Source organism: Schistocerca piceifrons, chromosome 2 (assembly GCF_021461385.2).
Source record: "Schistocerca piceifrons isolate TAMUIC-IGC-003096 chromosome 2, iqSchPice1.1, whole genome shotgun sequence".
Lineage (NCBI taxonomy): Eukaryota > Metazoa > Arthropoda > Insecta > Orthoptera > Acrididae > Schistocerca > Schistocerca piceifrons.
The window spans coordinates 647322982-647467160 of record NC_060139.1 but is presented as its reverse complement, the minus strand read 5'-3'; the positions used below and the strand labels follow the sequence as shown (position 1 = coordinate 647467160).

At 44.5% G+C, this 144179-nt stretch overlaps 1 protein-coding gene across 2 annotated transcripts; it reads right to left on the bottom strand.

The window, feature by feature from the left end:
• Nucleotides 1-46715: 46715 nt before the first annotated feature.
• LOC124775213 lies at nucleotides 46716-131404 on the bottom strand. Of its 2 annotated transcripts, none has more exons than XM_047250052.1 (3): nucleotides 131254-131404; nucleotides 117856-118014; nucleotides 46716-46904 (listed from the first exon to the last, which is right to left on the bottom strand). In XM_047250052.1, the coding sequence occupies exons 1-3, from the start codon at nucleotides 131383-131385 to the stop codon at nucleotides 46803-46805; spliced, it is 393 nt and encodes a 130-aa protein (XP_047106008.1). In that variant the 5' UTR covers nucleotides 131386-131404; the 3' UTR covers nucleotides 46716-46802. The 2 variants fall into 2 exon arrangements, with proteins under 2 accessions (XP_047106008.1, XP_047106007.1); XM_047250051.1 differs by lacking the exon at nucleotides 46716-46904 and adding an exon at nucleotides 93497-93668.
• Between the last annotated feature and the right edge of the window lie 12775 nt (nucleotides 131405-144179).

The following is a 144179-nucleotide window of genomic DNA, read 5'->3' as shown; positions in this document are numbered from 1 at the left end:
CAAAGGCGGTACAGATGGCTGACTCCAGGCTCACCAGATTGTCGGCGGCAGAGCGGCCTTGATGGAACCCACCCTGAGACGGAGCCACAAGGCCCTGAGACTCGAGAACCGACCTCAACCGCTGGCTCACCATGCGTTCGACCAACTTGCAAAGAACGTTGGTGAGGCTAATGGGGCCGTGTTCTTGCCAGGTTTCAAAACGGGGATGACAATACTTTCCCGCCATTGTGATGGAAACTCACCCTCGACCCAGATGCGGTTGCAAAGATCGAGGAGGCGTCGCTGGCAGTCCACTGAGAGGTGTTTCAGCATCTGACAGTGGATGCGACCTGGCCTGGGAGCAAGTGGCTAGGGTACTGCGAAATTCCCACATACTTAATGGAACATTATAGGATTCAGGATGGCGGGTGTGAAATGAAAGGCTCCGACATTCAAACCACTCTTTAATAGAACAGAAAGCCAGTGGGTAATTCACAGATGCGGAACTAAGAGCTAAATGGTCTGCTAGGCGGTTGGCAATTATTTCAGAGTCAGTACGAACTTCCCCATTCAGCGACAGCACAGGGACGCTGACAGGGGTCCGATAACCACAGAGGCGTCTAATCTTTGCCCAGACCTGCGATGAAGAGACGTGGGGGCCAATGGTGGAAACATATTGTTCCTAGCACTGCTGCTTGCGTTGGCAGGTAAGGCGGCGGGCCTGTGCATGCAGCTGTTTGAAGGGGATGATGTGGTCTAAAGATGGATGCCGCTTGTGACACTGGAGCAACCGCCGACGATCTTTAATCGCCACAGCGATCTCAGGCGACCACCAAGGCACAGTCCTCCGATTGGGGGACCCAGAACAACGAGGAATGGCAGATTCTGCGGCAGTAACGATGCTGGTGGTGACCGTGTGAACCACCGTATCAATGGCGTCATTAGAAAAAGGCTCAATAGCGGCAGTGGAGGAGAACAAGTCCCAGTCAACCTTATTCATAGCCCATCTGCCAGGGTGCCCAGAAGAGTGACGCTGTGGCAGTGACAGAAAGATCGGAAAGTGGTCACTACCACACACACCCTCATGCGCACTCTTATTGGACAGAAGGTAGGAGGCTAGGGCTGCAGATCGAAAGGTCGATGGCGGAGTACGTGCCATGTCCCACACTGAAATCTGTGAAGGCACCATCATTTAAAATATAAAGGTCGAGCTGTGCCAATACATACTCAATGGTGGCGCCTTGGCCTGTTGCCCTGACCCAGCCCACAGAGGGTTATTGGTGTTGAAGTCGCCCAGTAACAGGAAAAGTGGCGGCAGTTGGGCTATCAGTGGAGCCAGGACATGCTGTGGGACATCACCATCCAGTGGAAGATAAAGACTGCAAATAGAAACAGCCTGTGGCGTCCACACCCGAACAGCGACAGCCTCTAAAGGTGTGTGTTGGTTGGTTAGTTTGGGGGATTAAAGGGGCCAGACTGCAACGGTCATCGGTCCCTTGTTCCAAGACTTGAAAACACCAACACAGAGTAAAAACGAAAAATGGAAAAGATGACAGACGATACAGGACAAGAGAAACTTAGACAAAGACCAGACAAAACGAATTAAAATCACACAGAGTGTGACGGTGGTTCGCCGACCATAGAGAAAAAAACGAAAAGCCAACCACCGAGAAACATGAAAAACTCTGGCTAAAACTGTAGGTCAAGGGCCAGACCCAACACTAAATAAAAATAGACACTTAGAGCAAATGCCTGAATAAAACGCAAAACTAAGCCTGTCATGGCAGTGCCATCTTGTAAAAGGGCAGGGAGCGTATCAGGCAGCGAAAATGCCTGCCTGACCACAGCTAAAAGGGGACAGGCGAACTAAATGTGGGCCACTGTCAAAGCCGCCCCGCAGTGACATAGAGGAGGGTTCTCCCGACGCAGTAAATAACTGTGCGTCAGCCGGGTGTGGCCAATGCGGAGCCGACAAAGGACAAGTGAGTCTCTGCAAGTGGCTAGCATGGATGACCGCCATATAGTCGTCATCTCCTTGATAGCATGGAGTTTATTGGGTGTGGTCAGATTGCGCCATTCAGCGTCCCATAGCGCCAAAACTTTGAGGTGTAAGAAAGCTTGCAAATCAGTCTCCAGGAAGCCAACGTCCAAAGATGGTTTACTGGTGGCCTCTTTCGCCAGGTGGTCAACATTTTCCTTGCCGGATATCCCAACATGGCCTGGGGTCCACACAAAGACCACAGAGTGGCCGCAATGGGCAAGAGCATGGAGGGACTCCTGGACAGCCATCACCAGACGAGAACGAAGGAAACACTGGTTGATAGCTCGTAAACCGCTCAGGGAATCGCTACAGATAACGAAGGACTCACTTGAGCAGGAACGGATTTACTCTAGGGCACGTAAGATGGCTGTGGTGTCACCGCCAGACACCACATTTGCTAGGTGGTAGCCTTTCAAACGGCCGCGGTCCGTTAGTATACGTTGGACCCTTGTGTCGCCACTATCAGTGATTTCAGACCGAGCGCCGCCACACGGCAGGTCTAGAGATACTTCCTAGCACTCGCCCCAGTTGTACAGCCGACTTTGCTAGCGATGGTTCACTGACAAATTACGCTCTTATTTGCCGACATGATAGTTAGCATAGCCTTCAGCTACGTCATTTGCTACGACCTAGCAAGGCGCCATTATCAATTGCTATTTATCTTGTGATGTATGTACCGTCAGAGCGATGTTCACCAATTATGGGTTAAAGTTAAGTATTCCAGAAGCTACGTACTATTTTTGCTACTATAAGACCTTGACCTGTTCCAGACCTCAAGCCAGCCTGCGTGAGCTAAACGCGTGCCCTTTCAGCTCCCGTCCTAGTGGATTGGCTGTCTTGCCAGTCCACAACAATGGCGACCTGCTCAGCAGTGAAAACGCTGCAGCCAGCCGGCAAGGATCGTTGTTCGTAATGTTCCTGTAGAGTTAGAGCATAACCGACACGACCAGCAACCATCGAACTATCAGTGTAAAACACGCCAGAACCCTGATACGTCATTAGAAAGAGGCTGAATAGCGGCAATGGAGGAGAACAAGTCCCAGTGAGCCTTATTCATAGCCCATCTGCAAGGGCGCCCAGAGAGTGTGACGTTGTGGCAGTGACAGAAAGATCGGAAAGTGATCACTTCCACACGGGTCGACATGCAGACTCTATTGGACAGAAGGTAAGAGGCTTGTGCTGCAGATCAAAAGGTCGATGGCAGAGTACGTGCCATGTGGCACACTGAAATGTGTGAAGGCACCATCGTTTAAAAGGGAGAGGTCGAGCTGTGCCAATATATTCTCAACAGTGGCGCCTCGATCTGATGCCACTGACCCACCCCACATAGGGTTAAGGGCGTTTTAGTCGCCCAGTAACAAGAAAGGTGGCGGCAATTGAGCTATCAGTGCAGCCATGACATGCTGTAAGACATAACCATACAGCGGAAGATACAGACTGCAGACAGTAACAGCCTGTGGCGTCCACACCATAACAGCGACAACCTGTAAAGGTGTTTTTAGAAGGACAGACTCGCTGTGAAGAGAGTGAAGGACATGGATGCAGACGCCACCAGACACCCTTTCATAAGCTGCCTGGTTCTTATAATAACCCCGATAGCCACAAAGGGCGGGAGTTCACATCGCTGGAAACCAAGTTTCCTAAAGAGCAATGCAGAAGAAAGGGTGAAGGCTGATAAGTTGTCGCAACTCTGCTAGGTGATGGAAGAAACTGCTGTAGTTCCACTGGAGTATGATATTGTCCATGGCTCAGAAAGGCGTGAAGGGACTGGGAAGGCAATTTACGCCTCTTGTTAACTCTTTGCCACCAATTCAGTACCTGCATGAGTGACATCCGTGGTGTCTGAAGGACCGGCGAGTTCCAGGGCTTCAACAGTCGCCAGAATCTCGACCTCGTCCTCAGACGCTGAGTTTGTAGGAAGCGGTGTGACAGGTGCCACCACAATGTCGGGATTCTTGGGAATCTTTGTCTTTTTCAGCTTCTCTCGCTGTGCCTTCGGTGGTTCAGGCTGGGTGGGCTTCACTGGGTCAGTCTCAGGGACAGACGACGAACGTGAGTCCCTACGACCAGCGACCGGTGGTTGTTTGTGCCACTTGCAGTTGTCCGCTTTTAAACCAGTCGGAACTTGCGAAGGTAGGTCCCTGAGGGACCCCTTCCTGGCGAGAAGAGCTGAAGAAGTCTTATGCTTCTCCAGCTGGGAAGGGGGAACTGATGTCCCCGATGGTTAGGGAGGTGTTGCTCCTGAAGTAGATGGAGCAGGAGCAACAGGGAGTGGAGTGCCCCCCACTATCAAGGGGCCAGGTGTGGTCCTTCGACTCAGAGAGCTGACTGGAAGTATTGGAGCTGATGGAACTGTACCAGGAGTGACAGTGGCGGTATAAGAAGACCTCATGCACACCAGATGAAGCCTATCAAATTTCCGCTTAGCCTCAGTGTACGTCAGGTGGTCCAGGGTCTTGTATTCCATTATTTTCCTTTCCTTTTGCAGAATTGGACAGTCCGGCGAGCAAGGGGGATGGTGCCCTCTGCACTTGACACAGATGGGTGGCAGGGCACATGAGTATCAGGATGGGATGGACGACCACAATCGCGACACATGAGGGTGGAAGCACAGTGGGAAGCCATATGGCCGAACTTCCAACACTTGAAGCACCTCATCGGGAGAGGGATATATTGCTTTACATCACACCGGTAGACCGTCACCTTGACCTTTTCAGGTAATGTGTCACCCTCGATGGCCAAGATGAAGGCACCGGTTTGCAACTTGGTGATCCCTCGAACCCCGGTGGACGAGCTGGACGAAATGGACTCCTCGGCGCTCTAAGTTGGTACGCGGCTCGTCATCGGACTGTAAAAGAAGATCTCTGTGGAAAATAATGCCCGGGTCCATATTTAAGCTTTTATGTGGGGTGATAGTAACAGAAACATCCCCCAGGCTTCGTACAAGCGAGCAAGGCTCGTGACTGGGCAGAGGATGCTGTTTTTATTAAGACTGACCCTGACCGCATTGTGGACAATCCCTCCACCTCCCAGAATTTGTCCTCTAAATGTTCTACAAAGAACTGCGGCTTCACGGACACAAATGATTCCCCGTCAGCTCTGGTAGAGACGAGATACTGGGGTGAATACCTTTCGCTCTCATTCATAGCTTTTCGTTCCTCCCATGGTGGGGCCAGGGAGGGGCACGATTTAGGATCATACACATTAGCCTGAAAGTGAGCTTTTGAATGCTTAGAGACTACTGGTGGCTGGCCACCAGCTAGAGATGATGTGCCATACTTCATTGCGCGTCATACACCCTGATGCCACCTACTCCGACCAAGGGCTCTCCCCATGGTCGCCACCCAGCCACAGCAAGGGCCACCTGGCAGGATGGCCATTGCCAGGAGTCCTGATGCCCAGGGAGATGGGAGTAGGTGCAGGCATCAGTAGAGCGATCCCTGTGTTGTCAGGGGGCTACAACCAACAGGGTACATGGCGGCCCCACCACAACGGACTGGTACCGTGCTGGATTTTAGGTGACATGTAGTCCATGGTCACCATCAGTGCAGAAAGTGGCACTGCACATTGCATGGTGGAAAGTTCGCGCAGGAACGTATCCATGCCCAAGAGATGGAGAGCCGGCAGGACTGTAATGCAACGCCGAATGAGCTGGCGAAAGTTCTCAACGCAAGATGGACACAATGTACCAAGTAAGGTGCCCTTCCCCAGTCGGCTCGCTCTTCGGAAAAATTTTGAGACTTGGAGGTCAAACCCGACATGTTTGAGACTCCTTTTAGTCACCTCTTACGACAGGCAGGAATACCGCAGGCCTGTTCTAACCCCCAAACCCACAAGGAGGGAGGGGGCATGTCTGCTGTGGTGGTCACCAGACACAGCCGCTGTCTGTCCGGGGGGGGGGGGGGGGGGGGGAAGGGCGTGTGGTCTCTGTCACTATATTTTACACGAATAAGTTGCACCAGGCGGTCGTCCTTTTATCTCCTATTGTTTAGTAGACTATACACACTATGGTATTGGGGTAGGAGCGTCGCCTTAAGGCGGCAGCAAGATGGTGGAAGGCCTAGTTTTCAGGCCAACTGGACCGTTCTACAGATGGGTACGGGTTATGCTACTTAATTTCCCTTTTGTGTTGTCTAGGACCATTGTCTGAGGAAATGCCACATATCGTGAGTGGTGCAAAGGGTGCAACAGCAGGGGTGCATCTGCGATGTGTGGGGGCTCTGTTGCTATATTTTAGCAGGTGTAGGAGTATCATACTAACAGGGTGATAGCAGGGGCGTGAAATGCTCGGTGAAGCATCGTAGAGGGGGATAGTGGGAGATGTGAAGGGAAGTAAGAGGGCCTTGGTTTTTGGGAGTTTTTGATTGTACATCGAGAGGAATGCCCATTCAACTACTACCCCTCTGCACTCTGCAGTCTTATAGGACGACGATTTTCCCCCAGTACATGTACTGGATTATGAATCATTCATTATGACTGCTGGTTTCTTCACAACTATTTCGAAGTGTAATTAGAACTGTGACTCATTTTTTTCCCATCAGTTTTGGTAGCGTGTAGTGTCTTCGATTACCCTGCCTGTAGGAGGGTTTTTCAGCAGGCATCTCTGGCGAACTCTAACACACACATGCAGCTGAGAAAACATGTGATGTCATCCGGGGGCAGGGGTGGGCGTGGCCGTGGGTGATTAATTGAACAATGTAATTAATTTGCATATCAATTTGATATTAAAAGTGTGCTTATGCCATCAACTCCCTACTACTAATACTTTCTTATAAAGAAGTAAGTAAAATATGCATTGCCCTCCACATTCTATAGTCTGTTGAATGCAGACATTGTGGTTAAGCTGCGTTAACACAATGAAAGATGCATGGCATCAAGCTCGTACAAGTCTCTCCCCATTAGTACGATTTACATTGGTCTTTTTCTTGCCTCAGTGCTATAAATTAATTACTTTTATGCTTTGTCTGTAACTTCTTTAAAGTTTTCATTAATTCCCTTTTCTTTCACTGTTTTGAAACCATATTGCTATGGATCTGCAGGCTCTGCTATGCGTTATTAGGATAGTTTACGAGTACTGAGCGTATCTACACATCTGTGTGATGTATTATTTAGTAGCAATTTGCTATAGTGTGTACTGAAATTATGATTGGGTGCGTGTCTGTGAGCTGTGCAACATGGCCCAGGGCACATCTGGGATTGGTGTTTTGTGATAGCGTGATAGATACACTGTATGGTTAAATAAGTCGTTAAAAAAAATAGAGTGCTCTCAATGATTACACGCGCCTGCAACGCAGATCAGAGTGATTGGTCACTATCTCGGTTGCAAGCGAGTAGTAAATGTTTTCCCGGCCGCGTTAATCGAGTGTGTCAACGAGCTATGAGCTATTCTGAGAATAGACCTGAAGGCAGGTCCAGACCTGAGACGCCGGCGGTATACATGAGAAGAAGAATGCAGCTTTCACATGTGTCGGCTGTGACGACCGCTCGGAAGCTGAACTTGGCTGGGGACTCTGGAATCCCGTTCCCGCCGACCGCACGCGCTCGAGGCCTGCCTGTGGCGTTGAATGATTGGGAAACACAGCAATGGACGCTTTGCGCAGAGTTCAGTCTGCTGCACACGTCGTCGAATGGTACGTGCGTACACTACTTTTTGTTCAATAGACTGAATTTGTTGTGATACGGTTCGTAATGCGGCAGAGCGATCCATGAATGCCATGCACACAATACGCTTAATTACGTGTAGTGGTCGGAGCAACGAGAGGGGTGCGATCAGTCCCGTCGGTCAGTTGCCCTCCAGAATCCACCGATTAGAGATCTGCATCACAGTTGCTCGATTCTGTACGACAAGATAACCGATTTCTCTGAAGGATAGTCTGCAATCCCTGTAGGCAACTACACTCCTGGAAATGGAAAAAAGAACACATTGACACCGGTGTGTCAGACCCACCATACTTGCTCCGGACACTGCGAGAGGACTGTACAAGCAATGATCACACGCACGGCACAGCGGACACACCAGGAACTGCGGTGTTGGCCGTCGAATGGCGCTAGCTGCGCAGCATTTGTGCTCCGCCGCCGTCAGTGTCAGCCAGTTTGCCGTGGCATACGGAGCTCCATCGCAGTCTTTAACACTGGTAGCATGCCGCGACAGCGTGGACGTGAACCGTTTGTGCAGTTGACGGACTTTGAGCGAGGGCGTATAGTGGGCATGCGGGAGGCCGGGTGGACGTACCGCCGAATTGCTCAACACGTGGGGCGTGAGGTCTCCACAGTACATCGATGGTGTCCCGCACACCGTTAGGCCGTCTTCCGCTCACGCCCCAACATCGTGCAGCCCGCCTCCAGTGGTGTCGCGACAGGCGTGAATGGAGGGACGAATGGAGACGTGTCGTCTTCAGCGTTGAGAGTCGCTTCTGCCTTGGTGCCAATGATGGTCGTATGCGTGTTTGGCGCCGTGCAGGTGAGCGCCACAATCAGGACTGCATACGACCGAGGCATACAGTGCCAACACCCGGCATCATGGTGTGGGGAGCGATCTCCTACACTGGCCGTACACCTCTGGTGATCGTCGAGGGGACACTGAATAGTGCACGGTACATCCAAACCGTCATCGAACCCATCGTTCTACCATTCCTAGACCGGCAAGGGAACTTGCTGTTCCAACAGGACAATGCACGTCCGCATGTATCCCGTGCCACCCAACGTGCTCTAGAAGGTGTAAGTCAACTACCCTGGCCAGCAAGATCTCCGGATCTGTCCCCCATTGAGCATGTTTGGGACTGGATGAAGCGTCGTCTCACGCGGTCTGCACGTCCAGCACGAACGCTGGTCCAACTGAGGCGCCAGGTGGAAATGGCATGGCAAGCCGTTCCACCTGACTACATCCAGCATCTCTACGATCGTCTCCATGGGAGAATAGCAGCCTGCATTGCTGCTAAAGGTGGATATACACTGTACTAGTGCCGACATTGTGCATGCTCTGTTGCCTGTGTCTATGTGCCTGTGGGTCTGTCAGTGTGATCATGTGATGTATCTGACCCCAGGAATGTGTCAATAAAGTTTCCCCTTCCTGGGACAATGAATTCACGGTGTTCTTATTTCAATTTCCAGGAGTGTATTTTTCATCGGTAGAATTGCGAAACGTGTTCGAAAGACGCTCGCTGTCTTCTACGAGGCATACCGAAGCTGTTTACACAAAACAACAGCACGAAACAACGATTCCAGTACATCCACAGGGCCGTCTGTTCCCCCTTTATATAGCACTTGGTGGTAGCGCTACTGGTGCCCGGGATGTGCGCCTGCTCTGAAATGCTAATCATGTGCATGTCTCGTCGTCGCAAAGCATGCTGTAAATTTTACCTGATTTGGATGTTCCCTTCAGACTGTTGCAATTTTGGTGGACAGCAGGATATAGTATATAAACATACTAGTTTAGCGCTAGCTGCTACGCTCGCGTAGACTGAGTAGCCTACACATATCTTCTGCTTTTCCTTTAATCGAATTTTTATTTTGTTTACAAAGTGCAACATCTACACTTATCACGCAAATTAAGATAATAGAAGTAGGGCCTTTTCCGAAAGTACTTCTGAACAAAGAGCGATTGTGGTAGCTCTAGTGGGAGATCTTTGTTAATCCTGCCTTTTGAGTTCTTGTGGTGAATTTTCCATAGAAACTTTCGTCCCCTAACACGTATATCCTTAGAAGTCAAATAACATTTCTCATACATATAAGTATAAAAATGTTTTAATATAATAAAATACATCGACGCAAGGAAATGGTAAGACCAACAAAGAGTTGTGCTACATAAATGAATGTTGGTAGGCGTGTTTCTCCGTCAGAAAGACACTATCTATGAAGATTTCGGACCAGTCGCGTGAGAGTGGAGGCAGTAGCGTCATTATCAGGATGCAGATCCGGTTTGCTTTAAATACACGCTCTAACGATCTAGAGCACTAGCTAATTGGTTACCTTCGAGATTGGACTTGGTGAGTTGACGTTAGTCAAGAATGCCTTTAAGTCGATAAAGACGCCATTAGCAACACATCACTAAGTTTGAACGAGGGTGTGTAATGGGCCACAAGAAGTTGGATGTTTGTTCTGGGTGACTACGGAGAGACTTGGCAGGAATGTGGACACTGTACGTAACTGCTGGCAGCAGTGGTCACGAGAATGCACGGTCACAAAAAGATCAGGCTCCGGACAGCCACGTGGCGCTACCGAAAGGAAAGACCGTCGTGTTCGGCGTATGGCTCTGGTGAATCGTTCTGCATCCGCAGCCGCAGTTTCAGCAGCAGTTGGCACCACAGTGACACAATGAACTGTTACAAATCGGTTATTTCAAGGACAGCTCCGAGTCAGATCCTCTCTAGCGCGCACTTTACTGACCGAAACCACGGCCATTTGAGACTTCAGTGGTCTCAAACTATAGCTCATTGGAGGGCAGGGTGGAGGTCTGTTGTGTTTTCTAATAAAAGTCGGTTCTGGCCAGTGATGACCGTGTTAGTTTGAAGGAGACCAGTTGAAGGCCTGCTAGAAACCCATCTGCGTCCGAGATGTACAGGACCTACACTGGGACTAATGGTCTGGGGTGCGATTTCATATGACGGCAGGAACACTCTCACGGTTATCTCACATACCCTGACTGCAAATCTGTACGGTAATCTGCTGATTTGATCTGTGGTGATGCCATTCAGGAACAGAATTTGAGTAATGTTTTTCAACACGATAAGGCACGCTCATATACCCCTGTTGTAAACCAACATGCTCGACACAGTGTCGACATGTTGTCTCGGCCAGCTTGATTATCAGATCTCTCATCAATTTAGCACATATAGGACATCATCAGACGATATCTCCAGGCTTATCCAGAAACAGCATTAACCGTCATTGTACTGACCGACCAAGTTCAATGGCCATGGAACTTCATCTCACAAATAGACATCCAGTGCTTGTACAACACAATGCATGCACATCTGCGTGATTGCATTCAACATTCTGACGACTATACTAGTTAATGAAGTCTCATCATTTCGTATTTGCAATGGCTTACCAAGCGCGTACGTTAACTTTCGAGCTTGCAATGTCAATCACTTACGCATGTTACCTAGACCAATGTATTTCCGAAATTTCATTACTCTACATTAATAACTTTTTGGTGCTGCACTTTTTCCGTCAGTGTACTTTCATATAGCCTCGAGCTGAATGGGTTTCTGTGTTGTCCTCATCATTTCATCATCATTCATGAAAGTGGCGAGACTGGGCTGAGCAAAGGTTGGGAATTTGCACGGTCGCTGATAACCGCGCAGTTGAGCGCCCCACAAACCAATCATCATCATCATCATCATCACTTTCATGTAAATTTTCATCCCGTTTTTCACACCCTTAGTAGCCGTGTTTCCAAAAACCACCGAAACCCGTATTTTTTATTTCTAACCACTATGCCAAATACTAATTTTCAGACACTTAGTTTCAAAAATGCTTTCTTTATGAAATATCTGCGTAAAAATCTTCGTCCCCTATTTTATCCTCCCAGTGATTAAATTTCCGAAAACAGCAAAACATGCATTTTTTTTATTTATAACCAGAAGCCAATCCGAATTAACTTAGATTTACCTTTGAAAATGCTTTAGTAATGAAATATTCCCTTAAAAACTTTCTTCTCTTATAACTTCTCCTTAGGGGTAGAATTAGTTCGCAGCTCGTGGTCGTGCGGTAGCGTTCCCGCTTCCCGCGCCCGGGTGCCCGGGTTCGATTCCCGGCGGGGTCAAGGATTTTCTCTGCCTCGTGATGACTGGCTGTTGTGTGATGTCCTTAGGTTAGTTAGGTTTAAGTAGTTCTAAGTTCTAGGGGACTGATGACCATAGATGTTAAGTCTCATAGTGCTCAGAGCCATTTGAACCGTTTTTGGTAGAATTTCCAAAAACACTGAAACACGTAAGATTATAATTCTCCCTCAGAAGTCTAATACTAATTTTGACAGATATAGCTGTAAAAATCTCTTAGTAGTCCTTTAATGAATATTTATTTTCAAGAAAAATTTACCTCACTGTTTTATCCCCTTAGCGGTTTAAGGATTTTATTTTCTTTAGACCGAGAAACCAACTGCCAGTTTTTGTAGTTCTAGCTTCAAAATTGCCTTAATAGCTACATATTTAAAAAAAAATCTTTCATCCCATTTTTCATCCCCTTCGATGTGAAATTTTGAACAAGTCCCTGCTAAACGGTACCTACAGTATAGGATTAACACCTCCTAATTTCAAGTTCCCCCTCACCAACCATGAACCTTTCCGTTGGTGGGGAGGCTTGCGTGCCTCAACTATACAGATAGCCGTACCGTAGGTGCAACCACAACGGAGGGGTATCTGTTGAGAGACCAGACAAACGTGTGGTTCCTGAAGAGGGGCAGCAGCCTTTTCAGTAGTGGCAGGGGCAACAGTCTGGATGATTGACTGATCTGGCCTTGTAACATTTACCAAAACGGCCTTGCTGTTGTGGTACTGCGAACGGCTGAAAGCAAGGGAAAACTACACCCGTAATTTTTCCGGAGGGCATGCAGCTTTACTGTACGGTTAAATGATGATGGCGTCGTCTTGGGTAAAATATTCCGGAGGTAAAATAGTCCCCCATTCGGATCTCCGGGCGGGGACTACTCAAGAGGACGTCGTTATCAGAAGAAAGAAAACTGGCATTCTACGGATCGGAGCGTGGAATGTCAGATCCCTTAATCGGGCAGGTAGGTTAGAAAATTTAAAAAAGGAAACGGATAGGTTAAAGTTAGTTATAGTGGGAATTAGTGAAGTTTGGTGGCAGGAGGAACAAGACTTTTTGTCAGGTGAATACAGGGTTATAAATACAAAATCAAATAGGGGTAATGCAGGAGTAGGTTTAATAATGAATAGAAAAATAGGAGTTCGGGTAAGCTACTACAAACAGCATAGTGAACGCATTATTGTGGCCAAGATAGACACGAAGCCCACGGCTACTACAGTAGTACAAGTTTATATGCCAACTAGCTCTGCAGATGACGAATAAATTTATGAAATGTATGATGGGATAAAAGAAATTATTGAGGTAGTGAAGGGAGACGAAAATTTAATAGTCATGGGTGACTGGAATTGAAGAGTAGGAAAAGGGAGAGAAGGAAACATAGAAGGTGAATATGGTTTGGGGCTAAGAAAAGAAAGTGGAAGCCGCCTGATAGAATTTTGCGCAGAGCATAACTTAATCATAGCTAACACTTGGTTTACGAATCATGAAAGAAGGTTGTATACAGGGAAGAACCCCGGAGATACTAAAAGGTATCAGATAGATTATATAATGGTAAGACAGAGATTTAGGAACCAGGTTTTAAATTGTAAGACATTTCCAGGGGCAGATGTGGACTCTGGCCACAATCTATTGGTTATGAACTGTAGATTAAAACTGAAAAAACCGCAAAAAGATGGGAATTTAAGGAGATGGGAACTGGATAAACTGAAAGAACCAGAGGTTGTACAGAGTTTCAGGGAGAGCATAAGGGAACAATTGACAGGAATGGGGGAAAGAAATACAGTAGAAGAAGAATGGGTAGCTTTGAGGGATGAAATAGTGAAGGCAGCAGAGGATCAAATAGGTAAAAAGATAAGGGCTAGTAGAAATCCTTGGGTAACAGAGGAAATATTGAATTTAATTGATGAAAGGAGAAAATATAAAAATGCAGTAAATGAAGCAGGCAAAAAGGAATACAAACGTCTCAAAAATGAGATCGACAGGAAGTGCAAAATGGCTAAGCAGGGATGGCTAGAGGACAAATGTAAGGATGTAGAGGCTTATCCCACTAGGGTAAGATAGATACTGGCTACAGGAAAATTAAAGAGACCTTTGGAGAAAGGAGAAACACTTGCATGAATATCAAGAGCTTTGATGGAAACCCAGTTCTAAGCAAAGAAGGGAAGGCAGAAAGGTGGAAGGAGTATACAGAGGGTCCATACAAGGACGATGTACTTGAGGACAGTGTTATGGAAATGGAAAAGGATGTAGATGAAGATGAAATGGGAGATATGATAGTGCGTGAAGTGTTTGACAGAGCACTGAAAGACCTGAATCGAAACGAGGCCCCCAGAGTAGACAACATTCCATTAGAACTACTGACAGCCTTGGGAGAGCCAGTCCTGACAAAACTCTACCATCTGGTGAGCAAGATGTATGAGACAGGCGAAATACCCTCAGACTTCAAGAAGAATATAATAATTCCAATCCCAAAGAAAGCAGGTGTTGACAGATGTGAAAATTACCGAACTATCAGTTTAATAAGTCACAGCTGCAAAATACTAACGCGAATTCTTTACAGACGAATGGAAAAACTGATAGAAGCCGACCTCGGGGAAGATCAGTTTGGATTCCGTAGAAATGTTGGAACGCATGAGGCAATACTGACCTTATGACTTATCTTAGAAGAAAGATTAAGGAAAGGCAAACGTACGTTTCTAGCATTTGTAGACTTAGAGAAAGCTTTTGGCAATGTTGATTGGAATACTCTCTTTGAAATTCTGAAGGTGGCAGGGTTAAAATACAGGGAGCGAAAGGCTATTTACAATTTGTACAGAAACCAGATGGCAGTTATAAGAGTCGAGGGACATGAAAGGGAAGCAGTGGTTGGGAAGGGAGTGAGACAGGGTTGTAGTCTCTCCCCGATGTTATTCAATCTGTAAATTGAGCAAGCATTGAAGGAAACAAAATAAAAATTCGGAGTAGGTATTAAAATCCATGGAGAACTTTGAGGTTCGCCGATGACATTGTAATTCTGTCAGAGACAACAAAGGACTTGGAAGAGCAGTTGAACGGAATGGATAGTGTCTTGAAAGGAGGGTATAAGATGAACATCAACAAAAGCAAAACGAGGATAATGGAATGTAGTCAAATTAAATCGGGTGAGGCTGAGGGAATTAGAATAGGAAATGAGACCCTTAAAGTAGTAAATGAGTTTTGCAATTTGGGGAGCAAAATAACTGATGATGGTCAAAGTAGAGAGCATATAAAATGTAGACTGGCAATGGCAAGGAAAGCGTTTCTCAAGAAGAGAAATTTGTTAACATCGAGTACAGATTTAAATGTCAGGAAGTCGTTTCTGAAAGTATTTGTATGGAGTGTAGCCATGTATGGAAGTGAAACGTGGACGATAAATAGTTTAGACAAGAAGAGAATAGGAGCTTTCGAAATGTGGTGCTACAGAAGAATGCTGAAAATTAGATGGGTAGATCACATAACTAATGAGGAGGTATTGAATAGAATTGGGGAGAAGAGTACCTTGTGGCACAACTTGACTAGAAGAAGGGATCGGTTGGTAGGACATGTTCTGAGACATCGAGGGATCACCAATTTAGTACTGGAGGGCAGCGTGGAGGGTAAAAATCGTAGAGGGAGACCAAGACATGAATACACTAAGCAGATTCAGAACGATGTATGCTGCAGTAGGTACTGGGAGATGAAGAAGCTTGCACAGGATAGAGTAGCATGGAGAGCTGCATCAAACCAGTCTCAGGACTGAAGATCACAACAACAACAATTTCAAGTTTCTGCCCTTGGTGGCTTGGCCTGGGCAATGATCAGTCAGTGATCAGTCAGGCCCTATTTCGTTCCCTTGGGGGTTCAGTTTCCGAAAGCACTTAAACACGTATTTTTTTTATTTCCTACCGAAAGGCTAAAATCAAATTTAAATCGATTTAGCTTTAAAAATGTTTTCATTATGTAATGTTTAAGTAAAACATTTCGTTCCCTGTTTCGTCGCTTTAGAGATTAAATTTATAAAAAACTGAAACACATATTTTTTTATTTCTAACCGAGAATATAATTACCAATTTTCATAGATCCTGCCACAAAATGCTTTAATAATTCTTTAAAAATTATTCATTTTCAAGAAAACTTTCACCCTGTATTTAATTTTCGAAAAATGTTGAAAAATGTTTCTTTATTTCTGACAGAAAAATCAAATGCTAGTTTCGTAGTTCTAGCTTCAAACTTTCCTTAAAAGCATCATACTTTCAAAAAACCTCCATCTCTTAATTCACCCTCTTTGGAATGGAATTGTGAAAAATCCCTTCCTGATTGATGGTTATAGTGTAAGATCAACACCATCTCCAAATTTCAAATTTATACCTTACGTGGCTTGGGTTGTGCAATGATGAGTCAGTCAATCAGGACGTTTGTTTCTATATATAGACATAAATAATAATTCTTGGGGAAATGTATATAAAGATGTAAACGTTCGTTTGTTCAAAAAATTAAACCTTCAAATGTTCTGTACCAGCTACTTAGAAATATTGTCAAACGTTGCATTCGAATACGTGTTTGCTTTTATACATCCTTGATATACAAATAAATATGTAATACGTAAAATGGAATCATTATTACCAATAATCTCAAATAGTTCTTGAAGGATTTACTTCAGATTTTACACTTTTGGTAATAAATGTTTGGGCACATACAGCCTATGGTAGCAAGCAGGATAGTTGTATTTATGGCCTACGGTTTTTTTTATTAGAACGCTGTTACAGAAAACGATTTTGCAATGACAGTAAGAAAGGCTCAAATTCAAAGAGAGCAGTGAGGGGAAATAGATATAGAAAGCGGAAAGGAGGAGATGATCTCAGAAAGAGTCACAGGAAGAGCCAAAGAGAGGGGGAAGGAGAATATCGACATAGAAAGGGGAAGGAGAAGATCGACATAGAAAGGGGAAGAGGTGATGCACAGAGGCAGCGGGGGGGAGGGAGAGGAGGGCAGGTGGAGAGATAAAGGGGAGAAGAAAATTAACAGAGAAAGGGAGGGTGATGAGATGATGATGGGTCGACTGATGGGGCAGAAAGATATGGGGACAGGGAGGAAGAGAAGATCGTCATATAAAGAAGAAATATGTGATGAACAGAGAGAAAGAGCAGGAGGCGATGGAGAAGGGGCAGGAAAAGTTTGCCAGAGAAATGGAGCATGAGGGGCCAGTAGGAGTTGGAGACAGAGGGGAAAGGAGAGGATGGGCAGAGAGAGGGGAAAAGAGGAGTAGATGGACTAACAGGGGGCAGCAGAAGATGGACAGTGACCAGGGAGGTGGGAGAGGGAGGGGCTAGGACATTAGGATGTATATACAATTCCCCTTTATATTGAAACGTGTGCTTTCTCTCTTCTTTCTTTTACATTTAACCAGAACGAGTCACAACAATGCATGGCTGGGAACGGCTGGTAAAGTAATAATACACTTTGTTATTCAAGGCAGCTTTGTTTCTTTGACAATAGTTAGACAACAATAAAAATCCTGTATTGTTCACTCATCAAAACGCACTGCCCAAAACACAGTGTAACGGGACAGCTCCCAGGTAGATGCAAAAGTGCTGTGATGTGATATTTTAAATTGCATCTTCGAAGTTAGCTGATAATAGCTTTATTATATTTCGTACAATAGACCCCTTTCGGCAATACTACTGTTGTTATGTACACCTGGAAATATTATAGGTGTTATATGTCATTTACTTTTGAAGTATGTGTACATGGAGTTATCTTACACTATACTTACGTGTAGCTGGGCGACAAGTACAGATTCCACCACTGACGGATCCTTTTGTTAATTGTCGCTGTTTTGATGATGATAAAATAAGGTCACGTAGTAGTTTGACAGTTACGAAGTTGTTATAAATAGTCAGCAGTACTGTTTGAATTACATACAGTTTAATAGTTTGTGTAATCTTTGGTCGTTTATTTTTGATCGATTGTCAAGTTTCAGAATGTCAACAAAATTTTCTAGATAATATTTACGTTTTAAATAGGTCTGTTCGTTTAATACGCTGTGGGGTTAATTTTTCATATGTATATGAATTTTCAATGCTTGCAATATGTTCACTGCAAGTGCTTTCGGCATTACATGTAAAATTTTGTTACGCAGCGACTTTGTCGAGCACATATTGCACGTGGCGAGGCCACATCGTCTGTCCAGACCAATCCCCACCGCAAAGGAAGAAAAAGTAATAAAATAAATCCTTTAATTCTGATCACAAATTCGAACTCCCTATGAAATTACGAGTTAACTGGTACCAAACACAGACTAGTCGGTTAATTAATTAACAAGCCGTCAATCTTAATTTAACAGTTATGGTACTAAAGTAACTTTCCCAGATCCGCAGACACAGTCGAGGAATTGCCTATAAAGAGGATCATCGGTTGGAGGTGGCAGGATAATTTTGGCATTACCCGATTATTTTACATAGAAAACGCTCGTGATGGCAAATATAGCTTCAGTTCCTGGCCGTTATTTCGAATCGTCGTCGAAGCAATGTGGTGACGGAGACAAACAAAATCCCCTGTTTTCTGGGAGTGCGCGCCAGTTTGGACCACACAACTTGAAGGCAAGACCTCGACTCTCCAGTTGGCCAGAACAGCTCGGAGGTGCACGGTAGTTCGTCGACTGAGTCTTTCAACAGTGCAGCTCCCCACCCCATTTTTTTTATAGTTACTGAAGGTGTCGGCATCGCGAAGCTGCAACAGTTACCACCATTTTGAGGAAGTGTTTCTGTTACCTTTGCAGCAACCTTGTATTAAACATCCACGAGCTGCTGCTGCTGCGGTGGTTGGGTCTGTGCTGTCGCTACGTTTGCACCGCGAGACACCGGCGCTGAAAATCGACATGTGGCATGGTTAAGTTCTATTGTCCGACCCATGTTACTATGCCCGCATTTTTGACTCATGGCCAGAGTCTTTGTTACAATCATTCACAGTAATTCATTCTGCGCTCTCACTAGGGACTGGTCTTTATGCTGAATGCATTACTATATTTTGAAATTTTGTTCTTTTAACTTGTCCTACATTAAGTCCATTGCTCGTCTAGTAGCTGCTTTATTTTTACTAATGCTTTAGGAAACTTGTGACTGGGCTACCTGTCATTTAAATGTTCATTTCTGAACAGATACGCTGCCAGACTATTCTGCCTTTCATTGGTCTAGTCCGACGCCTCAGACCGAAGACCTGCAGGTGAGCCACGTGTTAGGGAACGGTGATAGCTGGTACATCTTCGAAGGCCGTTTCTTCCATCTTTCGACAGCTATATTAACTTAACAGGAGAGATTGCAGAGACCGCAGCAAAAGCTACAGCTATTGATCCAACCAACGAACGCTGCAAATTGAAGTGCAATTACGATTTTGTCGGGTTCATGGTTTTGGTTTTTTAAATTCATGATGAGACTTGGCTGATTGCTGTCACTACCTCCAGTATGATCTCTCAATCTCATGTTACACTGTCACCCAGTTATTCCAATGTAAAATTTGTTACAAATGTCACATGTCACTTCCAGATTGGAGTTTCTTGTTTTGGTGTTACTTCTGAATGCTAGTTTTATGTATCTTTTAGTATTCAGTTCATCTCGTTTGATAGTTTTCCCATGCAGATCGCTATTATGTATGTGGTTTTTTGTTTGCCTGGGCATTCTCTTTTAATGTTATATTACTGTGTATCTGTATCTACATCTACATCATATTCCGCATGCAATCTAATGGTGTGAGACGGAGGGTGCTACTGGTGCTTCTTACTGATCTCTCCTAATTTGCTTGTCCCCTCGCGATTGTCGCATGGGAAGAATGATTGTCGCTAGGCCTCTGTGTTGCTCCTAATTTCACTAATTTTATCGTAGTGGTCAGTACGCGAGATATATGTCGGAGAAAGTAATACGTTGTCCGACTGTTCCCAGAAAGTGCTGCATAGAAGGTTCAGTAGTAAACCTCTCCGTGAAACACAATCCCTCTCATGTGACGTCTGTCAGTGGAGTTTGCTGAGCATTTCGGTAAAACTCTCACATCGACTTAATGATCCCATGGTGAAACGTGCAGCTCTGCCTTGTACCTTCCCTATCTCTTTTATCAATCCTACCTGCTAAGTATCCCATATTGATGAAATATACCCAAGAATCGCTCGAATAAGCGCCTTACAAGCCAACTCCTTCGTGAATGAGTTACATTTCCTTTCAAGAACATTAACAGTTCTCTCATTTCTCTCAAAAATGTTCAAATGTGTGTGAAATCTTATGGGACTTAACTGCTAAGGTCATCACCTAAGCTTACACACTACTTAACCTAAATTACCCTAAGGACAAACACACACACACATGCCCGAGGGAGGACTCGAACCTCCGCCGTGACCAGCAGCACAGTCCATGACTGCAGCGCCAAAGACCGCTCGGCTAATCCCGTGCGGCCCATTTCTCTCATTAAGCTTATTTCACAACTTTTGTTTGTCGGCTAGATTTAGACTTCTCGTAATCTGAGATGAAGCTCTCTTTCTCTCCGGTGCAATTTTCTAACGTCTATTAAACTAAGGTGGGTCTTTCCCAGCGCTTAACACCTTGCTCGTCTAAGGCATACTGAATCTGAGCAGTTTCCTTAGGTTGTTCGCAGATGATGGTGTAATTTACCGTCTAGTAAGGTCATCCGAAGACCAATATAAGTTGCAAAGCGATTTAGAAAAGATTGCTGTATGGTGTGGTAGGTGGCAGTTAACGCTAATTAACGAAAAGTGTGAATTGATCCACATGAGTTCCAAAAGAAATCCGTTGGAATTCGATTACTCGATAATTAGTACAATTCTCAAGGCTGTCAATTCAACTAAGTACCTGGGTGTTAAAATTACGAGCAACTTCAATTGGAAAGACCACATAATAATATTGTGGGGAAGGCGAGCCAAAGGTTGCGTTTCATTGGCAGGACACTTAGAAGATGCAACAAGTCCACCAAAGAGACAGCTTACACTACACTCGTTCGTCCTCTGTTAGAATATTGCTGCGCGGTGTGGGATCCGCAGATATGATACGCGAGTTGGGATGGAAGTCATTAAAGCAAAGACGTTTTTCGTCGCGGCGAGATCTATTTACGAAATTTCAGTCACCAACTTTCTCTTCCGAAAGCGAAACTATTTTGTTGAGCCCAACCTACATAGGTAGGAATGATCATCAAAATAAAATAAGAGAAATCAGAGCTCGAACAGAAAGGTTTAGGTGTTCGTTTTTCCCGCGCTCTGGTCAGGAGCGGAATGGTAGGGAGATAGTATGATTGTGGTTCGATGAACCCTCTGCCAAGCACTTAAATGTGAATTGCAGAGTAATCATGTAGATGTAGATGAACGATGTTTTTGGATTTTCTCGTTTGTGTTCCACATCTTCGTCCTTATAACTGAATGTTTGATGCTGATTACTCATATACTCTGCGGTTACTATCTCGACGCTCTTCATAAGCAAAAATATCTTCCTACCCTTCTTAAAATTTCTTGTAAGACCCGTAGTCATAGTTGCTATAACAGTCTTATTAGCGCTGATACCTTCCTCGACAATAATTGATTTGGTAAATTTAAGTCTGTTCTTCGACGTTACCTTCACGAGTTAGCTCTCTAACTATCTGCTCAAAACAATTTTGGCCAAGACGTTCAGAATAATGTCACACGATTTCCAATATCTCTCATTCTACACCCGTCAAACTGAAGTTACCTCGTTGTACAACAGCATAATCGAGAAACATAGTCGTGAAATTCCGCAACTTCTCTATAAGGCACCCTACCACTAAGGTCCTAACCTAGGCTATCTATAAAAACCATCGATTACCATATTTAACCGAACTTTGCTGCGTAGCCTCCCCCAGATTAATTCGCATTCGGGATCCATGATGACCTCGCTAGACATTAGCGAGTTCTGTAATGCAAAAAATACGCCGCTAACATTGGCGGCTGACCTAACCTTACGATAAATATTTTAATCTGAACTTGAACTTTCATTACAATTCACTTTCGGTTTCAACCAACTTCCTGTTCCTAAAACTATCTGGGCATCATAACCTTCTGCAAGCGATACTAATTCTGAGACCTATCCTCGGATGTTCCCGAAGTTTACTAATGTCATATTAACCTTTTCTATATCTGATCTGCGAGGAAAAGCGTTCTCTCAGAACGTTGTGTTTGAAGCATCTTCCATTTTGGCAGTCAATTAACCTCAGATCCTAAGGGGAGGGGATTTCTCTAACCTAAAAATTCCTCACGTACACGCCACATGTACTCTGCTACTCCAGCAGCTGCTTCCTGCGTGAAGTGGACGTCTGACCTGATAAGATGAAAACTCCAATTCTTCACCCGATATCGGATATCGAGAAATTCGCATCCGATACCGTAGCAGAGTCGTCTGAGCCACTGGCTTAAACCAGGGGTCTCCAAACTACGGCCCGCGGGCCGAAACCAGCCCACGAGGGCCAACAAACTGGCCCGCGTTAGCTGAACGGACATCCCCGGTATCCGGCCAGCCAAATATTTGAGGTGGTACCTATACTGCCAACAAATGAGTTTCGAGGCCTATCGCGACCAATACACCGCGACATCGTCGGAGCTCTATCTTTACAAAGCGGAAGGTCATGGTTAAACTTGTGGCTATCCTCAATAAACAGACAGACAGACCATTCTCCGTGTGATAGTGAAAAAAAAGAACGGTTAAGAGACTAGTTTGGCGAAAACATTTTCAGTAAAAAAATTCTTTGCATTTTATTCTACTCACGAGTCTGGTGCAAGTCTTTCAAATGGACGCCACTTCGACGACTAACCTTAGTAATCAATCATTATGGAAGATGCTTCTTAAGCGTGGTTTCACTTTCTTTTGATTACCTTGTAAAATACATATAGCAAGTAAATCGTATAAAATATTTTTATTTAAAGGCAATTTAAAGAAAATACAATACCTGGTGTACATAATGATATTGGATATTTTAGTTGTAACTGATGTATAAAAATAACTGTAATTAATTTATATCTTGAAAAGTCACAGTGTTAGAGTATTCACGCAAAGAAATTTAACTTCTTAGTGTTAATTAGTGACTTTTATGTAGCTGTAACTTTCCTTTCATAATTACCTCCAGTTGTGGGTCAAGTTTACTGGTAGAGATAATCATCAGCGACTTCAAATGCAAATCACTTAATTTTGATCTGTAAATACTTTTTGCATGTTTCATTTTGGAGAAAGTTTTTTCACACAAATAAGTAGTACCAAAAGCGGAAAAAAAGCCACAGGCAAATTTATGTAAATTTGGAAACTGTGTGGATGGAAGACACTTATAAAATTCCAGTAATGTTGACTTTGAATGTTTTTCTTTAAAAAAGACGCTACATTGCAGATCAATAATTTCAAACTGAAGTTCTGCTGGTAACGCTTCTATATCGATGTCAAAGGTATTTTGAAAATCTTGATATCGTTTGAATTTGCGTCGATATCTGAAAAACGTGATTCAAAATTAAATTTCAAAGCGCCTAAAGCTTCAATTGCGAAAGTTACAGGAAACGGAATCTCAGTTTGCTGACTGAATGTTTGGCATCTATTAAAATGCGTGAAGCATACTTTGTTCAACTGAGATTGAAACAAAGCAATCTTTTGTCGAAAGGACTTTCAGCTTGAAATTTTAAATTAAGGTCATTCATATGTTTAGTTAAATCTGTATAAAATGCTGTTTTCCATAACCACTCACCGTTCCGTAACTCAGCTTGAGGACGATTCCTTTCATTCAAAAAAATTTCAATTGCTGTTCGGAGTTTAAAAAAACGGACCAGGACTTTACTGCAGCTTAGCCAGCGCACTGCAGTATAATATGACAAGTCGCTTTCCTCAATACCTTCAAGAAACTCGCGGAACTGGCGATGACTGAGTGCATGGGATCTGATATAATTAACAACTGAAACAACTGGCTTTAAAACTTCTGAGACGTCAACATGTTTTCCACACAAAGACTTTTGGTGAATAATACAATGCACTAGTAATGGTTTTGAGCCACCGTCATTTTCTATGGCCTTAGAAAGGAGAGCAACAACACCTTTATTTTTCCCACACGTGTTTTTGCCACCTCCGTTGTAATACATTTTAATTTCTTCCACTGAAGATTGTTTTTCTGAACTGCCCTTTCAACTCCTTTAAAAATATCTTCGCCAGTGGTCGTTCTGTGAATACTGTGAACATCAAGGAGCTCTTCACACTCTTCATAATTTTTGTCAATCCCTCGAATAAAAAGTAGCACTTGAGCAGTATCTGACACATCTGTTGACTCATCCACGGCCAAAGAGAACCATTCTAAGTCTTGATTTTTGTCACGCAGTTGTGCTGATATTTTTTATGCAATGTCATCTTTTCTTCGAGTCACAGTGTTTGCCGACAAACTTATGTTTTTAGATAAATTAACTTTTTCTGGACACATATCTTCTGCTGTTGCAATAATACAGTTCTTAATTAATTCACCTTCGGTAAATGGCTTACACTGTTTCGCTACTAAATGAGCCACACGAAAACTATCACGAGTTGCTGCATGTTCAGCATTTACTTTCTTAAACAGCGACTGATGGGTTTTTAGCTGGCGTTTCAGAGACTCATACATTTCTAATCGTTCGCATCCTGTAAACTTGGAATAATTCTGAGAGTGCTTAGTCTCATAATGACGTTTTATATTGTATTCTCTGAAGACTGATATTGCTTCATTGCAAATAATACACATTGGTTTGTTGCTTGACTCCACCACGAAATATTGACAGTCCCATTGCTCTTTAAAAATTCTACATTCACTGTCAACCTTTCGTTTCTTTTCCATATTTGTACAGAACTTCACAAAAGATTGTAACTTAAAAATATAATTTTGCTATTTAATACTAATAAAACTAGGGAGTAGTCTGCATAAACAAAACGCAATGAATTTATTTTTAAGGTACTTTAAAATCACTAAATTAAATACTCACAATTACATTGTAGTTCCACTATAAAATACAGTGAAAAAATACTCAAGTCGTGCTATACGTATTTCTATTTTCAAATTTTCCTTGTCTCTTCGAATTCAAACTTTGAATTGTCCCACACTTCGTCATCTCACCTACTAGTACAGCGCATAAAACACTAAAAAGCTCGTGAGACACTCGCAACATAAAGACAATCACGCAACAGAACTATCAAATATATGCTCTGGCTCTGCTACTCGCTAGAAGTCTATATAACTAAACTTATTGTTGCGCCGCTTGAAATAACAATGCGTTGACATACTCTATTTCTGTTACGTCTTGCAGTAATAGTGTTGCTAACAATTATTTTGAGATTTCGTTAACTTTGCAGGACACTTTCGTGAAGAATCTGCAGTGACATACTTTTTTGTCGGTGAAATTCGCCAGAATAAAATACGCCAGAATTTCGGTCAGGTACGTCCACCAATCAAAATCATGTAATCAAATAAAAATCGTAGTTCGTTTCAGCGCTAGCTATCCCTACAACTTTAGATTTTTGCGATTTCATCTTTCCTTTAACCTTACATTACGGTGATCATGGAGTGCTAGGGTGCTTTAATCCCACTGGGTAGAACTTGACCCTTATGACTTTGTGGAGGAGTCAATGTGGCCCGTGGACTAAAACGTTTGCAGACCCCTGGCTTAAACCTTCCACTCTTCACCAAACCAGACGACCACGATCGGCCCTGGATACGATGCCTTAAATAGGCAGCTTAACCTGCACTCAGCCTGCAATGCTAGTTACTTTCACCAAATCAGCCATCCACTGAAAGGAACCGAGGGTGACTTTAGAACCCTAAGCGTTAGGGATCATCCTTGCCGACATGTGCCAGTTGTGTCCAGTGCAGTCGATAGTCGCTAGCAGGGCGTCCTCGTGTCATGGTCAGGACAGCCTTGCGAATGTACTGAGTGCATACTGACATTATTTCAAACCCTGTGTGCTTTTACCCTGAAGAGCTCCATCATCCACCTAACGTTGGAGCTCCCAATGACTGGCATATCGCCCTCTGCACTTGTCTGGACTGGGGAGGAGATTCGGTCACTGGTCCAACAGGAGAGCCATCCTGTGATGGCTCAGAAGTGTTATCAACACTTTTTAGCATCTCGTACCTGATGCTAACGCAGAAGGAGTCAACCACGTCACCAATTCCCCTTTTTCCCTACGGAAAAGTGACACAGGAATCTACCACCCACCGCCACTCTCTCTCGACTTAGGATGGATCCATATGAGGTTGCGTTATCAGAAGACACAGTAACAACCAAGTCACCTGCAGATTCCAACGACAGCAAACGTGTCACAGGGGTCGTCACCAGAGCCCCAATGTCTCCGCAGCTTTGAACATTAGTCAGGAGCCTGTCATCTGGAGCCAACACAGATTTCAGCTGTTTATTGACAGCATAAAATTATCCTTGTGTCCGATCACAGCCAGTACATTCCCTAGTCATACCATACCGTATAAAAACTGATATAAGATCTCTAAACAATACAAACGAAGCAGTCAATCTTAACTTAGAAAGTAATAGTAGACCCTATAAAAGAGAAAATTACAGGACTGTGATGCTAAAGGGTTGGAATGCACGCAGTATATTGTGTAGGCGATGTATCGGAGTATGGTTATTTCTTTCTATTTTGCTGGTTGTCGTATCGGTAGATTTGCAATCCAATTGATCACTGAATGGAAGTAGGGGTATTGTTTTGATTTTGGATGAGAAACGTTGCAGTTTATTACGGTGCCTGTTGCAGTTGAACTTCTGTAAATTTCAAAACTATGTTTGTTGTTATTGTTGCTAATTTTTATGTCTAGCAGGTTCACAGATTTATTTGTTCTCATTTTCATGATAAATTTCATTTTAGTAGAGAAGTTGTTCAGTGCTTGTTGGATCTTTTGGACTTCGAAATGGTTTCCATCTGAAAGTATTAAAGGGCTGTCAACGTATCTAAAATAGCACACTGTTTTATTAAGGCTTTGCAATAGAGAACTGAAAATTGTTCTTCCAGCATGTTAAGGACGGTGCCTGCTATGGTGCTAGGTGTGCTTGTTGCCACTGCCACTATATCAGTTTTAGGACAGGGTTATTTGAGGAGATCCGTTCCTGTGATAGGAACTTTTGCAAATTGTAGTAGGTTGTTTTCAATAATTTGTGTTGTTTCTAGCATGGGAACGTTACTGTGTGGTTTTTTGATGCCAAAGTAAACAAATTTGGCACTGTGTGGAATTTTTATGTCCTTTATGGTATTTGCCAGTGCCCTAGAACTTTTTATGGTGAATCTTTTATTGTTTGTATGTATTTTCGTTAGTAATGTGTGAAGTCTTTTGTTTATTGTGGAAGTAGACTGTATGTATAGTTCACAATCGGGTGTATTGGAATTAATGATTCATGTATCTTTGGTTGACCTTGTGGGTAGGTGTTCTTCAGTTCATGATGATATCCGATTTCTTTTCTAAGTCTGTTAGTATAGTACGACCATTTTCACAACTTTTTTTGTCTGTGGTGAATATCTGTTATTGGGATTACTTGTGAATTGTGTAATGTTATTGGCTTCGAAAAAATTTTTGATCTTATTTACGTATCCATAGAATTTCAGTATAACTATATTGTTGCCCATATCAGATTTTACCTCTGTTATTCATTAGTTTATGATTTATTTTAGTGTGAATAAGGGATTGTAATTTCTTTTGTTAGGTATATGCTTTTCTAAAACGCATCCTACTTAAATTGTTAATTCACTTTTATGTTTTGTTGGGAACTTTTATTGCAGCTGTAAGGTTTTCCTGGATGTGTTACACAATTTTGGTTCATTGTTGTGTTTGAGTTCCTTTTGTAATAGATCTATTTCATCCTTTGTGAAATCTATATTAGTAATATTTTTGTGCGTGTGTATGGGTTAGTATTGAAAAGATGATCAGTAAATAGGGTACTCTAAAAATCCGTTTGCGAACTTCTAGCACTTGTAGAGTGCACTGAGTAGATAATATTTTCTGTTGGAACCCATGTCCGGCAAGGTACCATTTCCGTGCTACAACCAACTGAAAACATGTTGGAAGTGCGACCATTTTTACAAATAATTTATTAGGCGTTATCCAGTACATCACTTGTTTTACTATTCCACTCATTAATCACCAAAGAAGATTAAACGAAAGTGCAAAGTCGGGCTGGTATTAGTGACTGTATCCTTTCGAGATGGTATGGATGTAATTGTTGGTCATGCAGAACGTACAAAAATGTGCTGGGAACAACATTCATTGCACGCTCAATTTCTCGTGTACTCGTTGATGGGTTCTCTTCACCGCGGTGCAGTACAGCGTCTTCCATTTCGGATGTGTGGCGCCTCCTTGGAGCACCACAATCCCTCCCGCTGACAGTGAAGGTACCCATTCCTCGAAGTCATTGCGTAGTTGGGACGAAAAGGGTATGAATGGAGTCAGATATTGGGGTGACGATCTCGATAAAGGCGGCAAGCAGCTCTTCCATTATCGTGGGCTTCGCCATACACAATGATCATGTGGGTATATTTTGCTAACGTTTGCTCAACCACGTCGCTCTAACATTCACAGACACGTGAAAGAGCCTCGAACCAGTTCAGAGAGGTGGGGTTGATGTCAGATGACATCAGTGGATCCGACATAAGCACCCACACCATGACTACTCTGTTACATACTTACCTAGCAGACAGGTTTTCAAACGGCTGTAGCACGGAAACGGTAAGTTTGGAGACGTTGGTTCCAATTACAATTTTTAATGACATTAGCTGCGTTAGGATGTTGAAAGGAATAAATGATAACAGGTGAAAATTTGAGCCAGAGTGTGTTTGAGTCCCGGTCCAGCAAAGATTTTTATCTATTACCGTTTGTTCATTTCAATACCCTAACACAGCTATTGTAATTAAAAACCCTGATTAGGGTATTAATGTGTTGGAGTTTTTGTTTGGTTTTATGTGTACATTAGGTTGTTAATTTTCATTGTATATATAGCTCATATGTTTCAACTAGTGAGCCATACATATTTGTCTACAAATATACTTATATAATCATATGTTAAGGGATTAACACTTTTACTATGTCATAGAGGTGCTACAAATGTCTTTATCCAGCTTTTCTTCATAACGAAATTTGGCCTTAATTTCCTTTTAATTTGTAATTTTGTCAATAGTTCATAACTTGTGTCACCGAGCTGGGTTTTGTAATTACCTTGGTAGGAACATATGTAGGGATTAATTTGTTCTTGAAGTATTGTGTATTATGTAGAATGTTTTCGATTAATTTCAACAGCTTGATTTTTAAGGATAAAAAGTGCAATATGTTCCCCGTTACTTCATATGATGGTTATTACCAATATTTTTTTGTATTGTTTGGTCTGCAGCATGAAACACATCATAACATTGCATTTTAAATTGAATCTTCCAAGTTAGCTTCTAATGGTCTTATTGTATGTCATTTTCCAGTATGTCAGTTATATTTGCTAGGAAATATTTATGTTTGAAGTCAGTCTGTTCATTTAATATGTTATGTGGATAATTTTTAATGTGTATATAAATTTCCAGTTCATCCAGTTTGCTCAAGGGAAGTCCTTTTTGTATAATCTGTAACACTTCAAGTGGAGTTTCGATTTTGTCTAGGGAATTGTTTTGGCTCTATTAGTGGATAAAGAGACTCCCTTGACTGCTGTCACTATCACTTAGTATGTTCTCTAACACTGATGCTAAAATTCCGTCCAGTCAGGCCAATGCAAAATTTCTTACAAGTATTTCAGGTAATTTTGTGTATGCCAGGATTAACAAAATCTGCCATTTTGGTTTCTTTGCGGGTGGAGTCCCAGGTTTAGGTTGTTGGTAGTTCAGAATACTAGTCTTACTGGTGTATCTTTTAGTATTCTGTTGATCTTGTTTGACAGTCTTTCCATTCAGACCGCCAGTACATTGTGATTTTCTGTTTGGTTGTGGTTTCTCTAGTTAGTGATACATTACATTACCTTGTATTGTTTTGTTTGTGAGTTCTGTTCTTTGTATAATTTGTATACTTTTTCGGCGTCGAAACTTTTTCTGAGCTGTGTACTGGAATGTAGTTATTTGCTTCTCTGTTGTTGGTTGTTATAGCGATAGATCTGCAATCCAAATAATCATTGAGAGAAAATGGGTGTGTTTCTGGGATATCGGATCAAAAGCTACAGTTGATAATGGTGTCTGTTGTAGACGATTTTCTAAAAACTTCAAAAGTGTGTTTTTGGTTACGGTTGGTAATTTTTAAGTCTGGGAAGTTTAATTTCTTTCCATTTCCATGGTAAATTTCATTCTAGGGTGAAAGTTATTCAGTCCTTGCTGGATCATTTTGGAGCTGTAGATCTTCTTGGACTATAAGTGATAAAGTGTCATTGACGTATCTATAGCAGGATATAATTCTGTTTATGTGCGGCGATTGAGAATGGAAAATTATTCTTTCGGTATGTTAAGGAAGGTGTCTGCTATTGCACTGGCAATGCTGTTGCCCATTGCTACTCCATTAGTTTGTGTATAGATTTTTTGATTAAATTCGAAAGAGTTTCGGAGCAGACTGAGAAGATCTATTATTTCATAAAATTTTTCTGTATTGTAGGCTGTTGTTTTCAGTTATTTGTATTATTTGTTGCATGGAAATGTTAGTGTATAAGTTTGTGATGCCAAAATAAACGAATTTGTTATTGTGGGGATTTTGCATGTCTTTTTTCATGTTTTCCAATATTCTACAGTTTTCATTGTGAATTTATTATTGTATGTATATATTTTCGTTAGTAATAGTTTTAGTTTATTATGAAAGTTGGGCTGTTTGTACAGTTTACAGTTGTGCGTATTGGAATGAATGGTTCATGTATCTTTAGTTGACCTTATAGTTCTGGTGTTCTTGAGTTCATTATGGTATTTGATTACTTTTCATAGTCTCTTATTGTAGTGTGCCAATTTTTACATTTTTTCTTGTCTGTACTGTGTATTTGTTGGAGCGATTATTTGGAAATTGTGTAATGTTATTGGCTCTGGAAATGCCATATAAACTGCCACGCTGACATTTTATACGTGAAACGTTAGGATAGTTCTGATACTGATTAGCGCCCATCTCACAGAATTATTCACGGCTATTAAATTTTCTCAGGCACTCGTGACTGAAGGAGCATCTGTGATTATCTACCGCAGCACTGAGTATATACACAGACACAAAACAAACGTAGCCCTGCTTTCCAGCGCCAGTGTGAGACGTCACTCGACATAAGCTTTGTTGATCTAGTTAACCACTTGTTACAAATTGCAGGTATTGTCACAGTTCAAGATGTAGCTTTAGAGCCAGTGGTCATTTCCTTTACCACTGTTGTCCACTATGTTTCAAAGATGATATAGTAATAAAGCTTATTGCACTGCTGAGGTCGAACGACCACTAGCTACATGGTCCAACCTCGGCGAACACCCATTATGATCAGTCTATAACATGGGGACACTACCTTATTTTCAACATTCTCTCCGCCTGTGACATCACTTTTCCTAATACCAACAATTGGCTGCTTTTATGAGTCACAACAGAAAGCCACACTTCTACTCACTCGTAGCCCTTTCTGTGATACTTTTACTATCGATCTGTCACATACACAACGTATTTTTACTGACAGAGAATTCCTTTGCTCCCATCCTGAATGGCCACGTGTGAATCCTACCTGGCGTTTCCATGAAGTTGGTTGGTTGGTTTGTGGGATTAAAGGCACCAGACTACAACGGTCATCGGTCCCTTGTTCCAAATCTTAAAAACACCCACACAGAGTAGAAAAACGGATAACGGAGACAACAGACGACACAGGACAAGAAAGACTCAGACAAAGAACAGACAAAACGAATTAAAACCACACAGAGTGTGACAGTGGTTGGACGACCATAGAGACAAAAAAGGAAAAGCCAACCACCGAGAACACATTAAAAATTCAGACTAAAACCGTAAGCCAAAGGCCAGACTCGACAAAAAATGTAGACAAACACTTACATCATGTGAGAAAATCCCACTGCCCGAAAAAAACGCAAAATTAAGTCCGCCATGGCAGAGTCATCTGTTAAAAGGGCAGGGAGCGTATCAGGCAGAGCTAACGTCTGCCTGAGCACAGCTATAAGGCGACACTCCAACAAAATGTGGACCACAGACAAAACAGAACCGCAGCAACATACAGGGGACCCTCACGGCGCAATAAGTGACCGTGCATCAGCCGAGTGTGTCCAATGCACAGCAGGCAGAGGACAACAGACTCCTTGCGAGAGACCCACATGGATGTCCGCCACACAGTCGTCGTCTCCTTGATACGACGGAGTTTGTTTGGCATGGGCAGGTTGCGCCATTCAGTGTACCATAGTTCGAAAATTTTGCGGCGTAAGATTGCCCGCAAATCAGTCGCCGGGAGGCCAATCTCCAGAGACGGTTTACTGGTGTGCTCTTTCGCCAGGCGGTCAACATATTGAATGCCCGGGATACCGACATGACCGGGGGTCGACACAAAGACCACAGAGTGGCCGCAACGGGCAAGAGTATGCAGGGACTCATGGATAGCCATCACCAGACGAGAACGAGGGAAACACTGGTCGCGAGCTCGTAAACCGCTCAGGGAATCGCTACAGATAACGAAGGACTCACCTTAGCAGGAGCGGATATACTCTAGGGCACGAAAGATGGCGACCAGCTCAGCAGTGTAAACGCTGCAGCCATCCGGGAAGGAACGTTGTTCAGAATGGTCCCCTAGAGTTAGCACATAACCGACACGACCAGCAACCATCGAACCGTCAGTTTAAACAATGCCAGAGCCCTGATACGTGGCCAGGATGGAATAAACGCGGGGTGGAAGGCCTCTGAAGGGACTGAGTACTTCGGGCCCTGTGCCAAGTCGAGCCGAAGGCAAGGGCGAGGAACACACATTGGGGGTGTACGCAAAGTGGCCTGGAAAGGAGGTGGAACAGTGAAAACCCTAAGCCCGGAGAGAAGCTCTTTTACGCGGACTGCGATCGTACAACCTGACCGGGGCCGACGTTCTGGCAGATGGACGACAGATTCCGGGAACAGGAGACGATAGTTTGGATGCCTGGGCAAGCTAAAAACATGGGCCGCATAAGCGGCCAGCAAACGTTGGCGCCGTAGCCGCAGGGGAGAGACACCTGCCTCCACTAGTATGCTGTCCACAGGGCTGGTCCGGAAGGCACCAGTGGCAACTCGTATCCCGCTGTGTAGTATTGGGTCCAGCACCCGCAACGCAGATGGGGAAGCGGAGCCATAAGCCAGGCTCCCATAATCCAGATGGGACTGGATTAACGCCTGGTAGAGCCGTAACAGGGTAGATCGATCGGCGCCAAAGCTGGTGTGGCTCAAGCATCGCAGAGCATTTAGATGCTGCCAACACGCCTGTCTAAGGTGCCGAATATGAGGCAGCCAAGTCAACCGGGCATCAAAAAGTACACCCAAAAACCTGTGGGTCTCCACCACAGCAAGAAGTTCGCCGTCAAGATAAAGCCGCCACGGCTGAGGATGGACCGTTCGGCGCCGGCAGAAATGCATAACGCGGGTTTTGGCAGCCGAAAACTGAAAACCACGCGCTACAGCCCAAGACTGCGCCTTGCGGATTGCGCCCTGTAGCTGAAATTCAGCAGCTGCAATGCCAAAAGAGCTATAGTAAAGGCAGAAGCCGTCAGCATACAGGGAAGCGGAGACAGAATTTCCCACCACTGCAGCGAGCCCGTTTATTGCAATTAAAAACAGGCAGACACTGAGGACAGAGCCCTGTGGTACCCCGTTCTCCTGGACTCGGAAGGAACTATGGGAAGCTGCGACTTGCACGCAGAAGGTACGATACGACAGAAAATTGCGGATAAAGATCGGCAGAGGGACCCGAAGGCCCCATCCATGAAGTGTAGAAAGGATGTGATGACGCCATGTCGTATCGTACGCCTTCCGCATGTCGAAAAATATAGCAACCAGGTGCTGATGGCGGGCAAAGGCAGTGCGGATGGCTGACTCCAGGCTCATCAGATTGTCGGCGGCCGAGCGACCTTTACGGAACCCACCCTGAGACGGAGCCAGAAGGCTCCGAGACTCCAGTACCCAATTCAAGCGCCGGCTCACCATCTGTTCAAGCACTTGCAAAGAACGTTGGTGAGGCTAATGGGACGGTAAATGTCCACCTCCAAAGGCTTCTTGTCCGGTTTCAGAATGGGGATAACAAAACTTTCCTGCCATTGCGACGGAAACTCACCCTCGACCCAAATACAGTTGTAAAGGTCGAGGAGTCGTTGCTGGCAGTCCACTGAAAGGTATTTCAGCATCTGACAGTGGATGCTATCTGGCCCAGGAGTCGTATCAGGGCAAGGGGCTAGGGTACTGCGAAATTCCCACTCACTGAATGGAACATTGTACGATTCTGGATGGTGGGTGCGAAACGAAAGGCTCCGACGTTCCATCCACTCTTTAATGGAGCGGAAGGCCAGGGGGTAATTCGCAGAAACGGAACTCATAACAAAATGCTCTGCCAAGCGGTTTGCAATGACATCGGAGTCAGTACAATCTACTCCATTCAGTGAGAGCGCAGGGACGCTGACAGGGGTCCGATAGCCGTATACGCGTCGAATCTTGGCCCAGACCTGCGATAGAGCGACATGGAGGCCAATGGTGGACACATACCGCTCCCAGCACTCCTGCTTGCCTTGGCGGGTAAGGAGGCGGCCTCGCGCACACAGCCCTTTGAAGGTGATAAAGTGGTCTATGGACGGATGTCGCTTGTGACGCTGGAGCGCCCGCCGGCGATCTTTAATCGCTTCAGCGATCTCAGGCGACCACCAAGGCACAGTCCGCCGCCGAGGGGACCCAGAAGAACGGGGAATGGAAAATTCTGCGGCAGTAACGATGACGGTGGTGATGGAGTGAACCACCGCATCAATGCCGGCGTTAGAGAGAGGCTCAATAGCGGCAGTGGAGGAAAACAAGTCCCAGTCAGCCTTATTCATAGCCCATCTGCTGGGGCGCCCAGAAGAGTGACGCCGTGGCAGTGACAGAAAGATCGGAAAGTGGTCACTACCACACAGGTCGTCATGAACACTCCATTGGACAGACGGTAAGAGGCTAGGGCTACAGATCGAAAGATCAATGGCGGAGTATGTGCCATGCGCCACGCTGAAGTGTGTGAAGGCACCATCATTTAAAATCGAGAGATCGAGCTACGACTAAATGCTCAATGATGGCCCCTCAACATGTTTCCACTGACCGACCCCACAGAGAGTTATGGGTGTTAAAGTCGCCCAGTAACAAGAAAGGTGGTGGCAATTGGGCTAGCAGTGCAGCCAAGTCATGCTGCGTGACATCACCATCTGGTGGTAACGAAAGGCTGCAGATGGTAACAGCCTGTGGCGTCCACACCCGAACAGCGACAGCCTCTAAAGCTGTTTGTACAGGGTCAGACTCGCTGTGAAGAGAGTTAAGGACATAGATGCAGACGCCACCAGACACCCTTTCATAAGCTGCTCTGGTTCTTATAATAACCCCGATAGCCACAGAGGGCAGGGGTTCGCATTGCTGGAAACCAAGTTTCCTGAAGAGCATTACAGAAGAAAGGGTGAAGGCTGATAAGTTGTCGGAGCTGAGCTAGATGTTGGAAGAAACCGCAGCAGTGCCACTAGAGGATGGGATTCTCCATGACTGAGAAAGGTGTGGAGGGACTGGGATCGCAGATTACGGCGCTGGGTCACCTGCTGCCTCCAAGTGAGCACCTGAGCTAGTGCTATCAATGGTGTCTGAGGGACTGGCGAGATCGAGGTCCTCAGCGGACGCCAGAATCTCCACCTCATCCTCAGACGCAGAGCCTGTAGGAAGCGGTGGGACAGGTGCCACCGCAATGTCGTCATTCTTTGGGACTTTCTTCTTCTTCTGCTTCTCGCGCTGTGCCTTCGGTGGTTCAGACTTGGAGGGCTTCACTGGGTCAGTCTCAGGGACGGACGACGACCGTGAGACCCTACAACCAGGGACCGCTGATTGTTTCAGCCACTTGCGGGCGTCCGTTTTTCCGCTGGTCAGAACTTGCGAAGGAAGATCCCCAAGGGACCCCTTCCCGGCGAGAGTAGCCGAAGTCTTACTCTTCTCTGGCTGGGAAGGGGGAACTGATGTCCCCGATGGTTGGGGGGTGTTGCTCCTGAAGGAGATGGAGCAGGAGCAATAGGGAGTGAAGTGCCCCCCACAACCAAGGGGGCCGGTGGATTCTGACACATCTTAGAGCCAACGATACGTGACGATGGGAGAACCGTTGTTGCAGCAGCGGCGTAGGTCGACGTCAGTGACACGGGATGGAGCCGCTCATACTTCTGTTTAGCCTAGGTGTAGGTCAGGCGGTCCAGGGTCGTATATTCCATTATCTTTCGTTCCTTCTGGAATATCCTACAGTCCGGCGAGCAGGGGGAATGGTGTTCTCCGCAGCTAACACAGATGGGAGGTGGAGCACATGGAGTATTGGGATGTGAAGGACGTCCACAATCATGACATGTGATCCCGGAAGTACAGAGAGATGACGTGCCCGAACTTCCAGCAGTTAAAACAACGCATCGGAGGAGGGATATATGGTTTCACAGCCAACACATCTGTTTGAGCTGCAAAATATGAGGCAGCCAAGTCAACCGGGCATCAAAAACCACACCAAAAAACCTATGTGACTCCACCACAGCAAGAAGTTCACTGTCAAGATAAAGCCGCGGCTCCAGGTGAACAGTGCATCGCCGGCAGAAATGCATAACGCAGGTCTTGGCAGCCGAAAACTGGAAGACATGCGCTACAGCCCAACACTGCGCCTTTTGGATGGCGCCCTGCAGCTGACGTTCAGCACCTGCAATGCCAATGGAGCTATAGTAGAGGCAGAAGTCATCAGCATACATCGAAACGGAGACAAACGCACACACCGCCGCAGCAAGCCCTTAATTGCAATTAAAAACAGGCAGACACTTAAGACTGATCCCTGTGGTACCCCCTTCTCCTGAACTTGGGACGCACTATGGGAGGCCGCGACTTGCACACGGAAGGTAAGACGTGACAGAAAATTGCGTATGAAAATCGGCAGAGGACCCCGAAGACCCCAGTCATGAAGTGTAGAGAGGATGTGATGGCGCCACGTCGTATCGTACACCTTCTGCAAGTCAAAAAAGACAGCGATGAGGAGCTGACGGCGGGCAAGGGCCGTACGGGTGGCGGACTTGAGGCTCACTAGATTGTCAGCAGAAGAGCGGCATTTACGGAACCCACCCTGAGACGGAGCAAGGAGGTCCTGAGACTCGAGTACCCAACTCAATCGCTGGCTCACCATCCGTTCAAGCAACTTGCAAATAACGTTCGTGAGGCTAATGAGTCGGTAGCTGTCCACCTCCAAATGGTTCTTGCCAGGTTTTAAAATGGGAATGACAATGCCTTCCTGCCATTGCGATGGAAACTCACCCTCGACCCAGAGACGGTTGTAAAGGTCGAAGAGGAGTCGCTTGCAGTCCACTGAAAGGTGTGTCAGCATCTGACAGTGGATGTGATCTGGCCCAGGAGCGGTATCAGGGTAAGCGGTTAGGGCACTGTTAAATTCCCACTCACTGAATGGAACATTGTAGGATTCGAGATGGTGGGTGCAAAATGACAGGCTTCGACGTTCCATCCGCTCTTTAATGGAACGGAAGGCCAGTGGGTGATTCGCAGAAGCGAAACAGAGCAAAATGCTCTGCCAAGCGGTTGGCAATTACGTTGGAGTCAGTACAAACTGGTCCATTCAGTGAGAGCGCAGGGACGCTGACAGGGGTCCGATAGCGATAGAGGCGTCTGATCTTGGCCCAGATCTGCAATGGAGAGACATGAAGGCCAATGGTGTACACATACCTCTCCCAGTACTTCTGATTGTGTTCGCGAATGATGCGGCGGGCCAGCGCATGGAGCTGTTTAAATGCGATGAGGTTTGCTAAAGTTGGAGGCCGCTTGTGACGCTGGAGCGCCCGCCAGCGATCTTTAATCGCTTCGGCGATCGCAAACGACCACCAAGGCACAGTCCTCCGATGGGGGGACCCAGAAGATCGAGGAATGGCAGATTCTGCGGCAGTAACGTGCCGGTGGTGACCGAGTGAACGACCGCATCAATGGCGTCGTTAGAAAGAGGCTCAATAGCGGCAATGGAGGAGACCAAGTCCCAGTCAACCTTATTCATAGCCCATCTGCTAGGGTGCCCAGAAGAGTGACGCTGTGGCAGAGACAGAAAGATTGGAAAATGGTCACTACCACACACATCCTCATGCACACTCTATTGGACAGAAGGTAGGAGGCTAGGGCTGCAGATACAAAGGTTGATGGCGGAGTACGTGCCATGTCCCACACTGAAATGTGTGAAGGCACCATCATTTAAAATGGAAAGATCGAGCTGTGCCAATACATGCACAACGGTGGCGCCTCGACCTGTTGCCACTGACCCACACCACAGAGGGTGATGGGCGTTGAGGTCGCCCAGTAACAAGAACGTTGGCAGCAATTGGGCTATCAGTGCAGCCAGGACATGCTGCATGACATCAACATCCGGTGGAAGGTAAAGGCTGCAGATGGTAACAGCCTGTGGCGTCCACACCTGAACAGCGACAGCCTCTAAAGGTGTTTGCAGAGGGTCAGACTCGCTGTGAAGAGAGTGAAGGACATAGATGCAGACGCCACAGACACCCTTTCATAAGGTGCCCAGTTCTTATAATAACCCCAACAGCCGTGGAGGGCAGGGGTTTGCAGTGCTGGAAACGAAGTTTCCTGAAGAGCAATGCAGAAGAAAGGGTGAAGGCTGATAAGTTGTCGGAGCTCAGCTAGATGGTGGAAGAAACCGCTGCAGTTCCACTGGAGGATGATATTGTCAGTGGCTGGGAAAGGCGTGAAGGGACTGGGGATGCAGTTTATGCCTCCTGGGCCCCTACTTCTACCCAGTCACTACCTGTGCAACAGCTATCCATCGTGTCTGAGGAACTGGCGAGATCCAAGTCCTCAGCGGACGCCAGAATCTCCACCTCATCCTTTGAAGCGGAGCTGGAAGGTTGCGGTGGGACAGGTTCCACCACAATGTCAGGATGTTTCGGAGCCTTTTTCTTCGTCTGGTTTGTGCGCTGTGCTGTTTTGTGGGTCTGGCTGGGAGGGCCTCACTGAGTCAGTCCTAGGGACGGACGACGACCGTGAGGCCCTACAACCAGAGACCGGCGGTTGCTTCAGAAATTTAGGTGTGTCCGCTTTAGCACTGGGCAAAGCCTGGGGTGGGAGGGCCCCAATGGACCCCTTCCTGGAGAGAGTAGCCGAAGAAGTCTCACACTTCTCTGGCTGGAAAGGGGAAACTAATATCCCCAATGGTTGGGGTAGTGTTGCTCCTGAAGTAGATGGAGAAGGAGCAACAGAGAGTGAAGTGCCCCCCCCCCCCCACAACCAAGGGGGCCAGTGTATCTGACATAGCTGAGAGGCAACTGTACGTGACGACACGGGAGAAGATCGTACCAGTGTTGCAGCAGCGGCATAAGTTGATGGCATTGGCACAGGATGTAGCCGCTCAAATTTCCACCTAGCCTCGGGGTAGGTCAGATGGTCCAGGGTCTTATATTCCATTATCTTCATTTCTTTCTGGAATATCCTACAGTCTGGCGAGCAGGGGAATGGTGTTCTCCGCAGTTAACACAGATAGGAGGCGGGGCACATGGAGTATTGGGATGCGAAGGACGTCCACAATCTCGACACGTGATGTCGGAAGTACAGTGGGATGACATGTGCCCGAACTTTCAGCATTTAAAACACCGCATCGGAGGAGGTATATATGGCTTCACATCACAACGGTAAACCATCACCTTAGCCTTTTCGGGTGAGACATCACCCTTGAAGGCCAAGATGAAGCCACCGGTGGCTACCTGACTATCCCACAGAACCCGATGGACACCCCTTACGAAGTGAACACCTCATCATTCTAGGTTGGCGTGTAGTTCATCATTGGACTGCAGAAGAAGATCTCTGTGGAAGATAATACTCTGGACCATGTTGAGACTCTTATGGGGCGTGATGCTAACTGAAACATCCCCCAACTTGTCACAACCCAGCAACCTCCCTGACTGGGCAGAGGATGCTGTTTTTATGAGAACTGAACCAGAGCGCATTTTGGACAAGCCATCCACCTCCCCAAAGTTGTCCTCTATATGCTCCACAAAACACTGGGGCTTGGTCGACATAAATGAGTCACCATCAACTCGCGTACAGACTAGGTACTGGGGTAAATAATCTGCACTGCCCTCTCTAGCCATACGTTCTTCCCATGAAGTGGCCAGGGAGGGAAATGGTCTCAGATCAAATTTCTTCCTGTTGAGGTTAGACCTCGATCGCTTAGAGACTGCTGGTGGAGGCCCACCAGCGAGAGATGATGTACCACACTTCATTGCGGGTCATCCGCCCTGATGCCACCCACTCTGACCAGGGGCCCTCCCCACAGGCGCCACCCAGCCACAGCAAAGACCACCTGGCAGGATTGCCTTTGGCAGGAGTCCCGATGCCCCAGAGAATCTAGGCATCTACTCCTCAGCATATGTGGGGAGGTAGCAGCTCAGGCATCAGCAGTGCGATCCCTGTGTAGTCAGGGGGTACCACCAAGATTGTACACGACGACCCCAGCGCAACGGACTGGTTACCGTACTGGTTGTCAGGTGTCGAATATCCATGAATAAAGGGAGCAAAGATGGAAGTGCACAATGGAGGGAATGTAGGCTACCCGGAATACACCGCAGCCGATGTGGCCGGAAGAGCAGTGTAAGTCCTACTCCATGACAATAACGAATATGCCAGATGTTAGTTCAAGATGGTTATAGAATGCACCACGGAAGGCGTCCTTCCACATATGGTAGGCACTAACGGAAAAATTTTGAAACGGAGTGGTCAAACCACTTAGGGGACCATCACATTAAAGGCCAAAACAGTTTAGACTTATTGTAGTTGCCCCTTACGACAGGCAGGAATACCGCGGACCTATTCTTACCCCCAAACCCGCAGCGGGGGGGGGGTTTCCATGAAGTGTCCTTGCTCTCAAACAGCGTCTTATATTTTAGTTTCGACGGAAGTATTCTTAAGCGAAACTTCTAGAACACTCGAGATGGATCTTCCTCTTCTCTCTGGGACGTGACTTCCGCTCGCTACAGCAGACTGACATCTCCCGCAGAAGAGCGTCGTCACCTGTCGAGACAGTGGTTGAACATGGTCGCTGCTCCCCTTCCCGAACCTAACAGGACCATCTCTCGCTTACAAAACTTACATTGTACATTCATATTCACTAGTATTCTGAACAAATTTTGTTTTGATTATCTATAAACTATACTTCACATTTTTACTGGCTACACTGAATATGATTGTGTGGATCGTTGCTGCATTGTAAAACCAGTATTGTAAAAGTTGACCTGAATCTTGAGTATTTAGTGCGTTGCAGCTTAGATGCATATGCACTGTGATCCTTGTACAGTGAGGGGACGAAAATGATAGAATACCTCTTTTTGTCCGGCCTAGTGTAGCAAGTCGACGTGGCATGTGACATGTATTCAACAGCTCATTGCAAGCCGCCTGCAGAAATATTGAGCCATGCTGCCTCTATAACCATTGTCAAAATGTTGGCCAATTTGGGTTAGCAACTGAACTTTTAATTATGTTCCATGAATATTCGATGGGACTGGTGTTGGGCGATCTGGGTGGTCATATCATTCGCTGGAATTGTCGACAATAGTCTTCAAACCAGTCGCTAAAAATTGTGGCCCAGTGACATCTCTGGGAAGATGAAGGCCATTAGTCACTGCAAATGATCTCCAAGTACCGAACATAACCATTTCCAGTCAATTGTCGATACAGTCGGACCAGGGAACGCAGTCCATTGCTTGTAAACAGGGCCCACACAATTACGGTAGCACCACCAGCTTTCACAGTGCCTTGCGACAACCTCATCACACACGAACTATACCATGAGCTGAAATCCTGATTAATGTGACCAGACCACGATTCTCCACTCTTCTAGCGTCCAACCGAAGTCACCAACCCAGGAAATGTACTGCGGGCGATGTCGTGTTTTTAGCAAAGGCACTCGCACCGATCGTCTGCTGCCATAGCAAAATAACCCAAAAACTTCGCCGCACTGTCCTAACGGATACGTTCATCGTACGTCCCACAGTGATTGCTGCGGTTGTTCCGGGCAGTGTTGCTTGTCTACTAACAGTAACAACTCTACGCAAACACCGCTGCTCTTGGACGTTAAGTGAAGGCCACTGGTGACAGCGTTATCCGGGTGAAAGGTAATGCCTGAAATTTAGTATTCTTTCTCCTGACACAGTCGATGCCGACCGGTGAGGCCGAGCGGTTCTAGGCGCTTCAGTCTGGAGCCGCGCGACCGCTACGGTCGCAGGTTCGTATCCTGCCTTGGGCATGGATGTGTGGATGTCCTTAGGTTGATTAGGTTTAAGTAGTCCTAGGGGACTGATGACCTCAGTTGTTAAGTCCCATTGTTCTCAGAGTTATTTGAACCACTGTCGATGCCGGAACACTGATTTCCCTTACGATTTTCGAAATGGAATGTCCCTGCGTCTGTCTACAACTACGACTCCGCGATCGAAGTCGGCTGTTAATTCCCGTCTTCCGGCGATAATCACGTCGGAAACCTTTCCACTGAATCACCTGAGTAAAATTACAGCTCCATCTTTTATACCTTGTGTACGCGATACTACCACCTTCTGTATATGTCAATTTCTCTGTCCTTCGAATTTTGGCGCCCCAGTGCTTCATCTTATCAGTCCCTGAGCGAAAATAAAACCGTCTTGATTTCCAATCGAAGCAGAGTTGACAAATCAGCATGAATGTAACGATATTGAGGAAAGTAGGGCACACAAGTCGTCGCTCGTGGTATCGATGAGGAAAATGGAAACTATCCCACGGAAATGGTATATTTTGGACCTAATGGGTATTCGTGTTCACCGTAGCACGCACTGAACTGTTTCAGAATGCTGCAACCTGCTGAAATAAGCTGATAACTAGCCATAGAACACTGTAAACGAGAAAGTACATCGTTTCACTTAGTTTTGTACAAGGATATCAGCACCTTATTTCTCATTGTTAAGGTTGTAATGTGGGTATCTATTCATAATGTATAAGAGAGCTCATAATCCGTGAGAACATTATCTGCCATAGGACGCAACCTCTTCTCCCATCTCTTTTGCAAATGATGTTTATGATTGCTGTTTATGAATGCATATGCTGTTTATGAATGTATATGCTGCCTACTATAATTGCAATGTCTTGATTAATCGATTGAAGTCATAGTAAATCAGAAACTAAAGAAATGTCTCACGATACACATACATAATAATTGCGTTTGTTGGTGCAGGCATTACATATATGACTATAATTTCAAAATAATCAGTGGAGTGTGTGACGTTGTTGAGAATAAATTCTTATTTGTGAGTGAAATAAGGCTAATATCTCAGTTTCTAAATAATCAGATTTACAGATTTACGTTTGTAGGAGTATAACAACAGAAGCAGTACATTACAGTTGTTTTGGCTCGTAATTATAGAAGCTATTTTAGTACCAACAGTAGAAATAGGACGCTTTTGCTTGTTTATAACAACTTGTATGTATGAAGTTGGAAACACAGTATGAATTAAAATACTGGGATCAAATTGCTTAAAGTTAACACCAAAGCTATGTCCTTTTGAGACTGTCGATTCGTTCTTTGTAGCCGCGCGGGATTAGCCGAGCGGTGTAGGGCGCTGCAGTCATGGACTGTGCGGCTGGTCCCGGCGGAGGTTCGAGTACTCCCGCGGGCATGGGTGAGTGTCTGTTTGTCCTTAGGATAATTTAGGTTAAGTAGTGTGTAAGCTTAGGGACTGATCACCTTAGCAGTTAAGTCCCATAAGATTTTTTTTAAAAAAAGGAGGCAAAGAATCCTTTGTATCTTATATTCAATTACCGATTTACTTGGGTCAGATGTATGAGTTCCCACTCAAGTTGTAATAGTACGACAGTTATATGAAGACTAATATTTCATATAATTACCGAGGATGAAGCACCGATGAATTTGCATCAAATTGCACACGGTCACTTCTTGTATATTTGGAATTTGGTTAACCCTAAAAGTGTAAATAATATTATTAATGTCCTGTTAATTCAAAAGTCATTAGCGGAAGAAAATTATTTTGAAACACTGTACGTAGGTATCTGTAAATTTAGTGTTTTGTGACAGGCAACATAGTTGAGTGATGACATCGCTGTGGATCATGTCAGTAGTGTTAGCATTGAATTGTTAGTTAATGTCTTGAAAGCGGCACATCATCTAAGAAAAAGAGAGCAATCGATTTTCTTTCGTGAACACAATTGTAAACCAATCTTTATATTAGGGAAGCCAATTCTGAGAAATGCCCGTTGGCAGGGCTCTGAAAGCAGATTACGAACAAGGATTAGTTGGAAAGGTATGCATTCTACTTCATCATATTCAAAATGATTGTTGGTGCTTCTGACTGCATTGATATTTATTAGAAAACTGAAAGCAAGTGTGTTACATCAACAAGAGATAAATGAAACTCAGATTATGTGTTGAGTATATTTGTATCTTGGCGTGCTGTATGAGTTTAATAAACGTATATGAAACAGTGGGAAATCTCATAAGCGGTAAGTTAGTAAGCATGAGTCTTCTAAAGGTGTTCTTCAAATTATAAATCAGATACAGCGCGTTGTTATATGAACAAAACCACCTTAGGCATCAGTGTCATCAAGTTCTGTGAAGAGAGACAAATGCCGCACAGTGATAACGAAATTTCATTTTCAAGTAGAAGTAATCACCCTCTTTATATGTAAAAAGTTTATGGAAATTTTATACAAAAATAATAACGACATATTACGAAGTGAAGTTAAAAGTGATTTTACTAGCAATTGGCGTTTACCTTGAAAGCATTACCGAAAAATATATTGGCATCGTTATGGTATTATATTAGTATAAAATTCATAAAACTGTTTCCTCGAGTCAGAAAGTGGAATACCAGAAATCTGATTGTGGTAGGGAAGGTAAAAAGTCTGAAAAGAGACCGCTCAGTCCAAGCTTTCTGGGGGGTCAGTGAAGTGACATAGAAAGAGATTAAGGATTTTCGGTCAGATGAAAATAGGGTAACATCAACAGCAGCAGAAAACGGTGTAAACAGCAGTAGGATTAATCCTGAGTAGGAAGAAAGGGCAGAGAGTGAGTTACTGTGAACAGTTAAGTGGTAGTATTATTCTCATCAGAGTTGAGCGCGAACAAACGCGAAAAAGAAGTCCACGTAAACGGTCCGACGTCACGAGCGTAAGATAAAGAGATAGAGGCAATATATGAGGAGCGTACTGAACGTGTAATTCATTATGTGAAAAGAGATAAAAGTCTAATAAATGTAGGTTATTGAAACGCTGGAGTTGAGCAAGGAGCAGAGAACAGAGTCAGGGGAGAATATGAGTTCTGTAATATTAACGAGGTTAGTTGAATCCTATAATATATTCCAGCTAGTCACAGCGAATATACAGTTGAGAAACCGCAAAACGAGCAGGTATAATTAGCAAAATCCTGGAGACAGGGCAGATCCCAGATGTATTACATCATTGCCAGACAGAGATTCCGAAATCAGTTCTTGTGTTGTAAGACTTTCCCAGGAGCAGATACATACTCGTGTCGAGCGGGATACTGAAATACCGAAGAATAACGAGAATAATGCATTGCATTTACTACAGCTATAAATACCACTATAATGGATATCACAATAGGCAGTTCAATTGAAAATGAATAGACATCTCTAAAAACGGGAATCACAAAATTTTGACTAAATTTGATTACGACGAAAATAACAATAAAGAAACTTTGGATAACATAATAGGTACTTCTGTTCATCGACAAAAGAAGGAAGTACAAAGATGTTCAGGAAAAGACGGGAATTTAGCAGAAGAAGTCACTTGGGAACAAAATAACTAGTAAGTGCAGGAAGGCCAAGGTGAGAAGACGATAGAATATGTGTCAAGACATCAAGCAGTAACTTTCATGGTACTTAAGCTATCTGCAAAAACTGCCCGAGAAGGCAGAGATTGCGATGTGTTCAACAAATAACTCAGAACGTTGGATGCAACTGCTACCCTGACATGAAGAGATTGGCACGGGAGAAAAATTTGTGGCAAGCCTCATCAAATAGGTGAGAAAACTGATGCCCTCTCTCCTCCATCCCCCCCTCCCACACACACAAAAGACTATTGCTTTATTAAATGAATCTCACACTGATATGTAATCTCCCATCAAATTCTGCGTACGAGAATCTAAGTACTCACTGGAACCGCGTCCCATGCCCTTAAATTAGAATCGCTTGACGAAGAACACTTCAGTGTCGTTTTCGAAAAAGTTGAAGCGTGTTTAGAAAGACTTGTGGTTTGGGCGCACCATCTACACAGTTGAAAAAGCTAAAGTAGAGCCACGGAGTGGTGAAGGCGATAGTACGCCGATGAAAATGAAAATGGTTCACTTATCGTTCTCTGATTAGTTGTCAGCGATGCTGACATGCACAGTTAATCATATGCTTTACGTTTTGAAAATGGATAAAACAGTAATTGGCTCCTGTCAACAATGTTATAAGATTACTTTTACAGCCAGATGAAGAACAACCGATAGTCATAGTGTAGATAAAAAATGAGGGAAGCTAAAAATAACTTTGGCTCTAGTTCGTGTCGACAGTGAGATCGTTCGAGACCAGGCAAAGCTCCGATAACACATGGATGAGGAACTAAATCAGCCTTGGATGGGGAACTAAATCGGTCATAACCATTTTGAAAAAAATCGTCCTTGTCTAGAAACTGTACAAAATGAGTGGAGTTGCACCTACTGGGTAGAGAGAGAGAGAGAGAGAGAGAGAGAGAGAGAAATTTCTTACTTTCTTATTTATTTTAATTTTTAATTTCTATTATTTTGTTTTTACTTCATTTATATATTTATTTTTCTGCTGATCCAGTCAGGCGATTTAGTCCTGTTTCCTTGTACTTCAGCCGATGATGCGCATGCCTTTTTTGCCTTTCTTCGAGATTCCTGTGAATAAAAAGTTTCATGTTACAGTTGACGTAAACGGTTAAATAATCAAATAACAATGCATGTGTAAAAGGCCAACTCACTCATAATAGATTCTATACCTCCGTTTTTGTTTCAGAGTCTTCTCAAGATATTTATCTTTTTGTACAGTTGTTGCTTTCAGTTTACACTATGTGATAAAAGTATTCGGACACCCCCAAAAACAACCGTTTTTCGTTGGTTGGTTGGTTTAAAGATTAAAGGGACCAAACTGCAAAGGTCATCAGTCCCTTGTTTCAGAAACACACAGAGCACAGTGAAACCATCCATTAATCATTCGAAGCACTAAAAGAAAAATTCCGGGGGAAGAAAAGCCCCAAGGTCAATAATAAAGCAACATGAAAAACGGAGCACAACTACAAAAACAACATAGAGAAGAAAGGCAGAAAGAATTAAAACTACAGCAGAGCATTTTGGCTGGCTGATCACGAAAATAAAAGGATGAGCCAGCCACTCTGCAACACGTTAAAACCTCCAGCCTAAAAGATTAGGGTGGAGTCGAATTACAACACAAAACTAATTAGAAGATACAGCTGAAAAGAGGGTGATGTAATAAAATTAAATGGACCTATAAAAGCCGCTTGCTCGAATAAAACTTAAAACCCGATCTGCCATAGAGACATTGTCACTTAAAAGAGATGATAAATCACCCTGGAGATTAAAAGTTCGCCTGAGAGCGGTTAAAAGAGGCCCACCGTCATGTTTGCACCACAGCGACAATGAGGGGAGTCCTCTCGACGCAGCAGATGACCATGCATCAGGCAAGAGTGACCAATGCGGGGCCTACAGAGAACAACAGAATCCCTGTGAGAGGCCAAGGCCCGCATGGAGGAACCCCACACAGTCGTGGTCTCGTTTACTCGCCGCAGCTTGTTGGGTGCAGCCAGAGTGCGCCATTCGTCTCCTCACATCCCAAAGACCCAACGGCGCAACACCGATCGGAGATCAGTTGCCGAGAGGCAGATCTCCAGCGTCAGTTTGCGGGTAGCTTCTTTGGCTTACTTGTCGGCGAGTTCCTTTCCCGCTATCACAACGTGTCCCGGGGTCCATATAAACACCACTGAATGTCCACGCTGTTCAAGAACATGAATGGACTCCTGGATGGCAACAACCATGGGATGGCGTGGGTAGCACTGGTCAAGAGTCTGTAGACTACTGAGAGAGTCACTGCTAATGACAAAGGACTCTCCAGTGCTGGTACGAATACGCTCAAGGGCACGAAAAATGGCTGTTAGCTCTGCGGTGTAAACACTGCAGCCTTCCGGCAAGGAGCGCTGGTCTACATAGTCCGCAAGAGCATAAGCGTACCCCACACGGCCATCAACCATCGAGCCATCTGTATAGATAACCTCTGAGTCACGGGATGCGTCGAGGAGAGCAAGAAATTGGCGGCGCAAGACTGCAGGAGGAACTGAATCTTTTCGCCATCGTTGGAGGTCGAGCCGAAGCTGCGGCCGACGAATATACCAAGGTGGTGTATGTGGGTGGACCTGAAAAGCAGAGGGAAGAGGCAAAGACTCGAGTTCACTAAGGAGGGACCAAACACGGATCAAAATTGTATAGCCTGATCCCGGCCGCCGGTGGGGGATATGGACTGCCGCATTAGCGAAAGGAAGACGGTAGTTAGGGTGATGGGGCAAACAACGGACGTGTGCAGCATAGTTAGCTAAGAGTTTTTAACGCTGGACGCGAAGTGGAGGAGCCCCAGCCACAGCAAGTAGGCAATTAACAGGCTGGTGTGGAATGCTCCTGTCGCCTGTCGAACCCCAGAGTATTGAATGGGGTCCAGCAGTTGCAACACTGAGGACGACACTGAGCCATACGCCACACTCCCATAATCCAGTGGGGACAGCTTGAGTGCTTTGTAGAGCTGCAGCAGCGTATTACGATCTGCACCCCAAGTTGTATTGCTGAGGCAGCGGAGGGCATTCAGATGCTGCCAGCACTGACGCTTGAGCTGACGAATATGTGGAAGCCAAGTAAGCCAGGCATCGAACAGCAATCCCAGTAAACGGTAAGTGTCAGCAACCCTGAGCATGGCATCCTGAAGATAGAGCTCAGAGTGGGGATGGACAGTGCGACGCCGACAAAAGTGCATAACTCAAGTCTTCGCAGTAGAAAAGTGAAACCCATGGACTACGGCCCACGCCTGCACCGTGCGTAAGGCTCCCTGCAACCTACGTTCTACAACACTAATGGTGGAGGAGCTGACAAAGATGCAGAAATCGTCAGCATATAACGTGGGTGAGACAGACGAGCCCACTGCTGCTGCAAGGCCATTAATGGCCACAAGGAAAAGTGGCACGCTCAATACAGAGCCCTGTGGAATGCCGTTTTCCTGGACATGAAGTGAGCTATGGGATGTGCCAAGTAAAACGCGGAATGTCCGAACAGATAAAAAATTCTTAAGAAAAATGGGTGGAGAGCCCCACAGACCCCACCCGTGAAACGTGGCGAGAATATGGTGCCGCCACGTCATCTCATATGCTCTGGAGAGGTCGAAAAAGACGGAGTCGAGGTGATGGCGCCTGGAAAAAGCAGTGCGGATTGCAGACCCAAGGAAGACCAAAGTATCGGCGGTGGAACGGCCCTGACGGAAGCCGCTCTGGCATGGAGCCGAAGGACCCCGAGACTCGAGCAGCCAACACAGCCGTCGACTCACCATACGTTCCAGTAGCTTGCACAGAGTATTTGTAAAGCTGATGGGCCGATAGCTATCCACATTAAGCGGGTCCTTACCAGGCTTCAGCACCGGAATGATGGTACTTTCTCGCCACTGCGACGGAAAGACACCATCGCCCCATATGCGGTTTAAGATGGCAAGAACACATCGCTGACGGTCCGGGGACAGGTGTTTGAGCATCTGACTGGGGATGCCATCTGGCCCAGAGGCTGTATCGGGGCACTGTGCCAGGGCGCTTTGGAGTTCCCATGAACTAAATGGGGCGTTATACGCCTCAGGGTGGCGAGAAGCAAAAGAAAGCCGTTTGCCTTCCTCCCGGCGTTTCAGCGCGCGAAACGCAGAGGCCCGAACATAGTGCTGAGCGAAATGCTCGGCGATTGCATCGGTATTGGTGGATACCGCCCCGTTGATGGTAAGCCCTGGGACACCTGTAGAGTGCTGCAATCCAAAGAGGCGCCAAATCTTCATCCATACCTTGGAGGTTGAAGTACGGGAACCAATGGTGGAACCGTACCTCTCCCAGCACTCCTGTCTCCGCCTTTTGATGAGCAGCCGGACCTGAGCACGGAGGCGTTTGAATAAAATGAGGTTCTCCAAAGACGGGTGACGCTTATGTCGCTGAAGAGCCGCCGACGCTCTTTAATGGCTTCAGCGACCTCCGTACACCACCAAGGCACTGAATTTAGCCAGGGGCACGCTAACGAACGAGGAATGGTACGTTCCGCAGCGTAAACAATCGCTGCAGTCAATGTCTCAACCGCCACATCGATGGTACCGTGGGGGAGAGATTCAACGGTGGCAGCAGAGGAGAACACTTCCCAGTTTGCCTTGTTAAATGCCCATCTGGGCAAGCGTTCATGGGAGCGACGCTGGGGTAGTGAAAGGAAGATGGGAAAATGGTCACTACCACACAAGTAGTCATCGACTCTCCAGTGAACTGATGGTACAAGCCCTGGGGTGCACAACGACAGATCTATGGCCGAGAACGTGCCATGCGCCACACTAAAATGTGTGGCGGCGCCAGTGTTTAAGAGGCAGAGGTCGAGTTGGGAGATGAGATTCTCGACATCTCTGCCTCGGCCAGTAATCTTCATTCCACCCCACAGGGGATTGTGGGCGTTAAAATCCCCCAGGAGAAGAAAAGGCGTGGGGAGTTGGGTGACAAGTGCAGCCAATTCAGTCAGGGGGACTGTACCACCTGGAGGGAGATAGACACTGCAGATAGTTATGTCCTGGGTAGTTCTTACGCAGACAGCCACAGCTTCCAATAATGTTTGAAGGGGCACAGGAGCACTATATACAGAGGTAAGGACATACATACCCACTAATAATGGGAGTTGTTTGGTTGGTTGGTATGGGGGGTTAAAGGGACCAGACTACTACGGTCATTGGTCCCTTTTTCCAAACCTTAAAAACACCCACAGAGAATAAAAGCGAACAAGGAAAAGATGACAGACGACAAAGGACAAGAGAAACTGAGACAAAGAGCAGACAAAACGAATTAAAATCACACAGAGTGTGACGGTGGTTGGTTGACCATAGAGATAAAAAAGGAAAAGCCAATCACCAAGAACACATTAAAAACTCAGCTTAAAATTGTAGGCCAAAGGCCAGAATGAACACAAAACAATAAAAGAAAACAGAAACACTCAGAGTAAATGATAAAAACCCCCTGAACGAATAAAATGTAAAACTAAACCAGCCATAGCAGGCTCATCAGCTAAAAGGGCAGGGAGCATATCAGGCAGCGCAAATGTCTGCCTGAGCACAGCTAAAAGCGGAAAAGTGAATAAAATATGCACCACCGTCAAAACTGCCCCGCAGCGACAGAGAAGCAGGTCATCACAACACAATAAATAACTGTGTGTCAGTTGGGTGTGGCCAATGCGGAGCCGACAAATAACAACTGAATCTCTGTGAGTGGCTCGCATGGATGATTGCCACACACGCGTCGTCACCTTGAGAGAACGGAGTTTGTTTGGCGTGGGCAGATTGCGCCATTCACTGTCCGAAAGCGAGAGAACTTTGCTGCGTAAGACTGCCCGCAAATCAGGCTCCGGGAGGCCAATGTCCAGGATGGGTTCACTGCTGGCCTGTTTGGCCAGGCAGTCAACATGTTCATTGCCCGGGATACCGACATGACCGGGGGTCCACACAAAGACCACAGAGCGGCCGCAACGGGCAAGAGTATGCAGGGACCCATGGATAGCCTCTCCAGACGAGAACGAGGGAAACACTGGTCGAGAGCTCGTAAACCACTCGGGGAATCTCTACAGATGACGAACGACTCACCTGAGCAGGAGCGGATATACTCTAGGGCACGAAAGATGGCGACCAGCCCAGCAGTAAAAACGCTGCAGCCAGCTGGCAAAGAATGTTGTTCATAGTGGTCCCCTCGAGTCAGAGCATAACCGACACGACCAGCAACCATCGAGCCGTCAGTGTAAACAACGCCAGAGCCCTGATACGTGGCCAGGATGGAATAAAAGCGGCGTCGGAAAGCCTCCAGAGGCACTGAGTCCTTCGGGCCCTGTGCCAATTCGAGCCGAAGGCAAGGGCGAGGCACACACCACGGGGGTGTACGCAGAGGTGCCCGGAAAGGAGGTGTAACAGGGAAAAACCCAAGCCTGGAGAGAAGCTTTTTGACGCATATGGCGATCGGACAACCCGACCAGGGCCGACGTTCTGGCAGATGGACGACTGACTGCGGGAACAGGACACGATAGTTTGGATGACCGGGCAAGCTAGAAACATGGGCAGCATAAGCAGCCAGAAATTGTTGGCGTCGTAACCGCAGTGAAGGGGCGCCTGCCTCCACAAGTATGCTGTCCACAGGGCTGGTCCGGAAGGCATCAGTGGCAAGGTGTATCCCGCTGTGGAGGATTGGGTCCAGCACCCGCAATGCAGATGGGGATGCTGAGCCATAAGCCAGGCTCCCACAATCCAGACGAGACTGGATTAACGCCTGGTAGAGCCGTAACAGGGTAGATCGGTCGGCGCCCCAGCGGGTGTGGCTCAAGCATCGCAGAGCATTTAGATGCCGCCAACACGCCTGTTTAAGCTGCCGAATATGAGGCAGCCAAGTCAACTGGGCATCGAAAACCACCCTTAAAAACCTGTGTGATTCCACCACAGCAAGAAGTTCGCCGTCAAGATAAAGCCGCGGCTCCGGGTGAACAGTGCATCGCCGGCAGAAATGCATAACGCAGGTCTTGGCTGCCAAAAACTGGAACCCATGAGCTACAGCCCAAGACTGCGCCTTACGGATAGCACACTGTAGCTGACGTTCAGCAGCTGCAATGACAATAGAGATGTAGTAAAGGCAGGAGTCATCAGCATACAGAGATACGGAGACAGAATTTCCCACCGCTGCAGCGAGCCCATTTATTGCAATTAAAAACAGGCAGACACTGAGGACAGATCCCTGTGGTACCCCATTCTCCTGGACTCGGGAGGAACTATTTGAGGCCGCGACTTGCACGTGGAAGGTACGATACGACAGAAAATTGTGGATAAAGATCGGCAGAGGGCTCCGAAGACCCCATCCATGAAGTGTAGGAAGGATGTGATGACGCCATGTCGTTTTGTACGCCTTACGCATGTCGAAAAAGACAGTGACCAGGTGCTGACGGCGGGCAAAGGCAGTATGGATTGCCGACTCCAGGCTCACCAGATTGTCGGCGGCGGAGCGGTTTTTACGGAACCCATCCTGAGATGGAGCCAGAAGGCCCCGTGGCTCCAATACCCAGATCAACCGACGGCTCACCATCCGTTCAAGCAACTTGCAAAGAACGTTGGTGAGGCTAATGGGACGGTAGCTGTCCACCTCCAAAGGGTTCTTCCCAGGTTTCAGAATGGGGATAACAATACTTTCCCGCCATTGCGACGGAAACTCACCCTCGACCCAAATGCGGTTGTAAAGGTCGAGGAGCCGTCGCTGGCAGTCCACTGAAAGGTGTTTCAGCATCTTACAGTGGATGCGATCTGGCCAAGGAGCAGTATCTGGGCAGCGGCAAGCGCACTGTGAAATCCCCACTCACTGACTGGAGCATTGTAGGATTCAGAATGGTGGGTGCGAAAAGCAAGGCTCCGACGTTCCATCCGCTCTTTAATGGAGCGGAAGGCCAGAGGGTAATTCGCTGAAGTGGAACTCAGAGCAAAATGCTCTGCCAAGCGGTTCGCAATTACGTCGGAGTCAGTACAAACTGCTCCATTCAGTGAGAGCGCAGGGACGCTGACATGGGACCGATAGCAATAGAGGCGTCGAATTTTGGCCCAGACCTGCGATGGAGCCACATGGAGGCCAATACTTGTGTTGGCAAATGATGCGGCGGGCCCGCGCGTGGAGCCGTTTGAAGGCGATGAGGTGTTCTGTGGAGGGATGTCGCTTGTGACGCTGGAGCGCCCGCATGCGATCTTTAATCGACTCAGCAATCTCAGGCGACCACCAAGGCACAGTCCGCCGAAGAGGGGACCCAGAAGAACGGGAATAGCAGATTCTGTGGCAGTAACGACGCCGGTGGTGGCCGAAAGAACCACCGCATCAATGGCGTCAGCAAGAGGCTCAATAGCGGCAATGGAGGAGAACAGGTCCCAGTCAGCCTTGTTCATAGCCCAGAAGAGTGACGTTGTGGCAGTGACAGAAAGATCAGAAAGTGGTCACTGCCACACAGGTCATCATGCACACTCCAATGGTCAGAAGGTAATCGGCTAGGGCTGCAGATCGAAAGGTCGATGGCGGAATACCTTCTGTGTGCCACAATGAGATGTGTGGAGGCACCATCATTTAAAATCGAAAGGTCTAGCTGTGCCAATACATTCTCAACGGTGGCGCCTCGACCTGTTGCCACTGACCCACACCACAGAGGGTTATGGGCGTTGAAGTCGCCCAGTAACAAGAATGTTGGCGGCAATTGGGCTATCAGTGCAGCCAGGTCATGCTGCGCAACATCACCATCCGGTGGAAGGTAAAGACGGCAGACGGTAACAGCCTGTGGCGTCCACACTTGAACAGCGACAGCCTCTAAAGGTGTTTGTAGAGGGACAGACTCGCTGTGAAGAGAGTGAAGGATATAGATGCAGACGCCACCAGACACCCCTTCGTAAGCAGCTCGGTTCTTATAATAAGTTTCTTGAAGAGCAATAAAGAAGAACGGGTGCAGGCTGAGAAGTTGACAGAGTTCAGCAAGATGGTGGAAGAAACCGCTGCAGTTCCACTGGAGGATGATATTGTCCATGGCTGAGAAAGGCATGAACGGACTGGGGAGGCATATTACGCCGCTCGGTCACCTCCTGCCTCTGATGGAGCGCCTTCACAAGTGCTATCCATTGCGTCTGAGGGACTGGCGAGATCGAGGTCCTCAGAGGACGCAATAATCTCCACCTTATCCTCAGACATAGAGCTTGTAGGTAGCGGTGGAGTCGGTGCCACCACAGGTGCCTTGGTCTTACGGGTCTTCAATGGCGTTTTCTCTCGCTGTTCCTTTGGTTGCCGTTGCTGGGAGGGCGTACTGGAGTCATTCTCTGGGACTGAAGATGATCGCGAAGCTCGACGATCAGCGACCTATGGCTTCATCAGCCATTGGTGGGTGTCTGCTTGGCCGCTGGTAGAAACCTGGGAAGGGAGTGCCTCAAGGGATCCTTTCCGAACGAGAGAAGCTGAAGAAGACTTACACTTCTCTGGCTTAGACGTGGGACTGGTGTTCCCGATGGTTGAGGGCAGGGGGTGTTGCCTCGGAAGTAGATGGAGCAGGAGCAACAGGGAGTGAATTGCCCCCCACAATCAAGGGGGCTGGTGGATGCTGACCGATCTTAGAGTCAACCACGTGATGATGGGAGAACTGTTGTTGCAGCAGCGGCGTAGGTCGACGTCATTGACACAGGATGGAGCCTCTCATATTTCCGTTTAGCCTTCGTGTAGGTCAGGCGGTCCAGGGTCTTATATTCCATTATCTTCCGTACTTTCTGGAAGACCCGGCAGTCCGCCGAACAGGGGTAATGGTGTTCTCCGTAGTTAACACAGATAGGAGGCGGGGTACATGGAGTACTGGGATGCGAAGGATGTCCACAATCTCGACACATGATGACGGAAGTACAGTGGGATGACATGTGCCCAAACTTCCAGCATTTCAAACACCACATCAGAGGAGGGATATATGGCTTCACATCACAACGGTAAACCATCACCTTAACCTATTTGGGTAAGACATCACGCTCGTAGGCCAAGATGAAGGCACCCGTGATTATCCCTCGGACCCTTATAGACACGCCGGAACAAGTGAACACCTCGTCGTTTGAGATGGCACACAGTTCATTGTTGGAAGATAATACCCTCTACCATGTTGAGACTCTCAGGGAAATTGATGCTAACTGAAACATCCCCCAATTTGTCACAAGCAAGCAATCTCCGCGACTGGGCAGAGGATGCTGTTTTGATGAGAACTGAACCAGATCGAATTTTGGACAAGCCATCCACCTCCCCGAACTTGTCCTCTATATACTCCACAAAACACTGGGGCTTGGTCGACATAAATGATTCACCATCAACTCGTGTACACATGAGGGACTGGGGTGAATAGTTTCCACTGCCTTCTTTAGCCATACGTTTCTGCCATGGAGTGGCCAGGGAGGGAAACGATCTTGGTTCGTATTTCTTGCCATTGAGGTTAGACCTCGATCGCTTAGAAACGGATGGTGGAGGCCCACAAGCGAGGGATGATGTACCATGCTTCATTGCGGGTCATCCGCCCTGATGCCACCCATTCCGACCAGGGGCTCTCCCCACGGGCGCCACCCAGCCACAGCAAAGACCACCTGGCAGGATGGCCTTTGCTGGGAGTCCCGATGCCCCAGAGGGATAGGCATCTACTCCTCGGCATACGTGGGGAGGTAGCAGCTCAGGCATCAGCAGTGCGATCCCTTTGTAGTCAGGGGGCTACCTCCAAGACGGTACATGACAACCCCACCACAACAGACTGGCTACCACGCTTGTTGTTGGGTGTCGAATATCCATTAATAAAGGGAGTAAAGATGGATGTACACAATGGAGGGAATGTAGGCTACCTGGATCACACTCCAGCCGATGTGGCCAGAAGCTCAGTGTAAGTCCAACTCCATGACAACAACGAATATGCCAGATCGTAGGGCAAGATGGATATAGAATGCACCACGTAAGGCGTCCTTTCCCAAATGGTACGCACTAACGGAAAATTTGGAAAGGTAGTAATCAAACCCCTTAGGGGACAATCACATTAAAGGCCAAAACAGTTGAGATTCCTTTTAGTCGCCTCTTACGACAGGCAGGAATACGGCGTCCTATTCTACCCCCAAACCCACAGGGTGTTCGGAAAGTGGGCACTACCACACAAGTCGTTATGCACAATCCATTGGACAGACGGTAAGAGGCTAGGGCTGCAGGTCAATGGTGGAGTACATGCCATGTGCCATACTGAAATGTGTGAAGGCACCATCGTTTAAAAGGGGAAGGTTGAGGTGTGCCAATACGTTCTCAATGTTGGAGCCTCGACCTGTTGCCCCTGACCGAGCGCACAGAGGGTTATGGGCGTTGAAGTCGCCCAGTAACAGGAACGGTGGCGGCAATTGAGCTATTAGTGCAGCCAGGACATGCTGCGGGACATCACCAACTGGTGGAAGATACAGACTGCAGACAGTAACAGCCTGTGTCGTCCACACTCAAACAGTGACAGCCTCTAAAGGTGTTTGTAGAGGGACAGATTCGCTGTGAAGGGAGTGCAGGACGTAGATGCAGACGCTACCAGACACCCTTTCATAAGCTGCCGGGTTCTTATAATAACCCCAATAGCCACGGAGGGCGGGAGTTCACAAGGCTGGAAACCAATTTTCCTGAAGAGCAATGCAGAAGAAAGAGTGAAGGCTGATAAGTTGTCGGAGCTCAGCTAGATGGTTTAAGAAACCGCTGCAGTTCCACTGGAGGATGATATTGTCCATGGCTGAGAAAGGCGTGAATGGACTGGGAAGGCAGATTACGCTGCTGGGTCACCTGCTGCCACCGATTGAGCAGCTGTGCTAGTGCTATCCATTGCATCTGAGGGACCAGCGAGATCGAGGTCCTCAGCGGACGCCAGGATCTCCACGTCGTCCTCAGACGCAGAGCTTGAAGGTTGTGGTGGGGTGAGTGCCACCGCAAGGTCTTTGGCTTTAGAGGTCTTTCTCTTTGACGTCTCTCGCTGAACCTTGGGTTTCGCTGGCTTTGAGGGCTTCACTGATTCAGTCTGTGGGATGGAGGAGGATCGCAAAGCTCTATCACCAGCCTCTTGTGGGCACTTACGCCACTGCCAGGCATCATCCTTCCCGCTTATGGAAACCTGGGTAGGGAGGGACCCAAGGGACCCCTTGAGAGTGGGAGTATCCGAAGAAGTTGGATGCTTCTCTGGATTAGAAGTGGGTACGGATGTCCTCGATGGGTGGGGGGGAGTTCTCCCGAGGTAGGTGGCACAGGAGCAACAGGGTGGGTAGAGCCCCCCACGGGCAAGGGGGCATGGGTAGTTGTACGGCTTGGTGATCCTGCTCGAATTCTCGGAAATGATGGGGCTACCATGGTTGTCATAGCAGCGGCATATGAAGATGTCATTCGAACAGGATGTAGTCAGTCGTTTTCCTCTTAGTCTCACTATAGGTCAGTCAGTCCAGGGTCTTATATTCCATGATTTTGCGTTCATTCTGCAGGATCCTTCAGTCTGGTGAGCAGGGTGAATGATGCTCTCCACAGTTGACACACATGGGAGGCAGGGCACATGGAGTATAGGGATGTGTTGGGTGTCTGCTATTGCGACATGTGAGGCTGGAAGTACAGCGGGAAGACATATGGCCAAACTTCCAGTACTTGAAGCACCGCATTGGGGGAGGGATATAGGGCTTGACACCACACCAGTTGACCATCACCTAGACCTTCTCTGGTAATGTATCACCCTCAAAGGCGAATATGGAGGGCTGGTAGCAACCTGATTATCCCTCAGACGATATGCACACCTCAACGCTCTAAGTTGGCGTGCAGCTCGTAATCAGACTGCAAAAGTAGATCCCTATGGAAAATAATACCCTGGACCATAGTTAAACTCTTATGTGGTGTGATGGTAACGTTAACATCCTCCAACTTGTCACAAGCAAGTAACCTTTGTGACTGCATAGAGTATGCCGTTTTTATCAAAACTGACCCAGAGCTAATTTTGGACAAGCCCTCCACCTCCCCAAACCTGTCCTCTAAATGCTCTAGAAAGAACTGAGGCTTTGTGGACATGAAAGACTCCCCATCAGCTCTCGTACAAACTAGGAACCGGTGCAAATAACTGTCACTGCCATACTGAGACTTACGCTCCTCCCACGGTTTGGCGAGCGAGGGGATCGTTTGCAGATCGAATTTCTGAGCATTACATTGAGCCCGAAAACGCTTAGAGACTGCTGACGGCTGGCCACCAGTGAGAGATGATGTACCATGCTTCATTGCAGGTCATCCCCCCCTGATGCCACCCACTTCAACCAAGGGCCCACCCCACAGGCGCCATCCAGCCTCAGCAACCAACAGGATACATGGCGGCCCCACCTCAATGGACTGGCTACCATGTTGGATATTAGGTGCAATGAAGTCCATGGTGGTCGTCTCCGCAAGAAGCAAGACTGCACAGTGCATAGTGGAAATTGCACCCAGGAAAGTATCCTCGCCCAAGAGATGGAGAACGAGCGGGACAGCAATGCGACAACGATAAAGCTGGCTAGAAGTCTCAATGCACAATGAACAAAATGCACCATGTAAGGTGCCCTTCCGCAGTTGGCTCGCTCTTCGGAAGAATTTAAAATGATGTAGGTCAAACCCGAGAGAAGACCATCACATATAGGCTGAAACGTTTGGGACTCCTTTTAGTCGCCTCTTACGACAGGCAGGAATAGTGCAGGACTATTCGTACCCCCGAACGTGCAGGGGCCATCTCCAAGTGACTGGGGGGCGCGTTGACATGTTAAAACGGTGCGACGGATGAGTATGGCATGACACCATACAGCACGCGAAATATAGAGTTGCTCCAGATAAACCTGTCAGTTAAACTTCGCAGGAAGTGGAAAGATTCGTGCAATAAAATGAGCCTTACTTAACACATACGTTTCCATGTCCCGGACCTTAGGAACAAGTGAGAGGGAGCAACGCACGCATTCAATGATCGCTCCCTGAATCTTATCAGTGACAGACTTCCAGTTTATCGTAGCCATCTTTAACGGATAACTGTCAAGTCTAACACCCAAAGATCGATATCGGGTGACCTTCAAAGCCCATGGAATCTCAACAGCGTCAAATCCTCAGAAACTGAGTAAGTGACATTTCTGGTCATTGACCCGCGCTCCCCGTAAGACGACAAAAGAAATCCAAAACTTACTTCAGCAGTGGTATATCATCATGGGTACAGAGAAGAACCATAACGTCGTCAGCAAATGCACGAATGGTAAACCTTTCTCCCAGCAGCGACCAGTCACCCAAACGAGCAGCTATAGTTCGCAATAATGGCTCCAGAAACAGCACATAGAGCGACATAGATAATGGACTCCCTTGATGGATGACACACCGCGAGAGGGGAAGTAAGACTGCCATTTACGTCAATGGATGCCCGAATACCAGTGATTAGAGAGCTAAACAGCCGTCGTGCAGCATTGTTAAAACCAACAGTCGTCAATACTCGCATAAAGAATCCATGATTAACGCTGTCGAACACTTGGTGAAAATCAATGAAAAGCAAAGCGCTTGGCACAGGAGTGGTGGAAGCAATCGAAATTATATAACGACATTCAGCAACGGGAGTCAGGAGAGTACCACTCGGAAGGCAACTTTCATGGCTCGCGATAATGGAGTCCAACAATACCGATAGTCGGCTATTTACCGCTGCTGCCACTATTTTATAATCATAGTTGAAGAGGGTAATCGGGTGGATCTAATCCACACGCAAACGCCCCAGCTTTTTGGGGATCAGGACAATTTTAGCAGTCTTAAAGTTGGGCGGGAGAAGACCTCTGTGGAAAACTTCATTTACCATGGAAGTTATCGTAACTCCTATCAGGGGCCAAAATCAAATATAAAATTCTTTGAGAAGACCATCGGGGCCAGGCGATTTGTGGGAGGGGGAACGAGCCGCAATATAAAGTATATCATCATGATGGACTACAGAGAAAAACTCTTCCTGGAGAGCTGGCGTGAAAACACTATTGTTGTGTACATAGTTCCGCGTAGTCAACTTTCCCACTAGAGCGCGCCCCGCTAAGCACAACAGCGCAGGCGCAGCGCTCGTCAGTCTCCGCACTACGAGATGGTGCTGCCTCAGAGACGGACCAAATTCTGCTTCCGCCGATCCATGTATTAATATGTAATGCAGCCAATGAGATTGCTGCTAACGTAGAACATTTTCTCCTCATGGATCACACTCGCACAGTGATACCTGATCGTGCGAGTTATTATAACGAGTGTACAGACCTCCGATCAGTCAGTCTGCATTTGTCTGCACCAGTCTGTACAAGTCTGCATTTGTGTGCATTAGTCTGTACCAGTCTGCATTAGTCTGTACCTTAGTCTGTACCAGTCTATAGTCAAGTTTCAGTCTGCACCTAATAAGATTACCATATTCCTGTACATAGCCATGAAGATAAATGAATAGACACTTTGTCAAGTATCAGAGGTATGTGAGGATAAGATTAACGTACCAAGACCAAATGAACTTCATACTGTCAATTTTAAACTGCATCCAGAATCAAGTTACATAATGTCTGTGCTTTTTATTATTTTAATAAATGCGTGTGAAAATTAATCAAATTCTGTTTAAAGTTGGTCACCGTCAATCTGCTACTCTAAGCGTGCAAGTGGCATTTCTATCGTCTGACCTAACGGCAGAATATAAACGCGCAACGATAAGACCACGAGACATATTGCTGACACTCGCCGACTTCGTTAGAGCGACAAGTCAAATAATCTGATGGTGTGTGTACCAAAGGTCTTATAGTACGCACACCACAACTATCAAGGAGGGAGGTGAAATCAACAGACGATGGACCGTCTGAATCCACTTCAATATAAAGTTCGGAATAATACTGGTAAAGTTCACGCTTGATATCAGATTGGGAGGACCACTCACGCCCATCCATGAACGGATGGTAGAAAGACACGTTCTTTGAGATAGCTTGTGAAGCCTGTACGATTGATCGAGGCTTGGAACGCAATCGGACACAATCCATTTGCCTACGTTTGAGTTATAGATGTTTCGCCTTCACACGGTGGTCGTCGACGACCCTCAAGGGGGTATCACGAGCATTATTGTAAAGATCGCGAAGGACAGCGTAATAAATTTCCCTAGTGCGCCTTATTTCAGCCGCTTTTTCAGCGCTAAAATGCTTGAGTGTATTTCGAAACCGGGGTTTTAGCAAATGTAACCCGCCATTTTGGAAGTAAGGAATAACGCACCTGGGACTGGGTTATCCGCACCCATACGTCTGCGATGATACCTTCCAGAGAGGGATCCGTGAGATGTAGAGTGTTTAGCTTCCATAAAGGGCGCGAAAGGTGGACCCGCTGTGGGACGTGGTTGTAAGTCATCGAAACAGCACACTGATCAGTGAAACTGGCAGGAATTACATCTATAGATAGAAGCTGATTACAGATGGGGGCAGATGAACAAAAGTGGTCCAATCAGCTACTTGAAGTAGCTGTAAAAAGCGTAAACCACTTCGATGTAGGATATCTGCAAACCCAAGCATCCTGGAGATTCAAGGACGTCACCGTAACATTAAATTCACGACAAAATGTATAATTGGGGGTCTAATCTACACGACCTAAGACGCAGTTAAAATCGTCCCCCAACAATACCTTGCGCGGTTTCTGTCTTAGTAAATAAAGGTCATAAAAACTACAGCCTATACAGCGACCATCATCTAGCGTAAAAACCGTCAGCGGGATTCCATCTCGATAAAGCAAAGCCATACCGGTAGAATTTTCGGGCGCGACATTGAGAAACAGAGTATCCAGGAGGAAAAAACATATCAACTAATACCTCTTGTAAACACACGATATCAGCTTGGGAATCGTAAATAAACTGGCGTAACGCAGCAAGCCGTAATTGGGAACGTATCCCATTAAAATTGAGAGTTAGAAATGTATATGCCTGCATCCGTTAACACATGTAAGGTCAATAAAAGAACACTAAGGAAAAATCACTCATCACGTCTGTCTCTGCTCAACGTCCGGAGGTGGGGAAAGAAGGTATAATTTTAATTTTCCCCACTGGACGCCGAGGAATCCACGTTGTTCTTTTTACGACGCGTCGCTGCAATTGCAAGTTGAAAAGGTTGTTTCACACCACTCCGTGAAAACATACACTCCTGATGTGGAGGGGCTGCGGACGCATCAAGCTCCTATTTGATAGAGGAGACATTACCACTGCACTCATCGTAAATCGCGAAGCACAACTCAGAACGACCAACAGCAACATCAGGTACAGAAGAGACAGATAATGCAGTGCTGGTGTCGGATGGCATCTCCTGATCATCAGGAAGAGAACCCGCAGAATCCTGTCGCTCCACCGTCTCAGCGTGGACTAAGGGTGGTATTGCACTGGAACACTGTAAAGACTGGCCAGCAGGCAACGTCTCTGCGGGAACATCTGAACTCACGGGAACCGTCTTGTCTACAGGTAAAGTGGGGGACGCAGATTCAACACACATTTCAATATCAACAGTGTGGTGTCACCGCCAGACACCACACTTGCTAGGTGGGAGCCTTTAAATCGGCCGCGGTCCGGTAGTATACGTCGGACCCGCGTGTCGCCACTGTCGGTGATTGCAGACCGAGCGCCGCCACACGGCAGGTCTAGAGAGACGTCCTAGCACTCGCCCCAGTTGTACAGCCGACTTTGCTAGCGAAGCTACACTGACCAATACGCTCTCATTTGCCGAGACGATAGTTAGCATAGCCTTCAGCTACGTCATTTGCTACGACCTAGCAAGGCGCCATTACCAGTTTATATTCAGTGTAATAATGTCTAAACAAGAGCGATGTTCTCCAATTGTGGATTAAAGTTAAGTATTCCAAGAACTACGTTCTCTTCTTTATAGGATAATTACTTTACCTTGTTCCAGACCTCACGCCAATCTGCGTGAGCTTAACGTGTGCCTTTCGGCTACCTCCGAGTGGCTTGGCTGTCGTGCCACGCCACTACAAACAGAAGCAGCTACATCATCTCTGGTAATATTGGAATCACAATTAACGTTAGTAGACAACTCGTTACTGCCAGAAGGTGCACCCTCTGTCAACGAAGCATCACAAGAACGAGACTGAAGTGGGGCGTCCTCGAAATCTGTACCGTCCTCAGTCCGCCGGCGTTTGACTTCCTCTGCAGGAGCTGACGTCCCCTCATGGACAGAGGTCTCACTGGGAGGCACCGGTAACGGTGGAAATGCGCGATGAGTAGGGAGTAATGTTGCCCCTGCATCGCTTAAAGCTGGAGATTGACTGACAGCTGACTGCGAAGATACTATGTCTGCTAACGTTAAAGAAAAACGTTTTTGGTAAGACGGCGTCAGAACAGTAGAACTGCGCGTATAATCAGATCTGAGATGACTGCTTTTGTTACAGAGAAGACATGTTCCTTCTTGCCCTGCATAAGTAACATGGATTCGGTAACCACAAACAGTTAAGTGGGAAAGAATATTCTTTTTAATGCACATGTCCACAGTCCGGATACCATTATAAAACTGGAAGCGATGTTGTGCTGACCAGCGTTCCCATCGGATATGCCGTATGACTCCAAACGGAAGCAACGCTGTTTTAAGAAATGAATCGTCCACTTCAGGAGGAAGGTTATAAATTCTAACCAGAGTATACTCAAGTGCCGCATTTTCAAGGACGACTTGACTAACGGAACCATCGCGATGTGTAAAGAACACTTTCGAACCAACCTGAGAGAGAAGCCGTTCTACTTGAACGGAATCATAAAACTTCACTAAGAATGCATACAAATCAGAATCAAAGTAAGCAGTATCTACCTGTTCAGGTGTGACACGGGTAACATCAGCCAACCAATCGTGAATTTCTAAGGAGCCAGGTTGAACACGACGCGTACTCTTGTCAAAACTGAAACGAACAGTAGCTCGACGACGAAAAGATTTAGGAGACCCGACAGACACTATGGCGCGGGCAGAAAACACCGCCGCCAAGAGGAAAAAGACAACGAACTCCGCTACGCAACTACGATATGACTCCGGCCGATACACAATAAGACAGAGTAGCTTCGACACAAGCGCCGCAACGGCACAGGCGGAAGTTAACTACGACCTGCTCGCTCGACTCGCAGGGCGACACTGCGCCATCGAAGACACAGAGGATAGTGCGACTGCAGGGACTTACCTCTCGCACGCTCCCCGTTAGATCTACATTTCCAATTTACCGTCCACAAACTACGTTTGCAGTGCCCGTCCCCACTGTACTCAGTACTCGCAGCAGCCAATCTACCGATTCCCGTAACAGTGTGAGCAATATGAGTGCATCCGCACTGAAGAAGATCATTGTCCGGTAAGTTTTATCTATATGAAGATGCTATCTGTTCTTCCGGACATGTCCCAAGGAACAGATACCATCTTCATATGGATAATGCTTACCGGCCAATGATCTTCAGTGTGGATGCAGCCATACCTTCTGTTGCCAAGGATATGCAGGCTACCTCCTGCTCCTGGTGCATACACCTATGGAAGTACATAATGCCATTGCGTGACTCTGACAGTATGGAAGAACCCTGGGAACCATTCTTAGCCTGAACAGATCAGCGCTCATGAACATGTCCTCCAAAATGGAAGAGGCACTGCCATTGCCCACAGTGGACAAACTCTGTTACCTGGATATCACAGTCACCGGACATACCCATTGTATGGTGGCTATGCCCGTACACCCACCGTCGTCGCGACTGCACGGATATCGCTTCGCCGTTTTCCCCCCGGCAGCGGAGCTGATCTCAAAAGTTTGTGTGTATATTGTCCCGGCTAGTTAAGAACCATTTCCTGCCGTGTGGGTCGGGCATAAAACATCACGTTGTGAATCTAATTGCGAGAACTAGCAGATGAAAAATGATCTTGTGGTGTCACCGCCAGACACCACACTTGCTAGGTGGTAGCCTTTAAATCGGCCGCGGTCCGTTAGTACACGTCGGACCCGTGTGTCGCAACTGTCAGTGATTGCAGACCGAGCGCCGCCACATGGCAGGTCTAGAGAGACTTCCTAGCACTCGCCCCAGTTGTACAGCCGACTTTGCCAGCGATGGTTCACTGACAAATTACGCTCTCATTTGCCGAGACGATAGTTAGCATAGCCTTCAGCTACGTCATTTGCTACGACCTAGCAAGGCGCCATTATCAACTGCTATTTATCTTGTGATGCATGTACCGTCAGACCGATGTTCACCAATTATGGATTAAAGTTAAGTATTCCAGAAGCTACTTACTATTTTTGCTACTATAAAGACCTTGTCATTTTCCAGACCTCACGCCATCCTGCGTGAGCTTAAACGCGTGTCTTTCGGCTACCTTCTAGTGGCTTGGCTGTCTTGCCAAGTCACAACAGATCTCGTTTTCTATTTCAAGAGATATGTCATACACTTTCAACCACGACGGATCCAAAGACAGTGATTTTATTTATTACTCGGAAATAACATAGCTGTCGGATTCCAGTCTATTTTTTCTAATTTTCGTTTCCCAAATAATTTTATTTAGTTACCTTCATGGTCAAAATGCTTTCGTTAAAGCCTGTTATCTGTTTGTAACAAGTTGATCAGCTTCTCTCAATAACGTTTGAATATTCACAGATATAATTGTCTATGTACTAGCTAATTTTTTGGGATTTAGAAAACACGGAGAAAATCTCGTACATATGCTGCTTTATTGACACAATTCACTTCTTAATTTAATGATAGATGGCACTGGGGAATCAATGAAGAAGTAGTGTGTATCATTTCGGTATAATACCGGTCAGTCCGTACCACATTCCTTTGCGTTCCTGTCACACCAAAGATATGATTTCCCATGAAACTGAACTTTACCATTAATATCTGATAAATCATAAATACATTACTGGCCATTAAAATTGCTACACCAAGAAGAAATGCAGATGATAAACGGTTATTCATTGGACAAATATATTATACTACAACTGACATGTGATTACATTTTCACGCAATTTGGGTGCATAGATCCTGAGAAATCAGTACGCAGAACAACCACCTCTGGCCGTAATAACGGCCTTGATACGCCTGGGCATTGAGTCAAACAGAGACTGGATTGCGTGTATAGGTACAGCTGCCCATGCAACTTCAACACGATACCACAGTTCATCAAGAGTAGTGGCTAGCGTATTGTGACGAGACAGTTGCTCGGCCACCATTGACCAGACGTTTTCAATTGGTGAGAGATATGGAGAATGTACTAGCCAGGGCAACAGTCGAAAGTTCTCTGTATCCAGAGAGGTACGTACAGGACCTGCAACATCCGGTCGTGCATTATCCTGCTGAAATGTGTGGTTTCGCAGGAATCGAATGAAGGGTAGAGTCACGGGTCGTAACACATCTGAAATGTAACGTCCACTGTTCAAAGTGCCGTCAATGCGAACAAGAGGTGACCGAGACGTGTAGCCAATGGCACCCCGTACCCTCACACCGGGTGATACGCCAGTATGGCGATGACGAATACACGCTTCCCATGTGCGTTCACCGCGATGTCGCCAAACACGGATGTGACCATCATGATGGTGCAAACTGAAACTGGATTCATCCGAAAAAATGTCGTTTTGCCATTCGTGTACCCAGGCTCGTCGTTGAGTACACCATTGCAGGCGCTCCTGTCTGTAATGCAGCGTCAAGGGTAACCGCAGTCATGGTCTCCGAGCTGATAGTTCATGCTGCTGTAAACGTCGTCGAACTGTTCGTGCAGATGGTTGTTGTCTTGCAAACGTCCCCATCTGTTGACTCAGGGATCGAGACATGGCTGCACGATCCGTTACAGCCATGCGGATAAGATGCCTGTAATCTCGACTGCTAGTGATACGAGGCGTTGGGATCCAGCATGGCGTTCCGTATTACCCTCCTGAACTCACCGATTCCATATTCTGCTAACAGTCATTGGATCTCGACCAACGCGAGCAGCAATGTCGCGATTACGCATTTCTGCTCCTTACACGAGGCATCACAACAACGTTTCACCAGGCAACGCCGGTCAACTGCTGTTTGTGTATGAGAAATCGGTTGGAAACTTTCCTCATTTCGGCACGTTGTAGGTGTCGCCATCGACGCCAACCTGGTGTGAATGCTCTGTAAAGCTAATCATTTGCATATCACAGCATCTTCTTCCTGTCGGTTAAATTTCGCGTCTGTAGCACGTCATCTTCATGGTGTAGCAATTTTGATGGCCAGTATTGTATGTCTCTGGCTTTACAATGTCTAAGCTTCTTAATTCTGACGACACGATATTAATTATAAGTTCGATTTCTTTCTATGTCTTTTCAGTACAAATTTAGTCTTTACACGGACACTATATCTCACGTCTCGTTTATTAGCAGAATCGCCTTGACAACCATCGGCAAAGATTTTAGTATGATAAGGTCCAACTATTTTCTGTCCCAACATCTCAAAAGAATCAGATATCCACCAATCCAATATCTAATCCAGTTATCAGAATGATATTTAATTAGGCTTATAATCCCTAACTTCCGACTAATACGGAAGACTGCGAACATGCACCATTGGAAACAAAGACTCAAGAGAGCTAACAATGCTGCGCATTGGTTTATATATTATATTCAAAACTAAACGCAGCTCTCTTATGTTTTTCTTGGATTCCCTTTGTACCACATTTCGTTACTATATTTCAAATATCTACTCTTTTTAAAATTTTAACTAACTATTACTTCGAAATACAACTACCGTTTTTGGCTCTTGGGTCATTTCGTATTACAGAATTTAATCCAATACTCGTTTCTGAATAACCACTCTCTAAAGAGCGGTTACATGGCGTATGCCTATTGCTGCTTGCTTCAGATGATAGGAGACCAATTTCAGCACCATTTCCACCTCAGCCTGAATCTGCTCTAGTGAGTGGCCTACATCATCAGCTATGTTGTGCCGAAGCTAGTAAACGTTGCCCAGATCTTTTCTCTACCAATGCCGTAGGAATATAGTTCCAGGCGGCCTTTGGGTACATTGTATCAGCAGGAACCATTTTTAAAGTCCGCTATGATACGCTAAGCAACCACAATTCAGCATCAGGACTCGGCCTCATCCATGTTAGAGGCAGGGCATCCACTTTATATTTAACTACTGTGATAAGACGTTGGTGTGGGCCTTCCACGTTCCTTATGCGCAGCTTCTTGGAGGTTCTTATATCTGGCTCCCCTGTCTCGTCGGTCACTGCGGCCCACATCGCCCCAACACTTTCCCATGTATTGACCTACTTTGTCTAACATAACAACTTACGAGACGCCCACCTCCCCAAACCTGTCCTCTAAATGCTCTAGAAAGAACTGAGGCTTTGTGGACATGAAAGACTCCCCATCAGCTCTCGTACAAACTAGGAACCGGTGCAAATAACTGTCACTGCCATACTGAGACTTACGCTCCTCCCACGGTTTGGCGAGCGAGGGGATCGTTTGCAGATCGAATTTCTGAGCATTACATTGAGTCCGAAAACGCTTAGAGACTGCTGACGGCTGGCCACCAGTGAGAGATGATGTACCATGCTTCATTGCAGGTCATCCCCCCCTGATGCCACCCACTTCAACCAAGGGCCCTCCCCACAGGCGCCATCCAGCCTCAGCAACCAACAGGATACATGGCGGCCCCACCTCAATGGACTGGCTACCATGTTGGATATTAGGTGCAATGAAGTCCATGGTGGTCGTCTCCGCAAGAAGCAAGACTGCACAGTGCATAGTGGAAATTGCACCCAGGAAAGTATCCTCGCCCAAGAGATGGAGAACGACGGGGACAGCAATGCGACAACGATAAAGCTGGCTAGAAGTCTCAATGCACAATGAACAAAATGCACCATGTAAGGTGCCCTTCCGCAGTTGGCTCGCTCTTCGGAAGAATTTAAAAAGATGTAGGTCAAACCCGAGAGAAGACCATCACATATAGGCTGAAACGTTTGGGACTCCTTTTAGTCGCCTCTTACGACAGGCAGGAATAGTGCAGGCCTATTCGTACCCCCGAACGTGCAGGGGCCATCTCCAATGGTCATGACAGCAGGAGGTCAGCCGATGATATAATGTATCAGTTTCATTGCAACAGTGGCAACGATCCGTCACATTGAGACGAATACGAAAATGTCGCACGTTGGTAGGTATAATATTATGAACAACTTGGTACCACGAGGACACCACTGCCATCGGGAAAATCGGGAGGTTAATGTTAGACCAAAAATTCTTCCAGTTCGTTAGGGGCGACAGGGCTTCCACAGAGGAAATACTACAAGGTATTGGCCAGCGGCTTAACACCATTTTTAGGTAGAGGTTCGCTTGGGAAAGGCTATTTACTCCTAAATAACTGACTTCAAAAAAATTCCTTAAAGTGCCGTAGTTTGTAAGTAATCCTAGCAGTATCTACTGGAGGTGCTAAACTCGCCAGTCGGATACAGTCATAAAGGCGACCTGTAAGTGACTGGGGGGCGCGTTGACATGTTAAAACGGTGCGACGGATGAGTATGGCATGACACCATACAGCACGCGAAATATAGAGTTGCTCCAGATAAACCTGTCAGTTAAACTTCGCAGGAAGTGGAAAGATTCGTGCAATAAAATGAGCCTTACTTAACGCATACGTTTCCATGTCCCGGACCTTAGGAACAAGTGAGAGGGAGCAACGCACGCATTCAATGATCGCTCCCTGAATCTTATCAGTGACAGACTTCCGGTTTATCGTAGCCATCTTTAATGGACAACTGTCAATTCTAACACCCAAAGATCGATATCGGGTGACCTTCAAAGCCCATGGAATTTCAACAGCGTCAAATCCTCAGAAACTGAGTAAGTGACATTTCTGGTCATTGACCCGCGCTCCCCGTAAGACGACAAAAGAAATCCAAAACTTACTTCAGCAGTGGTATATCATCATGGGTACAGAGAAGAACCATAACGTCGTCAGCAAATGCACGAATGGTAAACCTTTCTCCCAGCAGCGACCAGTCACCCAAACGAGCAGCTATAGTTCGCAATAATGGCTCCAGAAACAGCACACAGAGCGACATAGATAATGGACTCCCTTGATGGATGACACACCGCGATAGGGGAAGCAAGACTGCCATTTACGTCAATGGATGCCCGAATACCAGTGATTAGAGAGCTAAACAGCCGTCGTGCAGCATTGTTAAAACCAACAGTCGTCAATACTCGCATAAAGAATCCATGATTAACGCTGTCGAACACTTGGTGAAAATCAATGAAAAGCAAAGCGCTTGGCACAGGAGTGGTGGAAGCAATCGAAATTATATAACGACATTCAGCAACGGGAGTCAGGAGAGTACGACTCGGAAGGCAACTTTCATGGCTCACGATAATGGTGTCCAACAATACCGATAGTCGGCTATTTACCGCTGCTGCCACTATTTTATAATCATAGTTGAAGAGGGTAATCGGGTGGATCTAATCCACACGCAAACGTCCCAGCTTTTTGGGGATCAGGACAATTTTAGCAATCTTAAAGTTGGGCGGGAGAAGACCTCTGTGGAAAACTTCATTTACCATGGAAGTTATCGTAACTCCTATCAGGGGCCAAAATCAAATATAAAATTCTTTGAGAAGACCATCGGGGCCAGGCGATTTGTGGGAGGGGGAACGAGCCGCAATATAAAGTATATCATCATGATGGACTACAGAGAAAAACTCTTTCTGGAGAGCTGGCGTGAAAACACTATTGTTGTGTACATAGTTCCGCGTAGTCAACTTTCCCACTAGAGCGCGCCCCGCTAAGCACAACAGCGCAGGCGCAGCGCTCGTCAGTCTCCGCACTACGAGATGGTGCTGCCTCAGAGATGGACCAAATTCTGCTTCCGCCGATCCATGTATTAATATGTAATGCAGCCAATGAGATTGCTGCTAACGTAGAACATTTTCTCCTCATGGATCACACTCGCACAGTGATACCTGATCGTGCGAGTTATTATAACGAGTGTACAGACCTCCGATCAGTCAGTCTGCATTTGTCTGCACCAGTCTGTACAAGTCTGCATTTGTGTGCATTAGTCTGTACCAGTCTGCATTAGTCTGTACCTTAGTCTGTACCAGTCTATAGTCAAGTTTCAGTCTGCACCTAATAAGATTACCATATTCCTGTACATAGCCATGAAGATAAATGAATAGACACTTTGTCAAGTATCAGAGGTATGTGAGGATAAGATTAACGTACCAAGACCAAATGAACTTCATACTGTCAATTTTAAACTGCATCCAGAATCAAGTTACATAATGTCTGTGCTTTTTATTATTTTAATAAATGCGTGTGAAAATTAATCAAATTCTGTTTAAAGTTGGTCACCGTCAATCTGCTACTCTAAGCGTGCAAGTGGCATTTCTATCGTCTGACCTAACGGCAGAATATAAACGCGCAACGATAAGACCACGAGACATATTGCTGACACTCGCCGACTTCGTTAGAGCGACAAGTCAAATAATCTGATGGTGTGTGTACCAAAGGTCTTATAGTACGCACACCACAACTATCAAGGAGGGAGGTGAAATCAACAGACGATGGACCGTCTGAATCCACTTCAATATAAAGTTCGGAATAATACTGGTAAAGTTCACGCTTGATATCAGATTGGGAGGACCACTCACGCCCATCCATGAACGGATGGTAGAAAGACACGTTCTTTGAGATAGCTTGTGAAGCCTGTACGATTGAACGAGGCTGGGAACGCAATCGGACACAATCCATTTGCCTACGTTTGAGTTATAGATGTTTCGCCTTCACACGGTGGTCGTCGACGACCCTCAAGGGGGTATCACGAGCATTATTGTAAAGATCGCGAAGGACAGCGTAATAAATTTCCCTAGTGCGCCTTATTTCAGCCGCTTTTTCAGCGCTAAAATGCTTGAGTGTATTTCGAAACCGGGGTTTTATCAAATGTAACCCGCCATTTTGGAAGTAAGGAATAACGCACCTGGGACTGGGTTATCCGCACCCATACGTCTGCGATGATACCTTCCAGAGAGGGATCCGTGAGATGTAGAGTGTTTAGCTTCCATAAAGGGCGCGAAAGGTGGACCCGCTGTGGGACGTGGTTGTAAGTCATCGAAACAGCACACTGATCAGTGAAACTGGCAGGAATTACATCTATAGATAGAAGCTGATTACAGATGGGGGCAGATGAACAAAAGTGGTCCAATCAGCTACTTGAAGTAGCTGTAAAAAGCGTAAACCACTTCGATGTAGGATATCTGCAAACCCAAGCATCCTGGAGATTCAAGGACGTCACCGTAACATTAAATTCACGACAAAATGTATAATTGGGGGTCTAATCTACACGACCTAAGACGCAGTTAAAATCGTCCCCCAACAATACCTTGCGCGGTTTCTGTCTTAGTAAATAAAGGTCATAAAAACTACAGCCTATACAGCGACCATCATCTAGCGTAAAAACCGTCAGCGGGATTCCATCTCGATAAAGCAAAGCCATACCGGTAGAATTTTCGGACGCGACATTGGAAAACAGAGTATCCAGGCAGAAACAACATATCAACTAATACCTCTTGTAAACACACGATATCAGCTTGGGAATCGTAAATAAACTGGCGTAACGCAGCAAGCCGTAATTGGGAACGTATCCCATTAAAATTGAGAGTTAGAAATGTATATGCCTGCATCCGTTAACACATGTAAGGTCAATAAAAGAACACTAAGGAAAAATCACTCACCACATCTGTGTCTGCTCAACGTCCGGAGGTGGGGAAAGAAGGTATAATTTTAATTTTCCCCACCGGATGCCGAGGAATCCACGTTGTTCTTTTTACGACGCGTCGCTGCAATTGCAGGTTGAAAAGGCTGTTTCACACCACTCCATGAAAACATACACTCCTGATGTGGAGGGGCTGCGGACGCATCAAGCTCCTATTTGATAGAGGAGACATTACCACTGCACTCATCGTAAATCGCGAAGCACAACTCAGAACGACCAACAGCAACATCAGGTACAGAAGAGACAGATAATGCAGTGCCGGTGTCGGATGGCATCTCCTGATCATCAGGAAGAGAACCCGCAGAATCCTGTCGCTCCACCATCTCAGCGTGGAGGAAGGGTGGTATTGCACTGGAACACTGTAAAGACTGGCCAGCAGGCAACGTCTCTGCGGGAACAGCTGAACTCACGGGAACCGTCATGTCTACAGGTAAAGTGGGGGACGCAGATTCAACACACATTTCAATACCAACAGTGTGGTGTCACCGCCAGACACCACACTTGCTAGGTGGGAGCCTTTAAATCGGCCGCGGTCCGTTAGTACACGTCGGACCCGTGTGTCGCCACTGTCAGTGATTGCAGACCGAGCGCTGCCACATGGCAGGTCTAGAGAGACTTCCTAGCACTCGCCCCAGTTGTACAGCCGACTTTGCTAGCGATGGTTCACTGACAAATTACGCTCTCATTTGCCGAGACGATAGTTAGCATAGCCTTCAGCTACGTCATTTGCTACGACCTAGCAAGGCGCCATTATCAACTGCTATTTATCTTGTGATGCATGTACCGTCAGACCGATGTTCACCAATTATGGATTAAAGTTAAGTATTCCAGAAGCTACGTACTATTTTTGCTACTATAAAGACCTTGTCATTTTCCAGACCTCGCGCCATCCTGCGTGAGCTTAAACGCGTGCCTTTCGGCTACCTTCTAGTGGCTTGGCTGTCTTGCCAAGTCACAACAGATCTCGTTTTCTATTTCAAGAGATATGTCATACACTTTCAACCACGACGGATCCAAAGACAGTGATTTTATTTATTACTCGGAAATAACATAGCTGTCGGATTCCAGTCTATTTTTTCTAATTTTCGTTTCCCAAATAATTTTATTTAGTTACCTTCATGGTCAAAATGCCTTCGTTAAAACCTGCTATCTGTTTGTAACAAGTTGATCAGCTTCTCTCAATAACGTTTGAATATTCACAGATATAATTGTCTATGTACTAGCTAATTTTTTGGGATTTAGAAAACACGGAGAAAATCTCGTACATATGCTGCTTTATTGACACAATTCACTTCTTAATTTAATGATAGATGGCACTGGGGAATCAATGAAGAAGTAGTGTGTATCATTTCGGTATAATACCGGTCAGTCCGTACCACATTCCTTTGCGTTCCTGTCACACCAAAGATATGATTTCCCATGAAACTGAACTTTACCATTAATATCTGATAAATCATAAATACATTACTGGCCATTAAAATTGCTACACCAAGAAGAAATGCAGATGATAAACGGTTATTCATTGGACAAATATATTATACTACAACTGACATGTGATTGCATTTTCACGCAATTTGGGTGCATAGATCCTGAGAAATCAGTACGCAGAACAACCACCTCTGGCCGTAATAACGGCCTTGATACGCCTGGGCATTGAGTCAAACAGAGACTGGATGGCGTGTATAGGTACAGCTGCCCATGCAACTTCAACACGATACCACAGTTCATCAAGAGTAGTGGCTAGCGTATTGTGACGAGACAGTTGCTCGGCCACCATTGACCAGACGTTTTCAATTGGTGAGAGATATGGAGAATGTACTAGCCAGGGCAACAGTCGAAAGTTTTCTGTATCCAGAAAGGTACGTACAGGACCTGCAACATCCGCTCGTGCATTATCCTGTTGTGCATATGTGAAACACCTGTTAAAATTTTACTGACATAAATGGTGCAAGATACAAAGAGTGTGAGGAAAATATCCGTACATTCGTTTCATAGGCTGTAGTCTCCACAACACTGTGTCATACGTCAGAATGAAATACCACTCTCCAGCTGAGTACGCATTCATATGAGAATTTCTGTCAGATTAAAAATGTGTGCCTGAGTGAGACTCAAAGGCACATGACACAAGATACGTTCACAGCTTTGCTTCAGCAAATACCTAACCTGCTACCTACCAAACTTCACAGAAAGTCTCTCACAAAATTTGTTCTACTATTACTCCTGGAAGAATGAATGTTCCAGAAACATGACTTAGCCATACTGTGGGGGACATTTCTACAACGCCATATTTACTCCGCAGTAGAGTGTGCGCTGATAAGGAATTTCCTTGTAAATGAAAACTGTGCACCTGACTGAGAGTCTAACATTTGCCTCTCGTGGCCATTGCTCTTGAAAACAGCTACACAAGAACGATTCATGACCTGTTCTCAAAGTTTCACTTCATCTCGTAAGCCGTCTCCTTCTTTTCAAACTTTTCTCCTTCGAAACTTGCAAGTGTAGCACTTCTGAACATATGTTGCAAAAAGATTACTTAACCACAGCTTTTGCGATGTTTCCAGAAAGATATCTTCACTGTGCAGTGGTGAGTGGGTTGATACGAAACTTCCTTGCAGATTAAAACTCTTTACTGGAACGGGACTGGAACCTGGAACCTTTAATTTTAGCAGTTGGGTGCTCACCTGCGAGTTAGCACAGTGCAGATCATGACAGTCCTCTCTGCTCTATTTCTGACTGTACTCTATCTCCTACTTTAAAAATTTCACAAAACTTGGCATGCGAAACTCGTAGGAAAGATAATCCTCGAAGAAAGGATATCCCAAAAACATGGGTTTGCACAGCGCGCGGGATGTTTCCACAAGGAAATTTTCACTGTGCTGTGGACTGCGCTCCGATATGAAACCTCCTCGGAGATTAGAACTGTTTTACAAACCAAGACTCGACTTCGAGACATTTGTCTTCGGACTGCAAGTATTCACCGAGTGAATCGCCCAAGCACGACTCACGATACATCCACACAGCTTTACTTCCGGTAGCACCCATCTCCTGGCTTCCAACCTAGCCTGCGAAAGTTTAAGAACTAGAATTCCTGGAAGAAAGGACATTTCAGAGACGTGGCTTAGCCACAGTCTGGGGACGCTTTCAGAATAAAGTTTTAGTCTGCGGCGGAGTGTCCGCCGATGTGAAACATCCATGAGGAGTAAAACTCGGGACCCTAGCCATTCATGAGTAGTTGCTCACTTTTTGAGTTACCAGAGCACAACTCACGACAGTCCTCATAGCTTTACATTCACCAGTGCCTCATCTCCTGCTTTAAAATCTACCCCTTGCGAAACTTGCAGGGCTAGTAATCCTGGAATAAAGCATATTCCAGATAGCGGACTGTGCAGTGTTCTCAAACTTCTTGGCAGTGTAGTATTACGAAATTTATTGGCAGATTGAAACCATGTGCTCGACCAACCCTGAACACTGGTCCTTTACCCTTTGCTGGCATTTTTGACAGCTTGAGGTAACAAAGAACAACTTGTGACCCGTTCTCCGCGTATTACACCAGCCAGTAACCATCTAATATCATTCAAATTTAACAGAAGCCCTCCTGCTAAACGTGTAGGTCTAGCACTCCCGGAAGTAAGGATACTGCAAAGAGATGGTTTCGCCACAGACTGTGGCATGTTTCCGAAATGAAATTCTCATTGTGCAGGGGTGTGTGCGCTGATACGAAATCTCCTCGAAGATTAGAACTGTGTCCAGACGGAGAGACGAACTCGGCACATATACCTTTGCAGGACATGCACCCACCAACTGAGCTACTCCAGTACCACTCAAGGCCCCTCTTCAGAGGTTTACTTCCATCAGTGCTTCACTGACTGTCTTGTTAAATTTGCAGAATTAGTATTCCTAGGCGAAAGAGTATTGGAGATACTTGGCTTAGCCTCAGTCTTGGGGAATTTTATAAACTGAAACCTCTACAGCAGAGTGTTCGCCCTTATGTAACTTCATGTCAGATTAAAACAGCGTGAGGAACTGATACTCGAACTCGGGACATTTGCCTTTCGAAGGCAAACTAAGCTACAGGGGCACGACTCACAACACGTTTACACAGATTTACTTAAGCCAAAACCTCATTTCATACCTTCAAACTTCACAGGACTAGAACTCCTGGAAGAAGGTATATTATAAAGACATGGTTCAGCCGCAGCCTGCAGGACGTTTCCAGAACGAAATTTCGCTCTGCAGCAGAGTGTGAGCTGATACGAGGCTTCCTGGAATATTAAAACATAGTGGCGGCCGCGGATGGAACTCGCGAACTTTGACGTTTGTCCAAGCACGAAACACAATCCATCCTGACAGCTTTACTTCCACTAGTACTTTGTCTCGTACCTGCCATACTTCTAAAACCTCCCTGGGAAACTTTCAGGACTAGCACCCTGAGATAAAAGGATGATGCAGAGGGGTGGCTTAGCCACAATCTGGAGGATGTTCCCAGAGTGAAATTTTGACTGTGCAGCGGGCTGTGTTTTAATATCAAACTTCCTAGCAGATTGAAACAGTCTGCTGATGAGACTCGAACAAGGGACATTTCCCTTTCGCAGGAACGCGCTCACTAAGTAAGATACACAGTCCGTCCTCACAGCTTAGGCCCTACTTTCGCCAATACCTCATGGGCTACCTTTCAGATTTAACAAGAGCTTGTAACGGAACTGAAATGATGGTGGGCTGACAGTAATTTGGAGCCCGCGCGTCGGAAACGGGCGCGCTGGTGTGAGACTGCCAGGGAGTACACCCTGATGCCATCTATTGGCGAAACTGGGAATTAGCGCTGCCTCTCAGACAATGCACTAAGCTCTCGGAGTCAAATGTATTCCTTTTCTTGGTAATTATAAGTTATTACTGTATGATTTAACGTTATAAGGCGCTAGTAGTAAATTATTATGACTGGTATGAACTCCAGGGTAATAAATATAAATATTCTTAAATACTAAATGATTTCGGTGAAAAGGTGGTAGGGGAACACTCCCACTCTTGGTGATACGAGCGTAGCTAGAGGTAGCTGGAGACACAGGGACTGAACAATGGAATGGCCTGGGGAGAGTTGACGTGACCGGACGTGCGTAACTGTGCTCACGCAAAAGTGATTGTGCAACAGCGAAGAGGCGAATATCGTCGCCGTTTGTGGAGTGGAACGCGACGAATGGTTGTCGAAGCCGTCTCTATGCCACTGGGGCTGATTGTAAGAGTTCCTGCGCCCAGATTTTATGGCGGACGTGCAGTAGCTTATACGAGTGCTACAGCTCGTAGTTCCAGCCGCCATTGAGGGCATGAGGCGTGAAGAGCTGCGTTAGCCACATGCATCTCACCACCAGCACCGACACGTCTACCCAAGGCAAGACTGCTTGCAATTGTTAAGTCGAACTTTGTATACATGTAAAAGGAGAATACCAGTTTTCTTTTGTGCAAGTGCAGAAGACAGAATATAGTAATGAGTAAAATTACGACGCATGTTGTTCATTGTAAAGTGTAGTAACCTGAAACATAGTGTAGTGAAATCAGACTGAGGCCACCATCGCCTCTTTCATTTACAATTCTTTTTGGTGTAGAATACTTTAGCGTATAAGAATGTTGAAAAGAGCAATGGTCACACCAGAATGAGTCGCCTATTTATAGTTACTTAAATTGTGACTTTTCAGTGTGCAGCGGAGCGAGCGTCGGTTTGAAACCTCGCAGATTAGAACTGTTGGCCAGAACGAGACTCTGACTCACGTCAACTCCCCCAGGCCATTCCATTGTTTCAAAGTGAAACGGCTTGAGTTGAATTTAAACTTAATTCTGAATATTACTATTTCTGATCATTCTAGGTGATTCTACAAAGCAAATACTCTCTCAATTTCTGTGAGTTGGCTTGGTAATTACCACCAAGACAACTTATGCAACTTAGGTTAACAAAATTCTATCCTTCAACTTATTTAATGATTTTGGATATTACTCTTTGGACAATTGACCACCCTTGGGTAGCTCAGTTGGTAAGCAATTGCACCCAAGGGTGACTCACGACTCGTGTTCACAGTTTGTCTTCCGCTAGTATCAAACTCTTACCTTCCTAACTTCGGAGAAGGTCTCCTGCGGAGCTATCTCCCCTGGAAGAAAGGATACTGCTGTCACTTGGCTTACAGGTTAGTCACAGCCTGAAGGATGTTTCCAGAATGAAATTTTCAGTGTGCATTGGAGTGTGCGCTTTTATGATACTTCTTGGTGGATTAAAACTGTGTGGTGAACCAGGACACAAACAGTGGACCTTTGCCATTCGTGGGCAAGTGCTCTCCTCCTGAGCGACCCAAGCATGTTTAATGACCCATCGTCACAGCTTTACTTCCGCCAATGCCTCATCAGCTATCTTACGAACTTTACAGAAGCTCTCCTGCAAAACTTGCTGGCCTAGCTCTCCTCGAAGAAACGATGGTGCAGACACATACCTTTGCTACAGCCAGTAGACCAGTCATAGAACGAAATCTTCACTTTGCAGCTAAGTGTGCACTGATACGAAAATTCTTACAGTATGCCTTCTGCCACCTACCAAACTACATAGAAGATCTCTTGCGATGTGCACCGGAGTAGGACTCTTGGAAGAAAGGATATTGAAGAGACATAGGTCAGAACCCAAATTTCATTCTCAGCAGAATGTGAGCCAATATGAAACAATCTGTCAGATGAAAAGTGCAATCCAGCACCAGACTGGAACTCAAGGCTTTGTCTTTCGCTGGTAATTGTGCACCTGTTGTTTTACCCGAGCAGACCCCACAGCTGATCCCACAGGTTTTTTTTCCGCCAGTCCCTCGTCTCCCACTTTAAAAACTTCCTTCGAATCTTGCTGGACTGTATACTTGGAAGAAACGATATTCCGGGCATATGGGTAAGGCATACCCAGGGGATGTTTCCAGAACAAGTTTTTCATTGTGCAGCAGAGTGTGCATAGATCGGAAACTACCATGCAGATTAGAAATAAGAGTCTGACCATGACTCAAATAGTGGACCTTTGCTGTCTGCTGGAGTGCTCACTGCCGCACCCGTCAAACCCACCTGCGACACTGGCATCCTGCATGTCAGAACAGAGATGCGGCATGCCTTCATCACAGCGAATAAAACCAAAGCAGATATTTACGGTACGGGCGAGGCCGCTTCCAGAGACGAAAACACAACCTCTTGTCTCAGCAAACGGCGGCCAGGGTCCGTTACCCGAGCACTACACATCAACAGCAGAGCTAGAAGTCGCCATCAACAAGCGGACTATTTTACTACGCCACTCACGTGAACTCAAATACTCCGTGGGTCCATCCGCCAGTCGGCCTTATAAGCCGGCGCACTACTGACCAGAAGGCAGTTCGACATGCTGCCCGGACTTGTAGGGACCTGCCACCCCAGCCACAACACGCAAGCACCTCATTTGCTTGTAGTCCCAGATCGTCAGGAGCGGTAGCTTTGGTCTATGACTCCTCTCTGATAGGATACCGTGTCGCATCCCCAGCGTTTTCCAAGTTCGACAAAACTTTTGAACCATGGGAAACTACGTGGCCCGTTTCGAACAGGATTTCATTGCAATAGTGGTCTGGCCTCCCTGTACAGCTTTGTGGTAATACTGTGCCGACCACTCTCTAGTAGTTTTGTTTCCATCTTTTCTTTGCTGGACTTTCTCGAACAAGAGACTTGTGAGGAAAACGGATTATTTTGTTATTCGTCTCTTATAAGATCTGGAGTAGGATCCATACTTTGTTTCTTGCTTGGATTGTGTATTGTTTCTACTACTTTGTCGACGTCAACAGTGTTCTTGTATGTTGGTGTTTCCAAATAAAAACCGATTGAGGAGTATCATTCTTGTTTTGTCTCTGCTACTGCAGATACAGAAATGGCGACGAGTAGGTTTCCTTGACATTCATACACTTTCTCATTTGTTTTTTTCTGTGTTGGACGGTATTTCAGGTTTAGACGAACCTTCGGCGCTAGTCATTGCACTATTAAAACGTTTGCAACAAACAAATGGGCTCATTATCGAGACAATGTCCTCCACTCCCTCGCAAGTTCCGACGCATACGTCGAACTCAGATTCCTCTCTAAGGGGGTACCGTGCCGAATCTCCAGCGTTTCCCAAGTACGAAAAAACCGTTGAACCATGGGAAATTACGTGGCCCGTTTGGAACAACATTTCATTGCAAATAATGTCACCAATAACTTACATCGTAGCGCCGTTTTTCTTGCCAACGCGGGCCTTGAAATTTATAATGTATTCAAGCAATTACATCCAAACGAGGAGCCTGTTACTCTCTCCTACGAGACACTAGCATGTTGCCTGTTATATTATTTTGACTCAGAGGTGCATATGGCAGTGTCATGGCAAAAGTTCTTCTGTTGGCAAAAACTTCCAACACAGTCTTATATAGAATGAATTGCTACTCTTCAAGGTATTTTCCGAGACTGTCATTTCTTCTAAGAGAACCCTTTTTGCAAGCTGTCACATGGTTCGGCACTCATATGGAAGATAATTCTTGTCCATGCGCCATACAACTCCCTGCGAAAAGGTATTGGTCATCTGCTGCACTCCAATGGCTGGCACAGGTCTTGGGCGCCAGCCGCACGTCGACCAACAGCGTCCACCAACAGCGTTGCGGTCACCCCTGGGTCCAAGACTTTGGTCCCTGTCTTCGGCGGCAAAAGCAAAGTTTGTCCTCATGTAGTCAATATTTTGTTACGTATCAACGACGAGGTTGTCGTACTTGGAAGGAGACATAATCAGTGTTTGGGGTGCAGGGTCATGGGGCTGAAGTCTACCTGTCGTCAACGTTGTTTCCTGTGGACCACACTACATTAGACCCTCCAGAATCCGCAGGGGATGAGTCAGACCAAATTCGTCAGCTTCATTCGTACAGTGCGTTTTTCCGTACACGATGGTGGCTGTCAATCCGACAGCGCAGGTAAATGGCACGCCTCTCATATTTGAAGTGGATATTGGGACCTCAGCCACCATCGTTGACGGGGATTCGCGCCACCAGTTGGGATCGCTGCCGCTTCGTCTATTCACGAACTCTCTGAAGAGCTACAACAACGACATCATCCAGCTACAGGAATTGTTCTCGGCACCGATCCAGTACCTCACGCGTGATATCATGGCACAGATTTTGGTTCTTACCGCCTCCAAGGCCACCAATGTATTAGAGATGGAACTCTTGCACTCCCTGGGCCTCAAGCTACATGATTCTGCACCTGGTATCAAGACCTTGTCTTCGGACACTCAGCTGCAAGAGCTTCTGGAATCATTCTCGGACATCGTTCCCGACATATCTCCAGGAGTCTCTGGGTTCAAAGCCCATACTGAACTCCTGCCCTTGGTGGTTCCAAGACTCATCCAAGCCCATACAGTAACGTTCGCAATCCGTGATAATCAGCAGCTGGTGCTTTGTCTACTTGAAGATGAAGAAGTTCTGACACCACTAAATCATAGTCGCTGGAAATCAACCATCGTCGTCGTCAAAAAGCTGAATAGGTCTCTTCAAGTTAGTGGCGATTTTAGAGCCACTGTCAATATGCAATCCGTTATTAACAACAGCCATACCAAAGGTGTAGACATTCTGTCAGAAATGGTGGGTGGAAAAATATTTGCCAAGATTGATCTTCGTGTCACCTACCTCTAGCTACAATTTGACGAGACATCGAAGTCTGTCCTGGTCATCAAAATGCGTTTTGGATTTTTTCATTACAACCGGTTTCCATTTGGGGTCACAAGTGCTCTTGCCATTTTTAAACTCCATTTCCAGACGCTGACCAGAGACATTCCTGGGATAGTGAACTGCCTTGATGACATCTTAGTTGCTGGTGCTACCACCCAGGGCCCCACATAGTACCCATGTACACTTTTCAGCATTCTGCTGGATGCTCGCTTACCTTGCAACAAGGACAGATGTCGGTTTTTTTGTGCCTCAGGTAACCTACCTCAGTTATGTCTTGAGCACCGCAGGCATTTGTGTTCAATTCCGCAATACATCAATGCTATACACCAGCTACCTCCTACAAAGGACACTTCAAAGCTCAACATCGTCCTTGGACAGCTGAATTACTATAGCCATTTTATTCCCCACACTGCAGTTCTGGCAGAACCATTTCACCACCTCCACTGCAAAATGTGGGAATGGTCTCTGGCTTGTGATGAGACATTCCAGCGTCTGAAATCAGCCCTCCTCAAGCCAGCATGCCTTATCTCATATGACGCCTCCAAACCTCTCATCTTGGCTACAGATGTGTCAGACTATGGTTAGGGTTGTATTGTCTCACAGTGTCGATGGCGTCGAACGCCTGATTGCCTTTGGCATCAAAACTCTCTCACCCCCATAGAACAACTATAGCTAGATCTAGATGAGGGCCATAGCCATCATTTTCAGATTTAAGAAGCTACACAACTTCATCTAAGGAAGCCAGTTCACATTGTACATTGATCTTAAGACCTTGGTCTCCCTATTCAGTGCCGACCGTAGTGCCCGACCGGTTCTAGGCGTTCCATCTGGAACCGCGCCACCGCTACAGTTGCAGGTTCGAATCCTGCCTCGGGCATGGATGTGTGTGATGTCCTTAGGTTAGTTAGGTTTAAGTAGTTCTAAGTTCTATGGGACTGATGACCTCAGAAGTTAAGTCCCATTGTGCTCAGAGCCATTTCAACCATTTTCCCTATTCAGTGCCACTTCAGTCAGCCATCTGAGGACTGTTTGCTGCCTCCCACACAGGGCATTGTTCCTTGCAGAGTATTTATATGACATTCAGTACCAGGCATGGCTGTGCATGCCAACATAGATTTTCTCTCTTGTCTCCTGGTGGGGCCCAACCCTGACTTGTATACCGACCCAGTTACCTGTTTCCACTTAGATTATGCGGTCGCCATGACGGTATCTACATTGTCAGTGGATGCCAAGTTCGTCACACATCACATAGTGGATCAACCAGCAAGTTGGGCTATCATGCACCATGTTCAGCACAGGTGGTCACACAATTGTCATCAGCTTATGCAGCAAGGGGTACAAGCTTATTGGCACTAGTACAGTGACTTGTTGGTAAGAGATGATATGCTCCTGATCTTCAGGGATAATTATCACTGGGAAGTCTTGCTGCCGCCTTCCCTATACTGGCCAGTGTTGGAGCTCCTGCACATGGACATTAGGGTATTGTCCTCACAAAATGTCTCACCCACCAAAACGTTTATGGGAGAGGGATGGATGCCACCCTCACTGACATGGTGACAATATGTATCATGTGTGAATGTAAACAATTGGTGCCCCCTCACTTCCTGTTTCCTTAGCCTCTGACTACTTCCCCTAGGCCCTCCTTACACCTGGATTTTGCGGCCCATTCCTTGGTTCCTCCTGCCTCATCCTCGTGGACGCTGGCAGTGGATTTGCATATGTCTCTTGCATGTCCTCCACCTTCTCCACAAGTACCATTCTTGCATCTCCCACGTCGTTGGCATTGAGGGACTTACCGAATCAATTGTAACTGACAATGGCCTTCAGTTCACATCTGCTGAATACACTTCCTTTTATGCTACCCCTGACAACCAGTTGGTCCATACAGCTTCATTTCATCCTGCATCTAATGACCTGAGAGAAAGATTTGTCTACACACTGCAGATACACATGACCAAAATGGATCAGCAACACACCATGGACGACACCCTTACAACTGGCCTTTGCACATACTGGTCCACAGCCCAGGATGGGTTGTTCATAACAGAAAGACTTCATGGCCACACCAATCGATCGCGCCTGTTCATCCTATTCCCACCCTCCACCCACCCAGCTCAGAAATGTCCTAACCACTCTCGTTTTGGGCGATGGTGTTCCCCAAGAACCAGCCCTGGTGGGTCCCAGCCATGGCCTCTAAGCTTTTTGGCCGCTCCATGGCGACTCTCACCCTCACATATGGTACAGTGTGCTAGAAGCACAACAACTAGCTCCACCATCGGTATGCTTCAGTGCTGGCTACTATGCCATCTCCTCTTCCATTGGATTTCAGGATGGATCACTGTCTGCCTTCCAGTCCGATGCCACTGCTATCGCTGCCGCCTGCACCACTCCCATCGGATCTCCCTGCTCCTGCCACTGTGCTGATGGAGGTGGATGCAGCACCTGCTTCTGCCTCGCAGCTACAGTCACTGATTGATCTGCAACCCAGCTCGAGGTGAGACTTCACCTCGCGCCTGTGGGTGTATTGTTGGGTGAAATGCCCTGCTTAACTCCACAGGACAGAACAGGTGGTTGTAACTGTCTAAATGGGCCAAAAGAGGGCAGTCAGTTACACTTAAACACATATAACTTTATTTAGCTGTCCAAACAATACAGCAAAAATTTTTGGACTTAGTTATCGGCTGAATAGGCCACACTATCTTATGCCTTAAGGGCACAACCACTTAAATTTAAAAACGGCTGCATGCCATTAACTTAAAATTCAGACTCAAAACAGAATATTTAGAAGGCAGAAGGCCTCACAAATCTCACACTTTAAAAGCAAACAAGTTTAATTTAGACGCCTGAAGAGCCATTATTTAAGACTGCAAGTAAAATTAATTAAAAAAAAAAAAGCACAAGGCAGACGCCTTATCTTCACTTAGGCTGAAGGCCCCACACAGTCTGATACTTGAAAGACCAGAAATTTAATTTAAAAGCGGCTGAAAGCCGATTACTAAATAGACGGAAGGCCCAAAGCTTTATCTTTGAACAATATTTTACACAGGCTGAAGGCCCAAACAATGCAAGACTTGACAAGTAAGGAACTTTCAATTTTAAAGCGGCTGAAGGCCCATTATTTAAAACCCAGCTAAAAGGATACAAATTCAAACTATCGGCTATAAGCTATTAAAATACACAATCCAACAGCAATAAGAAAAGGCAGTACAGTCAACGGCGCTCAGAAGTTTCCGGGGGTCGGTCTGCACTTGAAATATTAATGTTCGCTTAGGGGAGACAGGTAATCGGCCTATCTATGTCCGATCCCCCGGCAAGCCAACCAAGAGACAGTCAACGGATCCACCAGCAAGACGACTTGCTTTCCACCCGACCAATGCACAAGGAACTCCAAAGCCAAAACGTAAAATGCGTAGTCACCCACAAACAAGTATGCATAAGCTGTCAAAACTACACACACATGTTGGACAGCAACAACACGGTTAGGAAAGGACGCAGCCTGAATTTTACGTCAGCGGCCAGGGCAGGTAACCGGAACGCTAACGGCCACAAGGCAGAAAATTCCACTGGTGCACTTGAACTTCAAATAACCAAAATACAGTTATACTCCACCGGATGGTGGCCAAACTTTCGCCAACTCGAACACTCGCTGTTGCTCACGGGAATACCTCCCACACACTCCGACACTGCGTAGAGACCGCCAGCGGGCCCAGCCCACTGCGCTGCGCGGAGATTTCCTGGCTGATCCACACCAACCGACCGACTGCCGCACATCAGCACGGAAACAGCACTAAAATAACTGAGCAGTCTACATCACAATCTACACACAGTTTCACGAACTCTTGCACAAGGACTAGACAATACTAACGATAGCAACTGTGCAATAACAAGGACGAATCACGAGTTGGCACACGCAGGCAACCCACAAGCGATCGCCGGCCAACATACATGTCGTCCGACACGACAACCGACCGACGACCAACCAAGGTAGTCCGTACTCAAGTGGTATGTATCGGCAACCGTCGGGCGAGTCATGGCTGTCAGGACCTCACTGCAGCCGCGCCCCGACTGAACTTCTGCCGTGTCCTAGGTCAAACACCGCCAGGTCCGAAATGCACTGCTAGCGCCCCTCAACTCATTGGCAGATCCCAACTAACCCGAACACACGACAACCGGGAAGTAATAGCAGTCCAGCAAAGATAATACGGCGGGGCATATATCGATTAGCGATGCTGTCAGTAACAGTAGTAATTGAATTAACAAAACGAGGTGGCAACACAGTAAAAACAGAATGTGAAAAGAGAGAGCGATGGCACGAACATGAGCCACGCACCGCTCAGTGGGGAATGACCACAGTGTCCGCCCCATCCACCTGGGACATCGGCATCCCACATGATAGAACAGAAATGCGGGATACCTTCATCACAGCAAGCGAAACCAAAGTAGATATTTACGTCACGACAGAAGCTGTTGCCAGAGACAAAAACAGAACATCGTGTCTCAGCCACTGTCGCCAAAGCCTACTACTGGAACAGCGTGGATCGACCGCAGCACCAGTGGTCGTGATCAGCAAGCGTACTATTTTCCTACACCATTCACGTGATAGAAAATAAATGCATGAGATCCATTCGCCAACTGGCCTTATGAGCTGGCACACTTATGGCCAGAAGGCAGTTCGATATGCTGCCTGGATTTGTATGGACCTGCCATCCCAGCCACAACATCCACACAACTCGTCTGCTGGTAGTCGTAGATCGTCAGGAGTGGTAGCTTCGGACTGTGACTCAAGAGTGTCGTGTATTGGTGGTCTGGCCTTCCTTGACAGCTTTGTCGTAATACTGTGCTGACCACTCTTTTGTAGTTTGTTCAAAAATGTTCAGATGTGTGTGAAATCTTATGGGACTTAACAGCTAAGGTCATCAGTCCCTAAGCTTATACACTACTTAACCTAAATTATCCTAAGGTCAAACACACACACCCATGCCCGAGGGAGGACTCGAACCTCCGCCGGGACCAGCCGCACAGTCCATGACTGTAGCGCCTGAGACCACGCGGCACGCGGCAATATTTTGTTTCCGTGTTTTCTTTGGTGGACTTACTCGATCGAGAAACTTGTGAGGAAAACATTTTATTTTGTTATTCTTCTGTTATAAGATCCGAAGTAGGATCCATACTTTGTTTCTTGCTTAAATTGTGTCGACATTTGCAATGTTCTCGTTTATTGGTTCAAATGGTTCAAATGGCTCTGAGCACTATGGGACTTAACATTTGTGGTCATCAGTCCCCTAGAACTTAGAACTACTTAAACCTAACTAACCTAAGGACATCACACACATCCATGCCTGAGGCAGGATTCCAACCTGCGACCGACGTAGTCACGCGGTTCCGGACTGAGCGCCTAGAACCGCGAGACCACCGCGGCCGGCTCGTTTATTGGTTTTTCCCAATAAAAACAGATTGAGGAATATCGTTCGCATTTTATTTCTGCTACTGCAGATACAGCACCCACCAAGCACGACTCATGGCCCATCTTCACAGCTTTCCTTCCGCCAGAGCTTCATCCAGTTATTTCCAAACGTCACAGAAGCTCTCTCGCGAAATTTGCAGGACTAGCACTCCTGGCTGATGTGATATTGCAGAGACTTGGTTTAGGCACAGCCTGGGAGATATTTCCAAAATAAAATTTTGGGTCTGCTGTGGAGTGTGCGCTGATAATGAAACTTCCTTGCGGATTAAAAGTGTGTGCCAGGCCGAGAATCGAACTCGACAACTTGGCCTACTGCAATCAAGTGCTAATCTGCGAGTTACCCAAGCACTAACTATGACCAGAGCTCACAGATTTATATCAGCCCATACGTCATCTCCCACCATTCAAAATTCACAGAACCACTCCTGCGAAGCTTGCATATGTAGCACTCCTGGAAGGAAGGAAATTGCAGAGAAATGGCTTAGCAAAAGCCAAGGGAATGATACTGGAATGAAATTTTCACTCTGCAGCAGAGTGGGTGCTGTTATGAAACTTCCTGAGAGGTTATAATTGTGTCACAGACAAAGACGCGAGAACTGGATCTTTGTCCTTCGTGGATAAGTAACCACCATCTGAGCTAGCCAAGCAAGGCTCGGGATCCTTCCGAACAGCTCGCTTCGGCCAGTTACTTATTTCCTAACTCATAAATTTCACAGAAAGTCTCCTGCGAAACATGCAGTACTAACAAATCTGGAAAAAAAGATATAGCAGAGAGATATCTTAGCCACATAGCCTGGGGGGATATTTCTCGAATGAAATTCAATGGACGCCTAAAACTGTGATCTAGGCCAAGACTCGAACTCGGTTTCGTGATTGGTCACATGTTACCTTACTCCGCCAAATCTCACGACTGGTCTCACTGCTTTACTTTTATCAGGACCTCATTTTGTATCTTCCAAATCTCACAGAAAATCTCCTGAGAAACATGCAGGACTAGCACGCCTGAAAAGAAGACACTACAGCGACTTGGCGTAGCCAGAGGCTGGGGCACGTTTCCAGAATGAAATTTTCGGTCGACAGCGGATTGTGCGCTGGTATGACACTTCCTAGCACATTGAAACAGTGTGTTGAACCTATAATCGATCACGGGAGATTTAGCTTTCACGGTCAAGTGCTCACCAATTGAGGTACACAACCGTGACTAACTACCCATTCTCACAGCTTTACTTATGCCACTACGTCAACTCGTACTTTTCAAATCTCACAGAAGCCGTCTCACGAAACCTGCAGGACTAGTACTCCAGCGAGATAAGACAGTGCAGACACATGGTTTAGCCACAGACTGTGGAATGTTTCCAGAAAGAAATTATTGCTATGCAGGGGAGTGTGCACCGATATAAAGCGCCTTCGTAGATTAAAACTGTGTGCTGGACCGACACCAAGCCCGGGTCCTTTGCTATTTACAGGTAGATCCTCATCTGTTGTCTTACCCCATCACAACTTATGACCGTCTTTACAGTTTTACTTCCACAAGTACCTCATCTCCTACATTACTTCACAGAAGCTCCTTGGGAAACATGCAGAACTATACTTGTAGAAGAAACAAATTATTGCAGCTATATGGCTTACCCACAGCCTAGGAGATGTTTCCTAAATTAAATTATCTCTCTTCGGCGGGTTTTGCGCCGATGAAAAACCTACTCGGAAATAATAATTGTTTTCCGCACCGAGACTCGAAATAGTGACATTTACCTTAATGCGGCAAGTGCTCACCAGCCGAGCTATCCTAGTACCACTCACGACAATTGCTTACAGCTTTACTTCCACCAGTATCTTACCTCAGAGCTCCCAGACTTCACAGAAGCTCTCCTGCTTAACTTACAGGTCTAACACGACTGCAAGAAAGGTTGCTGCACAGGCATAGCTTTGACACAGTTGGAGATTAATTTTAATTTTAATAACCAACAGCCTCAGTTGCAACGTTTACCTATATTTACCTAGGTTTCAGTTGGGATAACCCAACCTTCTTCAGAATAAAAGTAACTACCGTTTGTCCATAGTGGACATCGTCAAGCTAAAATTACAAATACATAAATTATCGTCAGACTGTAAAAACTTATCTGAAACTGCCTCGGTCCCACTTCGCGACCGCGATGCCGCAGCCACGAGTGCTGTACTGCTGGAGAATTCTATGAAGTTTGGAAGGTACAGAATGAGATACTGGCGGGAGAAAATCTGTGAGGAAGGGTCAGGAGTCGTGTTTGGTTAGCTGACTTGTTGAGCAGATGCTCGCGAAAGGCAGAAGTCCCGAAGTCGAGTCTCCGTCAGGAAGTTCTATATCATCATTTTGGAAACTCCCTCCATTCCTAGCCTATGGCATGTCTCTAAAATATCCTTTCTTACGGGACTGCTAGGTATGCAAGATGAGGTGCTGTCGGAGGTAAAGCTGTGGGGACAGGCAGTGAGTCTTGCTTTGGTAGCTCAGCTGGTGAGTATTTGCCCACACAAATCAAAAGTCGCGAGTTCGAGTGTCGGGCTTTGCACAGACATTTAATCTGCAAGCAAGTTTCACTGTGCCTTACCTTAACGATGCTACTTTAAAAAATTTAATTATCATTGACTTATGAAATCAGTATTTCAATCTTAGTAAACAGTGCTAAAAATGTGGATCTTTTAAAAGCAATATTGTTTCGTGATTGAAATGCAAATTAACCCTTCTTTTACCCCTCAGAAAATTTCATTTACCGCTCAGGAAGTAATTACCACCCCGGCTGGGAACCATTGCCCTAAGGGCATACTGACAGCAGTAACCTTCATGTAATTGGTAGAGTACAAATTTTAAGCTTATAAGTCGATTCAGTCATATGATATGACTAATTCATCAAAACCAATACGGTACTTCACGTTGACCTAGAATCATGAAATTTGGCAAGAAGCAAGGTCTCACAGTACAAGTGAAACAAAAAAATATCTTAAAATTGTGAAAGTGCAGTTATATCACACAAACAATCTTTTGCTCTTAGAATATGGATTGCATTCATAATCCATCAAAAATTTGACAGACAAACATTACTGCATGCAAAAAAGAAAACAAAAAAAAAATGTAAGTTGTAGTCATGTTTCAGTAAGAAGATAAAATACATTTTATTAAAGCTTCTATATCTAACATATATAAACTTAAGTCCCTTAGTCGTTTCCTTTTGTATCTTCGGGCTAGTCATAGGAGCTACTGTATAAGTTATGATACGGTTTTGGAATTCCCGCGACCAATATCTGTATCGAAAGCAGGGGAAAATCGTTGAGATTCTCGATTTCCATTATGGATGAAGTGTACAGGGTGATCGTTAATAAAACCGACGATCTGCAGGGCTGGATTCCTGACCGGAAATGGAGTAAAAGAGGTCTCATGAACATGTGTTCAATAACGGGAGGTGTGTCTGTAATGACAACAAATCGTCCCAGTATACGTTACAAAGCTGTATCCCATCCACGGCACAACAGATGTTCAAAGTGGTCACTATAGTATTGCAGGTGATAGGGACAGTAACGGCTGTCATGCAGGAAACACGTAATCGAACTTCGGCTAACACCATGCTGGTTGACCGCTAGCCTGCGGTTTGTACTAGGGTTCGTCTCAACATCCTGTAGAAACCAGCTCACCACGTCCGTTGCTTCCCTGCACGTTCGTCTGTCTCAGACGCTCCTTGATCACACAAACGCCCAAAAATGGCTTGAAATGTTGTGTGATGTGATTGACGTCTGTGAGGGAACGTTTTTTTGTATAGCTGTGCTGCTTGTCGACCTTTTCCATGTGCTTGGCCGTACACAAACACCATTTCGGCTTGTTCCTGACATGAGTATCGGACCATTCTGCTGCTTACAGTACGCCGCGTCTATCACACAGCCTGCAATGCACAAAGAACGCACGGCACGTGGTTAGAGGAACTGTCATCCGTGAGCACCATCTATCACGTAAAGGATGCATATCAGGACACAAGTCCATGGGACCATTTTCCTTCCATTTCCAGTCATGAATCCGTCCCGTCCACCTTGTATATACACACCTGTATTAAGTTTCAAAAAATGGCTCTGAGCACTATGGGACTTAACAGCTGTGGTCATGAGTCCCCTAGAACTTAGAACTACTTAAACCTAACTAACCTAAGGACATCACACACATCCATGCCCGAGGCAGGATTCGAACCCGCGGCCGTAGCAGTCGCACGGTTCCGGACTGCGCGCCTAGAACCGCGAGACCACCGCGGCCGGCTGTATTAAGTTTGCACAGAACTCTCAGTGCACGAGTCCTACTCGCATTTGACCAATTTCTTAAAAATAATAGCATTGAAGCGTGGCACTGTGGTAGACGTTACGGCTACTGATAATGCATGAACAATTTCTTTCTCGCATAGCCCACCCACCACAATCACACTTCGGACTTTATAGAACTGGTGTATGACAGTAAGAATGAGACGCATACACCTTACATAAATAAACAGCTCATTATATCCCTTCTCCGAGTTGTAAGTGGTTCCTGCAATAGACCATAAAAAGACACTCAGGAGGTTAAAACAACTGCATGGCTAACATAACGAAAGAACTGCCTCCAAACACATTTGTCAATTTGGTATTTGGCGCACTTAGCATACTTATCACAGACAGTGTACGCTTATGAATAATACACAATCCATATAAGGCATACGGATCAACATACCTGCTATCTATGAAGGGATTTCCCAGACATAGACACGAAGCTCCAGACAACCTAACGGATTATCATCTTTGGATTGTTTCGCCATTAACCTGAAATGACCATACGGCAATTCAGGAAGGTTAACAAGTTTTAGCCCCCTCGGTTTGAAGTTCACCATTTGGTAGGTACCCTGCAAACAGGTCACAAGGTCAGACTTATTATACTCTCTACGTTATATCTTGTTAAGTGATTAAAATGGAAAACAATATACAACCACCGGACTCTGATGCAAACATTGCTGTATACTGACTTACTCACCATTACGAGTAACATAAAAATATATAACTCTGCACTGTACGTATACCTTATAAACAATGAGACGCCTGAGACGGTGCATCCTAATTACGTCCAAGATAATGAAGTATATGTTGTTGTTGTGGTCTTCAGTCCTGAGACTGGTTTGATGCAGCTCTCCATGCTACTCTATCCTGTGCAAGCTTTTTCATCTCCCAGTACCTACTGCAACCTACATCCTTCTGAATCTGCTTAGTGTATTCATCTCTTGGTCTCCCTCTGCGATTTTTACCCTCCACGCTGCCCTCCAATACTAACTTGGTGATCCCTTGATGCCTCAGAACATGTCCTACCAACCGATCCCTTCTTCTGGTCAAGTTGTGCCACAAACTTCTCTTCTCCCCAATCCTATTCAATACTTCCTCATTAGTTATGTGATCTACCCATCTAATCTTCAGCATTCTTCCGTAGCACCACATTTCGAAAGCTTCTATTCTCTTCTTGTCCAAACTATTTATCGTCCATGTTTCACTTCCATACATGGCTACACTCCATACGAATACTTTCAGAAATGACTTCCTGACACTTAAATCAATACTGGATGTTAACAAATTTCTCTTCTTCAGAAACGCTTTCCTTGCCATTGCCAGCCTACATTTTATATCCTCTCTACTTCGACCATCATCAGTTATTTTGCTCCCCAAATAGCAAAACTCCTTTACTACTTTAAGTGCCTCATTTCCTAATCTAATTCCCTCAGCATCACCCGACTAATTCCATTATCCTAATTCCATTATCCTAATTCTATTATCCTAATGAGGTATATAGTTATTACAATGGAATGAATACCCCTAGCTCCATACAGGCGTTGATATTAGTCAACGTGGCCAGATGAAAATGTGTGCCCCTTCCAGGACTCGAAACTGGGATCTCTTGCTTACATGGCAGACGCTCTATCCATCTGAGCCACCGAGGACACAGAGGAAAGTGCGACTGCAGGGACTCATCTTTAACACGCCATACGTGAGACCCACATTCCCAACTTATTGTCCCGTACTATACTAATAGTGCCCCTGCCCATTATACTCATTACTCGCGGCTTTTTGCCGATTCCCTTAAGAGTCCAGGCACTGTGCATCCGCACAGAAGAAGAAGGTCAAATGGCCGGTGAGCCTTATTTTTATATATATATATATATATATATATATATATAAGGCTCTCCTCTAGACGAAGGAAGACGTACGCGAAGTACTCCATTTCCGTCTCACATCTTCGACACAAATCGAGTCTTCAGTTTCATATAGCATTCACGAAGCAATTGTTACCTTACGTTTCATGTTACTCCTGTTCGAAATGCATGCGTATGGATTCTCAGGGAGGGGGCAGTCTTAGGATATTTTTAGTTGGTTAGTATATAAGATGCACAAATACTTTCGTAGGAAATCAAACAGTACATGGGTATGTCAGTAATATGACCGTATACATAAGAAAAACTGGGAAAAAATATGAAAACTAACATAAAATCTTTAAAATTGGAGCGAAATCTGGTATAATTACGAAAAATTAATGTAAAATAGGTAAAAACTGAGGGAAATACGAAGAACTACGTAACATCGCGAAAACCTAGTAAAATTACGGAAATTGACTGAGAATACATAAAATTAGGAAAGAATACCATGAAATGAGTAGTGAGCAAAATCAATTAAACTGCGTGTTCTGGAGCAGGTGAGTAGAATGATACTAAATATGCATTGCTTAATAGGGGAAAGAGTTGGCTTTCTAGAGATGTGACGTCAAAGCGAAAAGTCAATATTATTCCGCACATGATCAACAGAAACTAACATCGGACCATGACTTTTGTGTGCAAAAGGAAAGTTACCAGAGGCAGCGGTAAACTGCGATAAGACTGCTACTGTTTCATTATACGCGTTTCCGGCAGCAGACGGTCATTTTATAGGACTGTTGTGCGTCATACAATTGTGGAAACCTATGTTGTTACAAAGAATCGATGTTTTCTTTGGAGTGAAAGATGGTAGTTTCATCACTTAGCAGTTTTTCGCCATAGTTTATCGTAGAGAAACTTGCAGAGAGCATGTACGTCATGCACGGGAAATACGTCTGTTAAATTCGAATACTGACAGCGTTGCATTCCACGTGACTAACAGGTCGGAAACGGCGCGGCTCTTGCATTATAAAGTGTTTAAGTGCAGAATCGTTTACCTTTTCGAATGTGTTTATGTTCCACTATAATTTCTCTCTTTCCGATATCTTACTGATATCGATACCAAACACCAGAACAAAACTACAGAATTGACAGCACAGTCGATTTACGTAAAATGATTTGGAGTCTTACTAATTTTCCCGCTAAGAAACACCACCGTAACTGCCCATACTATCTTTTCAAATACCACGTGTTGCAGGAGAAAGCCTCATTTGGCGCTGGCCTTACACAATGTACACGCTTGGCGGAAGTATGACATGTTCCCATTTCCGATGAGAGGGCAAAAGATGGACCTGTAGCATTAACTCAGCTCATCCTGTTTCTGCACGGGTTGCAGAAGGTTCTAAATACAGTGCTGTCCAACTTCTCCTTACTTAAATTGAAACGATCACGCGGACAAAGCTGCAGGAAGAACGGGGCTGACACTGATTAACAGTTAAAAGATGCAGAGAGACTGTCTAAAACCACATTGCTGTTTTACTGTGCGGGACCCTTAACGGACCAGCTCGGGAAAGGTGACTCGTTTCGAGATATGAGAGTGCAACGAATATGATTCACCAGTTGTTGTAATCGTGAAAAAATGTCTCCATACAATCCCACGCAAGTATGTGATTGAATGGAGAGACATGATTTCAGATCACAAACAGCATATCTACCGGAAGGTGTAACACTATCAGTGACTCTTGTGTGTGCCTGTAGAACCAAGACTGCTTTTTATGCAGGATGACAGTAAAATGGTCGTTTTGATCGTGTTTCTAATCACGTGGTCCTTACGCGAAATGTAAATTGCTGACGCTAGAATCCTTCTATGGTCAGCTGCAAATGTCAGTTCTCAATAATGTCCCTAGAAAAGCACATCGTCTTCCCTCCCGGGATTCCCATTTGTGCTGTCTGGTGTGTGTAATCTGACTGCTGAAAAAATATAATTACTCACCATGCAGTGACTCTCATGATCAATATAATTAATTAGTCTATCAACTTAATACCAATTAAGTGCCTTCTGGTCGGTGGAAGCGATAGCTAGCGTACAACAGACATTATTCTTGAGTTGGAGCAATAATCAGGGGTTTATTTCGTTGTAGCGATATCTTTTAAGGAAATTTTAATCTCCCATCTACACAGGAAGAGACAAACCCCGTAATAAAATCAGATGTATCACCGAATTTATGAAGTGATACATAGAATCAAATAAACTGCACTGTTACCTTAAGAGACTTCGTATTTGGCGAGGCATTAAGTTACTTTAAGGGAATCCGAAAGTGAGAAGGCATCCCGTGACAGAGGTAGATCTTGGTATTCAGTAATGAGCCAAAAGCGAGTTTAATATTCTAGTCTTGTGATGGGTGGTGTAACAAATACTAAGCTGATAAATTTTCGTCAGAGTCCTCATCTGTTCATGTAAATGTCTTATAATTTAAAATCTGTAACTTTCCGGTGTCTTCAGGTCTCTTCCACGCATACAGTCTCCTTTCATGATTGTTAAACCAAATGTTAGCTGTGATTAAATTATGCATGTGTTAAGCTCCACCAGTCGGCTTCCTCTTTCATTCATTTCCCCTCGTCCATATTCACCTATAATTTTTCCTAATGTTCCTTTTCCTACTATTGAATTCCAGTTCCCCATCACAATTAAATTTAGGTCCCCCTCAACTATCTGAATAATGTCTGTTATCAGAAATTTCTTCAATCTCTTCATCATCTGCGGAGATAGTTGGCACGTAACCTTATACTACTTTGGAGTTTGTTGGCTTTGTGTCTGTCTTGACTACAACAGTGCTTTCACTATGCTGTTCATAATAGCTTACCCTCATTCCCATTTTCTTATTCATTATTAAATCTACTACTGCGTTACCCCTGTTTGATTCTGTATATCTTAACCTGTATTCATCTGACCCGAAGGCTTGTTCCTCCCATCACCGAACATCACCAATACCATTGTATCTAACTTACTAACCAGTTCCCTTTTTAAGTTTTCTAATGTACCTGCCCAATTAACGGATCTAACATTCCAAGCTCCAATCCGTAGAATGACAATTTTTTTCTCCTGATGACTTCATCCTGAGTAGTCCCTGCCCAAAGAACCGAATAGGGTACTATGAGGATTGACTGAAAAGTAGTGCCTTCATCTTCGTAACTCTTCAACACTTGGCAGCATCGGTATGCGGCAGGTACTGGCTTGTTCTGTAGCCTCTTCTCTACAGCTCCAGTTGCCGGGAAGTCTTGGCATTGAACAGTTGTGTTGTTACAGTGTAAAGTATGGAACCCTGCGCAGTCGGTCGGTCAATGCGATTTAAGCAACGTGCAGTCATTGAATTCTTGACAGCAGAAGGTGTCACCCCAAAGGAGATTCATCAGAGAATGAAAGCAGTTTCCGTGATCGTCTTGGTGTGAGTACTGTGCGTCGTTGGGAGAGTATGTTTAAAGACGTTGACGTGGGAACATCTGACCTGCGTGACAACCAAAGAGTTGGATGTCCTCTGTCAGTAACCACCGAGTTTCACAAGCAAAGTGTTGACAGATTGATTCAGGACGATCGTCGTATCACTCAGAGAGAAACTGCAAGCACAATCGGCATTTCACAAGAAAGTGTGGGTCACATTAATGTTTTTCTTGGCTATCGGAAGATCTGTGCACAATGGGTACCCCGGATTTAATACTGTAAGGTTTTCATATGTTTTCTGTCATCAAAAATAATTCACCTCTGCTGTACCGGGACAAGATGAATGAGCGCGGCGCCCAAGTAGGAAATAGCATCCGTGACGTTGTGCTGAATGTAATCTATGGTGCACTTCTTGGCCACTCAGTTGTGCTGCGCTGAAACAGTCGTATTTAAGGCATAGTAACGAACAGGTGAGTTTTAAGACGTGGAGATTGGGCGTTTGTGAATCCGACAGAGTTGTGTGGCATACATTATTATGCAGATGAAAATTTGTTTGCAAACATATGCTACTGATTCTACTGCTGACAGGACTTTTTGGAAAGATTTTTCAAGGTAACCAATGGATGCTCAAGAACAAAATGTTTATTTGTCAGAACTTTGTCCCTCAGATAACTTATAACATTCATAATTGTTCTTAATCTGATCTCTTTGTTTGCATTTGGTCACGAATAGCGCAACTGGTTGGAGCGTCTGTAATTTCTGTAATGAGAGGACTTAGTAATTGTTAGGGTCTTCTTAGGCTGTATAGTTGTTTCTAGCACTAATCACAGTTTCATTTTTCAAGAACGACTTTCTTTAAAGTAAAACTCTCTTTCATCATTCTTAGTAAAGTTTTCAATATTTTGTCTGGTGTGCATTGCATCTTACGCCATACGAAGCTACAGATTGTATGTGACAAGCAGGGTTAGAGGACGTTAAAAAAGCTTTAAGGAAACTGAAGGATAACAAGGCTCCCGGCACTGATAGCATTTGTGCTAAAATGTGGAGGAGAAACATTAGAGCAGTCCCTTTTTGAACTTATCACTCTCATATGGGAACAGGCAAGGATGCCAGACGAATGGAATAAAGGAATATTAAGTCTCTCATACCTTAAAAGGGCGACCGAATGGAATGTGGAAACCTCCGTGCAATCACCCTCCTGAACCTGGGGTACAAGGTGTTATTTAATATTATTTTTGATCGGCTACTCCCATAGGTGGATGAAGAAACTGGAATATACCAAAGTGGATTTCGACGAAGAAGGGCAACAATAGACCAGATTTTCGAACTGTGCCAAATTTTGGAGAAAACTGTTGGATATAGAATTGGAGCACTTCACCTCTTTATTGACTTTAAGGCTGCTTACGACAGCGTCAATAGAAACCGCATTTTAGCATATGCAGATGATGTAGACATCATAGCACAGACAGAACCGGCACTGAAAAAGCTTTTACAGCCTTAATTCAGGCAAGTAAGAAGATGGGTCTCACACTTTCAGTGTTAATGGATACACATTTGATAGAGTTCATAGCTTCAGTTATCTTGGTTCCACAGTCACTTGCTTTCATGACTTCTCAAGTGAAATTATGATTAGGCTGATATAATCAAATAAGGCATATTTCGCCTTGATTAATTTATTCCTGTCAGCACTCCTTAGCCGCCCACTAAAACTCAATATTTACAAAACCCTAGTAAGACCAGTTCTGACTCACGCTTCGGAAACCGATGCAAGGCTGATCGACGGATTTGAGAGGAAAGTTGAAACATCTGACTTTCAATAATCCCTAGAAAAGGATGGCCCTGGTTGGTTGGTTGGTTATTTCGGGGAAGGAGACCAGACGGCGAAGTCGTCGGTCTCATCGGATTAGGGAAGGACGGGGAAGAAAGTCGGCCGTGCCCTTTGAAAGGAACCATCCCGGCATTTGCCTGGAGCGATTTAGGGAAATCACGGAAAACCTAAATCAGGATGGCCGGACGCGGGATTGAACCGTCGTCCTCCCGAATGCGAGTCCAGTGTCTAACCACTGCGCCACCTCTCTCGGTGGGTGGCCCTGACTAACAGTAACCCATACCTTTCATGAATCACTTACTTCACAAAAATCTTCGTTACTCGAACTACTGCAATACAGCGAGCGCCAATACTGCCAGTTAAATAAAAGATTCTAACTTCTGAAGGTACTAACTACTCGTAGGCATAGTTAGCAAGTGAAATATTTTGATGGAGAACAAACAATGTATTTACCTTAATAGTGTTCAAAAGTCATATATATATATATATATATATATATATATATATATATAAGTTCGTGACATCCAGTCTTACAAATTTCCTTTTCCTGACGGACACACGTCCAGGTCGTCCGCTCTCAAAACTCTGTCATCTCTCTCCCCACATCCACCATTGCTGGCGGCTCACTACGAGCTGCGCAACGCTACGCGCTGTTCACATCCAAGTGCCCACTACTACAATAGCAAATATTCCAACAATGCCAACCAGCCACAGACTGCACACAGCACAGTCAGTGATTTTCATACAGAGTGCTAAGTGGTGTTACCAACATAAAAACCTAAACAGCCCACTTCCAAAGTTTTGAGGAGAATGATTGGCCCTGTGTATGAGAGAGAACAATGGAGGAAACGGTACAATACAGAATTGTGTACTATATATGCCGATTCTCCTGTAACAATAATCATACGGTAAAGAAAGATAAGATTGGGAGGTCATGTGGTACGAATGGAGGAGTCTGAGGTGATAATGAAGGAGGAGAAAGAGGGCGAGGTCGACCTCGAGCAAGATGGCTAGATGGAGAGGAAGAAGACCTATGGAAACTTGGATGCACAATCTGGAGGAGGGTGGCATGTTACCGTGATGGATGGCGGAAGCTCGTTGGGAAGGCCAAGGTTCATCCTGGACAGTAGCGCCACAGAAGAAGAAGAAGAATCTACCTGCGCGATTAAGAAATCTAGCATTCAACTCTCCAATCCGTAGCACGCCATTTTTTTTCTCCTGATGACGACATCCTCCTGAGTAATCCCCGCCTGGAGACCTGAATGGGGGACTATGTTACCTGCGGAATATTCCACTAATTTCATCATCATTTAACCATACAGCATAGCTTCATGTCCTTATTAAATATTACAGCTGTGGTTTCCCCTTGCATTCAGCCATTTGTAGAGCCAGTAAGGCACAACGTCAATTGTCCAGACTGTTGGTTCTGCTACTACTGAAGAGGGCGCAGTCCTCGTTAACAGCAATGATTATGTGCAACCACCAGGTTCGTCACTTCTCTTTACACTGTCTAAGGTATTTGAACGAGTTTCACCAAGATTAATCCTTGTCAACAGTAGTGAGTTAGCTGTTGGGGAACTTGAGCTTGGTAGCGAATAGAATTTTTTGACACTTGTTAGGATTGTTTCGCCCTCCACACAGAGCACTGGAAGATTTTGTCCAGATGACTGTAGCTGCCTATCCAGAGAGCTTAGGTTGTGGTAGAGGTTGAATAGCGCAGTATCATCGCCGTATAGGGCAGTTTCACCTTCCATCTACTTGGGTATATCGTTTGTGTGGATGGAGCACAGCCCAGATCGCAGTGCTGAACTGGAGATCCTATGGCACTCACAATCGGTCTCAACGGGACCTGTGGTTTATGCACCTTTGGGAGTCCTTAAAGTCTGGGTGGATAATCTTCCGCAGTGCAGAAATGGCAACTAATAGGCAAAAGAGGAAATTCGTTGGCCTACAGAAAGGCAGAGGTGAAACATCTGTCGCTGGGAACTCTCGAACTGTGTTCTCCTGCACAAGAGGTGGCCAGATATCTCGCCTGCTTGCTGCAACCACACAGCGGCAGAGCGGACAGTTACATTAAAAACTCGGCGCATTTTATTGAAAAACTGAGGGAGATTAACGTCAGCCCAAATGATATTCTTGTGAGCTCCGATGTAATGTCTTTGTTTACCATGGGGCCTGTAAACGAAGCTATTTCATATATAGCAGATATTTTTACGACTGACATAGTGGCTTTATTTAAACACTGTGTGACGACAACTTATTTCCAGTACAACAATGAGTTTTACGAACAGATCGACGGGGTGGCGATGGGAAGCCCTCCCAGCCCAGCTGTTGCCAATTTATTTATGGAGATCTTCGAACAGCGACCGCTGCAGACTGCCAGTAAAAAGCCTGCTAAATGGTACCGCTATGTTGATGACACATTTGTAGTGTGGACCCATGGTGAAGAAGAGTTGGGTGTCTTCTTGGTGCATTAACCCGAAGGTACAGTTTACGATGGAGGAAGAGAGCAACGGTCAATTCAATTTCCTGGATGTGTCGGTAATTAAACTGGTGGATGGGACTCTGGCCCACAAGGTGTAAAGAAAGAACACTCACACGGATCAATACCTCCACAAGGAATCTAACCATCATTTTAGGCAAAAAAGAGGAGTCATTAAAACCTTGGTGGACAGAGCCAACAAAATCTGCGAGCCGACTTACTTACAAGATGAACTGAATCACCTACGATCAGCCTTCACCAAAAACGGATATACCAGCAAGGAAATTGATCGAGCCCTCCATCAAAGAAGAAAAGAAGCCAGAAGTCCAGAGCAACAACGGTCACCTACTGGAAAAGTTTTCCTACCGTTTATTAATAAGGTTACGGACCGCGTCGGAAAAGTTCTGGCCAAGTATGGGAACGAAACAATCTTCAGACCCACCAAGACGATTAAGGAATATTTAAGAACTGCAAAAGACGCCCGACATCCCCTAGCAACACCTGGGGCATACAAAATTCCATGCAGTTGTGGTCAAGTATATACTGGAACAACGAAAAGAAGTGTAAACACCCGCTTAGCCGAACATAAAAGAAACTGTCGCTTAGGACACATCGAAAAATCGGCCGTAGCTGAGCATTTTTTTTCGAGATAGGAATCATGAAATTAAATTCAACGAGAGAAGCGTCCTAGCACGAACATCCCATAAGCATGCGCGCATGTATAGAGAAGCAATAGAAATTCACAAACACCATAACAATTTTAATAGAAAAGAGGAAGTTTTAAAGTTGGACAAAATATGGATGTCGACGTTGCACCAGCAGAATGACAATCGATTACTCTTAATCGAGAATGATGACGCCTTCCAAAGATACGCATACCGTCGGCATCATGTGACGAATGGTGGGGCCCTCCATGCGCTCTATAAATGCGAGAGTACTTGGAGCCTCAGTGGCAGTAGCCGGACGACCTCAGAAGATGTCTCCCGCAGATGGAGACGAAATGTCAGGTGGAAATTTTATACATCGACCACGGCCTCTCAGCCCGGAAGTTTTAACTGAAGACAACACCGGCCGTAAAAGCCTACATTGTATGATTAAACGCCTTTACGGGGAGGAAGTGTCAGTTTTGGTTCGGCGACTGGAGGGACTGCGCAAGAAGAAAGCACAACAACTGTGTACGCTTACTTTCCTGCTATGCTGCCGGGACACCACAACAGTGGCGAAGTTTCTGAAGGCGAGAAGGTTTCACTCGGCGCAAGCGCACCGTATTTACAACCGCATGGAACTAGCGATGCTACGGGAACGAATTCACGATACGCGGCGAGAACTAGCGGAAATCAGCAGTAAGCTGTTACATCTCCATTTATATATCAGTAACATAATGCAGTGTTATGACTGGAATAAGGTGGACTGTCTAACGTTCAGGACCATGGAGCTCAGTGCAGAAATGGCAACTAATAGGCAAAAGAGGAAATTCGTTGGCCTGCAGAAATGCAGAGGTGAAACATCAGTCGCTGGCAACCCTCGAATTGTGATTAACATGTCTGGGGGAGAATTAACAAAAGAGGAACATTCAGTTCTGTCGAAAGGAGGCAACTTTGCAGTCACACCACTAAAGGTTCCTACGGAGGACATTATAGCAAATGTGGAGGCAGGAATCAGTTTGTTATCATCACATTCCGCGGATGAAAAAGGTAGGAAATTAAGGAGATGGGACGTGGGTAGGTTGAAGGAACCAGAGATTGTTGAGACTTTCAGACGGAGCATTAAGCAACAATTGACTAGAACAGGGGAAAGCAGTAGAAGCCGAATGGGTAGCTTTGTGAGGTGAAACAGTGAAGGCAGTAGAGGATCATACTGCTAAAAACACATGGCTTAATAGAAATCCTTGGCCAATACAAGAGATACTGGCTGTAACGGATTAAAGAAGAATATATAAAAATGCCGTGAATGAAGCAGGCGAAAGGGAATACAAATGTCCAAAAAATGAAATTGGCAAGAAGTGCAAAATGTCTAAGGAAAAAGGTAAGGATTTAGAAGCATATTTCATGAGACGGCTAGAAACGATTACAGGAAAATTTAAGAGGCCTTTGGAGAAAAGAGAAGCAGATTTGTGAACGTCAAGAGTTCAGATGGAAAACCAGTCCTAAGCAAGGAATAGAAAGCTGAAAGTTGGATGGAAAACATAGACGGTCTATACAATGGAGATGAACTGGAAGGCAATATTGTACGAATGGAAAAGAGGGCAGATAAAGCTGAGACGGGAGACGATACTGCAACAAAAATGCCACAGAGCGCTGAAAGATCTAACTCGAAACAAGGCTCCAGGAGCATACGACGTTGCATCAGAATTACTAAGAGCCTTGGGAGAGCTAGCCAAGACAAAACTCTTTCGTCTGGTGTATGCCCTCTGACTTAAAGAAATTAAGCATTCCAAATTCAAAGAAAGAAGGAGCCGACAAGTGTGAATATCAGTCTGGTACGTCATGATTGCAGAAATTAACACGAAGTCCTTACACGGCAATGGAAAAACGTAGAAGCCGACCTCGAGGAAGATCAGTTTGGGTTCCGGAGAAATGTAGGAAGACGCGACGTAGTACTAACCCTACGACTTATCTTAGAAGATAGGTTAAGGAAAGGCTAACAAACGTTTACAGCATTAGTAATATAGAATGCTTTTTACAATGTTAACTATAATACTGTCTTTGGAATTCTGAAGGTAGCAATGTTAAAATACAGAGCGAAAGGCTATTTATAACTTACACACTAACCAGACGGCAATTATAAGAGTCGTGGGGCACGAAAGGGAATCAGTGTCTGAGAAGTGAGTGGGACAGGATTGTAGCCTATCGCTAATGTTATTCAAACTGTGCATTGTGAAAGCACTAAAGGAAACGAAAGGAAAGCTTGGAATAGGAATTAAAGTTTATGGAGAATAAATCAAAGTTTTATTTAGGCCGATGACATTGTAATTCTGTCAGCGACAGCAAAGGACTTAGGAGGGCAACTGAACAGAACGGAAGTGTCTCGGAAGCAGGATACAAGATGAACATCAAGAAAAGGAAAACAAGAATAATGGAATCTAATCGAATTAAATCAGGTGACGCTGCGGAAATTATATTAGGAAAAGATATACTTAAAGTAGTATATGTGTTTTGTTATTTTGCCCAAGTAGAGAGAACATAAAATGTAGGCTGCCAGTGGCAAAAGAAGCGTTTCTGAAGAAAATAAATTTGTTAACACCAAGTACAGGTGAATGAATGAGTGTAAGAATGTGTTAACTGTCGTATGCATGTGTGAGTACAATGTATATATTGTGTGAATGTGCGAGCGAATGGGAAAAAAATTTAAAAAAATAAAAAATAAAAAAAATAAAAAATAAAAAATAATAAAAAATAAAATAAAAATAAAAAATGAGAAATAAAAAAATTACCACACAGCTAGTGTATTTTTAAATCATTTAAAATCAGAAAAAATATGACAACCAAAAAGCTATTGTTTTAATGTCAGTTTTATTATTGAAGGCGTAGCCGCATGGCTTGAACTTCTATCTTCAGACTGGGCAATTCTTGATGCCCCCATATATTCTGCAGCGCGGCAGGTTAAAGTGTTTAAACATATTTTCTAAAAGTATTTGTATAGAGTGTAGCCATGTATGGAAGCGAAACAAAAATTTTAAACAGATTAGACTAGAAGAGAATAGAAGCTTTTGTAATGTGGTGCTACAGAAAAATGCTGAAGATTAAGTTGGTAGATCATGCAACTAGTGAAACGGTATTAAATAGAATTGGGAGGAAAAGAAATATCCAGCAAAACCTGACTAGAAGGGACCGGTTTATAGAACACGTTCTGAGGCAACAAGGAATCACCAATTCAGTTTTGGAGGGAAGTTTGAGGGGTAAGACTTGTAGAGGGAAACCAAGAGATTAATATAATAAGATTCAGTAGGGTGTTAGTTGCAGTAGTTATGCGCAGATGAAGAGACTTGCACATGATAGCGTAGCGTGGGGAGGTGCATCAGACCACTCTTCGGACTGTATACCACGTCAGTGTATCCTATCAGCGAGAAGTAGTACACTATGAGAACACTGTGGCTGTTCTACGATCGATTTCATTCGTCTCTGATCTCAAGGGTGGTTCCTCTTATTTAAAAGACCCCATGTGCTTGTCACACGTAAGCTGCTATACTAGTTGCAGCTTCCTGCGTGTAGTGCACGCCTGAGCAACTAAGGGCAACGCTACGATTCTAAGCCTGATAGTGACGATGGAGAAATCCACATTCGATACCATGGCAGAGACGTCGGAGTCCGTTTCCATGCAGAGGACTGCGATCGACCCTGGGTACAACGCTACGTATACTGAGTTTTACATGCACCCCGTGTGCGATGCTAGTTGCCTTCACGAAATCAGTCATCCGCCAAAAGCAACCGAGGATGCTTCAGACTCCAAGCGGCAAGCGTCATCAGTGTATAACGCACTGGCATCTGTTACTTAAGAAAACTTCGACCCACTCACGTTATCTGAGAATCTAATTTGTAGGCTCGGGCTTTCGTTAGCAATTTGTACTCGAGTACCGTGTCAAATGCTTTCCGAAAATCTAGGGATGTGGAATCTGCTTCTTGCCTTTCGTCCATAGTTCGCACGATAACATGCTAGAAAGGAGCAAACTGAGTTTCGCACGAGTGATACTTTCTAAATCCGTGCTGATTCGTGGACAGAACCTTTTTCCGCCTGAAGGAAATTTATTGCATTCGAAATCAGAAAGTGTTTAATAACTCGGCAGAAAACTGATATTACGAGTATTGGTCGCCATTGTGTAGGTCAGTTCGCTTACACTTCTTACATACAGAAATAACGTGAGGTTTTCTCCAGTCGCTAGGGACTTGACGCTGAGCGAGAGATTCGCGAAAAATGCTAGCTAGATAAGGGGTCAGTGCTGCAGAGTACTCTTCGTAAAAAGCGAATTGGGATTCCATCCGTCCGCAGCTCGTGGTCGTGCGGTAGCGTTCTCGCTTCCCGCGCCCGGGTTCCCGGGTTCCATTCCCGGCGGGATCAGGGATTTTCTCTGCCTCGTGATGACTGGGTGCTGTGTGATGTCCTTAGGTTAGTTAGGTTTAAGTAGTTCTAAGTTCTATGGGACTGATGACCATAGATGTTAACTCCCATAGTGCTCAGAGCCATTTGAACGATTTTATTCCATCCACTCTTGGGGACTTTTTTGTTTTCAACTATTTCAGTTGCTTCTCTACACAAGGGCTTCCTGTTTCTAAATCCTCCATACGAAAATCTGTGTGTGAGTTACTTCTTAAACTCGAAACTGAAAAACTTCACTTTCCGTTTCAATTGCCACCTCTCAGTGATCGACGAGTGGAAATGGAAATGCCGTGTGGCTAGGGCCTCCCGTCGGGTACACCGTTCGCCTGGTGCAAGTCTTCAGAGTTGAAGCCACTGCGGCGTGTCGATGGGGATGAAATGATGATGAAAGACACACAACACCCAGTCATCACGAGGCAGACAAAATCTGTGGCCCCGCCGGGAATCGAACCCGGGACCCCGTGCGCACGAAGAGAGAACGCTAGCGCAAGACCACGAGCTGCGAACGGAGTCTTCGACTCGCGCTGTGATTTTACGTATCCAGAATTTCTCCTGTGCGCGGCAGCATCTCTTGCTAAGGTATGATGTTGGAAGTTGTATGCTTCGCGTATCGATCTTTTCACATATACGTGCAATTCCGCAAGCTTTTGATAGACGTAGTACTGCTATTACACTGACGGAAAATAAATCGCGACACCAAAAAATGGTTAATGTAGAGTAATGAAGTTTCGAAAATACCGGGTGATCAAAAAGTCAGTATAAATTTGAAAACCGAATAAATCACGGAATAATGTAGATAGAGAGGTACAAATTGACACACATGCTTGGAATGGCATGTGGTTTTATTAGAACCAAAAAAATACAAATGTTTAACATGTGTCCGACAGATGGCGCTTCATCTGATCAGAATAGCAATAATTAGCATAACAAAGTAAGACAAAGCAAAGACGATGTTCTTTACAGGAAATACTCAATATCTCCATCATCATTCCTCAACAATAGCTATAGTCGAGGAATAATGTTGTGAACAGCATTGTAAAGCATGTCCGGAGTTATGGTGAGGCATTGGCGTCGGATGTTGTCTTTCAGCATCCCTAGAGATGTCGGTCGATCACGATACACTTGCGACTTCAGGTAACCCCAAAGCCAATAATTGTATGGTCTGAGGTCTGGGTACCTGGGAGGCCAAGCATGACTAAAGTGGCGGCTGAGCACACGATCGTCACCAAACAACGCGCGCAAGAGATCTTTCACGCGTCTAGCAATATGGGGTGGAGCGCCATCCTGCATAAACATCGGACGTTCCAGCAGGTGTTTATTAGCCAGGGTGGGGATGATGCGATTCTGTAACATATCGGGGTACCTCTCACCCGTCTCTGTAGCAGCTCCTTTTATACACGATTGTCATGCGCAGTCACTGACGTTTTGCTGTCCAGCGCCATCTGTCGGACATTTTGTGAACTTTGTTTTTTTTCCTCTCTAGTAAAAACTCATGTCATTCCAAGCATGTGTGTCAATTTTTACCTCTCTATCTGCATTATTCCGTGGTTTATTAAGTTTTCAAATTTATACTGACTTCTTGATCACCCGGTAGATTTGTCTAGGTAACATATTTAAGTGATTCACATTACTAGATCATAGGTCGATGTAAGCACGAGATAAGCCATTGAGAATGTGAGATGTTGGTACGCTAATACCCTATATAACCTCTAGAAAGCTGAATGCAAACATGCAAGCGTGCATGGATTGTATTGTACAGGCGCTGGATGTCAGTTTATGGGCTGGAGATCCATGCCTGTTGCCCTTGGGCGATAATTACAGGGATGGTTAACGATGGTGTGAATGACGCTGGAGTTGTCGTCTGAAGATGTCTCCTTTTTGCTCGATTGGAGACAGATCTTGTAATCGTGTAGGATGAGGCAAATTGTCTATACACTGTAGAGCATGTTGGGTTTACAACAGCGATACGTGGGCGAGTGTGATCCTGTTGGGAAACATTCTTTGGAATGCTGTTCTTGATTGGCAGCACAACAGGTCTTATCACCAGATTGACGAACAAATTTGCAGTCAGAGTGCGTGGAATATCCAAGAGAGTATTTCTGCTGTCATACGAAATCGTATTCCAAACCATTAGAGCAGGTGTAGGTCCTGTGTCTTTAGCACGCAGGCTGGTTGGTTGCAGTCCCTCAACTGGCCTCCTTGAACCGAAACATGGCCCTCACTGATACCGAGACAGAACCAGCTTTCATCAGAAAAGACATTAGACCTCCACTCTGCCGTTCAATGAGCTCTCGCATGACACCGCTGAAGTCAGAAATGGTGGTGGTTTGGGGTCAGTGGAATGGAGGCATCTGGCTTGGAGCTGTCCTTGAAACAGTCGCTTTGTAACAGTTCGTTATGTCACTGTGGCGCCAACTACTGCTCAAATTGCTGCTGCAGATGCAGTTCGATGCGCAGAGCCGTGCACCGAACAGGATGGTCTTGCCTGACGGTAGATACATGTGGCTATAAGTAGCCTGAGCATCCGGCGACGGTACATTCTCGAGACAACCACTGCCAGCAACCACGTACTGTGGTTATTTTCCCGCCAAGTCTATGTGCAACATTGCAGAAGGAACATGCAGGTTCTCATAGCCATATTAAACGACATGGTTCAAATTCGGCGAGGTACTGACGATGGCGTCCTTGACACCTTAAAGACATTCTTGACTAACATTAGCTCACCACGACTAATCTCAGGTTCATTGATGCTCACGACCGTTATAGCATGTACTTAATGCAAAACTGATTTGTTTCCTCATAGTCGCTATACTATCGACACTATTAAGTGACTGATGTTAGCCGGCCGAAGTGGCCGTGCGGTTAAAGGCGCTGCAGTCTGGAACCGCAAGACCTCTACGGTCGCAGGTTCGAATCCTGCCTCGGGCATGGATGTTTGTGATGTCCTTAGGTTAGTTAGGTTTAACTAGTTCTAAGTTCTAGGGGACTAATGACCTCAGCAGTTGAGTCCCATAGTGCTCAGAGCCATTTTTGACTGATGCGAAACCCGAATAGACATTGTCTTTCAGATGTAGAAGCACGCCTGCCAACTTGAGTTTATGTGGCACAACTTTTCATGGAGCTGCGATTTTTTTTTGTTAGTATATTTTGCGTCAGGCCAAGATCTCATTTCATTTAACATTGAATTTGAATTTAATTGAAACACCTTGATGAATAGACAGGGAAGAAAGGCGCATTACGTGTAGTATCGGTTTGGACAATGTACGTGCAGTGCATGAGGGCATTACAATCTCAGGTGAGCTCAGGATCGGGAGTTTGGGAACAGATATACAGTTTAGAAACATTCTTGAGCACGTCCCGATAGGAGGAAAGCCACATCACCTATTTCTCTGTTTTCCTTCTTGAACTATAAAAACATTTCAAAAAACTCTTAGAATGCTTTGGAAATGTTCTCTCTGTTGTTAGTAGCTCTACAGTCTGCTAACTTAACCGATGTAATGTGATATCTATCCAGTGTACGCATTGTTTTTTTCGTCATAGCTTCATTTCTCTAAGTTCTTTCTTTTGCTACATTTTCGTTGAATCTTTTCCACTCTCTATAACATTTATAAATATTTCATCTAATTCAACACACGTTATCGTTTGAAATTCTGGTCTTATCGTTCCATTTCCAGTTTTCTTATCTTTTGCACTTTTCATAGCCGTTGCTTAATTTAATCAGGCACACACACACTCACACACAAACAAATACACACAGACACAAGCTCACCGGACAAAAAATTTGCCAGCCTAGAGGAATCATTACAAGCATCATTTAACACCAAGTAATTCCGTCCACAGACTTTGTAGCCGCTTTGATTCTGCCAGAAAGTAAGTCCAGGACACTGTACATCGCATCCAGCTTAAGCCACTCGCTGAGGATTTGACACCCAATTCCACCAAGTTGCGTGGAAGCTGATGTTGGTGTTTTATCCACTGTTCTAATAGTCACACAGATTTTCTATAGGGTTGGATCATTTTGCAGGCCAGTCGAGACGTAATAGGGCGGGGAAGTGTTCAGAAAACAGGTCACATATTCTTAGAGCCCGATAAACTTGGCTGTTGTCGGCTTTATGAGCCTGTGTGAGCATTGTTCCCTCGCAAGGTCACTGACTCAAAATGTTCATTTCACGCTGTTTCCATTGCGGCGGTCACTCTATAACTGATTGGTATGGGCCTGCAGCAATTCCTGTCGCATTTGGAAGCGAATGTGAATCACAAGCCTTGAAACGCGTCTCCGCTCCCTCTCAGTCAGGGTCTCTTTCCAACGCGTCTCGTGGAACGTATGTTACATACCATTCCTTGTAGGCAAGTTGAACAGTCCGATGTGAAACAGCAGCAAATCCAGCAACTTCACAGGCTGTATGGCCACAAGCACATTCAAACACGATTACTCCTCTTTGTCAATCTGCCACGACGTTACATTTACCCATGCCTATGTCCGTTTTAAACGTAAATGTCTCACTCATCGCTGCTGCCTCACGCTCACGTGGAGGCAGTGCACGAGCAGTTGAGCACGTGGGCCATTTGTAAAGGCTTAGGGATTTATCTGTGCATGCGCACTGGGCTGACTAACTTTTTGTCCGATGAGCTTATATATAAAGGGTGGGTGTCACAGGAATGTTGCTTCACGGTTGGAGGGTCTGTAGAGGAACAAATTGAGGACACGAATCCGTGTCCAAAAACGTCACCCAATTACACTACATAGAGCCGAAGTTACAGGCACCGGCGTCTGCCACTATGCCGCCCCCTCCCCTCTTCGATAACAAACGTGAGTTTGTACACTGATGGACCGTAGGCGCAAGGCAACTGATAGCCACGATCGCCAGTGGAGGTGTGTACTACTGCGTAATAAGCCTTTGTTTCCTGTGAATGTGATGCCCTGTTGCCTTGGTTGACGACGGTTTTGGACACAGGTTTCTGTCTATAGTTTACTCTGCTGCATTGTACCTAAACTTATTGCAGAGTTTAGAAGATTCCAAAATAAACATAAACTGTAGATAGAAACTCGTGTCTGAAACCGTCATCCACACAAGGAGCACAGCATCGCACTCAAAGGAGACAAGGCTCTTCTAAGCAGCAGCTGGCTCCACTTCCTCCACTGTTGATCGTGGCAATCAGTTACGGTCTCCATTTAACAAACAACACTTTGTTCCGTCAGAGTACAAAGTAACGTTTGCTGCCCAAGGAGGAGAGAAGGGCAGTCCATTCCTCAACTAATTCAAAGAACCAGATCTTTCTAGATAGTGGATGATGGATGATTCGAAGAAAATAAGTGGTAGCTCGTCTGATTTCAAAAAGTATCTGGTGGCTGTAAAGATCAAGATGAAAATACTACTCTAGGCTGCTGCAAAGGCGCCTCACCTCGCATCCATAAAAAAAATTTTCCCAGGCTACGAAAACTTTGTACACCAAGTGCACATTTTGATTTGCATACCTCACTAGCGCACAAGGTTTTCTCTTCCACGAAAGCAGAACATAAAGGAAGCTTAATTTTTTTTCACCTTATTAGCTGGTGGGTAGTACTCACTCAGCCATCTCAGTAGTAATACTAATTATGACGATATAAAAGTAAACACCACACTTTACGCAGTCTCTAAGTGAAAAAAAAAAAACATTGACCATACTGGTAACAGAACCTGGGCCGCTGTTGCTTCAGAATCAGCCGTTTTGCCCGCGCAGCTACCGGGACAAACGAAACAGTAAGTGTTTCAGTGCAATACATTAACGCTAAAAACGGAGACACTACCAGCATTATATTTCTGCTCTTGTGTTCAAAAGAATATCTCAGACATCAAAAGTTCAATAAACTTTTATATATTTTTGACTGAGTTGTTAGTTCTTATCCTTTGACTTAGCACCATACTCGGAATATGTTGTCAGCGATCATAAAAGCTGCAGTCTTCAGCCACCCTGTGGTAGGAGCGTATTGCAAAGCGATCCAGGCACACTCCACTCCCAACAGATCAGGCTCCCCACCACTTTCACTGAACGGACCCTAGGCCGTCTCCCTAGCTCACTGCTCCCCACCACACTCAGGAATAAGACTGCAGGATAGCTCTCTAGCTCACTACTCCCCACCACTCTTAGGGATCAGATTGCAAACTGCCTCACTGCTCCCCACCAAGGTACTAGCTCTTGTCAAGGACATCACATGGGGCAGACCACACGGGGACTTGAGGAGTCACTCTGTTCGCTGCGCTCTTGGCACAGCGATACAGCTTGCAACCCGCTTTCTTGACTGAGCACCTCTCCATCCGAGTTCGGCTCTTTATTCTTTGTATCCTTATTTGATTTGTTTTAATTGTAATCTTCTTGTGCTGTTGCTCTTCTGTTTCCTTGGTGTGTGAGTGCTCTTGTTAGATGCACTGTTATGTCTTCTTCTATGTCTGTTGCATTTGTAGTCACCGTTGTTGGTGTGTTAGTAGCCTTTATGAAGGTTTTAATTACCTTGGGTGGATATGATACAAATAATATAATGGTATGTATAGCACACAATTATTTTAACATACATGATAGTCCATTATGAAGGTTGTCTCAGGAGAAATGGTCAATATTCAGAAATGTGAGAGGAACTATCATTTGCAGCAAAAACTAAATGTGGATGTATGTCCTATTCCAAATGTTTTCTAAGATGGAACATATTTAAAGTTACTTTAGTGCGTTTTTCTTCTTGTTGTTGTTGTTGTGGTCTCCAGTCCAGAGACTGGTTTGATGCAGCTCTCTATGCTACTCTATCCTGTACAAGCTTCTTCATCTCCCAGTACCTACTGCAACCTACACCCTTCTGAATCTGTTTAGTGTATTCATCTCTTGGTCTCTCTCTTCGATTTTTACCCTCCACGCTGCCCTCCAATACTAAATTAGTGATCCCCTGATGCCTCAGAATATGTCCTACCAACCGATCCCTTCTTCTAGTCAAGTTGTGCCACAAATTTCTCTTCTCCCCAATTCTATTCAATACCTTCTCATTAGTTATGTGGTCTACCCATCTGATCTTCAGCATTCTTCTGTAGCACTACATTTCGAAAGCTTCTATTCCCTTCTTGTCTAAACTATTTATTGTCCACTTTCACTTCCATACACGGCAACACTTCATACAAATACTTTCAGAAACGACTTCCTGACACTTAAATCTATACTCGATGTTAACAAATTCCTCTTCTTCAGAAATGCTTTCCTTGCCATTGCCAGTCTACATTTTATATCCTCTCCACTGAGACCATCACCAGTTATTTTGCTTGTTGTGGACTGACAAGACACCCAGTCCACAGTGACGGGTAACCGAAAGGCACGCGCTTAAACTCACGCAGGCTGGCGTGAGGTCTGAAACAGGATACGTAATGAATGCTATAAAGAAAAGTACTTGGCTTCTGGAATACTTAACTTTAATCCACAATTGGTGAACATTGGTCTTGTTACTGTACATGCTTCATTAGATACATAGCAAAGGATAAATGGCGCCTTGCTAGGTCGTAGCCATTGACTTAGCTGAAGGCTTTTCTAACTATCTTCTCTGCAAATAAACGAGGCTTCGTCAGTGTTGCATCGCTAGCTAAGTCTTCTGTACAACTGGGGCGAGTGCTAGTAAGTCTCTCGAGACCTGCCGTGTGGTGGCGCTCGGTCTGCGATCACTGACAGTAGCGACACGCGGGTCCGACATGTACTAATGGACCGCAGCCGATTTAAAGCTACCACCTAGCAAGTGTGGTGTCTGGCGGTGACACCACATTGCTCCCCAAATAGCAGAACTCATTTACTACTATAAGCATCTCATTTCCTGATCTAATTCCCTCAGCATCACCCGATTTAATTCGACTACATTCCATTATTCTCGTTTTACTTTTGTTGATGTTCATCTTATATCTTCCTTTCAAGACACTGTCCGTTCCATTCAGCTGCTCCTCCAGGTCCTTTGCTGTCTCTGACAGAATTACAGTGTCATAGGCGAATCTCAAAGTTTTTATTTCTTCACCATGGAGTTTAATTCCTACTTTTGAACAACACGAAATCCGGGCTTCTTGCGAAACCTTGTTGCAGAATAAAATTAAACTACATTAAATTTCCTTTAAAATGGTCCCATTTATTTTTTCTCAAGGACTTACAGGTAGCTTGAAGAGAACGAGAGAATACGGAATACCTTACCAAATTTGCATGCTTCCAGGTGTAGATAAGCCAGTTTGCAGTAGTTTCCAAACTTCATAGACCACAGGCCATGTGTCCTGCATCAAATTATTCACCTCGACTTCGGCGAAACTACTATGGTACATTGTAAACAATGACAATGTGCTGAACAATTAAGAAAATAAGTAACAATGTCCATTAAATAAGTTCTGTCTCGGAAACCATTCAGAATAGTGCCTGTGTCCACATCTATTTTGCTTCAAGTGATCTTTCCTGTCATACGCTGAATATTGACCATTCGTCCTGCGACAACCCGTATGTTATGTTTAATTTGTTATTTATTCATTTAACCCAAACAGATTAATGGCTTTAGGAGTCCTCTTACATCATACCAGAGTGTTATATGTAATTACAAAACTTATTAAAATCACAGTTACTTAAAAAAATTATAATATTTTTAATATTCTCTGCATGTATTTACTTTAAACATAGAGCCCATAGTTTCTTGCCTCGCTATTTTATGACGAAAATCGATCGCCTTAAACTTAAAAGGTACAAACTGGCAGATAATGCAAGAAGCTTTAAGAATTTGAAAGCTTTATATGAAACTACCAAATAAGTGTCCTTGGAGATAACAGTCTCAGTTTTAAAAATGAAAATCTTGTCAAGATTAGTGGAACAGCGAGTAAAATCTTTTAAAGATAAAAATAAAGAATATCCTCAAGAACCAGAATCATTGGTTGATAATTTCGTTAAAGGGTTGTCAGAGTGGTTTGGCGTTATCTCCTGCAATGAACTGATTAGACAGGCAACGTTACTGGATCTCCTGGTTCGAAGGCAAGGATTTTCAGACAACAAATCATTTCAGAACTGCTACATGAAGGATATTGCAGAAATGAAAGCGTTGGTTGTTCAACAAGAAAAAAACAGAGCTAATTTCTCAACCAGTTACCACTGTGCCACATGAGACTTCCTCAATCTGGAGGGAGTTCAACGAACCTATTAGTCGGCTTCAAAGAAGTCACGACCAGAAAGTGTGGCAGTTGTAGAGCAGGGCAAAAATTAAATGGAGGGAAATTTGTTTAGAAACGGCAATCCCTTAAACTAGTAGGAAACAAGAAAATATCTGTGGCTGGCGGTATCAACTGTTTCTAAAAGTGTTATGTATCACAGCAACATCAGTAGCCTAAGAACGAATGTATTCAAAAGTTGCACAAAGGTGCACTAAGAAGAGAAAGAGACTCGCATCGACTAAAATTGGTCAAATTTTACTTATCAATGAAAATATTAATTTTTCCTTTATGGAAATGTATATGATAATACCGACTATAAGTGATGACTGCAAATACACTTCAGTTACACTTGTTATTATTTATATATATTTTTTCTCCTGTAAAAGTATCAAAATATAACAAGAATCCGTCTGCATTCTAAAAATTTTTCTACTTGATAAATATATTTAGGATTTTGTTGTAATATTTATAATTTTAGAGCAGACGATTTTTAAAGCTTTCGTATCTGAAAATTACAAGAGACATAACACTAAATTATTACTCTTCTTTATATTTTCTTTCAAAATAGGACCACATCAGATAAAATACAGGGTTAGCGACCAGAATTAGAAAGGCAATGTGCCTTTCTTTTACTTATTTTTATGAGTGAATGGTGAGTTCTGAGTCATGAAAAAGAGCTAACCAATACTGATCCGATCTTTGAAAAGAACAGTTCTGCAGATCTCTACAAAGGAGTGGCGTAGTGGCAGGCACATGCGCTTATAAAGTCTATGCTATATGGCGTCACTCGATGATGTTTCTGGGCACGGGCTACTGTCCTCAGTTTATTCCTCGAGACACTGTCTACAATCCTTTGAGGTGTGTATATATTTAAATAAAATCACTGTGTTTTTAGTACTTACGGCTGGCATTGGTTTTCCTGTAATGCCCATGCTGCCATAGAAACTTTTGAAGGCATTTGGAAAGTAGGTAAGCAGGTATGTCATAATGTCGTACCTCTCGAAAGTACCTTCATATTTCCAGCCACCAGTACTGCCCCATTTGTCAAATCTAATTGAAGTCTGAGAAAATAAAAATATATTACAACTTTGAAATATGGTAATATACTGGTTATCAGATTAAGCAAATGTATCCAAAATGTTTTCTACATACCAAACTCAATTCAACAAAATAATTGTTTCAAAAGACCATAAATTACAAAGAATCATGATTAGGTTCGGTCAACATATATTTTCAGCATTAAAAGAATCGTAATGCATATATATGATCACTATTTAATATTTTTTTAAATCGCTCAGATTACGAGTATTAACTGTGTATATACTAAATGTACATCTCAGTTAAGCTAGGTCTAGATATAGAGGCAAACAGTGTGACTAAGGAATCTTAAACTTCATTGTCTTCTCTAATCTAACAGTGTTTCTCTGTCGTTAACACATCATCATGTCTACTGACATTCTATCTCTGCCTTTGTTTCCATAGCTAGTAATCAACAAAATTTTTCGTGCTACGGTTTCGTGCTTTGGAACCAATAATTTGTATTGTCAAGCATCAAGAACAATGAGGTAGAGCAGCTGCAGGGGTCTCTGGATAACCAGACGAAGAGAGGTGAAACTGAAGTGGAACAGCTGTGACTGTGAAAATGTTCTTGTGGCTAACTATGATGCAAATAAATTATCAAATTGTAAGGCTGATATAATAACATAAATCAACTGGAAACACTTCCTGAAGTAATAGACTGAAGTATAGACTTCTCCACACTGTAGTGAAGAACTGAGCAGCACGTGACCGAAGCAATTTTTATGAGTTGTCAACGCAGTAGCCCACTCGGCGATGGTTTAATGAATTTATGGGCTGGGAAGAAAATTATGTTCTCTATTATGCACGTAAGGCCTTGGCAATCGACATGCTCCGTGGTTTCTCTCTATCTTGTAAGCAATATGGAGTTAGGTGTGCGGATTCATTCATTCATGATGTTCCATTTATACCATCAAGAAGGACAACATCCAGGGACATTAAACAATTCAGGGTATAAATTAACGTAACTCAAGGACATCACAGAAACTTAATCGGAACATCATCAGTTGCCTTTCTTTAGTGGCTTCTGTCTGGAGTCATTCCAATCATATTGACAGAAATTACTTGTATGTGTATGTACCATGAGCTCCTGTGTAGTACACGTGAAATGTATAGCTATTTACGTTGAATTATCAGATGGAACAAAGGGAAATACACTACTGGCCATTAAAATTGCTACACCAGGAAGAAATGCAGATGATAAACGGGTATTCATTGGACAAACATATTATACTAGAACTGACATCTGATTACATTTTCACGCAATTTGGGTGCATAGATCCTGAGAAATCAGTACCCAGAACAACCAGCTCTCGGCCGTAACAACGGCCTTGATACGCCTGGGCATTGAGTCAGACAGAGCTTGGATGGCGTGTACAGGTACAGCTGCCCATGGAGCTTCAACGCGATACCACAGTTCATCAAGAGTAGTGACTGGCGTATTGTGACGAGCCACTTGCTCGGCCACCATTGACCAGACGTTTTCAATTGGTGAGAGATCTGGAGAATGTGCTGGCCCGGGCAGCAGTCGAACATTTTCTGTATCCAGAAAGGCCCGTACAGGAACTGCAACATGCGGTCGTGCATTACCCTGCTGAAATGTAGGGTTTAACAGGGATCGAATGAAGGGTAGAGCCACGGGTCGTAACACATCTGAAATGTAACGTCCACTGTTCAAAGTGCCGTCAATGTGAAAGAGAGGTGATCGAGACGTGTAACCAATGGCACCCCATACCATCACGCCGGATGATACCACAGTACGGCGATGACGAATACACGCTTACAATGTGCGTTCACTGCGATGTCGCCAAACACGGATGCGACCATCATGATGCTGTAAACAGAACCTGGATTCATCCGAAAAAATGAAGTTTTGCCATTCGTGTACCCAGGTTTGTCGTCGAGTACACCATCGCAGGCGCCCCTGTCTGTGATGCCGCGTCAATGGTAACCGCAGTCATGGTCTCCGAGCTGACAGTCCATGCTGCTGTAAACGTCGTCGAACTGTTCGTGCAGATGGTTGTTGTCTTGCAAACGTACCCATCTGTTGACTCAGGGATAGAGACGTGGCTGCACGATCCGTTACAGACATGCGGATAAGATGCCTGTCATCTCGACTGCTAGTGATACGAGGCCGTTGGGATACAGCACGGCGTTCCGTATTACCCTCCTGAACCCACCGATTCTATATTCTGCTAACAGTCATTGGATCTCGACCAACGCGAGCAGCAATGTCGCGATACGATAAACCGCAATCGCGATAGGCTACAATCCGACCTTTATCAAAGTCGGAAACGTGATGGTACGCATTTCTCCTCCTTACACGAGGCATCACAACAACGTTACACCAGGCAGCGCCGGGCAACTGCTTTTTGTGTATGAGAAATCGGTTGGAAACTTTCCTCATGTCAGCACGTTGTAGGTGTCGCCACCGGCGCCAACCTTGTGTGAATGCTGTGAAAAGCTAATCATTTGCATATCACAGCATCTTCTTCCTGTCGGTTAAATTTCGCGTATCTAGCACGTAATCTTCGTGGTGTAGTAATTTTAATGGCCAGTAGTGTAAATTCTCATACACCCTAACACAAACTAAGACAAAAAAGAAAAAAAAACACTGACTACGAAGGAGTTATCCCAGTGGGACGGACGTCGGTAGATGTGATGTACATGTACATAGAAACAAACGATTACAGTTTCAGAAAATTTGGATGATTTATTTAACAGAAAGACCTTCACAAATTGTACTAGTCAATAACGTGTCAGTCCACTTCCAGCCCTTAAGCAAGCAGTTATCCAGATTTGCATTGATTGATGGAGTTTTTGGACGTACTGCTGAGGGATGTCGTGCCAAATTTTGTTCATATCGTCAAAATCCAGAGCTGGTTGGAGGCTACCAACCATAATGCTCCAAACGGTCTCACAGCTATGACTGTGAAAATGTGCTTTTGGCTAACAAAGATGCAGATAAAAGATCAAATTGTAAGCCTAATATAATAACTTTAAACAAGTGGAAACACTTCCTGAAGCAATAGACTGTTGTATCGACTGCTACACACTGTAGATCCGATTACATTGTTGGTTAAGGTAGGGTTTGATAAGCACAAAGACGACCAGTAGAAACTCCCGCCGTGTTTGGACGGGATTATCTTCCTGCAACGTAAGATCAGGACGGTCTGCCATGAAGGGCAACAAAACGGGGCGTAAACATCGTCGACGAACGCTATGCTGGAAGGGTGCCTCGGATGACAGTCAAAGGGGTCCTGCTAAGAAATGAAATGGCTTCCCGCAACACTATTCCTGGTTGCCGGGCCGTATAGCGGGCGACGTTAAGGTTAGTATCCCACTGCTGTAAGTGGCACCTGCAACCAAGTCTTCACTCGTGATGTGGGCTCATGTGGAGGAGGGATTTATCACTGAAAACAATTGTACTCCAGTCAGTGAGATTCCAGACCGCAGTGCACTAAATTTGGTTAACCGTCTATGGTCACATAAATTTTGTTTCTGCGGTATAGTGGGTTCGACTCTAGAAGTGTTTGGGAGACGCTCACTCCTACTACATTTCGACGCAACCATCGCCTAAGAAGCATTATGGATTATTTAAAATTACCAAATAGTTGAAAACCGTATGATCAATAGACAAAGTTTCATTTTCATTTCATTTTTTGCAACATTTCCCGTTACAATGTTTCTAATATCACATGTTCAAACGATATTTATATGACCAATGGCTTTGTAGTTGAGTTTTTTCTTAACTTCTGTGCTCTACACCAGCATTGAGACAGAGTATTGTCTGAATTTAACCATTCTAAATCGCGTGGTGAGTTTTGCCTGTCCTCTGTCTTGTCCATATTTTCCGAAGTACCTCCTTCTAATGATATTCTCCCACCTTGACCGTGAACCCTGTGATACGGAAAGGTTGCGTGTGTCAACAGTACTGATTGCAGCACCGGTGGTATAACTGCAACGGTATCTGTGGAGATGCCAGATTAATCTGTGGTTCCTGTAAGAGGGCAACAAACTCTGCAGTAGTATCAGGGGAAAAGGTCTGGATGCCTGAATAGTCTGCCGTTCATCTACATGGTTACTCTGCAATTCACACTTAACTGCCTGGCAGAGGGTTCATCGAACCATTTTCATACTACTTCTCTACCACTCCACTCTCGAATGGCGCGCATCATCAGCGATCACTGTAACATCATGGTTCTTTTTATTTTACAATTTTGTTTTCTTGGATCGCGAACAATTGGCATGCTTTACTTACTATTATAAACAGTGTTTAAATAAGGGTTGAAAGCATTAAACTACCAAATTGCTAGTTCCCGTTCGTTCCTTGTTCATGCATCTTTTGTTCTTTATTTGATATTTTTTTCGGTGTTTCTGGTATTGGGAACACCTTTCTTTCCTTTTTTTAAAGTAAAACATCGGGAGGTGTGATTTATAACAAAAAAGTCTATATAATGCATAGAAAATTATTTTCATCGTGATACACGAGGCGCTAGATAGGACTTTTGTAAGATCATGATGCTCAACCGACCTGCACCATGAAGGTGACACCACCAAAGTGGGGCTTCCTTTCTCATCCGTGTGACGCTTATTTTTTCCAACAGGTAAATAATTTCATCGCATGACTTCGAAATCATGCGAAATAACAGCAGAGCCGAATATTACAAGATAGGGCGGATGCTACCAAAACTCAGCCCTGGTCCATAACCAGCTTGTCTTCTAAGATATGCTTTTATATGCTTGTTACAAATTCAAATTGATATCTGATCAATTTGTATTTAGTAACGTGAATCAAATATGTTTTCGACAAACACTATATCGGAAAACACGTCAATGCGGCGGGATTTCATTCGCGTGTTGCACATGGTGCGAGGAACATTTGTGTTTTGCCTATTTCTATGAAAAATTTCATCCAACTCATTGCAAGAAAGCTCAGGAATAGACGATCAGATAGGATTACACAATAATATACTTAGGTGTACTTTTGTACTACGTATCACAACGAAAATAGCTGTCAATACATTATAATATATACTTATGTACTTATCAATGAGACCTAATGATGTTTTACTTTTAAAAAAGGCAAAGAAAAATATTACGGTCCTCACAATATTACCCGATACACCGAAAAAAGTATCGAAAAAAATGCCACGACCATGAATCGTACTCGGGACATCGGTTTGGTACCTTAATCCCTTGGCTGTTCTACCGCCGATCTCACTTTATTACACACATCAAGTGACGATTACGCAAGCTACAGCGTGAAGGCACGGAAACATCAATAACTCAAATATTATTAACTTCGGACCCCGTATTAAATTAGTATAAAACTGTTTTTAAAGGATGTTTCGATGTATAGCATTGATAATACAATTTTCCATCATCAAATCCGGCCTCGATTTGTTCAAAATCCTAGGAGTATCAAGGAAAGAGCCCAAGAACGTGCCTCTTTATGTCGAGTGTGGAACGTCCGCGCAAAATATGACGAAAGTCGCTACCTCACATGTCAGATCCTCACATTATGAGAAGCCGTGGTCTTGGCTGCTCCATCAGCCCACCCTGGCGAAGCAAAGTGTTGGTCATTAAAAGAAGTAAAAAGACCTTTCAATCGTTCCTTTTAACGGTTCGACATGGTTCTTTCAAGGTCTTAACGGACAGCACCTGATTTCTGAGAAGGGGGTTACGTGGTTTCATTTTGGATAACTGGCCGATAGGGCTGTTTGCTCCATGGATACTTGAGTATCAAATTACGAGGTGGTCAATCAATTGCCCGGTTTGACTTTGCTCTAGTTTCATGTCGAAGTTTCAGTCAGGGCAAGATTTTTTGGTTAAAGTTTTTCAAGGTTGTAACCAAGAGTTTGACTAAATCTCCGTTCCATGGCGGATGACGTATCGAGGAAAATACTGTGACCTCTTCCTGAAATATTAAACACTGGAGCGTGAAGAAGTATTTGTGGTGTGGTGAAATTTAGCCACGGATTGTTGGTGGGGGCATCACAGACTGGTATTGAAGACTGTTTTCGGAATCGGTTTGACTATAATTGGTTTCGCAGTAGGTGATAATATTATTGCTCAGAACACTCTAGTGTAGTTGAAAGATTTCTGGGGTTTTGTTGGATAGTAATTGCACTCAGAACGTTCTAACATTTTTGAGTGTTTTCTGGTGTTTTGTTGGATAACAACGCTACTCATTACTGTTGATTGGTTTTTGATGTTGCTTATTGGATGTTGACTGGTTTTTGATGTTGCATATTGGATGTTAAAAAGAGCGTAGAGTGCATTAAGTCTGTTAGAAGCCAAGCTTATTGTTTAGCAGTATTCGTTCTGTCGTCATTATGGAAAGCAGTAGTGGTGAGATAGTTCTGGTTTTCTCCACTAGTGAACAAGATCAATCACCGAATGAATAGTAAAACCTGTTTACAAGAAGAGTCATTAACTGAGGCATGAGCAGAGTAACTACTCTCTTAAGAGAATCAGGTGTCGAGTGGCCCATCTTAGCTTCAAGTGAGAGTTTAAGTAAAGACAATAGTCATTCCCGATTTGAGGATTGACTGCTACCGTCATTAACATACTTATAATTAATAACGGTGGCTGACTGTCAAGCGCACCTATCTCGAAGGCAGTGTGCTAGGAGAGAACGTTTCTTGTCTGGTGTCTATTATTCACATTGGTGAGACTGAGCGGCTTCACATGTCTGTCGAATGGAGGACTGGTTCCAGTAGGCATACAGCAAACCCATCTGAGTCTCAGCACAGGGGGACTACTTGTCCCTTTCGCCACTCTCCGACGTCACTGACCGAGCCCCCAGGACACAGCAGGGAGCCGGAGACGTGTGACATGTACCACCCCAGCTGTTGGCTGTCACAACACTTGCCCGCCACAGTCGCTCTTGGCCGTCTAAGTAGTGCTATGTCAAATGCATCTGTAGGACACAGTGTGGTGTGTAAGTGAGTAAAGAAAGAATTTCCACCCCACCCTTTCTCACATGTGCTGCATCACAAGTGATGTATGGCAAAGTGCCATTTTTTCTTCACGAGTTAACAGCGTCTTCCTTCTTTTTTTTAAGAATTTTTTTGTCTCATTACCCACACTTGTAAATTTTAAATGCCAGGTGAGAACTTTTGTTAACCATGCTTTGTATTAATTCATGTTATAGATATGTTATGTTGTAGACGAAAATGTTTATTGTCATAACACTGAGACAGCCTTGAGACATATTTACGATTTGGTTTTCCATTGCTTTTTCCAACAAGTCCAAAGGAAAATGCACAAAATTAAAGTTACAAGAGTGCACTTATTTTGTGTCTGAATTCTTGTTCTATATGCATGCCTCATATATCTCGTTCTTGTTGGTTTAATAATAGCGTCCATTTCTTCTACTGACTCATTCCTGTCTTCCGTTAGATACTTTTACGACAGATAAAGCAGTTTAGGATACGGAAGAGATGACTCAGTTGTAGTTAATTGACCTGTCTCAGACTCAGAGCTCTTGAGGGAGGCAAGTCATAACACTTCGTGTTACGAACCCTCCAAAGAATGTCACATTCGGTGACGAGCATGTGGGTGGCTGCACAAGGCCAGAAACAAATGATAACTCGATAAATAATTAATAAATATGAAATCATGCGTCAGATTCGGGACCTTTTAATGAATAACAAGCAGCTGCTCTACCCATAATTTGCCTGTCAGTTTTATTTCTAAGTAACTAAAGATTCAACCGCGCATTAAACATCTAAATAATTACATAAACTAAAGAAAGTTTCTAATAATAACTTGTTACATACAAAGGAACTAAAACCTGTACACAGAATTCAGGTGCAATCACTTTCAGAGGAATTAATAAATTAAAAGATACAGGTTGAAAGGGAGCGTATTTTGGTCTTGAGACGTGCAAGAACACAGAAAACCCAGCCGTCCCACCTGATCCAGGCTAGGATAACTCTGGTGCAAAAAGGAAGCGTCGAGTTATATGGCCCACCAGGCTACAGGTAGCCGCTTTACCTACCTTTTTTCAGTCGAAGCCACCCTAGAGTTTCGATCTCAGTTTCGATCATTTGGCGATCGCGAATATTTCGCAGTACTACGGAAGAATAGCAGCGCCGGCCCCATATGGTAAGATCTACCGACGTCTACCACACCCTTTCTGTTGCCGAAACGTACTTCTCATAGTTGAGTATCCTCTCTCTGAAGTGTTCTCATTTGAAGTTGTGCAGTTGTAGGTGAGTGCTATTTCTGTATGTTGTTCTGTGAATATGTCTACGTCAGTGGTGGCCACCTTCGTCTAAGACTACGTGTTCTGTGCTAATTTCAGAATATATCTCTTTGTGGTCGTTTCTAAATATTTTATTTGTGAGGTGATTTCTAACACCCTTCCAGCAGTATCCATTCAAGTCAGAGGCTCTCTGCAGGTAGGGTCGTAGTCCATCTCTTTCAACGGTGTGACACTGGGCAGAACAATGGCATGAGTTCCCGATGGAATATCAATATTCATCTCGCCAACTTTCCATTGACGACGCCTGGGATACCAAAATTGTGGTTGTCGGTATAGGTGAGGTAGCACAGTCTACGACAACATTAGTGGTATTTTGTGTATATAGACGCCAGTGCCTGAAGAGGCAGAGCTCTGTTTACAAGTGTTAAAATACTGGTAAAAAGTAGCAGTGGCACTAGCGGTTTAGTTTTTAAAATGCTAGATTAGTAATAGAGCGTTGGGTACCTTTGGTCATCGAACATATCGTCTTGACAAGTTCTTATTAAGAGAGCTTGGTGTGTTATAAAGAAAAGAAAAAGTAAGTATTTTTTTCAAAAAAATGACTCTGAGCACTATGGGACTTAACTTCTTTGGTCATCAGTCCCATAGAACTTAGAACTACTTAAACCTAAATAACCTAGGGACATCACACACATCCATGCACGAGGCAGGATTCGAACCTGCGACCGTAGCGGTAGCGCGGTTTCAGACTGTAGCGCCTAGAACCGCTCGGCCACTACGGCTGGCGTATTTTTTCAGACTGTAGCCTTTTCACTTATCTCATGTTCAGTTGCTTTGAAAATATCAAAGGAAATAAAGAGAAAATTAGTAAGTAAAGTTCCGCCCAAAGTGTTAGGAGGTAAAAGATGTGAGATTGACAAAAAGATTAGTTAGTTGGTGTTACGACATTTATCTGGGGTAGATATCATAAAGCAAGAAAGTAATCAGTTTGCTCTATAAAATATAAAAAACATTAAGCTTAATTACTGTGTTGGAAGGTAAAAAGTAGTCAACAATACAAGCAAACCAAAAGAAAAGTTCTCGTGTAACAGTCTAAGCAAAAGACGATAGCCTGGATTCTATCTCTGACGCTGTTATAGACACGTCTTTGTCTAGTGTAGTAGTAAACTTAAAACAGAAGGTAGTGAGGCTAGCTTAATATAAACAGAAACAGTATAAAACCCACTGAACGATAACTGCAAAGTTGAAAGTACAAAAAATTTCTTTTCTGAACATCGGTAGTAATATATGGTAATGATATCTTGCAAGGTACATGTGACTTCTTTTTTAATTGCATTGTGAGTCAGTGATGAGGTTGTTACTTAATATTCACGGCAGCTACAATCTTTGTGGCACGATATATTCATAGACAATTTGCATAAAATCGGAACTGAAATTAACATTTATACTATTAATATTAACAATGCATGATGATCACTTTTGAAAGTTGATCGCATACAGGTTAGCGGTAGAGCTGCCATATCTAGTGCTGAGCTTACCAAAACAGGCAGTAGTAGAGAGTTATTTATGTGTCATACAGCTCTAACTACAACTAACAGCAAACATATGTACAACATGATACTACGTTATCCGAGCCCCAAATAGGCTAACGGTTGAGTAGAAAATTCCTGGATTGTATTGTGGTTCATAAGGCATTGTGTGATTAAATACATTCATGACCATTTCACGTGGCAACAAGCCTATTCTCAGTATCTTATCTCACGATACAGTTAATATACATATATCAATACTCTTGCAAAACTAACCAAACAGAGCCTGGAATTGTCCCAAATCCAATGCGTATATCAGATTGTGGTGCATTTAAAACTACTAATACAAGAGATCGAGTTGAGCAACAATCAAAATAAAATATAAATACTGGGACGGAAGGCAGGTCCTGAAAGTACAGGACTAGACGTCTTTGTTTTCGTTGCGTTACACAGCGCCATAACTTCGCTGAAGGCGCGCGATAAGGCTGCACAGCTCAGCAGACAAAAGGTGTCCTCTAGGACGCTAGACGCGTGGCGTCGTTGAAATAAGGCATGGCGTTGAATGTAGCTCTCCTGAATCCATTGCTTCAATACTCACTTTACAGTCACGGGATATCAGCCATCATGTGCGTCAAAACTGTGCAGTGTTAGACTATTGCCTTTCTAGGACACGATTCTGCCACTGTCAAAATTCGACACTCGTTCGTAGATGTTTCTCCTTCTAACAGGAGATAGCAATATATTCTCACAATCAGTCAAAATTCAAACGCGAGTTGTTGTGAATGGGAAACTCGTTGCGTAATGTTTCGTTATATACGCACTATATTTAAGCCAATTTGATGTTTGGTGCTTGTCACCTTCGTGATGTTTCAGTACTGGAGGTCAGCGGTGTGTTTATACAGCAGAAAATTTTAATGAATTTCGAAAAATGGATATGAACCATCTTTTCCCTTTTACTTTGAAATTATTTTTGAGGAAAAACTTTATTTTAAACATCTATAGGATTTTACAGTAGCGACGAAAATATCTGATTAAAATGGATAGAAATTGAAGACGGTGCAGACTTAGTGAGACGTGAGCACAGTCTAGTTTATATCGATGAATGGCGACTGAGCAATTAATTGATTTCCTAGTTTCCTCATAGCACATTGCACATAATTCTCTACAAGGGAGGCGACAAACAGTAGCAACCAGGACGTATTGCTGCAAATTTTTAACGATGCATGTAGAAAAGGAATAGTTATCACGCTGTTTTTACCCTTGAACAATGTATTTAACGCAGAAAACTTGAACTGAGGATTGCATGGAGCACAAAATGCTCAAGCCCCATGCAGACGACTGCTTAAACTGGGCACCCTAACAACAGGATAACAATAGTTTTACTTCCTTTGAAGTTTATTACTAACACCTATTCAGAGTTCACAAAATTTCTCATTACGAATGAACTTGGGTATATCATTTTGGACTTAAACTACCCGCTGACTGGAAAGCATTAAAATATTATTTCTTGGAGTCAAATGTTTTCTGAACGTTTTGGCGCTGCCCGCAACAATTTCCACTCCTCTGATAACTGATTTGATTCAAAGTACATCTTCTACCCAAAGTCCTAATTATTTGTTGGTTACGTTGCAATCTCCATCTTCCTCTGCAGTTTCTACCACCTAGAGCTCCCTCGAGTAACAAGGAAGTTATTCCTTGATGCCTTAACTGGTGTCTAAAATCTTCTTCCTTCTTCCTGTAATTGTTTTCCACTAATCCTCTCCCCGCCAGTTTCGCAGAGAATCTCATCGTTTCTTATCAGTCCATCTTTCAACATCCTTGCGTAGCAACACATCCAAAACACTTCAGTCCCTTCGTTTTCTGGTTTCTGGTGATTCCCTTCTATATAATGCTGTACACCAAACGCACATTCCCAGAAATTTATTCTCCAAATTACTTCTTTCAGTCAGGAATGGTCTCTCTGCCTGTGCAAGTTGGCTTTTTATTTTATCCATTTGTTTCACGTCGTTTGTTATTTTGCTTCCCACATGACAGAATTCCCTCTGCTCATGGTCCAAAATTTTTATTTTAAATCTATCTCTAATATTAGTCATTTCTGCTACTCCTCATTACTGTCGTCTTTCTTTGGTTTACTCTCAGTGATGTGTTGGCAGAAGAGCCAACACCGTGTTGCTAGAGGAGGCCGAAATGCACGCGTTTAATTACACGCAGACTGGCGTGAGGTCTGGAACAAGGTAAAGTAATTATCCTATAAAGAAAAGAACGTAGTTCTTGGAATACTTAACTTTAATCCACAATTGTAGAACATCTCTCTTGACGGTACATGCTTCAAGATAAATATCAATTGAATACGGCGCCTTGCTAGGTCGTAGCAAATGACGTAGCTGAAGGCTATGCCAACTATCGTCTCGGCAATTGAGAGCTTATTTGTCAGTGAACCATTCCTAGCAACGTCGGCTGTGCAACTGGGGCGAGTGCTAAGAAGTCTCTCTAGACCTGCCATGTGGTGACGCTCGGTCTGCAATCACTGACAGTGGCGACACGCGGGTCCGACGTATACTAACGGACCGCGGCCGACTTAAAGGCTACCACCTAGCAAGTGTGGTGTCTGGCAGTGACACCACACTCAGTGCACAGTTTGTGGTTGTACCCTTTTCATTCCATTCAGAAGGTCCTGCAATTGCTTCTCTGTTCAACAGAGGATACCGGTGTCATCAGGGCATCTTGTCCATGGCATCCTTTCACCCTGAGTTTTAACCCATCTTCTGAACATTGGCTTTTACTTTTGTCACTGTCTTTTCGATGTAAATCCTGAACAGTGGGTGAAAAAGATTAAATCCAAGTCTGAAAGCCATCCTAACTCCACCGCAAAACTATGGTCGTCTATTCTTAAACTATTCTCTTCATAAAAGTAAATCACCGGCTGCCAATCAGTCGTTAGTAGACAGTCAATGCAATTTTTTAAAAAAATTATAATTCCATTCAAGTATCATTATTACTTCATAAAGTCACGATAAACAAGCAGCGTCCTTTTTGCGTATTATTACGTGAAATAGGTGTCAATGTTACATAATAGCTAACATGCCTTGAAATATGAAGAAATGCAACTAATTAACTCACTCAAGCAGTCTTCTGCTTTTGTAATACTGCCTTTTCCACAGGCTATGTTCCCTTTTCATGTTTATAGAGACTTAGCTCATAGGATTCAGATTATTGGCATTATTTTAAAGAACTGGTATTAGATAACTCAGAAGCCACTAAAGTCAGAGAGAGTTTAGGATTTTTCAGCGCTGTTTGTGCTCAGAATAATGAACATCAGAATCTATATACTGAGTGTGCAGAAGTAGAAGTTCCTCCAAGAAATAAATGCCAGTTGAATGAAGTTAGCTGTCGAAGTAACACAAGCAGAAATTTCAAACGAAGAAGAAAGTTGCATACGAGAATAGTGGACGATAAGCAGTGCCCTTGTAAGTACATACCAGCAGTTCCTCGTCGTCTTCATCATACGGAAACGTCAGGTTTCCATTGTAAGCAACTTTGCAATGTTCAAAACTGTAGGACACATTGAATTTAATACCAAGACTGCCAATATCAGTGCATGGTGAAAACATCTCTAAGTCGATCTCGTACGGGCCCTGTCAACAAAACAGTTACTCTTATTAGGCTGTCACATGTCCTAATGGTAGACTAATGATATCTTTCATTTATTCAGACTTTCGAAATTAGGATTACATAGCACTGCATCAAAATAGAAATTTGTGACCATAATTTTTTTAAATAAACAAGACACAGTTATCAGATATAGCAAAAATGGAGGAGAGTCTGTTCCAGTTCTTTAAAATGTATCTCATACGTATTTCAAGAAAGCTCCTGGTTCATTTTGAGTCTTTTCGTTGGTCGTAATGTAGAGTTCATGTCTCTGGTAGCCAAAATGAAACCATTTTCTATGTATGCTGCAAACAGACCGCAGTAGATTAAATTCAAAATCACATGATTTTGACGGATTCTTCGGTTACATTTAAAAGATATTTTATAAAATTTCGAAGTTGATTAACGTTTCATAGCTGGGGTCTACAGCCATGTAGAACTTATTAAAAGACAAGATATGAGCCACTAACTTTTTACAACCAGTGGCGAAAATATTGTCTTTTAAAAGATTATCAGAGTGTATCTACTATTGTCAGATGCTTAAAACTTGAAGCTTTCATGAAAGCAAAATGTAATTTTAGACATAATTATTTTCGAAGCCTAATTTTTTTCATGTCTTCGGAATACGAAACATCAGAAAACACATAAATTAGTGGAAATGATCCTCACAGGCTTCATTTGACAGCATTCATAGCCCGTACCAGTGACAAATATTGAAAAACAGGCAAGATATGACTTGTGAGAATGCCAAGAAACTGTGCTCCCCTCACTGGTATTATTTTTCATGGTGCTGATATCCATGGCAATCTTTATGACAATGTCTGTCGTAGAAAACAAAATAATTTACATGACACAGCACCAGTTAAAAAACAGTATCTTTAAAACTGGATAATAACTCTGATGGCATATGGAATTTTACATGTCACTGATGTAGTGAATGTTTGGACTGCGTAATATGTACAAGAATTTAAATATTTCATTCAGTAACTTATTCGTGTTAGTCACTACTATTGAGAGAAAATTGGCTGAAATGTGAGTTTATGAAAAAACATGACAGAGAAAAAAAAAACTAAAATGTCAGAACCGTGAAGAAACTATGCAGCATGGAGGTATAGCTGAATAACAAGCGTTAATACGAAACTTCTTTTGAAGTAAGTTTTTAATCTAAACTATAATATGTAACGAAGAAGAACTATATGGAAATTTAAACTACATGCAGAAAATTGAAAAGTATTTATCTACTAAATCTGCCTTGACATGCCAATCAAATTTATGTATTAGAGACACATTATCCCACTCATACATTTCACTACATTCCACATTAAAATTCAGATATGGCAACATTGTATACTTATTGTATGGCCATATTCACTGGAAATCGAAAAGTCCCTCATACACCCAATCAAGAAAAAAATTCATCATTTAAAACTGTGCCAACACGAAAAGAAATTTAAACCAGCTGATAGAGTGCTATGAAATATCTCAGTTCATAATGAAAATTTTCTTTTACTTTTTCCAAGTTTTGTATTAAAAAAATCACCTTACACTTCTAAATTCGTCATTTTGCTGAAATCTGGAAGATATTTTTTCTGTAAGGCATCTCGATATCATAATACTGTGAAAGACAAATTTCAGCTTCTGTCCCTACACATTCTTGAAGATCAACATGATTTAGCTGGAATTCGATCGACTTCCACAAGCTCTGCTATTTATTCTCCAAACGAATAAAATTTCTTAACCATTTTGGTCACAGAACATGCAAGGTGAAGCTAATTTTAGAGTATTGGACCTGAAAGTTTGCATGACACACACACACGCACACACACAAACACACACACACACACACACACACACACATACACACATAAATCGACGGTATAATTAGCACAAATTGTATGGATGCCAAATTGTATGGAGAAATTAACGTGAACTGGCACGAACTGATTGTGTATGAAAAACTAAATGAAAAGTGACAGAGTGAAATTATTATGAAAATCTGATTACATGGGGTAATAAGGCAGTGAAATTAGTTCGTCAGCATAATTCAAACATTCAGACAAGTTGATCATAGCTAAAAAATGCTTTGTATTTTATCCTTACAATACAAATAAACAGAAGAATGTGTGATAAATGCCACATCAAGAAAAGTAATGACGAATGAGGGAATGAATTAGAAGAGTCAAGGATAATATTGAAATAATAAATAAATATCAAGTTAGTTAATGACTAATGGAGCAAATAGATAAAAGGCCTCCTACAAATTTTACGTGTCCTAAAACGTGACCAAATTAAGAAATGTTCTAGGATAAAAAAGTGAGAAATATATCATAGCTGTAGGAAACTGAATAAAGAAAGTAAAAGTGAAAAAAGTAACAAATAAGTTATTAGATTCTACATACCTGCGAAGGAATATGATTAAATTACATACCGGGATACAAAGCTTTAGAACTTTATGCGATGCACATATGAAACTATGAAAAACTCCACACGTTGTGCAACATTCGTTTTTACGACCTACCTGAAAAGTGACTCTTCCTATGCTGAGACAGATGGAAAACCTATGCCTGTGTAAGACGACAACTAAACGATACATCTTTCTGTGACCTTTGAACAGATGTCGTCGAAGAAGATGTAAGTATAGCTTCACACGCAACTTTCAGTGAGAATTACAAAAAATATTTTCCACAGCTCAGATCGCAAGCCATATTCCTCCACCTATACAACGACACCCTGCATACCATTAAGAGCGTCAAGGAAGAGGGTCTTTCCCATTGAACCACTTATCAGGGCTTCTTCCCGTTCCATTTAGAATATTTCTAGATTCTTCACTAAGACTATTTATTTGCACAACATGAGCGAGATTTTGCGCTATGTTGGTTGTCTATACTGGTCTATCTGTCACGTTCATCAGCATTTCCGTGACTCCCTTCCATGGCCGAAAAAACCTGTAACCAATCGTGCACCCTTCTTTCTACATGTTCAGTATGCTCTGTTAACCCTATCTGATATGAGTTCCACACATCTGAGTAATATTCTAGGATGAGCTGCACCAGTGTTTTGAAGCCATCTCCTTTGTAGACGGATTTCACTTTCCTGGTATTTTACCAACCAGTAGAACTCTGCTACCTGAATTAAGTATGACTAAACTCACATGATAATTCCATTTTATACCCTTCAAATTGCTACACCCATGTATGTGTTGACCGATTCCAGATGTGACTCAACGATATTTAGTCAGAGGATATAACGTTTATTTCATTTTATGATGTACACAGGTGTACGTCTCTGAACAGTTAAATCACTTGCAACAAAATTTATCTCAGTCACATTTTTTATGTGATGAAAATTATCTTACATGTTTTGATATTACATTATTTTCGAAGACTATAAAGCAATATGTACAAGGTATCACAAACTGGTAATGATTACATAAATGTTACAATGAAACTGCTAAAGTTTGCCAAAAATTTCATCAAATTTTAAAAAATATATAAATAACCTTCTTACTAAATTACTGTTGACTATACCGATGTATGGGTACTTGTGCCTAGCCATATGCTGTGTACAACAGCCAGGTGCTTTATGCTATGTGATCTTAATAGAGGCCAGTAACAGGAGGGCGCTAGTGTAGCGATCAATCTGCCAATTACCTACAGACTTGCGCACAGCAGTTTTTTAAAAAAATTAAAAATATAAAAGAAGTTCCGCAGCAACCTTCAGACTAGTAAAATGTCTTTCACATATGCCCCACAAGTAGTTGCATTGTAAAATAATACAGTGGAATTACAACGCAAACCGATAGAAGGCTTTGCTTATGAAGAAAATTACTATGTAGAGTTGCATCACAAACCAATAGATGGTGTTGCTTACGGTTACGAAATGAAACATAACGTATGCAGTCAATTCCAAACTCGTAATACATCTTACATTAAAATTATTTACAAAGGTACGTGTCACACTGCAAATGCTAAAATGCAGTGATAAAGAGAGTAATATTACTGTAGTTGGTATCTCACTTATGACCCATACAGGGCTGCAACCTCAGTGCAGACATTGACTACAATATGCAGCTTATCATGGGCACAATATGAACCTAACTGAATTACATATAACCATTAAGAAACAATACAACATGCATGTATCCCAGTGCATATGCATAAACCTCTGGATACATTTTTATGCAGCTCACAATTATTGAACTATATGAAATAAAATCGTCATAACTGCTGAACAGTTTGAGATAGGACGTTCGAACTACTCTGGAGGCTGCAGGGCATGTTGGGAATTAATATGCGCATGAATGGTATGGTTTGGCGACGAACCCCACTTTCATTTTGATGGGTTCATCAATAAGCAAGATTGTCGCATTTGAGGGACTGAGACTCCGCATTTCGCGATCGAGAAGTCTCTTCACTCTCAGTGGGTGACTGTGTGGTATGCAGTGTCCAGCCATGGAATAACTGGTGTGATATTCCTTGATGGCACAGAGACTCCGAACGGCACGTGAAGGGTTTGGAAGATGATTTCATCCCCATTGTCCAAAGTGACCCTGATTTCGTCAGGATGCGGTTCATACAAGACGGAACTCGACCCCATCGAAGCACAACAGTGTTTCATGTCCTGGAGGAGCAATTTGGGGACCGCATTCTGGCTCTCGGGTACCCGGAGACACTGGCATGGGACTCGATCGGCCGCCATAATCTCCGGATCTGAAGACATGGGACTGCTTTTTGTGAGGGTATACTGAAGACAATGTGTAGAGCAATAACTCGAAAACCATTTCTGAGCTGAGAAGAGCCATTCATGAGGTCATCGACAGAATCGATGTTTCGACACCTCAACGGGTCAGGCAGAATTTCGGTATTCGTCTGCGCCACATCATCGCCAATGATGGAAGGCATACAGAAGATGTCATAACCTAAATCTGAATCTCTGCAGTGACGTTTACATGTTGAATAAAGTGTGTGCACACCGTAGTTTGTAACTAATTTACATTTTCTTTTCATATTGTTCAATAACTGTCACTCTGTATGTACTGTTTTCCTTGTCTACACGAATAAAAGAAGGAAGGTAAGAACAAATCATTATGAAGTGGCGCGAGAAGAAGAGGGGATGGGGGGAGAAGAACGGCAAGGAGAGGGTTAGGATGAACTGAGGGTCAATATTGGGGCTGGTAGATGGTATGGTAGCGCCGATAGCAATATCTAAGAAGACTGGAACGGGGAAGGAAGGACGGAAGGGCTAAGAGGGATGGGGAGGGGTTGGGAAGCGAGAGGAAAATTGCAGAGGTTTTCAACAGAAAAGAAATAAGGTCTTAGACATATAAACTGCCAGTTACACTTGTTGTGCAATTAATTGCACTGTAACCATGGGTGGTTTCCCATCCCAAAATAGGTGACACTGGAAAAAAGGATAGGGATAAGGTTAACCTTGGCACCATTTTGAAATCTTATCAAGACCGCGGTGAGTATTTATACACAATTTTTGTTCAAACAGTATTTGCACCATCTGTGAAAAGTCTCAATGTATCAGTAAAATTGTCTGCTAGGTCATCAATAGACAACACGAACAACAAGGGTCGCATTACACTTCCCTGGCACACTGTTGAGTTCGTTCTACGTCTGTTGGTGAACCCAGCCTAGACAACGAGCTGCATCCTCTGTTCCTAATTACATATCGTAGCAAACCAAGACGATTGTCCCACAGTTTTGACTTCTACGGAAGGTAGAATAGCTTCTACAGCCGGCCGGTGTGGCCAAGAGGTTCTAGGCGCTTTAGCCTGGAACCGCGTGACCGCTACGGTCGCAGGTTCGAATCCTGCCTCAGGCATGGATGTGTGTGATGTCCTTAGGTCAGTTAAGTTTAAGTAGTTCTAAGTTCTAGGGGACTGATGACCTCAGATGTTATGTCACATAGTGCTCAGAGCCATTTGAACCATTTGAGCTCCCACAACACATAAATATAATTATTTGAGCTTCAGGAAAAAGCTTTAATCTGGCATCCATGTCCATATGTGGGACGATAATACATAATACAGTCTCAGAACACAACGATGGCCGTTCTTTACATTGAATAACATTACTGAAGTAGTCGCAACTATTTATAGTTCTTGCACTGGATAATTGTTCTGCACAGAAGCATTTTAGCCTAATATGACAGTCAGGAATAGCCTTTCACTAGCTCACTGGTCTATCTGAACTATGATGAAGGTGCTATCAGAGCGGGTGAGCGGCCCTGCACTCTGGTGTAAGTCGATTTCCTTGCAATCGCGGTGTACAGCACTTCTGGAGAGCGTGTCTTTGTCTATTATTCGTGGCTGCGTCTGGCTATGACTTTCTTTAGCTTGTGGTTACGTCGTGAGGTACCAACATTACCACGGGACCTCACTCTTCATATGACACCACATCCCTCTCCACAAAACCATGTGTCGAGCACTGTCGTTTTCATCATACTGTCTGCACACCGGTGTCCACCTTGCGAGTGACCAGGAACACTGGGTGCAGAACTGGCCACAAGGTGCCCCCCCCCCCTCTCCCTGCTGCCTACATCTAGGGACCAAGAAACCATTAGGCCGAGGGTGAATAGCAGCAGTAGTTATATAGTTATGCTGTTGTTGGTACATAAGTGTTGAAAATTTACTGATGTGAACGCTGGTCTTCTTGTCCACCTTGTCAGTGGAGTCACACTTCAAGGCCAGGGCTCCTCTGAAGAAAACAGGGTTGCCTAATATGATCATCAGACAACTATGGGCAAAAGCACCAGTGCCAACCAGACTATATAGACTGTGTAAAATGCGTAGGAGGGTGTCCCCCTACTCCCAATTGTCGGTAACGATGGGGCACCTACATACGCAATAGCCAAGTACCTGAAAAACCTGCTGTCTCCGTATGTGGGGAAGTGTGTTCACCACATTCGAATCTCAGAAGACTTCCTGCAATGCCTCAAGTAACTACGCATCATAGATTCAGAAACCATGGTTAGTTTTGATACGGTTTCACTGTTCACTGGGGTCACACTGAAAGACTCACTAGAACTGATAGCGGAGAAATTTGACGGTGCTCTGTTGGACCTGTTCAAGTTTAAACTGACGTCCACGTATTTCTTGTTCGGGAACCAATATTACAAGCAAAACTGAAGTTGTAGCTATGGGTAGCCCATGTCTCCTACGGTTGCCCAGATGTTTATGGAGGGATCTCAGGAGAGGACATTAGGGAGAGCCAGATATAAAATACCACTCTTCTTCAGGTATGTGGATGATACCTTTGTGATCTGGCCTCATGGGAAGGACCGGCTCAATGACCTGCTTGAAAATCTTTAGTCATGCCACGCAAATATCAAGTTCACAATAGAACTGGAGAAGAATAGCCAGCTGTCGTTTCTGGATGTACTAGTCAAAATGAAATCAGATGGGTCAGTTGGCCACAATGTGTATCGAAAACCAACACAAACTGATATATATCAACAGGCCAGCAGCTGTCACCACCCTGTGCATAAGAATGGGGTACTTAAGATATTGGTCCACAGAGCAGGTGCCCTGTCAGACCACGAGAGTCTACCCATAGAAATAGAACATCTTAAAACTGTGTTCTGCAAAAATGGATATACGACCAAATAAACTGCGGCGGCACTCCAACCAGAGGCTACACCACAGGTTCCAGAAGCAGAGCAAGATGAAGCAAAGACGGTGGCGTTTCTGCCCAATGCTGGTTCTATTTCTGCCAGAATCAGTAGGATTCTCCGTGAACACAATATCAAGTGTGTTTTTCGTCCATCCAGCAAGATCGGAGGACTGGTGGGGAGTGTTGAAGACGACACGAGTTCACGAAAACCAGGGATTTATCATGTACCTTGCGAAGTGGCTTGTCTACCTTGGCCAGACGACAGTGCATATCAGGTGCAAAGAACATAAGAGGCACGCCCGATTAAGACAGGTGATGAAGTCAGCCATTGCTGAACACAGTCTAGAACTAGATCATACCATCAATTATGATGAAACCAAGATTCTAACTCAGGCACCCAGATAATGGGACAAAGTTATAAGGGAATCGACTGAGATAAAAGTGACTGATAATCTCATGAACCGCGACATGGGGTTACAGCTAAGTAGAGCCTGGGAACCTGCTCTGGAATTGTTAAAGGAGCAATGGGGACAGCTGCATCTCACCACGAATAGAAGAACGAAAGGCTTGGATGTATAAAACGATCAACAGAGTGCCAGGCGCAGCGGGCCGAAGATGAAACGTCCAGGAGGGGGTCCAACGGGTGCAGATCGCAGACGGAACATTCAGAATCGCAACGGATCGGAAACGGAACGGCAACGCTCCAGCAGATCGCAGTGAGTGGGAGCCAACCGTAAGGGGAACGCCTGGTACCTCAGACGGAATTATAAACGCACCAGATCGAAGGTGGAACACCCAGGAGCGGATCTGGTGGGCGCGGAAAACTGAGGGAACATCCAGAACCGCAGCGGACGGAAAACGGAACGGTAGTGTTCCAGAAAATCGCAGCGGGCAGGCGGGGACCGCAAAGGGAACGCCTGCCACCGACGGTGGAGGGGGAAGTACACAAATACTGAACTAGGTCCACTCGAGGAGCAGTCCCATGTCGCACCTGATGAAGGTTACGAGCTATGTTACAGAAATAACGAGCAAATACGACGCCTATATCCGACATAACATCCGACAACCCAAAATGTCATTAAATCGCCGGTAAAGCCAAGTTCCCCTTTAGCATTTGGTCTATTACTGGAGCACCTGTTTGTGACCCAGCTCTTCATGGACTTCTGCAATACATGAGCCACGGATGGTCTCACAGTTTGAGAGAAATCCCCCTCCCCGCCAGTGGCTTGTCGCTGCTTCTCCCACTGTAGTATGCTATCAGTATAATCAAGTGTCCTGATGCTGCATACAGAGAATGACGATGCACAGATTGTGATTCCTCAGACCCTCGACTGGATAGTTTTGTCTTTGTTACACAAAAGCCACTGGGGCGTAGCAGCTCACCCGATGCCATGGCATCCACGTTTAAAGTACCTACAACGTTCATTGAAATATAAGTATCTCACTGATTGATGACTGTCACTTCCTTATGGTAAAATAGAGCGCGCGCGGTTGAGCACATGACTAGATATCGCTGCGCCGTCTGTATAGGCCTAACGATACATCTGCGCATGCGCGCTGGGTATACTAACTTTTTGTCTGTTGAGTTTACAGTACATTAGGAGAAGGAAAAGCTGAACTGACACATGCAGTAGAATGCCATTTACGTAAGATGAAGACTAGGAAGAGGGAACTGCCACGAGCTGTAAATCCTGGAACTTGTAATCGCCTTGTATATTCAATGCTTGAAAAAGTAAGACATTTCAAAAGTGACCGTGCAATGCGGAGGACACGATGTTTTTCAACGACTGGATTCCATGCCGAATGCAATTCAAAACCGCCGTCTCGATTTATAAGAGACTCACTGTCAGACAGTCGTTTTTCCACGGATTCATTAGCAACAGAACTCCAAAAGTTAGACGTATGCGCCACAGTTTTTGTCTCACTGTAATTCATTACGTGACCAGTGGAAATACAGTGTTCGGTGATGGCAGACTTACAAGGCTGAAGGAGGCGAGTATGCCGTTGATGTTCTACAACGCGATCCTGCACAGTACGCGTTGTTTGCCCTATATAAGATTTGCCGCATTCGCACGGTATCCTGTAAGCACCTGCCTTGCGCAGCTCTAGGTCACCTTTGACAGATCCCAACAGCGACGAAATTTTTGCAGGAGGGCGAAAGATTGCTTTCGTTTTATATTATCTTAGTATTCTCCCTATTTGCGCTGAAATATTACCAACGTATGGTAAATAGGCAGTCGTTTTAAAGGCCTCTTCCTCTTTTCTGCTCTATCGTTTACAGGTCTGCAGCGCTCTCTTCACTTGCTGCGACATTCAGAAATACAGTCTGCACGTGCTCCAGTTCCGCCTGCGAAGTATTGGTGGCAGAGATGACGTGGGCTCTTTGAATCAAGGTCTTCAAAACACCCATCGCTTGTGCCGGAGGGTGGCAACTAGCGGCTTGCAAGTAAAGGACTGTGTGAGTGGGCTTTCTATATACTGAATAACCAAGTGTGCAAGTGTGCGTCGCACCAAGACGTCTAAACATGGCAGGCAACCCTCCTTCCCCAACTCCATAATAAATTTTATGTTTTCGTGTATGGAGTTTCGATGTTATAGGAACTCTCGCAGACGATTCAAACCAAGGGGTCAAAACTACAAAACTATCGTCAACATATCGCCAAAATACTGTTGGTTTAAAAGGTGAATGCTCGCTCCTCAAATTTTTCCATAAAATGTTTGGCCACCAGGGGACACAAAAGACTTCCCATGGTTCAAATGGCTCTGAGCACTATGGGACTCAACTGCTGAGGTCATTAGTCCCCTAGAACTTAGAACTAGTTAAACCTAACTAACCTAAGGACATCACAAACATCCATGCCCGAGGCAGGATTCGAACCTGCGACCGTAGCGGTCTTGCGGTTCCAGACTACAGCGCCTTTAACCGCACGGCCACTTCGGCCGGCAGACTTCCCATGGCGACACCATATGATTGCTCATAAAACTCGTTGTTAAATAAAAAATACGTAGAGGAGAGGGTGTGCTCAAACAGCGCTGTAATGTCAGCTCCAAACCTATTGCCAATGAGATGTAGTGAGTCCATAAGAGGTACATTTGTAAAAAGTGAAACCACATCAAAACTGGCAAACAAGTCATTACTTTGCAGCTGCAATAACTTCAGTCTGCTGATAAACAAATAGAACTCTTCATGTGATGTGGACATTTTCCCACCATTAGTTTGAGCAAAAACACGCCAAGTACTTTGCTAAGTCGTAGGTGGCTGCCCCAATATTACTCACAATTGGACGTAATTGCACGTTATCCTTGTGGATCTTAGGCAATCCATACAGCCTAGGTGGAACTGAACCACTTGGTTTGAGTCTCTTAATTACCTCCTTTGGTAAGGAACTGTTAGTCAGAAGTTCTGCTGTTTCCGCACCGCTCGGGTTGCAGGATCCTTATCGATTTTGCGATGTGTTGAGTCGCTTAATAAAACATTAATCTTATTAATATAGTCCTCCCGTAGCATTAAAACTGTAGCATTACCTTTGTCCGATTTAAGTACGACTGTATCCGGGTCTGCTCGCAAATTCCGGCGCACTTCCTCAACTCAACCTGTAGCAAGACGGCGCATAGCTGCTTCGATGTAATGAAGCACAGTGAGACAAATGTAGTGGCCCATAGGTCTAACTTTTGGAGGTCTATTATTAATGGATCCGTGGAAATATCACTGTCTGACATGAGTCTCTTATTAATCGAGACGGCGGTTTTGAATTGCATTCGGCATGGAATCCAGTCATTGAAAAACTTCGTGCCCTTCGTAGTAGTACTGTGATAGAATCGAACTGATACCGATGCGGCGGGTTTTCACCACGGAGGGCGCGCGCGCAGTAGAATCGAACGCTCTCAAGTAGCGCACGCGCAACGCCAAGTGAATCCACCAAGCATGTGCCGGTGCATTTTCGCCAGTATCACCTGAAGATGTCCAGAAGACTCTGCGCCGAAATATTGTGGCAGGTCTTCCGAAATTTTGTGGAAGGTGTATGGAATTGTTTAAAAGAAACATATCGTCTCTGGGACTGGGGGAAACAAGAGACCGGAGCGCAATATAGCTTTTTGAAGAAACTGAGATAATTGTGACTGTCATGTGAAGAAACACAAAGAATTAAAGACATTAGCTCCATTGGGCATTGGGAATGGGACATACTGAAAATTTGTACCGCACCGGGATTCGAACTCAGGTCTCCTGCTCACTAGGCAGATGCGCTGACTACTACGCCATCTGGACACAGATGTCACCACAGTCGCACAGACCACCCTAATACACCTACCCGTCAGACCCAAATTCTGAACTTATACCACACACTACTGATATAGTGCCCCCACTCATTAGCTTCATTACTCGCGGCATCTCGCCGACTCCCACAAGATTTCGAACTTGCTGTGCGTCTGCACTGAAGAGGGTATTGCTCGTCATCGCCTTAATTATGTATGTGGTGCTTATTCTTTCGGACCTGTCCGAAACAACAGACATCACGTATATCAAATGAAGACGGGTTAGTGCCCACCAGGTTCGCGGCATCCTATGACTCTACGTGCGTCCTAGATCTTGACAAAAGGCGATCACTTCAGAAAGCTCAGGTTTTATTTGGTGGGTACGAGTTTGGCTAACGAGGCTTTCCAAAGCTGAGGACAGGTGTGCACCGGTAGTCGTCTGTAACTGTAAGTTCAGTGCAAACTTCAACGACAACAGTTCGGCAAGGAAGTGGAACACTGTGTGTCACGGGGATCGATGTTTGAGCTAAAGGGCTCGGCCCTCGAGGATAGTACACACCTCGTCAGAAAACAACCTCAGGTTGTGCTGTGTGCCGATGGAGTGGGTAGCTGTTGAGGCGAAACGTGTCTTTAGTAGGTAGACCCCGGAGAAGCTGCCGAATCTCAGTTATATATAAGGCTTCACCAAGGTAACTATGCTATATTTGCGCACATCGTTCTTACCCTAGCCGCTCGTGAGTTCGAAGTGGCTTATGATTTAATAAAGAAAAAATGTTCCAATGGATCAGATGGACCTGTTCATCAAAGAGAGCTCCACAGACTATCCCTCCAGAGTAATTAACAATCTATATAAGAAGTATGGATAGTAGACGGGTACGGCTGCA

Coding starts and splice junctions, on each gene's coding strand:
- LOC124775213 (XM_047250051.1), bottom strand. CDS start 131,385: ATGTTTTCACCATGCACTGATATTGGCAGTCTTGGTATTAAATTCAAT. Junction 118,015..131,253: donor AAGACGACGAGGAACTGCTG/GTATGTACTTAC, acceptor TTATTTTCTCAG/ACTTCAATTAGATTTGACAA. Junction 93,669..117,855: donor CAGGAAAACCAATGCCAGCC/GTAAGTACTAAA, acceptor ACCTGTTTGCAG/GGTACCTACCAAATGGTGAA.